At 38.5% G+C, this 130,263-nt stretch overlaps 8 protein-coding genes and 1 long non-coding RNA gene across 12 annotated transcripts; 4 read left to right on the top strand and 5 right to left on the bottom strand.

The window, feature by feature from the left end:
* The first annotated feature begins 18,585 nt into the window (after positions 1-18,585).
* LOC131988814 (nanos homolog 1-like) lies at positions 18,586-20,361 on the top strand. Its single transcript, XM_059354077.1, has one exon. It carries the CDS (start codon positions 18,686-18,688, stop codon positions 19,367-19,369), a length of 684 nt encoding a protein of 227 aa, XP_059210060.1. The 5' UTR covers positions 18,586-18,685; the 3' UTR covers positions 19,370-20,361.
* A 4,407-nt stretch (positions 20,362-24,768) lies between these two features.
* On the top strand, positions 24,769-28,290 carry neff2 (neuronal intermediate filament family member 2). The gene is made up of 3 exons (XM_059353841.1): positions 24,769-25,914; positions 26,512-26,636; positions 27,155-28,290. Exons 1-3 carry the CDS (start codon positions 24,907-24,909, stop codon positions 27,204-27,206), a joined length of 1,185 nt encoding a protein of 394 aa, XP_059209824.1. The 5' UTR covers positions 24,769-24,906; the 3' UTR covers positions 27,207-28,290.
* Positions 28,291-31,338: 3,048 nt separating this feature from the next.
* Positions 31,339-34,130, top strand: mrps26 (mitochondrial ribosomal protein S26). The gene is made up of 4 exons (XM_059353842.1): positions 31,339-31,721; positions 32,630-32,776; positions 32,940-33,063; positions 33,675-34,130. The coding sequence occupies exons 1-4, from the start codon at positions 31,501-31,503 to the stop codon at positions 33,804-33,806; spliced, it is 624 nt and encodes a 207-aa protein (XP_059209825.1). The 5' UTR covers positions 31,339-31,500; the 3' UTR covers positions 33,807-34,130.
* Positions 34,131-36,107: 1,977 nt separating this feature from the next.
* On the bottom strand, positions 36,108-63,035 carry loxl3b (lysyl oxidase-like 3b). Of its 3 annotated transcripts, XM_059353446.1 has the most exons (16): positions 62,784-63,035; positions 58,227-58,661; positions 57,594-57,757; positions 54,763-54,980; positions 52,232-52,297; positions 50,479-50,535; positions 49,306-49,513; positions 48,376-48,556; positions 45,738-45,892; positions 44,252-44,422; positions 40,099-40,258; positions 39,745-39,988; positions 38,783-38,898; positions 37,885-38,021; positions 36,904-37,015; positions 36,108-36,811 (listed from the first exon to the last, which is right to left on the bottom strand). In XM_059353446.1, the coding sequence occupies exons 2-16, from the start codon at positions 58,651-58,653 to the stop codon at positions 36,738-36,740; spliced, it is 2,490 nt and encodes an 829-aa protein (XP_059209429.1). In that variant the 5' UTR covers positions 58,654-58,661; positions 62,784-63,035; the 3' UTR covers positions 36,108-36,737. The 3 variants fall into 3 exon arrangements, with proteins under 3 accessions (XP_059209429.1, XP_059209427.1, XP_059209428.1); XM_059353444.1 differs by lacking the exons at positions 50,479-50,535; positions 52,232-52,297 and having other exon boundaries at positions 62,784-63,033; XM_059353445.1 differs by lacking the exons at positions 44,252-44,422; positions 45,738-45,892; positions 48,376-48,556; ... (5 more) ...; positions 58,227-58,661; positions 62,784-63,035 and adding an exon at positions 42,976-43,408 and having other exon boundaries at positions 40,099-41,417.
* A 1,607-nt stretch (positions 63,036-64,642) lies between these two features.
* Positions 64,643-71,969, bottom strand: pank2 (pantothenate kinase 2). Its single transcript, XM_059353694.1, has 7 exons — positions 71,584-71,969; positions 70,715-71,067; positions 70,016-70,269; positions 68,240-68,416; positions 67,719-67,842; positions 66,804-66,929; positions 64,643-66,698 (listed from the first exon to the last, which is right to left on the bottom strand). The coding sequence occupies exons 1-7, from the start codon at positions 71,795-71,797 to the stop codon at positions 66,648-66,650; spliced, it is 1,299 nt and encodes a 432-aa protein (XP_059209677.1). The 5' UTR covers positions 71,798-71,969; the 3' UTR covers positions 64,643-66,647.
* A 104-nt stretch (positions 71,970-72,073) lies between these two features.
* Positions 72,074-80,114, bottom strand: LOC131988273 (uncharacterized). 2 transcript variants are annotated; one of them, XM_059353378.1, is made up of 5 exons: positions 79,993-80,114; positions 78,450-78,572; positions 77,542-77,712; positions 76,376-77,160; positions 72,074-74,319 (listed from the first exon to the last, which is right to left on the bottom strand). In XM_059353378.1, the coding sequence occupies exons 2-5, from the start codon at positions 78,469-78,471 to the stop codon at positions 73,570-73,572; spliced, it is 1,728 nt and encodes a 575-aa protein (XP_059209361.1). In that variant the 5' UTR covers positions 78,472-78,572; positions 79,993-80,114; the 3' UTR covers positions 72,074-73,569. The 2 variants fall into 2 exon arrangements, with proteins under 2 accessions (XP_059209361.1, XP_059209360.1); XM_059353377.1 differs by having other exon boundaries at positions 72,075-74,319; positions 77,542-77,722.
* Positions 80,115-83,372: 3,258 nt separating this feature from the next.
* LOC131988274 (microtubule-actin cross-linking factor 1, isoforms 6/7-like) lies at positions 83,373-91,067 on the bottom strand. The gene is made up of 6 exons (XM_059353379.1): positions 91,012-91,067; positions 88,831-88,953; positions 88,251-88,431; positions 86,471-86,604; positions 85,436-85,972; positions 83,373-84,274 (listed from the first exon to the last, which is right to left on the bottom strand). The coding sequence occupies exons 2-6, from the start codon at positions 88,951-88,953 to the stop codon at positions 83,573-83,575; spliced, it is 1,677 nt and encodes a 558-aa protein (XP_059209362.1). The 5' UTR covers positions 91,012-91,067; the 3' UTR covers positions 83,373-83,572.
* A 4,715-nt stretch (positions 91,068-95,782) lies between these two features.
* On the top strand, positions 95,783-117,236 carry LOC131988524 (uncharacterized). Its single transcript, XR_009395880.1, has 3 exons — positions 95,783-95,868; positions 102,568-102,679; positions 116,957-117,236. It is a non-coding gene; the product is annotated as an uncharacterized LOC131988524 (long non-coding RNA).
* LOC131988523 (G-protein coupled receptor 151) lies at positions 100,994-102,589 on the bottom strand. Its single transcript, XM_059353657.1, has one exon. The coding sequence runs from the start codon at positions 102,461-102,463 to the stop codon at positions 101,330-101,332; it is 1,134 nt and encodes a 377-aa protein (XP_059209640.1). The 5' UTR covers positions 102,464-102,589; the 3' UTR covers positions 100,994-101,329.
* Positions 117,237-130,263: the final 13,027 nt, after the last annotated feature.

Below are 130,263 nucleotides of genomic sequence, written 5' to 3' on the forward strand. Positions count from 1 at the left end.
AATATAAAAATCATGAGTGTTATAAGGACCACGGCGCTGTTTTGGCATTTTAAACTACATCAACTGCTGTAATATTTATATTACTGCTGACATTTGTCTATAGTCTTTTAGATTTTACTCTATGGAAATAACAATTCATTCAAATTGAGATGCTAGTATTCGCTACATAAAAACAACTCAACCTTATAAGTCTAATTATTGGATCATTCATCAATCATTAGGTTTACTGTAGTCACACAAAGGACCTATTTTGGATTCAAAATGGTGATTTTTGCCAAAAGTTTTCATGCCTGGTATTAACAGACGGACCAAAATGTTTGTTTTTTTCATGGAATTTGTTGACAATGAGAAAAAAGCAATAACACCAGCCTTATCCTTTATAGTTTTAGGGATATTGATACAAATGTATTGTTAATTTTATATATGACTACATTATACAGAGACCAGCTCCAGATTGTTCCACTGAACATTAGAAGAGGAACAGGTTGAAGACCACATCTTTCTCAATGAAGCCTCACTGATTGTTTGCCTTCACCTTTGTGTCCTCCTCACCGCTGCCACCTTAAACAGCAAGACACCTGTCCCTTTGTGTGACACTTTCCACACAAACACTCAAACGCAGGCGCACACATCCATTGAAAACCTCTGGGGGTTTCTGCCCAGTCATTTGGCACATTTTTGATGTTGAATCAAAAAAGACAAAATGAGAGAGTGAGGAGGGGAGCAGGGAGGGAGAGGGAGCAATCTAGGCTTTCCACTCCAGTGAAAGGCAGTCTTTGTTGAGCACTCCTCTGCAACCCCCCCACCACCAGCCCCAACCCCAACCCTCCCTCCAATATCCACCCTTCACCCCCCTCCCTCCCCTCCAAAGCCCGGGCGGATTTTTCATTAAATGCTATCAGAAATGTGACTGGTCCTATTCATGGGCAGATGGAGGCTGGCTGTGTGGCTGGAGACCAATACCTTCACTGGAGAATGACAGGAATCTGGGCTGTAGGTGAAGGTCCGGGTGGATAGACCGGGCAGACTTTAGAAGACCTGACAGAGCCAGAAAAATGTGCTTTTTCCAAGGTTGTCTTTGTGTTTTAGAGTTGACCAATTCTGAATATCTTTAATATATTCCTCTGACCTAATGTGTTCTCGCTCCGATTTTCTCCGGTCAGCCCTCCTTTGTTCGTAGAGAAAAGAAAAACAACCTCACATTTGTTATATTCAATGGCAGCTCAGTGTTTTCTTTCTCTGTTGTGAGGCTCCCCAAGTAAGACCTCCTTGTCCTCATTTTTTAAAAAGCTACTTAAAGAGTTAAGAGCACTCTGCCCAAACAAAACAACATATTGTGCCACTGTTTCCTCAGACAAACAAGGTGACCAGATCCATCCGCTGTTCATTTCTCACCAAAGGAAAGAGATGAACCTCTCATATTGTTAGAGAGCGGTCGATTATGTCACGGGACAATGGAAGGCAGCGGGTTGGAAGAAAACACAAACAATGATTTCCGCAACAGCAATTTAATCCTCTGGCGTTAAAACCTGACACAAAGTGGACAAAGGCGAGGAGGCTGGCACGAATAAACCCCTGAATCTGAAGATTAAGCAAAAAAAAAAAAGAGGATCCTTTGTGTAAAAAGGCCCTTTATCTGCTTTTGAAGTCTGTGAGACCTGCCAGCCGTCCTCAGCCTCTCTTTGTAACCGGCCCCCATGTCCCACAGCAAACCACCACCTCACTTTCATCTGCCCGTCATCTTAGGGGGCAATTAATGCCATTCAGGTCTACCCACTACACATAGAGGGAGAGGGAGAGAAAGATGGTGGGAAGGCTCATCTACTTGTTGAAGCAGGGACTTGACAACAGTTTAGTGTAGCCTAATTTGGTGCATATAAGGCAAGTGTCATCTCTTGATCTGATCAAATTCAGCGCCGCTCTCCGCTCCTGTTATTATTTATATTTGATTGGGCTTCTGTTTACAGGCAGGCAGCGTGGAAACCAGCCAGGCTGTTGCTTAATGAATATTTCACTGCCTCCACACAATAAGCCTCCCATGATAGCCTTGTGAATAACGTCCCGCCCGGCTCTGCAATTCTGCCGTGCAGTGTGCAATAACTCCAACTCATACTTGATAAAGCTGCATGTGAGGAGAAGCCCCGGGTTTTATCGTTGACCTTTTCGCTCCCTGCTGTAGTTCCTTTACTCTGGGGACTCCCACTGTTTCTCCTTTGCTGTTCTAATACAGTGGCCCCGGCGTCTGCGTCTGCGAGAGGCAGGGGAAATAAAGCCTCCATTTGCATTACGTAATTTCATGCATTATTCAGAGCTTCAGAGAATCATTTCACCTAGACAACTCCTCAGAGGGCAGTGAGGAGATAACCGTTAGTGACAGGACTGGCTCATGAAATGCAGAGTGACTTAACCACCCAATCTGCAGATATTACCCCGGCCTGAATTGGAAATAGACACCGGCACACTCACACAGATGCGCTCTTACAAAAAAAGTACACACTCACTGTTATTTTCACTGTTTCTTTTTTATCACTGAGGGGGAACAAGTCATATCAGATGCAAATTTTTATGGTATGTCTGTTTTATGATGCTCTCGATATTTCAAAGGATTTCAAAGACCATGGAAAACTACAGCACAGATGAGTGGTGATGTACGGGTGGGAGTTGATTTGGCTGTTTCTTCCTCACACAAAAGAGGCAAAAGATTTTGAATTCAGATACTGTTAGATAATGATGTTTCTGTTCCTGCTTGTGCTAGCTTTTCTCAGTGTGGCTCTTCTGCAGCCTGTTATGTAGTGGTCTTGTCAAAACGGCTACTATGTTAAAGATTTTATTGTCATAATCTGTCTTTTTTTTTAATGAGCTGCATTAGAACTCGCTGCTGCTGCTGTCACGAGGCAAAGAGGGTGCAGACAGGCCAATTAGTGTAATCAAACAGCCACTGTAGCACATAAGCTGCATAGCAGGGCTGCTCACAGCAACTGGACATTGTTTCTTTTTTGTCCGAGGTTCACAACAGAAAAGAGTCTGAAAGAGCCCACAGCATCTATGGTGGTGCATTTGTTATCGCAGCCGGGGAACACTGCAACACAAAACCACTGAGAAATAAAGCTTTCTCCCTCTAATCATAGACAATGGAGTGTATTTCATTAAGCCAGATAATGGTGTGTGCATTTCATTACCATAGATAACTAGGAATATTTAGATGAGGGATGAGGTGCTCATAAAGCGCCAGTTGGTAGCCATGGTAACCTGGATCTTGGCAAACAAAAGAGTCAGGGAGAAATGTTTGCTAGGGGATGGAAAGAAAAGGAGGAAATAGAGAAAAGAGGGAAGGAGGCAGACTGAGAGGAACCACGGAGCTAAACGCGGTCCCAGGCCGAAGCAACCAGGCCGAACGCTTCCATGTTGTTTTTCTTCCTGCATCCAAAAAGAGACTCAGGTGACCACCATGATCCTCCTTTGTTCTCAAAAGTTAAATATGCTTCCCTCCGTAGGATACCCAGGATAATCACATGCTAATGTAGCCACGGGCCAAATAATAAACTTAATCACCCAAATGTGGAAATCAATGTGCAGTAAGAAAACCTATCCATCCATCCATCTTCGCTCCGCTCTCGTGGATATTACAACCCCCATGTGCCCTGCTCATGCTGCCAGTCAAACCTGACTTTATGTTGAATTTCAAATGAAGATGCTTTCTGACAATAAGATGGGCCTCTGAGCCTAAATCAGCCCAAACCGTGACCTTGACCTTGGGAGACGGTTCTCATTCATCCCATTTCAGAGCTGTCAGTTTGAGGACGGGTTATATTACAGTGGATGACACTAAAGAAATGGAAATCCATTTCTTTTTTGGCAGCATGCAACATTAGGCCCTGCTCCTCAGATATAAGTCTGTCATTATTAATGTAGGAACATAATTTGTGGCTGGGAAATTAAGGTTTGGAGTGAATGACAACTCAATTCAGCTGATTTGGCATTTGCAAAACGTAAACATTGATTACGGCCGCTCACATTTTTTATCATAAATTGGCCAGTCAAGCTTCTGTACGCTGTAATTACAAGTTAAGTCACAATGCGTCATTTAATTTGACAGATGAAAAACATGTTTTACATTGTCTTGTACTACCTAAATTCATATTTTTCTTCAGATGATGATTAAAAAGACATAAAGAAAAAAAAGCTTTTCATTTACTTTCTTTGGCATTATTTATTAATGCACTTTAGTTTAGTTTAGCACAGTTTTTTTTATACATTTGTCCTGTTATGCATCGTGAGCTTTTATTTTAAGGCTTTTAAAATTGTGTTTAAAGATATACTTTGCAAGATTTTTTTCTGAAATACAACATTAATAAAAAAATATATATTTCCTATCGGAAATAATTCCTATAATTATCACTTATAATCGACTAGAAGTGTGTGGCGGTGTATGCATCTGCAGAGATTCTGCCCTGTGCCTATATTTTCTCTTTTCTTCTTATTTGGCTGTCACCCTTTATGCACAAAGCTACAAAAATAGCAGACAGACCCGCAAAAAAAGGCAAATATAGTGAGGCAAAATGCCAGGGGATAAAAAGCTCATTCCAAAACTAAAGTGAATCTGGGGTTTGATTTCCCTTTCCAGCTATGCTAGGGGCTCCTGCTGTACTTGAACTAATGTTAACAATCAAATGCCAACATGCTGAAGCGAAGCATGTGTAATGTTTACTATGTTCGCCATCTAGCAGCATGCTAACATTGCTAATTCAAACTAAACGCAAAGTAAAGCTGAGGCTGATGGGACTGGCATGAGTTTGGCAGGTGTTTGATCAAAAACCAAATATTAGACAAATTAAAATGAATATTTTCACCTGATGATGGAGCTAGATAACAAAATTTCACAGCAATCAGCCCAATAGTTGTGAAGCACATATCACTCCAAACCACAACCGTCAATCTCATGGTGGTACTAGAGTCCTGCATGGGCCTGCTCCTGCTCAAGCACTGCAACCTGCAATACCGGAACATACGGTATATGACAGTATATTTCTGTAACCTGACCAGACTGACTGACATGCGATCCGCAGCCCAACCTTCAACTGCTAATTCGATAATAACAGTGCACTGTCCAAATAATTTGGCTATGCAGCACGATTAATGTGATAATTTTAAGACATTTCATATATGTGAAACTAAGATTATATATTTTCAAACAAATGTAATTCAGGAAATAAGGCATATGTTAATTTGTTACTTCCATGTTTAAAAAGTGATTTTGTTTTATGGTGCGACATTGTCATTGGTTAGGTTTAGGCACAAAGACCACTTCAAGATCACGTCTTCGTTGGACCAGTGGAATGTCGGAACAAAGCCGAGTTTACAACAAATACTATTAAAATATATTGCAGAAAAAGAGAAGCCATTCATTTAATTATATTTAGTCAAGAAAGACACAGACAGGATTGACATAATCAGAGGATTAAAACCTTAAATTAAATTTGATTTATTTAATTTCATTTTAATTTTTTTTTTCCCACTCCTGCGATCTGATCTGTGTCTTCTTTGTTTTACTTAGAACCGAACTTGGAAGTAAAATTAGGACAAATATTACCCGTGAATCACATTTTTTTGCGGTCAACTGGCCAATACAGCAGCAGTTAGTGCTTGAGGAAAAATAAGGGGCTCAACCAATTCAGTAGTATTCATTTTCAGGTGAATGTCTGTACAAAATTTCAAGGCAATCCATCCAATAATTGTTGAGAGATTTCAGTCTGGACCAACTCACTGACCCAGACTGCGATCCAGACAGAAATGCTGCTAAATCCTCCTTTTGTTCTAAATTAACTTAGTTCAATTAGACCATTTTAAAATTTTGTTTATGCATCACAAGCTTCAGATTTAATGTTCCCCTTTTTCTTGATTTATTGAAACACCACGACAGATGACACAGAAAACAGAAAATAACTACACATGACCTGCACATGGAGTTCAGCCATTAGTTGAAAGCAGATAGGACTCCATATGGACAGCCTCATTCTTGTTACTCGCAATACTCCACTTTAACAGGAATGTAGCACAGCTGTCAGTCCTTTGATCTAAAACAACAACAACAGCTTTTTAAACTTTTATTTATCCTGGGAACTGTTTTACAGAGCATACTGAGCGTACTCTCATTAACACCCTGCCTTAAAGTCAGCATCCATATTTGGAGATCTGATAAAAAGACGTTTCTATTTCCGTGGGTTTTTTTAATAGATGTAAAACCAGAAAGAGGGAATAAAGGTTAGAGTTTCTCAATATATTACAGTGATATTTATTAAATATTAAACATTGGGCAGTGGGGATCCACAGCTAATAAGATGCAGGTTCCTCATTGAAAACACTAGGGGGGAAGCAGTGCACACACCCAAAAACATTAAACGTGAACCACTGCAAAGACAAAAACAATCCCAGTATTGGCCTTCAAAGAGCGTGTCAGAAAAAAGAAACTATTACTATGTAGACGGTTGCCCATCCAGCATTCCCCCATCCTGAGAAACCTGAGAAGACACCGTTTTCCTGTGATGAGAATTCAGTTTTGTTGTTATCTAAACATTGGAAACCCACATGGAACCAGATTTTTCCGGTTTGAACAGAAATGAAAACATCTGACAAGCCACACAGGTGAGACACACACACGCACACACGCACACACACACACACGCACACACACACACACACACACACACACACATACACACACACAAGGGTGAATCCAGCCTGGGACAGTCAGGCATGATAATGTGGATTCCCCTGATGATGTGTGTGTGTGTGTGTGTGTGTGGAACCAGACTCCAGGCTTGGCCCACAGTAATAAGATCAGCCTGTTTGGGCCCGACAGCCTGAGCCTCTCTCAGGGTGGCCCATCTGGCCAGCGCCCAGACCACGGCGCCAGCCACCGGCTCCACTGTGCGGGGACCCATCTGTGGTCCTGTGTGGTATCGACCATTACACTGCCAGGCCTGTCCCGATCTGCACATGGGTCCACTCGTATGTGTGTGTTCTGCAGATGGGACAGCGGGTCAACTAATAGCAGCAAATCACTCTTAGTGATTGTTTTAACCTGCCTGAGGTGTGCAGATGGGAAGCAAGATGTTTCTGGTGTCAGGTGACTTCTCCGATGCAAGAAAGCACAACTGGTAGAATGTGGTAATTTAGGTCAAATTTACTCAGAATTCACAATTTATTTTGAGCTGGTTTAACTTAAAAACATAAGTTTTCCTGCTGCCTTTAAAAACGATTTAGTAATAACTAGTGCAGTGCCTGTTCAAAACGTGACTGTTCAAAACGGGCCAGTTGCCAGCCCAGCATCGCCAACTGATTCACTAAATTACAAACAGTCTAAAAACAGACTAAAATGTGTGTCTGAAAACATTTGATGCTAGAAATAGGCAACACAGTAACCGAATATCGTTTTATATTTGAGCGTTGCCGAGTTTTAACAGTTTGATCTGAGGGTTGTGAATTGCGCTGGACATCAGGCATCCTATCAAGCCTGCTGATTGACCCGGTCCTGTCTGAATGGGAGCGTGACCACTGACCAGACTCTTATGCCAGAGCAAATACAAATGAGCTCAGCAGGTTCGTCTGGTTTCCATGGTAGCGGCTTGCAGCTTTCTCAAGAACGGCTCTTCCAAACAACTTCAGGTCCTAAACCTCAACACTCTGACACCAAATACTAGAGGTGGGAATCAGCAAAGGCCCCACGATGCGATTTTATTCCGATACTTGAGTCACAATACGATATATTGCGATTTAACTGTTTAACTGCATTTTGTGTCAACAAAATTAAATTTGATCAAGAATTGTTTTGTCAAATATCTCCACATGAGAGTCAAACTCACAGACTGACTAACAAAGTATTCAGTCAAAATTAACTTAACTGATATCAAACATGTATGGACGACAAAAATTGCAGCTTTCTCTCAAACTTTCTTCGACTTTAAGCTTCACTTGTCTGTATAGCTTTGATTCGGCTGTGTCTGTGAAATAACGTTGTGAACGTAAAAAAATCTTTAAAGAAAAACACTTGACGACCAGGTAGATTCGAATTACAGCCTTGTGCAGGTTTTATTTTTATCTTTATAAGTATCGAAAACAGATACAGATGCCAAAGGTGACAGACAAATCCAAAGACCAGAACAACACTGAAAGAGACAACGCCTTGTCTTGTCTTTTTAGTTTGCAGGTTCGTGCGTCATTATTTCTGTGTAACTACAGTTCAATGTCCTGTAATTTCCTGTTATGTTCCACTTTTGATATAAGAGCACACTTGGGATTTCCTAAATCAGAGTTGTTCATATCTCAATCAAGCAGGAGTCACATGCCTGGGTTCCAGTGTCTTTATGCATGTAGCTAAACCATCGTAACTTTGCAGCATAATTTCAACAACTTCCCGACACGATATCCTGACGCACCCACCCTATAGATTCCTTAGATCTTCTAGTTTCATATGATACCAGTATCTTCAGTATATTCCTAAAAGTGAGCCCACTACGGCCTCTGAAAAAAAGGGTGAAAATACTGACACTTAATAAACGCTAAGTATCAATACTTGTCGGCCATGAATTGATATAATATTGCCACGCAAAATATCACGATACTATGCTGTATCGATCCCCCCCCCCCACACACCTCTACCAAATACCAACAGATAGTACAAATACAGCATCAGATCTGATAGTGAATATATTGTAGAACACATAAAAAATAAGAATGGGACTACCATCCAGCTCTGCAAGCAGCGAATCCCCTTACATGTTGTATCTATTGAACATAATTGTATAGTTTCTATAATTCAGTTTGAGGAAACTGAATTTGAGATCTGAGAATGCAGACGTAAGAGCAGCTGCAAAGCTGAAAGATCACAAGAGACAGCCGAGCATGAGCTAATATGAGATACATCTGCCTCTGAGATCTAATGCTCTGTGTGATACAAGTACAGAGTTTACTGCATATTACTGTAGCAATAGAGCACAAACAAGATTGTACCCAGTGAGGAAAGGATTTAGTACAGAGCAAACAGAATAATATTTACAGTACAACAGAGTCAATCTGTTTCATTAAAAAATACTTTGGCATGGTAGGGAGAAATCACTGGAGGGCAGCTAAAGGGATGACAATGTCCGTCTGTCTGTTGGTCAGTTGGTGCATCACTTTGGTCCACACTTAATTTATCTCAACAACTTCTGAATTGATAACCAAGAAATGTTGTTCAGACATTCATGGGGGCTAACAGATTAATCCTAATGACTTGGGTAATGTCTGAATTTTCCTCAAGTGCCACCAGTCGGTCAAAGATTTTGTGACAAAAATATCAACATGATTGTGATGGTTTGGCACAAAACTTTGTACAGACTTTTGTGTTTTCCAGTCAATGAATCTTACTGACTTTGGTGATCCCCTGACTTTTCCTCTAATGCCACCATGAGGTTCATGAGGTTCACATTTGTGGTTTTAGGAAAAAAAATTTTTGGGCCTGTTGGATGGATTGCCATGAAAAGTATTACAAACATCCATGTTCCCCTCAGGATGAATCATAATAACTTTGGTGAGCCCTTAAAGTCCCATTCCAGGCATGTAATAAAGGTATTCTGCTGTGATTAAAATTTTGTTTTACATGGTTGTACCACATAAAAAGTTCCCCTACATTAAGAAATTCTGGATGTGGACACTGTCCCGCCCACTACCTCTGCATTCACTATGTTGACCAGGGAAAGAGCAGCGTGGCCCAGCTTTGCTTGTGGTCTGCAGACTGCAGCAGTAGTTTTGTGCTTTAGATTATTTTCTCCTCAGAGAAAACACTGGCAAGATTAGTCCATAATTGTTTGAGCCTTCAGACTCAGATGAGGAGTCTGTTTTGCACCAAAACCGGCAACTAGCAGACGTATCAGAATGGTTAGGCGCAGTTAGCATCTTATAGCTTGCTAGCTGGTAACTGGCAGTAACTGACAGCCTTGGTGGTTGTGAAAACATACAAAAATATCTGCTACGATGTTACAGTGTAACATTCACTCTCTGTGCCAACAAGTCCATTCTTTGCTTGTGGTTTCAGGTTTCTTTTCTAGCTTTTACATATTAGACAGTGTTTGACTTTTAAAGTTGTGACAAACCAAATAAAACTAGCTTGCCCTGCGAATGTGTGAATCTCAGATTGTAGTGAAGTACACAGACATCTTCCCTGAGGAGCAAAAACAAAACAAAAACACATTTTTGAGTGGACAGGGACTTACTTTCACCATCATCCAGTGAACATTTCTATTTGTCCAGTACTTTTTTTGACCAAATGCCACTGACTCCCATCAGCCCCAACTGTACTTTGTGTTTAGTACTACTAGCAAATGTTTGCATGCTAACATGCCAAACTGAGGCAACTCAGTATATTAACAATGTCATTGCATGTTAGCATGCATTCTCACTTGTTTCTTCGTGGATTAGTGTAAATAATTCTGTTGCCACAAAGCTATCAGTAGGCTAAGCTAGTTAGCTAACTGCCTTAACCATGAAATATTGAGTTGGAATTTGTTTTTGTTTTTTAAGTTCTAAGTAGTTTCTTCCTTTCTCTTGAGGTTTGGTGATTAGTTCTTAATACTGTTTCACTGCAAATCATTTGAGGGACATTTCACTAATTATTCAATCTGCAGCATATCTACATTATGCACAGCGCCAAGACAATGCACAGCGCCAAGACAATAAGATACCACAATGGGGACATTGTAAGATAACTCTACTGTTAAACCTTTTACCTTTCATATACACAATCACCACTTTATAGCGCTATGTTACAATCCATTAAGCTCTATACTACTGCATATATTTTAGACATGGGTGGCCACAGCGGCAATTAACATCCCAGCAGTGCTAGTGTTGGCATTATGCTCCAACCATAAAGTAGATGCACATATCAGCATTGTTTTAGAAAAGGTTATTTCTATCCAGCGAAAAATACTACAAGTAGACTTCAAACGCCTCGCAGTCCACTCGCCTGGCTGCACAGTTTAAAAGCTCAACATGGTGTGTGGGACAATGGCGGCTCTCGAAAGCATTGTGGTAATCAGGGGCCGATGGAATTTTCCCTGCATCATTAAAAAGGGATTGGTCCGTTCACTGTGTTCATGGGAAGTGCCGTTAGTTAACCCAACAAAGGTGCTCTGGCTGTGGACCCCCAGAGATGAAGGGCATCGCAGGGGCTCAGCGAATCCACCTCTAATCCTCTCGGCCCCATTGTACAGATACACTCTAAACCCTTTGACCACTTCCCGCTCTAATCTCTGCAGATTTGGGTGAGTTAAACAAGTTTCTGATCCGTGGGCCCACAACTTCCCTCCTCCCTCTCCTCCTCCTACTCCTCCTCAGCTCTCCTCACTGTTGTGACAAGTTTAGTTACAGCAGAGAGTTTTTAGTCCCTGATTATTATTAGCAAAGATTTACAACACTGCATTTCACTCCCATACATGTCAGGTTTCAAACTAATTTCTTTGCAAATTGTAGATTTCTATTAATTTTGTATGGCTGCTTAGTCGTGTTACTTTGATGAATTATTCAATCTTTGTTTTTATCCTTTCAACACTTTCTTAAGTGATGTTTGATATTTAATGGGGAAATATCCTCATAAGCCATTTGTGGCTTCTAATCTCTTCTGCACAATGTTTAGACTCTTTATGTAATTCTTATGGTCTTTAATATACTCCATCGGTGCATTTGCAAATAAAATATAAATCAATAAATTAAAAAATAAATTAAAATATTTAATAATAACAAATATATATAATGTATATAATTTAAAAACTTTTAGAACCGGTATCACAAAGTACTTTTTAAGCAATCACAAATTAAATTTAATGTAACTTTTTAAGCAAAAATGCCAACTATTTGTTGATTACAACCTTTTCAGTATGAGTATTTGCTGATCTTCTTTATCTAATATGATGACAAACCTAATATTTGGGGGGTTTGAACTTGATCAGACAAAACAAGCAATTAGGCATCACATTGGACTTCAGGGAATTATTTTTTCTTTATCTCCTGTCATTTGTATAGACCAAACAATTAATTGAGTTGCAGATTAACTGATTAGGGAAACAATCATCAGCTGCAGCCTTAGTATGATTGGAATAAACAATGACAATTAATGTGGTTAAGAACAATTAAAATGCTATCTGTGAAAATTAAGCTTTGAGGTTAATTTAATTATTGAAATAAACTGTTACAGATGATGACTAGGAGCTCCTGTGTTTATGGATCATAAATAAGCGATCGCTATTTTCCTGAATGTTTGTTTAAACATTAAAAAATAATCTGTTGATCTAAATTATGAATGAAACAAAGGCATGGTAACATAAAATGGAAACCAGGAGTTAAAAATGGCAAAATATTCACATAAAACATGAATATAAATGTGCACATTTAGCTTTTCCTGGGTCTCTAGCTCTGTGGACATTAATCCACATTCCTGTCAGTTGCACCACTTCCACAATGTCAAGAGAGGATATTGTGTTTATGTGTGTGAATACATGAATGTGCCGCTGCTGGAAGGAGGGGGTGGAGTTTTTCTGGTAAGTAATAGCAGAGAGCTGCTGGTCGTGACAAAGCACTTGACAGGCCGAAAGGCACCCCCTAATTTCGGGTTGACCTTGGCTTGTTTAGCATTCCCCATTGCTGCTGGTGACTGTGACACGTGTCTGCAGTCGGGTTGCCTCTCGGAGCAGAAGGTGTGTGAGTGTGTGTGTGTGTGTGTGTGTGTGCAGATGGACGGACCGTTAGGGATGCAGTCCTATATTCCCAAGAGAGCGAGGCAGAGGTCAGGGATCAAAGCCCCAACTGACTCCCCACCCAGCTCTGTGTCTGGGGACGTACAGAGATCCAGAATGAAGCGCTGCTCTGGCCGGTCGCATTATGCAGTTTGTGCAATTAATGCAGCGACAGGAATGGCAGGGGTCTCTATGAGTGGTGGGCTGTTTTTGTCTGTGTATGTTTTCATGGGAGAGAAGGGAGTGTGTGTGTTTGTGTGTGTGTGTGTGTGTGTGTGTCTTGTGCCAGGCCGTTGTAGCTTGCACAATGTAGCAGTGCAGCTGGCACGTGCCGCACACACACACACACACACACACACACACACACACACACACACAAACACAGCAGAGTCTAGAGAGGTCTTTTAATTAAGGGATTTGTTAATTTTCTATTCAACTTGACAGTGATGAATGGGGGAGCAGAGCCTGCCCATCTCAGCCTCGGCTGTTCGGCAGACAGAGCTTCCTAGGAGGCCTCAGGCAGCGATCAGCCCACTCTGAAACTGTATTCACACATGATGATTTTTAACCCTTAACAAACCAGAGTCAGTGCATTAACTGGAGCTGGGGAAAAAACCCTTCTGAATGTAACTCACACTCTGAAACAGCCTGTGTGGAGGCTAGATAGGACTGAGAAGTAAACAGAGCAAAACAATGGACGCACACAGTGTGTGAACAAAGCTGCTATTTGGCTACAATGAAAGTAACTCTTTGCGTCCCTTATGTTATCTTGGCTAGTTTAGGCTTCTCATGCACTCTTTTCAAGTGTCTTTAAATGCCTTAAATGTGCATGAAGTATTTTATTGCTTCTTATGAGCTGGAAGAGAAAAAACAAGAAACCAACCCCTATCTCTCAATGTTAAAAAGTTGCCCCCTTCATTCAGATCTGCTCTAAAATGTAATGGGTTCCTTCAAGACCCATGCTACACCCTTCTATCAGGTTTCATGAAAATTAGGCCAGTAGTTTTTCTGTAATACTGCTAACAAACAAACCAAAAATACAACCTTCTTGGCAGATAAGGCTGGCATTATTCTAGATTTCTCTTACTTTCAACAAATTCCATGAAAAGACCAAAACTAACACGCTTACAGAATACAAAACTGCATATAGCTCAGGACAGGACAGGGTTCTCTCAGCACAACAATGATGAATAATATGTGTAAAGGTCCACATAGAGCTCTTATGCCTACACCCAAAAATTCTACTTATGCCAGTAGTGAAATCAACCAAGAAACAGCTCTTTCATGCCATGATACCAAATAAATTAGTCAACTTGGTTTGGACCCCTGCAAAACTTACTTCCGTTCATTTTTTTAAAAGATACTTTCATTAAATATCTGGGCACTGTCTTTTTTTAATAGATATTTCTCAAATGGGAGTAAACAGATAATTTTGTCAGGGACTGTTTGCAACTGTAGATTGTTCCCATTTGGTGCACTTGCAGAGGTTTATGAACAAGCACGAGTGACTCATTGGTGTGTTTTTACAACAACCAAGCTCTATTTAGAATAAGATATATCAGGCTTTGGATTCACACACAATACTTGTCAGCAGGATCAATTCATTGTTGATCTTTGTCTTTGTCTGGGATTTTTGCTATCATTAAGAAAAGTGAGACTTCCATTTAAATCACATAATGTCCTATCGGGGGATTGTATATTCCTAATATGCTTGAAATATACAGTATAAACCTGGACAGAACCACCAAGCATGATGAAGCTGCATTTGGTTAACTCTGACCCCTTCCAAATTGAAATTAAAAACTTGCTTTCCTGTGTCTTTGACTGATTTTTCTCCTCCTCTGCACTTTAGTTTCCTTTATGAAATTTTCAGAGATTTATTACTGCACTATAACTATACTAAAGCTGGACTCCCTGTTTGTTATTTGTGTCTATTTTATTAATCTTATTCTTCAGTAACTGCTTTTTATCTATAATGAGTTTTAAATCTAACTGTACTTATATAGAGCTCTTTTTGAATTGATCTGTGTTTTAAATGTGCCATAGAAATGCAAATAAACTTGCCTTGACTCAGAAATCTTTCTGTAAGATCAGCTGCTGCCCTTCTTTAAGTGATGGGGACTCTGAATGAAACTCTCCAAATGTATGAGTGAATGTATTTCATATTCATTATCAATACTTTCTTTGTTGCTGCCAAACACGTTTTGCATTAAAAGTAATATAAGCACCCTGAAGCAGCAGAGCCACATGTCATATTGGCCCCAATGCAATTTATCTATTGTGATTTGGCAGCCATTCATCTTTTAAATGCTCTCTCATGATTTCCTTTGTGCATGCAGAGCCGGAGGTGACCTTGAAAATGGACCATGTGGTGTATGCGGATGATAATTTATTCTCACATACAAGAAACTGTCTCACTAACATGATTTTTCGTCATGCTTTGTGCCGTCTACACTTGCTGGAAACTTTTATAGGACCAGTTATGTGTTTTCTTTTCAAAGAATCCATTTTAGGATGTGTATGGTTATGCAAATTTTAGATTTTATCATGATTTAACATCAAACTCAAACCTTTTGTAACACCAAATAAAAGGTCTCGTACTTTAATTTTTTAATGCTTTCCAATGTACACAAAAACCTTAAAACATGCATATAAAGTTGTGATAAACTGGTGCAAAAATAGCATGTAATCCAGAAGTGACTAGATAAACTATAGATTAAAGCTTTTATATACATTTCCCTATCACACTATCATTTTCAGAGACTCTGTTTAAGTCTGTGAACAACTGATATTGATTTATTTCATCAATGAAAACCCCCCACAGCAGTGGCAAACTGGATCTTAGCTCCAATTTTAAAATATAAGACTTGCAAATTACTTTTGTCTCAACTTTGACTGCCTTTAATATTTCACTTGAGTGTCTGACAAAAATAGTAACATAGTCATTGTCCCAGCAGTCAGGTCAGTTATCAAGCTCTTTTTTGTGAGCCTGTCTTACTGAGCTTTAACTGACACACACACACACACACATGCGGCACACTCCGTTTTAATGCATATTAATGAAGTTAAACGGCCCGCTGTAGAGAGGAGACAATGGAGCAGAGGAGGGCTGGTTGTGAGCACAAAGCCGTGGACTCGGGGGAAGCAAAACAGGTGCAGGGAGGACACAGCAGCTTCACGTGGAACGACTCTCACTATAGGTTCATCAGTGCAGGAAGGGATCTGTTAATGTGTTCAAATGCAGGATGCTAATTTTTTTTCGATCTTTGTTGTTGTGTTACTGCACTTTGTGTCCTAGAAAATCCCCTGTACAAGACTATCTTATGTGTTGATTAGCTTGATTCCTTTATATTGCTGCTACTGTGTGCTGCTGCAGCTGAATTTATTGCTACTCATTCTGCCTCCCCAGTTCGTTTTATATATGGTTTTATATAGTTTTACCCTCAAATACTTCCATTTAGCTTAAAGGAGAGGTCTGTCATAAAACATTACTCACGTACCCATGAGTACAATGAAACAGTTTTTGGTTGCTGTAATCATTCCTCCTCTAAATACTAGCAATAACTAGATCATTTTCTAATTCAAGAGATATGGGGGACTGTCCTCGGCCAACAAATAATTGTATACATGGTCTGTGCAAACAGCTCATTATGACAAAATGTATGTTTGTTGCGACTCCGAAAAAATATTAGTAGAAATAAGATATAGCGCTAGTAAGAAACTAAGGTGCAACACAGGAATTGTTCCTTTTCTGCATGTATTTCTTGATCCAGCCTGACCTGCAAACACCAGGCGGCACGTTCTTGTTTACTTTGTGAGTTTTTCCAAATATATTTGATGGGAAACCATGTTACCATGTTATGGTTTGTAGCTACTCAATGTCTCCTCAACAGCTTGTATGATATCTTATGAAAAGCAAAAAGTAATCATACGTTGTCCTACAAATGTCCTGAAACATGAGTGGCTAGGTTTAGGCAACAAAATTAGTTGGTTAGTTTTAGCAAAATATCGTGATTTGGGTTCAAATAAGAGCATTTGTTAGATACTTGGCATTCATTTTGTACTTAAGTGAGTCAAAAAAAGTCTACTGTGACATTTGGTTTCATATGGGATATGAAGAGCAGCCTCCTGAGTGAAGGTCCTGTGTTTTTTAACCAGTCCATCCACATCTGCCATCTCCATATCTTGACTTTGTCCCTCTTTATACTACACCACATAACTTCCTCCTTAGAGGCAGCTCTGCATGTCCCTGCTCACAATTATGTGGCTTACATAATATGAATTAAAGTGCATTGCTTTTCATAGGTAAAATTATGATCAGTGAATGTGAATGAGAACAGCCTGAGTTACAACCCAGCCAGTGAAAACAGTTTTATGATGTTCTCTGTGGCTCTAAAAGCTTTGTCAAGTCTGAGAAAATAACCCTGATGATGTAATGAAGGCTTTCTGAGCTTAGCTTAGACCAATATCTGGCCTTAAACCATATGTTTAGGGTGAGAGGTTATGAGAAAAATGTAGGATCCAGTGTTTCTGGAGCTTCAGACAAACAGACAAAGCATCTTAGCCTCTACTGTATCAATTTTGACTATTCTTTCTAAAATCTGTCTCTTGTAAGTGCAACAAAAAGTGTCATCAGTGAAGGTCTGCTTTGAATAGCAAACAAAGCAGCACGTCTACTTTTGTAAACTGAAACCTTCTATGACCTGAATAACAGTTGTTTTTTTTATCAGGTAAACTCTTAGAATAACAAAACTCCCAGACCAAATTTGTGTCAGTGTAGTACAATTATGGGTTAACTTCACCCAGTATCAGTAAAAAAAAAAAAGGGAAAAAAAGAAAAGAAAAGCACTCCCCAGTCCCAGGGGTAGTAAGGCAAAATGGATTTTGGTTCTCTCTTAACCAACTTATTATTATTATAATAATAATAATATTTAGTATGATAAGAAAAAGCCACAACATTTGTTCAAATTGGTCTCAAGTCTTGCAATCTGATACGGACATACTCATATTGATTCACCAGGCTCATGATTAAACATCCTTTTACAATTTATTGCTTTTGCACTTTGTCTTGATGCTTTAATATAAAGCAATTTGAATTATCTTTGTTGCTAAAATGTGTTCAATAACATAAACTTGCCTTGCCTTTTAAGTTTGGAGCAATTACTTGCTGCATTTAAAATGTTTATACTTGAATTGTAATTTATGTTATTATTTTAATAACTAAATAACAATCATTACATTTATATTAATGGATTTATTTGCTTAATTTTTGTTTAAAAAGTTAACAACAGCAATGTTTAAGTCAAGCCTGATGTTGCCTTACAAACAAAAGAATGATCCCAGTCACTTCCACAAAGTGAAACATACAGCTTATTAAATGAATGCTGGTATTGTATTGGCACTCGGTAACAGCCACAATCCAAAGACAAGGCATCTTAAGTCTGGATTAGGGACTGAAAAAGGAAAAAAGAGAGGAAATTCAAAATTTAAAAGGGTTAAACATGACAACAACCAACAACACACTGGAACAAAACAACCTAAATCATTCTGAGAAGAAGAAAATATATCAGTTTCTCGCAACTAGAAAGGATAAACAGTTCTTTTGTAACACAAAGAGACACTCCTCCGTGATAACAGTAACATCCTGGGAGGGAAACTGATTTTTCTCAGCTCAGTAACTCCCTGCTTTGCTGTGTAGACCCTCCTATGAGGCCCAGAGAGATAATCAACTTGAACCAAACCACGCCCCCCTGTTTTATTCTGGGGGGTTTATCAGCGCCTACATGTTGACTGCTCTGCATACTAGACCCAGCAAGACAAGAGAGTAGATCCCCTCCACAGACTACCCATGCTGACAAACACACCGTCCGAAACGCCAAATCACCTCTGTGGACATTAAACTCTGCAGCTCTGCCAGGATGGATTTCTTACACAGCGGTTACCTGGACGCGCGGTCTCCGTATGATAACACCTTTAATTTTTGGAACGACTACCTCGGCCTGTCGACACTTGTCGCTAAAAACAAGATCAACAGCCCATCCTGCAGTCCCAACTCTATAACCGAGTCCCTTAAAGCGACTCTGGGCTTAGAGGACGACTCCCCGGTTTGCTCCTGCGTAATTGGGCACGGTAGGGACAGCGACGGACACTTGGACTGCTGCTGCGCGGCCCCGGGCTCCCCTCCGATCTCCATCTATGATCTCAAGGAGCGCATCTCGCTTCTCAGGCCGTACGAGCACCTTACTGCCGACTCGCCGCTGGGAGACAGAGATTCGCCCTCCTACAGGGGAAGCTTCTCCGGCCTCGACCTGCTCTCCATGGACAGGAGGCGCAAACAGACTCAGAGGGGCAAGCCGGAGCCGAAGGTGTGCGTCTTCTGTCGGAATAACGGCGCACCGGAGGAAGTTTACGGCACCCATATCCTGAAGACAGCGGACGGCAGAGTCCTGTGCCCCATCCTCCGGGCGTACACCTGCCCTCTCTGCAGTGCCAACGGCGACAATGCGCACACCATCAAGTACTGCCCGCTTTCTAGAGATCAGTCGAGCCAGAGAGTGGCAAAGGGAGGCAGACCAATTGGCAAAAGGCTGAAAATCTTCTAAAGCAAGGAGATGAATGAAGTTTGAGTTGCACTGTAAATTACTAGTGTGTATGGCATTATTTTTGCCCCATTTCATGCACAAGACAAGTCTGGAGAGAAAGATTTTAAGAAGATTTTATTGATTTTTTTTTTGTGTGTCACTGCTTCAGTTGTAATGTTTTTTGTCTATCTTGTAACTCTATGGGCACATAGTTTACATTTGGACGCATTGCGCGCAATATTTTCTCCTCCCCCAGCACTCTTAAGGACTTGGTGATCAAAACTGAACCAAAGTACTGTACAGATCGACCTGTGAATGACCACCTTCATGCTGTAATCAGAAGTTGCTGTGTTTCAAGAAGCACAGTGCCAGTGCAAACAGCCCTGTGCATGTCAGCAGGCAGCTCTACAGGGTTTATGAGATGCCAACATAAATTAATATGCAGCACTCCTGATATGAGATGAATGTTTAGTCCCATACTTCATTGGCCCGTGGATGCAAGAAGTCTGACAGGCCTCGCAAGATATACTTCTTTTTACTGAGCACAGTTTTTTCCTGATATAAATGTTTTCTACCAAAGGAATAATACACTTTTGTATTGCAACTTAGCCTAAAGGTAATTTCTGTATTGTTTATATGTTGGATGTCTTATATTCTTTATGTGGTTTTATGTGAATAGTATTTTGCAGATTTCAACTGAATGTAAAACAGTGAGAAGGTAGACCTGGCACGCAGTTCACCTACATTCTCTTCAAGTAGCTCCAAGCTCTATTATTTCTCTTAACTATTCAAAAACACAGATGCTGATTTGATTGTTTTTGTTTTTTTCTGGAAATATATTCCTGCAATTCTTATAAATGTCTTAAAGGGGTGAACAATTTTAGCAATGAAAAGCCTGACATTCCAAAGTCTTTATCTGTCAATAGAAATGTTTTATGTACTTATTTTTACCTTATGTATCATTGGGAAATATATTCACTGTAAATGACCTCTGAATAAACATGTAATTTGGATTTTTTTCTTTGACTATTTGGGACACCAACTGATTTTAATATACAATGAATCATGTAAGTGCATCACTTCAATGATCGCATGACTTAATGTGTTATTTTGAGTTATTATTTTGTCAAACATAACTCAATCAGCATTTTCACAACTGTATTTCATCTGAAAACATCTGAAGTAGTCCCACTGACATGTGATCCAAATGCGCCACCTAGTGGTAAAAACCTGAAATGACAACCTTTATTAAAAAAAACACTGGATTCACATATGAGCAGCACTGGGTTATTAATAAAGACTACCTGTCTTAAAGGAAAGTGTATATGAACAAAAACTTTTCATGATTTATGATGGATTTTTTTCGCCCTGTGTGACAAGATTAGGAAAAGTATTTTAAATTGAGCTCTGATTAGAAACTTACTTGAAAGTACTTGACTTGTCTTGATGTCCACAACCTCAGAAGACTGAAAACTTGTGAAAATCTTCAATGCCAGAAATCAAAAACAGCTCAATTTACCCCAAATTCCAGGCACGTTTCCATGTTTGTAATTAAGTTTTTTTGTTTTTTTTACTTGTTTTTTTAAATCATGGTTACACTAACTAGCACTATCTCAATTTAATATTGAGGGTCAGGCCACCAAAAAGTACAATAAAATGTTTTCCTTTTTATTGTATCGTGTTTCAAAGGCCATTTATGAATATTTTCAGGTCTTATTTGAGGTGACACTACAAGCAAAAACATATTTCATGCTTTGAAATTATATATTTTCAATTTTGAGATTTTACACTATTTTTCTTCTGTATCATGTCCCCTTTCAGACTAGTGGAAAGAAAACATCCCAAATAATGCACATAAATGTGTTTATTTAACTGAACTTTGTCTATTTGCACCTCTAAATTTTGTCTCTTAAGTTCACCAAACGTTAGGATTAAATAACACCTCATTTGCATTTTTGAACATAACATTTCAGAAAACTTGTAATACAAAAAAAATAACTGTCTCAATGTAAGTAATGAACTGTGGAGGTTTGGGGATATCTATTACTTATAATTTCTACTCTTTTTACCAGCAGAGGTTTTCACAGAGGGGTTTGTTGATACATCATTCAATGCCTGATTTAAACAACATTTTATACCTAATAACATGGCAAAATTAAATCTTTATGGCTGTTGTTGACTGATTTATGGAGTGATAGAAAGAGATGTCAAAAATTCCCACTGTAAAAACCTTTGACTCTAATATGTCAACAAAATAAAACAAGAATTTTGAACCCGGCTAAAAAGTACAATATTTGCCTACAAAATCTAGTAAAGTAAAAGCAGAAGGTATCGTGAAATAGAAATACTCAAGTAACGTAAAAGTAACTCAGAATTGTGCTCAAGTACAGTACTTGAGTAAATGTACTTAAATGTCCCAGTAAGTCATAACAGTGAGCCAGCATGAACAACATGAGCACCCTGAAACTGGAGCAGCAAAATCTAATTCAGCAAAGATTATTTTTACTTTTCACACGTGTGCTTTCCCAACTGTCAAAATGCCTTCTGTTAAGAATTGAGCATTAACTTAAGATTTTAGTATCTAGGAGTGGTGCACATGGAAACGGCATGTTTCCCTCTTACATTTCCTCTGTGTATTTTGTTTATGATTATTCACAGACCGTACTGTGCAGCACTTCCTCCATCTGTGCAAACAAAAGACTGCTGGTGGGTGTATTTTGGTAGAAAGCCCTTCTAAAAAAAACTTTTTTTGCAATTAGATCTGTGGATTCATGTGAATAACCATGCCATATTTGCAAAGGGACAGTGCCAATGACACTTTCAAAAGTTTTACATTATTTTGTTTTATGTTTTGTTGCTGCTGCTGTGAGCACCACAAACAAAATGTCATTAGGTTAAAGGGTTCATTTGTAAGTTTTTCCACATTAAAATGTTTAAAAACGACTGGATGTGTTATATATTTTGTTGAGTTGTGAACTTACATTATCCCAAATATTTCCAACAATTTTCAAACCTAGAGAAATCCATATTTTTTTATCAAGGTAAGGCAAGGTCTGTTTCATTTTGTCACCTGTCAATGATACATGTGGCAGAAGCTGTCATTAATTTACTTTTTATTCAGTTTTATGCATATTTTTTTAGATCTTGGTTTACCCGGACGGAGGATTTTAGTCATCTGACATCTGGATCTTTAGTTATCAGAAAAACAAGCTGAGAAAATGTTAGAGGCAGCTTGACTCGCAGCCCCTCCGGGACGTCCTTTCTGCCAAACAGCTTTGGAGAAACATTGATTTTTAACGGGAAAATGCTTTATTCAGTGTTTTAACTGGTTTTAATCAGCTGGTTCATCTGCTTTGGGGAGGAGGAAAACTTTGTGGATAATTGGGCTTCCTGTAAAAACCTCCTGAAGAGTGAACACTGAAGGAATCTTAACCAGGAGAAGCTGATTGTAACATTGCAAAGGTGGACAAAGACAACAACTCCCATTATCCCACACTACTTCGCAAATTCACCAAACTCTTCACTTCATTTTTTATTGTTGCTTTGATGGAGAAAATAACATATTCTGCTTTTGAATTGCATTTGATTGAACTATAGTAAAGCTTGAAGCTTAATCAAGAAGCCACATCAAACAAGGACAGGAGAAGCCCTGTAGCAATCTGTTGCATTGCCTCTCCCTATGTAACAATAGTTATATGTATCATAACTGCTAAATCGACTATTAAATTGATAAATTAATGAACTGCAGCTGTAAATGGAAAGAAAAACTGTAAGCGTCTCTTTGGGTGAACTGTCTCTTTAAATGTCACACATTAACGAGGGCCATTTTGCAAGAATTGCAACATAAATAGAGCATCTCCCTCTACAAAAGCCTTTGGATGTACAATAATGTCATATTTTTGCAATCAGATCAGATACTTGAAGAATCCTCTCCTCTTTTACTTTGGTAGGTGCCAAGACTTCAGTTTATGAACTGAACTGATGGACACTGTCTGGCTAAATGATGTCACCTACTGGCAAAATAGTACAATCTGATTTTTATTCTTGCTGGAAGCTGTGTGATAGGGGTATGCCAAAATGTTCTTCCAAAGACTCTACTATGCCTTATTTCTCCAAAATCCAAAAAAGTAGATGCTTTATTTGCCAAATGTTTTTAGCCTATTTTGCCTTCATCAGGGCGGTCATTTTGATATACTAACTGTGTGTGCATGGTCGAAGTGAGAAAAGATACACTAGATCAACACTGCTGATACATTATGGTTATCTTGTGCCAGAAATCTTAATTATCTTCCCTTTTACTGTCTGGGGTCAGATAGTGAGTGCTTGCAGAGCAGCAGGATTACAAATCCCGACAGCTTCTAATGTTGGCTTTAAAGAGACTGTCACCAGTCTAAGAATGCCTGCCACCAGAAACACGTCCTTGAGCAGAAATCTAAATCGATTCCTGTATGAGAGCGTCGGCTTGAGGCCTCATTTTCAACACTAAGGATGATTTAAAGGCACCCTCTGACTCATCTCTGGACGTTAAACAGCAGGGGTGTTTCTCTGTGTCAGCAGATACTGATTCTTCCTCGGTGGTGTCTCCCACACTCACTGTCAGAGTGAGAATCAGTGACTCATCAATTTGCAATCTAAATAGATCAAACTGATATGTCTGAAGATACTCTGGGAACAGTAACAGTATGTAGGGCACCGTGTAGAGGTACCTGTCTACTACAGGACATTTATAGCAGAACAGGAAACAATGAAGAGACAAAATATTTGTTTTTAAATATCTGTAAAACTAACAAAATAAAGCTCCAGCCACCTGTGCAATGTTCATATTATGAGTGAAAGGTTTTGATATCATGTGGGAATATTCATCAATAGCATCATTCATATCACTCAGATAAAGCAGTGGGCATTTGTCACATCAACACATCAATCTGTTTAAGTACCAACCAATCTGTGTGGTAATTAATTTATTGTTTTCTATAACATTAAAACCCTTAAGTGCCTGTCTGTTAAAGTACATCCCCTTTATGCACTATGTATTGATCCACTCTAAATGGGTTGTGGGAAAGACTTTGTTTCAAACCGGTTTGCCCCTAGTTTTTTTCACTTTACTAATGTAAATGTGTTTATTGTCCTAGAGATGCATCTGAGAATGCACTGAGGGCATAAAGTCAAGAAAAATATCCCTGCGGAGTAATGAGAGTAATTGATTGTTTTGCTATTTTTAGGGCAGATCAAAAGAAAAGCTGCTCTACCACACCAAGTCTTCCTGCTGATGCTGAGAGTGATTCTGAAAACCAACCTCCTCTCTCCTCACTGCAGCAGTCTGCTATTGGCTTGGTGGATGCTGACAGCACTGATGTTTCTCTGTGGTGGAGGGGGGGCACACTCACTCTATAAAAGCCAGGGATCTGCAGCATCACTGAGCTGGTGCAGTGCAAAACGCCCGCTCATCCTCACCGATGGTGTGCAGAACAAGGGGGACATAAAAAAAACCTTTTGAAACTAAAAACATCCATATCCTTTTCTTAAACAAACAAAAAAACCCACAACAAAAATTCATCATGAGCTACGATTCCCTCTTCTCCTACCGTCGCCCTTGGGACAGCTACAAGGGGTCCCAAACCACCACCAAAACCTCCATGTCTTCTTCTCTCTACTCTTCTCCTCGAGCTCCTCCGTCTGGGAAGAGGATCCTGAGGCTGGCCTCCTCTTCCCTGCCAGATGGCTCTGAGCGGATGGACCTGGCTCAGGCCAGCACTGTCAACACAGAGCTGCTGGGCCTGCGCTCCCAGGAGAGGGAGCAACTAGTGGACCTGAACGACCGCTTCGCCACCTACATCGAGAAGGTGAGGCACCTGGAGCTGCAGAACCGAGCTCTGCTGGCCGAGCTGGACGCGCTGAGGAGGCGACAGAATGACCCGTCTCGTCTGCAGATGCTTTACGAGGGGCAGGCGCGGAGTTTGAGGGCCATGATAGACTCAGAGAACGGGGAGAAGATGCGGATGGAGGCGGAGAGAGACTACCTGCATGATGTGTATGAGCAGATGAAGGAGCACTATGATGAGGAGGCGAGGCGGCGCATGGATGCTGAGGAGGCCCTGCAGAGGGCCAGGGAGGACGCCAGCAGGGCCGTGCTCTCCAACTGTGATGCCGAGGCCAATGTGGTCTCTCTGTGCGATGAGATTGTGTTCCTGAAGAAAGTCTTTGCAGAAGAGCAAGCAGAGCTGCAGGCCCAGCTGCAGGTGGCTAACATCAGCGTGGACGTGGAGGTGTCCCGGCCGGACCTCTCCACCGCCCTGCGAGACATCCGGGCACAGTACGAGCGGCTGGCAAACAAGAACATGCAGGCCGCCGAGGACTGGTACAAGAACAAGTTCGCGAGTGTGGCAGAGATGGCCAGCAAAAACAACGAGGCCGTACACGCCATCCGGGAGGAGACCATGGAGTACCGGAGGCTGCTTCAGTCCCGCTCCTCTGAGATCGAATCCCTGCGGAACGTCATCGACTCCCTAAATAAGCAGCTGGAGGATCTGGAGGAGATGCAGGCCAAAGAGGTGGCAAAGTACCAGGTGAATAAAGGATATTAAGACCCTGATCTGCATGAATATTCACCAAACAGATGTGAGAACAAGAATGTGGCACCTGGTCTGGTTATTTCACCATTTTTTTCTTCAATATGACTCAAAAAGTGCCCTCAGACCAGATCCTCACGAGCATGTCTTTCTTCCAAAGGTGCACAGGAAAAAGGGACAGGAAAGACATACATTTTAGAGATGCGTGTTAAGGGTCTTGGCCTTAAGGTTGGACACGCAAGATTAGACAGAATAATGTTAACTTACATTCAGAATAAAAGAAAACCCTCAAAAAGAAAGAAGAGAGCACAAACACAAAGGAGCCATACTCATTTCGCTACAAGATGTAAATATATTCTCTGCAGCAGCTGCACCCTCCACATACTTTAGTGCTCAGTGGGAAATGATGGCAGAGGTGCAACTCTGCAAGGTTACTGTCTGAATAAACTGAGAGTGCACAGTGTCTTCCCAACCGTCTCTTCAAGCAACAATAACCTAAAATAAAATATTTATCGTAAAGTTGTACAAGTTCTTTTGTTTAGCATCACTGACTGTGATATTTAATAATGAATGGCTGTGTTTTTGCTTTGACAGATGCGGATAAGTGAGCTTGAACGAGATATCACGGAGGCCAAGCAGGAGATGGCGCGCTACCTGAGAGAGTACCAAGACCTTCTCAATGTGAAGATGGCCCTTGACATTGAAATAGCCGCATACAGGTGAGACCTGAAACTTGACATTTAGTTTCTCTTAAACAAACATTTATGATTGAGTGACTTTCCTGCAGCAACATATTTAAAATTATGTTGTATTATACTTTTATTGTAAATTGTATAATATGCAAACTAAGGCTGCAACTTATTATTTTTGTCATTGGCAGACTTTGACTTTTGACTAAATCTATGAATTGTTTGGTCTATAAAATATCTGAAAATTGTTAAAATATTTATATCAGCTTCTCAAAGTCCAGTCTGATGGCTTTAAATGATGATGTTTTGTTTAATATAATATAAAACAAAGAAAAGCGGCCAATCTCCATATTTGAGAGGCTGAACCCAGCATTTTCTGCCATTTCTACATGAAAAGCTACTTTAATGATTACTTGATTGTCAAAATCGTTGGCTATTGTTTTTCTGTGATTAACTAATCAGATTAGTCAACTCATTGTTGCAACTTTAATGCAAAAAAATGCACTGTAAACTCAAGGATAATTTCTTCGTTCCCTTTTATTTTTTAGGAAACTTCTGGAGGGGGAAGAGATTCGTCTGGCTTACCCTGCCCTAAACTAAAACCTAAATGCCACCAGCCTGGCATCAACCTGAATTCTTCACACCCCTTCTTTCCTGCCCTGACCCAAACATTACCCCTTTTCCTCCCTCAATTACTTTCATGTTCGCCTCTTTATCATCCCCCCGCCCTACCCCCTCCCCAAAATACTCCCTCCATCATTTACTCCTCCCTAAACCAAATCACAAAACCAAAGCTCATCGTTCTCAAGACAGATGCGCCCTTGTGCTAAACAAGAGGTCCACCAGAAGTCCCCCTTCTTCTACACACGTTCTGACACCGCACATCAAGATGATGGCTGTAATATGCAGAGTGGCTGCACTGCATTAGTTACATAGCTACGTAAGTCCAGACAGCAGTATTGTTTTGGATGAGTTCCTCTCTGTCACACACGCTAAGGTCCAAGCAGCAGAGTAACTATTTGACTCTTCTGAAACCTCGTTGTGCAAACATTTGACCAATTGTTTGTAAGGGAGGACAAAAATCCCTTTTACCTCTCGATGCTTGGACTTTACCTGTGTTTGCACTGATGCAAGAAACCTGCAGCATTATTGACCCGCGAACTCTACCAATCAATCATGCATAGTCCTGCACCCCTGGTTCTATAGTATCAGTGAACCAGTAACCTTAAAAAAACATTCTTTTCACAATATTAAATAATCATTTTGGTCATTTTTAGTTATTCTTCCTCTGCATTTACGCAAATTATACAATTTTGATTTCTACAAGTTTCTATTTGGCCGGTTATTAAAATTTCTAATTTCTAATAAACCTGTCTTTTCTAGTATTCACTTCTGGACAGTTAAATGCTTTGGAAGACTAATTGTTACTGGTTTCTCCTTTAATCATGCAGTGTGTCTCACAGCTTATCTGCATTAGTTCTGTTTTCTGTTCTGTGAGTTCATTCAAAGCTAAACAGTGAAACTGAAAGATAAGTGCAGGAGCTCCTTGTTGTTTGTCCGCCGATGTTAGATCTACATGGTGCTTTACATCTGTGAAAATAATACAAAGTCTGCACCATTACGCTCGGTGTACCTGTAACAGCCGGCAACAAGCTGAATAAACATATAACTCACCTGCAAATCAGATCACTTCTCCTGTTTTCATTTGACACTTTTAAGGATGTTACAGCACATTACAGGACATAATGTGGACATTACAGCAAACTCTTTTCAAAGTTGTGTCTGCTCTGTGGCTCTCATGTACAACAAAATGACTTGCCTGTCAACTAGAAAATGACTAATTACATATTTAAAGAAGGTGTGAACATGTAGAATTAGGTTCATCTTTGGATGAAACCTACATGAAAATGTAATGTTTCACAGCACAGAGTAAAATTCAAGCACTTTTTGACCACTTGAAAAGGCACTTTATTTATATTTTATTATGGGCACAGGAGTTTATGTGTATTGCCAGCTGTTTATATTAACCAATTTTACTGTACTTTCTAATTTAGGGTTACGGCCAGGAAAAATGAAACAATTATGGTGAGGGGATTGTGAATGAAACACCTGATTATCTAGATAAACAAACAATTTCCAAGGAGAAAATTTTAATTCAAGCATATTTCTAACCTTGACTAACTTTGTATAAACTTCTAAAAACAAAACATACAGTTTGGTTAATAACATGTGGTATAGGCGCCAATAAATTAAGTTAATGAATATTTCATTCATAATGACCAAAATTCAAAACAAAGGGCTCTTCTTTGATTGGAAATCTCTGCAAAATGTTTTTAATATATTTTATAACAAGATAAAATGCATTGTAAATGAAGCTGTGAAAAAAAAAAAAATCGTATAGGTTTCATCTAAAGGTGACCTGTTTTGAACTCATGTTTACACATGTTTACACGTTGATTAAATAGGTCATTAGTCATTTTTTGATTGACAGGCAAGTGATTTTGTTGTACATGAGAGCTACAGAGCTGATACAACTTTGAAAAAAGGTTGCTGTAAGTGGTAATGGGAATACAGAAATTGTTATAGTAGCTATAATGTATGGGAGTGGGCAAGGCTGAATCTTAGACTGCATATATATTTTTCATGTGTGATTCTTGATTTGTGAGTTTTCTTAAGACTGGTTTCAGAGACTGCCGTAAATGTTTTCCCTCTGAAATACTGTATTGCAGTTACAAAAACCAGACATCTCTTCATCCTGCTTAAATTTCTCCTTACTTACTGCTCTCAATGTCACGATGAACAACACACAGCAGCACTGCACCATTTCCCATCATTCCATGCTCCTGGCACGCTGGCTGTAGCTGTAATGTGTTGGTGCCTTGCCTCAGCAGGATCATCAGTCACCAGGCTGACACCTGGCATCCCACTGAACCCTGAAGAAACACACGACAAAAAACAGTTTTCACATTTATTTTTACCACATGTGCTGAGTGTAAAACAATAACTCAGCATGAATGACATTAAGTGTTGTGTCACAGTCTCCTTTCAAGAGCCAGTTAGTGTTTTTATGCTTATTTTCCATTTTGCTCCTAGCCATTTTTGGAAAGGCAGGAATGAAAGAATAACCCATATTTATGTTGAAATTACACATCTGTCACCTGTTTAAAAAAAAAGGCTGTGATGAAGAAAGAATACCAGTCACTGAATAGAAGAGATGTTGGAGCACATTTAAATATCGGATGCCTTATAGATCCTTGTCATTGCAAACATTTTAACATTACCTACAGCAGGAAAAAAAAGCACAGAGAGGTAATTAATTATATTATAAATGGCTGCATCCCATTCAGTTTAGTCAGTTCCAGGGCACTAGTATTGTGCACTATTGCTAAAGTATCGTAGTTCCATCTGCACTTTTCCTGCTATGATAAGCCACAGTGTCTGCATCTAAGATGTTACTCAGAGTAGTCTTCAAAAGAACTATTTTTACTTTCAAAGGGGAAAAAAGAGATGAGCTGGTTCTTCTGTTAACTCAGGCACAGATAAAAAATGTGTCGGGTGCTCTTAGAAAACGGTGGAATCAACACTGGAATAAAAGAAAGGCAGGAAGGAGAAAAAAAAACTACCATGTTACTTGTATTCAGTAACTGACTACAATAACCTGACACACCACTTTCAGTCACAATCCAGTAATATAATTTACATTATTCTGAAAGAGTCAATCTAAATCATGGGTACATTTGGTACTTTAAGTATATTTTAATGCTAAAAAACAAAATGGATTAAAAGTATGTATAATGCAGATTGGCTGTTTCATAAATATGCACATTATATTATTGGATTATAATTACTAACTAGCTACCTGCTACTTCAGTTAGCTCACCGACTGAACGTTACGTTACAACAACACTGGTGTAGGAGAGTCATTGACATGAAAAACGCTTTTAATACAGCCAAAAGGAGTATATATTGTAAAATATTATAATATGGTCACACTGTTAAAATAATCGCCTAACTCATTTTTTCAAGTTTTGCAGGAAACACAAAAAACTTCACCAAAAGTGTAACATATGACATTTATTGATCATTTCACTCAAAAAGGATGCAACAAAGGATGGCTCTTGGCATCGTAATAACGATGTGTGTAAATTATGTAACTTAAGAGAAATAAATGACTTAAGGCCTGACCTTTGTGAGCAAGATATGGTAACACTTTATTTTTTGAAGGTGTCTACATAAGAGTCACACAAGCCTGTCAGAAACATGACATGACAAGTATCATGAGCATTAATGTTACTTCAAAGTGTCATTAATGTTCATGTCACATCCCATGTCATGTTTATGACATGCTCATGTCACTCTTATGTAGACACCTTCAAAATAAAGTGTTACCATATCTTGCTTAAGTCACAAAGGCATGTTCAAAAAATTACCTAAGTCACATTTTATTTTTACTTAGGCATAATAAATCGGCTTAAGTCACACACTTGACATAGGCCATTATCTTAAAGAGGTAAAATCACATGATCTGATCAACTGAGGATGTAGGCGATTTTACCATAGGTGGCCGGCGTCATGAGGATTTAGGCAAAAAAAAAAACAATTTTGATTAAAAAAATGAGTTATGCGATTATTTTAACAGGGTGACGTATTGTAAAATAGTATAATATATATATTTGTGTGGCTACCATAGACTGTAAGGTGCCTACAGATGGCGGTAGAGGCCTTAGCTCAGTTAGCGACCTTGCTAACCACTTCCTCCGGTCAGAGGACACCAACATGGCCGCCGTCTTCTGTCGATAACATTTCAGTCTCAATGTTAACTCTTTACATTATTAACTAACCGTTACACTGACAGACTAACGAGCCGCACCTATAGCCACATTTCCACGCCGACATGTTCCAGGTAATCGGCGGCAGGGGCGTCCAGGCGGCCCGGCTCCTCGCACCGAGGAGCGCCGTGCTCGTGGAGGCTGTCCGGGGCAGAAAGTCCCGCACCGACCCGGTGGCCAAGTCCAAAGAGGGGCGAATCAAAGTGCCGCCTCCGGTGGATCCGGTGGAGATGGTCGTCCTCAAGGAGAGATTCACGGAGTACCAGTTGATCCTGAGGGCGCTCCGGTACGTAAATTCACCGTTAACCGTTAGTAACTCACGTGTGTCGGTCGTTACTTGGTAGGTCACCTGTTGTTACCATAATATCTATGGGTGTTACGGCCAAAAATGTTTTCCAGCTTTAAAATGTGTATCCACCTAAATAAATGATGGGCCGTAAACTGTTCAGCAAAGTTGAAACATTTATTCCTATATATAATATTTGTATACCCTTAACCCCAATCTAATAAATGTGCCAAAACTTGACATCAGGGGATTGTGAATGAAACACTTGATGAATAAACAATTTCCAAGGAGAAATTTTTAATTTAAGCATATTTCTAACCTTGACTTTTCCTATAATTTGAATTCTAAATTTAAGAAAAATATATTTTAATGGAAAGGAAATATTTTTTATTTTATTTTCAGAAATAAGACATATGTACAGATAAATAGAGGTGTAAAAAAGATAAGTATATAAAACTAAATAAGGAATAGAAGTAAAATTAAAAACAGTACAAAAGCAATCGAAGAAAAAAATACTGAGAAAATTGAGGATTTGATTAATAGTTAAGTATAATAAAAATAAAGTGTAGTGTATTATAATATAAAGGAACTAATATATAAATCAGTCCAACAGAGAGACTGTGGAAAGGGAAAGTAGGGGAGAATCCCACACCAACAAAACCATGATAACCAGGAGACATTTTATGTTGCAATTGCAAAATATTAGAGGAGTTAAATAATCAGTTTGGTTTCCATTAAATGGAACTACATGATATGCAAACTACAGAATTAATAATTAGAGGATTAATCAATTAGTTAATTTACAGAAAATGAATCTGCAACTATATTGATAATCTACTAATTATTTAAGACTTTGAATTAACTGATTTTTAAGCATAAATGCTGTTTTTTCCCCCTGTTTTTGTCAGTCTGGAGTTTAAGGAGGAGGTGCTTCGGAAGAAGTACGAGCAGGAGATGGGCTCCATGGCGGAGGAGAGGGCGAGGAAGGAGGCGAAGGAACATCAAGCTCTTATGGCCTTTAACAACCAGGAGAACCAGCGCCTGCTCCAACTCAGGTTAAAATAAACTCAAACTTACAACATAAAGAATAGAAAAACTGAATTTACAGATGCAATTTTTTGTCTGCAACCTTGGTTTTGTGTCTTCTGGCCACCCATTGGCTTTAAAAGGGATAGGTCTTATTTTTCAAAAGCTCACCATCTCCTCCGTATCTTTCAGGATTTTGAGGATCCAAAATGAAAAAGAGGAAGCTGAGCGCAAGAAGGTAGAAGCTGCCATTCAGCGTGAACAAGAGCAGCAAGAATTCATCAAGGAAAAAGAGAAGGAGATTCTAAAGTTGCAGGTATGATTTCATTTTTCCTTCTGTTTTTTCCACTTAAACAGAAGTGTAAACTGTATGTTATAATTGTCAATACTTTAAGCTACTTTTGATTATTTTTGTGCTCAGGGTTCCTACAGGTGCTGGAACCTTTAAAAACACTTGAATTTTAATGTGTTGATTTTAGTTAAGTGATTGAAACAAATTAAAACAGGTTTCACAGTCGATTTAGAAACATGTGACACATTTTAAACATTAAACTGTTTTGTTTTCCTTGAATTTGTTATCCTGAAGAATGCGGTAACAAAACATAATTTCGTTCTTTAAAGGGCAATAATCTAACTTATTGTAATGGGGAAATGAAATAATCACTATACAGCATAAACTGTATGTACTATACATAAATATGTATTTTACCACAGCTTTAAGGTGCTGGAAAAACTTGAAAATGCACTTAAAAATGCTTGAAAAGTTCTCAAATTTGACTTTGGAAAGGGCTGGGGACCCTATCTACAAGTGAAATTGAAAATTTGTGCATCAGGAGCTTTATAGGTTTAAAAAAAAAAAAAAGAATACTGTCCTGGTTATATTCCTAAATCTTACAACACTGACATTTTACTTTCAACCTGTTACAGGAGGATGTGAAGAACTTCATCACTTTGGAGAACTTGGATGAGCGTATAGAAGAAGCTCTGGACAAGCCGAAGAATTATAACTTTGCCATCAACAAAAAAGGCCAAGTTTTTAAAGAGACAACTCTGCAGTGAGACATGTCCGTCTCAGAAGGTAAACAAAGACAGACGAACATCATTCAGGACTGTGATCCAAGTTGGAAGCTGATTTTCTTCAACAAAACACAGAAAACATTCAGTATGAGAAGAAATGGAAAACTAAGAACTATGAGACTTTTTCATTCGCACATAATTTGTAGATTAAAGTGACTGGGAATCTTCATTTCCTTTCCTTTATTTTTCATGTTTTTGCTTTATATCCTTCCTTATTTGAGCGCTGTACCACCATGTGTGTTCTTTTGACCGTGTCTGTCTTCTCATGAAATGTAATGTATGTAAAGTAAATGAATGTTAATTGGAGTTTGAATTAGTCTGAATCTTTTTTTTCCAACGGTATAGGATGAAAATAAGAACTTTTTTTTTACTTAACAAACACAAGACTTGATTTTCCCAAAGTGTAGGTAAGAGCTGCTTTGAAAGTGTATAATTATTTATATTTTCTCTTGAATTTCTATTTTTCTATACATATAGTTTAGTTGTTTTGAATTTTGAGTTGGGTTTTTTTTTTCCAGTAGTGGAAGAAGTATTCAGATAATCAATCATTTTAAATATTGGTCATGTTTTTCCTGTTAAATCTTGACCTGAAAAGTAACTGAAGCTGTCAGCTAACTACTGGTGCAAAAAGTACAATATTTCCCTCTAAATTTTAGTGAAGTAAAAGTATAAAGTTACACATATGGTTAATACTCATATAATCAAAATTACATCCTTTGTTCCTGCAATTTAGGCTGTAGCCCTACAGGGGGCGCCGTGTGCAGCTCTGTTCAGTGTTTACAGGTTTTAAGCTTCTTGTGGACAACCAACGTGCTGCTGAAACCAGTGTAATCCTCTGCTGTCAGGCCACGCGTGCAGGTTGATGCCATAATGATGACCAGAGGTGAAGAGTTAAAGAGAAACTCAAGTGACCTGCAGCAGCTTCAGTGCAAAGAGAGAAAAACAACAGCTGATACTGGTTTTAATTGAGGGTGTAGAGTGGAGCTGAGAAGTTGGTTGACAGGAAAATAATTTGCATCTATTTCTCACGATTAAGTAAATATTTTAAGTAATTATTAGAGATGAAATTACAAACTTTTTCATATTAAATTCCTGGATATTCTTTAACATAAACAGATTATTTTGTGTAGATGTATTAAGGTGGGCTTTATGAAATTGTGATGAGCATTTTCACTATTTTCTGACTTTATATAACAACCCATTATTCTCTTTATAAAATAATTAGCAGATTAATTGCAGGGTGGAAGGTAAACCTAGTTAAATTAGGATGAAAAAGAAAAATCTGATAAGTAATTATGTGAATGACAATACAGTATTATACTTCTTTATTCTGACTTGTTATTGTTGAACTTCATGGGATGTGACTCTAGTTGTAATGCGGTTAATGTGATCGTTAACTTAGGTTAATGGGATTGTTGACTTGTGGCAGCAAAGGTTGCATGGATTACAACTAACACGATAGAGTAGATTGAGATTAACTCTCAGATTAGCAGCAAACAACTGGCAGCCGTTCTTAGGCAGATTTTTGGTCAATATAAATATTCCTTTCTTCAAACATTTATTTCAAGGTAGATCTGTAAATGTTTTTATTTTTTAAAATAGATGTCAAAAGAAAATCCAGTCAGAATCTAATCACCTCAATGTCAGTAGTAACTTCATATTATCCTCCATAGCTCCACATCAGCCTTAGCTGAGACTTATTAGCAATTCATATTTGTCCTCTGCAGGGGACATAACACTGAGGTAATTAATTCAAAAGCCATAAATGCTTCCTATTTGAGTTATCATGTACTGTGTAAAGCACATCATGAGCTGCAAACACATTTAAAGCGAGACAAGTGAACAAATGTATGAAGATGTATAGTTTGTTCGGCTATGTTATTATTAGCTATTGTTGGGATGTTATTAATGAGTGTTAAATTCATATTTTAACACGTCCTTGTTGTTGAAATATTGAAAAACACTGCCTGAGACCTTCAAGAATGTGCAGTTAATAATCAAATAAGTCTCTCAGATGTAGTACAATTATAATTCCTCTGTTTTTTATTTGGTGCAGCGAGTGTGATTACATCAGCAAACATACAGACATTCATGAGGGTAATTGTAGTTTATCTTTGCCTGATAATCTATGTTTCCGACCCTAAGTGACTATTAATAATAATAATAATAATAATAATAATAATACACACAGACTAAAGCTACAGGTGGCTTCAAACTGGTCCCAAAGCTAGTTCAAACAAACAAATAATTGTTGTTCTTGAGCACCTTGATAGAAGCAATAAATACATTCATAAAAATATAACAGTGGAGGCAGGTGTGTCTGTTTCTGTGAACAAGATGGCAGAAAAAGCAAGTTATTGATGTAAATACCTTCATTTTAGAGTAAATAAACCTGGTAATAGTTGAATGTTTGCTCTGAAACACCTGCAGGTTTCTGGAAATGTGACAGCGTATCTCTTCTGTCCATAATGCCCAGTATGAAGACCAGTGAGTCTTTCACAGAGCTGCATTTGTTCTTGTTCCTGCCTCAGGTTTGATCTTTTTTTTTTAAATGCGTCACAGCTAATGGTAACACCTCAGGTAGTTCTGAACCTGCTTGCTCCAAAGTTAAACCAACAAAAAGAGGTTATAAAAAAATATTAAAACAACACCTCATTCATTACTCGGAACATTCATAACATTCATAACTGTTTTGTAATAAAAAATAAAGCATTAGCTCACATTAGACTGAGAAAAAAAAATTAGCACTTGAATATTCAAGTATAAAATACAACACATTCACCGCAGGAAAATACTGTTGGCTTCTTCCATGACTCCAAAATAAAATGTGGGGGGGAATCCATTTTAATATCTGGAAACAAAAAAGGTTTGTGTCTTGCTTTTTGAGCTAGTGAGGTGGGAAATTATTGTTGATTAGGGAATCTGGTTATTCAGCTGCCCGGGGTATTTCTCAAACCTCCTCTCTGCCTCCTCGCTGAACGCATCACCTGTAGGGATTAAGAGCAGTTGAAAAAGGTGTAAATAAAAATGGTAAATGTGACATTAACATCTGGTAGTTTTAGTGTTTTTGAGAGCTTACCAATGTGGCAGTTATGGAGCCAGATTCGATGCCCGTCGTATTTGCAGTTGCATTTCATGGCGTTGTTGGTGAAGTCGCTTTCAGCCACTTCGTGATTTGGATTAATCACAATCTGAAGAGGTGAGAAACATTTTTATAACAGGATTTTAAAAAAACAGACATTAAAGGTGTAGTTTATTTATTTGGTTGGATTCGACTTAAAGTGTCCTTCAGTTCTTGTGGTGAGAGGATGAGTCAATAATGCAAACACTAAAGTATTTTCTTCAGCAACAAATAATACTGTATGTCCCTCTGCAAATACAATGCAATAATACAAACACACTTCTCTGCAGGCAATCTATGAACAATACAATTGATAAGAATACATTTCTCAAAAGTCCTTTTCACTCCAGAATCTTGTTTCCTGAGAAATATCTACCATCTAACAAGCGCAGACTACTTCCTGTAGTCTTTTCTATTGTGTTTTTGGTTCCATGGCGAGAGGAGAGTCAGCCTGCTTCTATTGGGACATGTTTTGGAAATTGTTGCAGAGATCCATTTATATATTCATCTGTAAATAATTTCCCAAAACTGAAAAACATAGTGAGACAGGCAGAGGAGAGGAAAAGGAAAAAAAGACTAAACTGCAGAGGTCAAATAAAAGTGATCATTTGTTACAAGAGTCTGATTTGAAGTTTGAAATACTGTAGCAACATTGTATTTGTTCAGTCTACTAAGATGCTGTTGAAGTTGAACAACTGTTTATTGTGTTGACTTAGTTTAATTTGTTTACAAATCCACATCCACATGCTCTGAAGTCTTCCAGTGGTATCTTATTTTTTATGTAATGTACTTGGTGAAAAGATTTGCTGTGAATCAGTACATTCTTTCTATGGGTGTTGGTTTGGGTTATTTGGATTATACCAACACAGTTTTATGTTTTTGCAGGTGCAAGAAAACATTGCAGTATTTGCTCTGTGATTTACAAATTGAGCTGCTCACCTGGAGAATGTAGTTTCCAGGTTTGACGTCTGAGATGTCGATCCACTGGCAGTCGATGTCGTGACGGTACAAATCCCAGCAGCCAACAGTGATGCCCTGATCGCCAAAGTTGGCGCACTCGTACCGCTTTGAAACTCCTGAATGTCAAAAAGATGAACTGATTTTAGGATGCACTAGTTAATCCATCAAAATGTACGTGGTTATAATATTAACACAAGAAGTCATCCTTAGAAATTAACCTTTAAATCAGAGATATTTAACCCTTAATAGGGCACTCATTGAAATACTTGCAAATTCCAAATGTCAACCCTAGAGAATATTACATACAGCCAGAATGTGTAAAAAACATACGGACCCGGGGGAGGGGGGTAATATTTTGAGAAAAAAGTTTACAAGATTAAAGTGGCAAATCTAGGAGAAAAAAAAATGCAGATTAATGAGATTTAAAGTGGTGAATCTGCGAGAAAAAAGTTGCTTTTTTCCCCACTTTTTCCCATAAATCTGTCGCACAGATTTGCCACTTTAAATCTCTTAAACCTGCGACTTTTTTTCTTGTAGATTTACCACTTTAATCTAGTTAATTTGCAACTTTGTTCTCTAAATATTACCCAAAATCCGTGTGGTTCTACGACCTCAAAGAAAGACATGGGGACCCCATTTTGGCGAACCGCTGAAGTTACCAAATACGGTTCTTCGCCCGATAAAGGGTTAATTGGGAAAATAAAGGGTAGTTAATTTCTCAACATTACATTTAATTAACCCACAAGTTAAACAGGTGAGACAGCTCAGATGCGGTCACCTAAACTTTCTGTCATTTTTGCTCTGCTACAGGACACAACTCTGCCCTTTCTGGTTCTCCAAACAAATGAAAACAGACCTTTGTCTGCATCAGACTCACCCTCCTGACAATCTGTGTCCTCCAGACAGAAACTGGCTTTGTGTCCCTCGGCCACTTTGGTACCATTGGAGTTCAGCAGATCATAGTGGGTGAAAATATCCATGCTGTGGTAGTGGCTGTTTAATATAGAAAAAAACAACGTAACATATTGAAATAAAACATCTCTGTGAGATTTTAAGAGTGGCTACATTTCTGCTGCAGGATTTTGAATATTTTTTCATGCCTGTTGTTTAAGCAGAATTTCTCCTCCACTGTTATCACTCTATGTTGTTTGAAAGGCTGCAGAATGTTGACAGAAGATAATAAACTTGAGAACTCTGAGTTTTTTTTATCAACTGATTTAGAGGGAGACAATTAATGTAACATCTACTATTATTACGTATTTTCTTTGTGCCTATATTTTGTGCTGCAATGACTCTTTTACTTAACCCTCCTGTTATGTTCGTTCTCAGGGACAGCAATAATGTTTGAGGGTCAATTTGACCAGGGTCATGTTTAATTATCCAGTGTCAGAAGCCAAAAAAATCGATATTTAGTGCAGTGGTGTTCTTTACCTCTCACAGATCATGGTTCAATGAGGATAATTCACTAGTTTTTCATTAAAAAAAATGCATGTTAAAACTTTTTTTATGTACAGACTTATGTACAGTCAGAAAGACCTACATATAAAATACAATGGTTTTACATGACATTTATTTATTTTTTAATTTTATTTTGCATTTAAAAAAAATCTTTTTATGAAAAAATTCTTTTAACAATTTTTTTTTAGATTTTTAAACTTTGAAATGGGTCAATTTGACCTGTAACGTAACAGAAGGGTTAATTTTGCCCGCTGAGACTCTTTCACTGCATCATTAACACTAGTCTGTTGTTATTAGGATGAATTAGATCATCTAAACAGAACAGTCCTCCACAAGCCGAGTTAATGAAGACTTAAAGATTGTTAATGAAGATGATATTACCCATGGCAGGCGTGCCAGACCCACGAGTGGCGTCCAGCCTTCGGTTTGAAGTCAGCCCGGCCGATGTTGTGGATCTGGGAGGAGAAACGCAGCAGGCGTCGATGTCCGTAGGGCCAGTTGGCCTTGGCTGCAGACTTTGACAGGCAGTCCTCCTCAGCAGCGCAGTAGAGCATGTGCAGAGGACGATCCTCGATGTAAACCGTCTGCTGGACCAGAGGGGCGTTCAGGACCAGGTCAGAGGCCGCTGCGTACAGGGTCGGTGCCAGGATTAGGTTACAGTTACGTCACTTCATTTTTGCTGTCTTTTGTGATTTTGTTTAAACATTTCCACCAGTTTCTGTTTCTGTCACTCACTCTCAGAACAGATGACTCCCGCTGAAAACTTAGCAGCCGCTTTCTGGCAGCTGACAGTTTTGTGACGCTGGCACTGACTCAGAGACATCTCGTTCCCCGTGCATTTCACGCCGCTCATTATCATCTCCGTCACATTGCTGCTGTCCCAGTACCACGTTTCCTTAGATTGGGTTGGAAAAAGAACAGACAAACATGCAAACACAAACAAACACGGTGCATTGATCAGGAAAGAATCATTGACAAATGGAGCAAAAGACAGTTTAGATGATGATGCTCTGAAAAACAGATGTTCATGACTCATTTTTGGCTGCTGGCTGAGGACAGAGTGTAATCCGTGATTTGTGATCACTGGGGGAAAACAGCTGATACTGATTCAACCTTTATATTACTTACTGGAAGGCTTTTTAATTCCATAACATGAAAAATGTAATTATAGGTCAATTCTGTCTGTAACAATTTTCTTTATTAGAGCTTATAATTGTCATTTGTTTCTGAAGAACTGAATATTATTGTTCTTACAGCACTAAATACAACGTAAAAGCTTTTATTAACCCTATAAAAGCAAATTATCATCATTTTGAGATGTTTACTGAGTTCCAACTGTAAAATTGTCATGATGAATTGTAATTTTGTAAGTTTCTATTGTGCCCACTTTCCCTCAGCCTACCTAATTTTCTTCTACTTCAGGCTATAATTTACTACTTTTGCAAGAAGCCACAGAATAACAAAGCAAGTCTTTACCCTGTAACTGCGGTGTGTTTTTGTCTGTGGGTGTAGACTTCGGTTTCAGTGCCTCTTTAACGAGGGATTTTGCTTTGATTCTGGAGAACTGACACCAGAACTTGACATTTATAGCTGATGTTTAAAGATGCACTCTCTAATTTTGTTTCAGTGTACATCAGCACACCCAAATCCTCAAATTTCCTCCCAGTTTACTGCTTTGAAACCCGACATGGTTCACAGCTGAGTTCTGAAGCTTCAACAATGACCTGGGATTAAAATTTTGGATGTGGTTAAAGCTGCCTGTATAAATGTACAACTTATGGTGATTATGTTGATGCAGCTGCTTTACTCTCATTGCACATATTATGTACACTACACTATTATGAGTCTATAGGTGTGTCGTATGACTCGCAGTGTCCAATTTGTTCTTGCGTGTTCTCCCCGTGTCAACGTGGGTTCTCCGGCTTCCTCCCACAGTCCAAAACCTAAAAAACTTCTATTGGTTTTGTGTATACTTTCACTCTAAAAATTAAAAATAATCACAACTGTCATCAGGTCGGAATAATAAATACTTTTAACCATATTTGAAGGTATACCTTCTCTCCAAAACTCTGGAACGGGCTATCTTCAATCAGCTGTCCTCCTATCTGCATGGGAACAACCTCCTTGACCCTCACCAGTCTGGTTTCAAGAAGGGCCACTCAACAGAGATTGCCCTTCTCGCTGTGACTGAACAGCTTCACAAGGCGAAGGCGGCCTCTCTCTCATCTGTTGTGGTTCTACTGGACCTTTCTGCAGCTTTTGACACTGTGGATCACCAGATCCTCATCTCCACCCTTCATCACCTGGGAGTATCTGGCTCCGCCCTCTCTCTGCTCAAATCCTATCTCAAGGACCGCACCTTCCGTGTAACTTGGAGGGGTTCTGTTTCAGAACCCTGTCTACTCACCACCGGGGTCCCTCAAGGCTCGGTCCTTGGTCCGCTCCTCTTCTCGATTTACACCAACTCCCTTGGCTCCCTCATCCACTCGCATGGCTTCTCCTATCATAGCTATGCCGACGACACCCAGCTAATCTTCTCATTTCCCCAGTCTGAAACACGTGCAGCAGCACGTATCTCTGCATGTCTGGCCGACATCTCCCAGTGGATGTCCTCGCACCACCTCAAACTCAACCTGGGAAAGACTGAGCTACTTTACCTCCCAGGGAAAGGCTCTCCCACCACTGACTTCCACATCACTGTCCAGGACACAGTGGTTGCCTCCACAGAAACCGCCAAAAACCTTGGCGTAACTCTTGACAACCAACTGTCCCTCTCAACAAACATCACCGCCACTACCAGATCTTGCAGATTCTTGCTGCATAACATCAGGAGAATCCGCCCGTTTCTCGCCCAGAAGGCAGCTCAGGTCCTGGTCCAGGCACTGGTCATCTCACGCCTGGACTACTGCAACTCCCTCATGGCAGGTCTGCCTGCCAAAGCCATCCGACCTCTACAACTCATCCAGAATGCAGCTGCTCGATTGGTCTTCAATCTTCCCAAATTTTCACACACAACACCTCTCCTCCGCTCCCTCCACTGGCTACCAGTGGCTGCGCGGATACGCTTCAAGACTCTAGCTCTGGCGTACTCTGCTGCTAACGGTTCAGGTCCTACTTACATCCAGGACCTTGTCAAACTCTACACCCCTGCCCGTCCTCTCCGCTCTGCATCAGCCAAACAGCTAGCGACTCCCACCTTGCGTGGGTCAACTCGCCTCAAAACCTCTTCCAGACTTTTCTCTGTCTTGGCTCCCAAATGGTGGAACGAGCTCCCCACCGACATCAGGACCTCAGACAGCCTGTACATCTTCCGCCGCAGGCTGAAGACCTATCTCTTCCAACAATACCTCGGTTAAGTCATGGTCACCTAACAGATATATATATATTAAAAAAAAAAAAAAAAAAAAAAAAAAAAAAATTTTCTTCTTCTTTTCTCTTCTTTTCTTCTTTAACATATAGCACTCCTTAGCAATGACAGTTAGCTCTTAAAGTTATGTACTTACTCGATTCCTATGGTCTATGTCTAGTACCATCAGGTTGAATGCACTTATTGTAAGTCGCTTTGGACAAAAGCGTCTGCTAAATGACATGTAATGTAATGTAATGTAATACCTAGAAATACAGAGAGCTTTCCATGGCAGCTATAGGCTTTATTACCAGTGTGTGAACTGATTTGAGAAGGGCTTGAATGTAATTCACATTAATTTATATGTAGAACTTCCACACTCCATCTTTAAGTCACTCTAAATCAACTTCAATTGTTCATATTTATAAAGTTCAATCAGTTTAATCAGTTTTTACAGCCATATCTTAATAAGGCTTTGCTTCTCTCTACAAGATAATGTAAAAAATAAAAAAGTGTAAAGGTAAACCCATTAATGTCTTAGTTAATATCAAGTTGCTCCTGATACTAATGTTTACTTTTGTCATTAATATCCTGACAATAATTCTATCACCCTACTGTTTGTTCATGATGCATCTCAATTTAAATCCTGTTCAAAAATAAATTTGTTCAACATCTCATTTGTGGAACAAATGTCTTCATTCTTTGGCTCTACTTACATTGATGGCATGCATGGAGTATCCGAGCCCTAGCTGCCTGCAAACCACCATGGCTTCTTTTGTGGTCCAGCCTGCGCTGCACACTGTGCCCCACTTGGAGCCAACCTGAACCTCCACCCGGCCCTCATAAGTGCTCCGGCCGCCCACTATCCGGATCTGCAGAAATGCCCTGCTGGGAGTCAGTGAAGGGACACACTTCCTGTCCTGTCTTTGAACTGTCTGGGCTGAAACTAACGTTCTTCATATACAGTCCTCCAGAAATGAAGAACGTGTTGCTGAAGCAGCAGTTTGGGTTAGACTATTCTAGGCGTGAGTTGCGTCAACGTGGTTTCCAGATGAGGTCACCACTCGGCTTTAGTGGTGAGTGGCTTTTGAGTTTTATTAGAGACTTCACATGTGAGTCTGTTTTGGTCTACCCACATAGAAAAAAACAAAACAGTGCCACAATTGTGTTCTTTCAATATGGAAAAAGCAACATATGGAACTTATAATGTACTGTCAGATATTAATACATACATGCATGCATGTTCAAGTATATTCCACATAAATACACATCAAAATGCAGCATATGTTTTAAGAAGATATTTAAATGTGTAATAATAAGAATTGTATACTGCACATATTGGATAATATGTGACTGAACAAAAATTTGGAATATATTTGAACATATATGCAAATAATTAAATGTATAAAATGGGATGCAATGGGATTTTTTAAGTGTTCATGACAGTATATTACATTTGCATATGTCAAATATGCTAAAAAGCAGATCTTAGCAGCTCTGCTCTACTGCAGAAAATGGGCCTCAGTGGTGTTAATGACCTACTTTCAGGGCCTGGTTAGTGTAGCCCAACCCCAGCTGCCTGCAGGCCACTGTGGACTCCTTGGTGGTCCAGGTCTCTCCACAGATCAGACCCCAGCTCTGCGTCCCGTTAGAGTCTATGCCCAGCACCTCCACACGGCCCTCATAACGGGTCCGTCCCCCTGTGAGTCGGATCTGTTTCAGGCCGAGGGGTTAGAGTCAAAAAAGCCTACAGTATATACACAACGGTCAGGCTGGATAAAAACTATACTTTCATCTATTAATTTTGATGGTGTGAAATAGTAAAGGAGACATGGTAACGCTTTATAATAAGGTCCTTAATAACCATTAATTAACAAGTAATAAGGCATTGTTCTCGCTTTAGATCCGGTAGTTGCAAAAAGCATAGTTAACTTATAGTTAAATTATAATAGATGAGCAATAAAGTATATTTTAATATCAATAAGCAAACAAAATAAGATTAATAAAGGCATGGCAAAGACATAATGGGTGGGTCATGGGTGTTTGTAGTGCCATTATTAACACTTATATAAGCTTATAAACACACAATAATGTTAATAAGCATCTTGTAAGGACTTACAAGGGCCTTATTACTTGTTAATTAATGGTTATTACAAGGACCTTAATATAAAGCGTTACCGGAGACATTATTTATATATGGGCTGTCACGATATATCCAAATTTAAGATAACCGTACTGTTAAAAAAAAATAATCATTGATATCATGTTAATAATACACCTATGGTAATATTGTGTAAATAAGTGCCTCTTAAATTACTTTTTTCTATCCATTCTTGCTTTATCTTTCTTTTTTTGTATTCATTTGACAAAACAGGAAAAAATAATTGAAGACTACCGATAAGATAAAAATGATGACTTGCAGAGTTTTTATCCAACTTGGTTCAGCCTCAATGTGTATATACAGGAAACATCGAAAAGTATGGTCTGGTAAACTACAAGCTGCACAACCAGATATACTCTGTGTTAAATGGAAATGACTGCTGTCACAAAAAACTTTTTTCCATTAATCTTTCAACAAAAAAGAGGTTTGAGGTAGTTCCAAGCAATTCAGTTCAATTCAGTTCATATAAATGTGAAAGTCCCAATTATTGAAAAGACAAAATGATGAATGATATGACTCATTTTCATGACAGCAGTAAAGAAGTGTTGGTCAGGAGTGAAAATTAGAGATTTCTGTAAGTATCAGCACTAAATCGCACATGTTAGTTCAAAGTGAAAAGACTTTCAGAGCAGCGCATAACTAAATTAATGCAAAATACAAAAACACAATATAACACTACTGCTATTTTACATTTATCAAAACAGAAGAAAGACCCACACAGCTAACCAATTTTAACCAATAATCTACAAAATATCTTGTAATAAACACCATAAACAGAAAATAATAATATAAACAATTCAATACAATTCAAACATTAACAGCACAATTTTAAAATGCAACATTATAGCAAGGATTTTCAGCTCTGACCGAATTCTCGAGTGCCATGTAGGGCACGTTGCAGCGGACGGCAGCGTCCTCCATGTGTTGACAGTCCTCTGATGTGATGTTTTTAAAGGGGCAGTTCCAGATGGACTTCTCCTGACCGACGCACTTCACCTCGTTCATGTAGATCGGACCCATTCCTGAACAGACAAACAGACGGCAGCTTGAAAGTTAAAGAAGATTGACTTGATTAGTAGTTTGATGAAAGACAACTTGATGCTAGTGGAATCACTGGGCCTCATGCAAGAACATTTTTCATATTCTTATCTAAACTTTCTTTTACTTTGTCATTTATGTCATATATGGGTGCTACAACTCAAACTCACTTCATCAATCACAGGTCTGTACCACTTGTAAACTGTCTTTTTGATAACGTGAAATTTAAAAAAAAATACAGAAAATTGGTGAATGTAGCAAGTTCTCACACATCATTAATATAGGCAACTTATAAATAAATCTATTCACATGAGTAGTTCTTGCATGAGGCAATTTTTTTTCATTAAATCACAGAGACTCAAAACAAACAAAAAAGACACTGATTTATTCATACAGTCATGGAAAAAAATATTTTTCCACCCTTGTTTTCTTCAAGTTCTTATTCATAGTAATGCCTGGTACAACTAAAGGTACATTTGTTGGGCAAATATAATGATAACAACAATAATAGCTCAAAATAGTTTAATTTAAGAGCTGATATCTAGCCATTTTCCATGGTTTTCTTGATATTTATTTTGGTTATTATCAAGAAAACCATTGAAAATGGTTAATCCATGACTGTATGTCAGAGTCAAAGTGAACCTACTTTTTATCATATTGGACTGGACTATGCGAAGGCACATCACAAAATGTTTTCAGATTTGTATTGCTCTTATGTAATCCAGAGTCCAGCCTTTTAAACTAAATACACAGAACTTCTTGAGACTGATCTGCAGCTTAGTTATGTTTGCTGAGCATGCATGTTCTCCGTCAGCGACACCCTGGTTTGCATCCACACTCTAAACTCTCACTCCATCACGACTGACTCACAGCACCATGAGGTGTCATTTGTTTCATATAAATTTTCCATGAATGGAATTCCTTCAGCAGTGACGTTTAGGAATGTTTCTTGGATTAATTCAGCCAAGTGGTGGTCCAACATCCGTCCGAGCACAGAGCAGGTTCTGCTGCTGCCTCAAAGATTTTTTGTGATGAGTCAGCTCGACTAACTTCCTCTGCGGTAGAAATCATAATGTACACACACGAGAGAAGACATCCCCACCCAGCGTTTCTGAGAACCGTCCATCAAAAGACTGCCTGTTTCTTCTTCAGTGGAATCTCTGAGCCGTTACCAAAAAGCTACCCACACCTCAATGTTCTACTGAGGAACACACACTAAGATGAATATTTTAATATTTAGCTGGCCCTTATATTCTGACACTATGTTTTGTTCGGTTGGAGAATATTTATTCGCAACGTTTTACTTCCAGTGACCATTTTCATGCTTCCTTAGTTCTTTTTACAATATAATTTACACAAACTGTAAGTTTATCAACTGTTTTTTTTTAATCCTTGGTATCAATCAGTTTGGTTTTAAGTATTTTAGTTCAAACCATCCTTTGTAAAATGAACAGGAATGTTTTTATGTATTTACAGTTACTCATGTGAAGGCCAGGTGGCTCCAACAGAAGCTGGATTTATAAAGTCGACTGCCTCATTTTCACATGAAATGGTCCATAGCCTTGCTGAAATAACACAGATGGCTTTTTGTTCTAAAAAAAAATGCCTGACAGACGCAGGAAAAAGTTATTTAATGAATGAGGAACAGTTCGGGATAATTAATGTCAGGAATGTAGTGGGGGGGATGGCTTGCGATTGTGATAAAGACCTTTATAAATGGAAAATATGCAGTAATGTTAAACTATTATTGTAGTAAGTTGGTCAGAAAAGCATTTTATTGTGGAGGGTGTCTTTCTTTCTTCTTTCTTTCATGTGTTTGTTTCTTTTCTGTCCCTAATGCACAGAATTCCTTTACTAATTAAAAAAAGCTTCAAATGAGGAAACTTTGGCGGAATGTGCCCTCCTTGTTGGGAGCACATGATCAGAGATGACCTGAGAGATAAGAGAAATAGTTATAAACACATCCTGCCTCAGGTGACAGGTGACAGGTAGGGGGTTTTAACAGGGTTTTAATGCAAAGCACAGGATCGTCTGGATTACCCTGAGTTCACTTTTGCCATGTTCTATCATGTCCTCTTGTTTGTATTGAGGTATAAAATTTCTCATTTGGGCTGACAAAACATAAGATAGCTGAAAAGCTAAAAAAAATTGGTGAATTGGTGTTAGCACCCTACCTTAAACCATAGAAATTGAAAAACCTTGTTGTAGATTTCTTAGACAAGAATTGCTGAATTCGTGCAGAACGACAAGATGTAAAATATGTTAAATTGCAGTTTTTGTCATCTGTTATTGTTTTTGGTGCTTCAACTGGAGAAGTTGTTTACATGGAAACCTTTCCAAGGAATCCTGTCAGCAGCAATACCGGAGACCGGCACTATCCTAGTCATTATAATGGACAAACTTTTTCAGCTTTGTTTGGGCTGGCACAAAACCATAAACATTTTTGTATGACAATGTTTTTCCTGACCTTGTCCCATGCGGCCTCCGGTGAGTGCTTCCTTGGCACTGCCGAAGCCGAGCTCCCTGCAGACGACGCTGGCCGACTGCAGGTTCCAGCGATCGTCACACACTGTTCCCCACTCGTTGTCTTTCAGCACCTCCACCCGACCCTCGCCCACTCTGGCACCTCCCTTCAGCCTCACGTTGCTCTAGACAAAAGCAGACACATTAAACAACATTTTAATCTATGTTTTATGGGTTAGTCTTCTGAGCAGCCTGGCAGGCATCTACAGTTATTTGACAAATCTAGCCTACTACTGGCTGATAAGATTTCACTAAGAATTTTGTTCTTGTCATGTTGAAAACCGTAAATTAGATCATTATTGGAAACTAAAACGTTACTCAAGGTCCAAGGTATTTTGGAGCTTTCAACCACATTTTACAGTTAAATCTCTCCTTCTGCTTCTCTTTTATCTCTCCTTTGATAATTGAGCAAATTCCATCTACTGATGAAAACCATGAGATGCATTTCAGAGCTAGACAACAAGGGCAACACAGAATAGAGTATTAAAGCTCTGCTTTTTGACGAACCAATTCTATTTAACGGACAGACAGAGGAGATTAAATGTATTTAAAAATATATACCGGTAGGGTGAATTCGGATAATGTGGGACACTTTTTGCAATTTTGACTTTGTTATATTTTTCTAAATTAAAAAATATTTTTATGTAATTTCCGTCACATGACACCCATGGTAGACCAATAGTAAAGGTTTTGATGACTATATTTACTTTAAGCAGGAAATAAACCAGCCAAACCTTAAGTGTCCCACATTACCCGAATCCACCCTATATAAATCTAGAGGCATAGTGTTATCAGTTACAGCTGTGCTTTTTTCTGCCATGACGAGTCAAAAAGTCTGCTGTGTAAAAGGCTCTCAAGTTTAAGACTACTTTACCGATATTTTAGGTTTCTTTTTCATGTTATTGTTTTGTATGAACATCGGCCCCGGCATGCAGCTGACGACGGCCGGCATTCCACCGTCACAGGTCGATGATGAGTTCGGCCTGTTAAACTCCAGGGGACAGGCTGCCAGGTGGACCTCTGTGCCTGTACACGCCACAGAGTGAATGTGGAAGTAGTGCTTCTGGCGCTCCAAATACAACCTGGAGGGAGCAGAGATAAGGACAAGGACTCGGATGAAGAAAACTAGATGTGTCCCAAATCCATGCTTTTCCAGTGTGAACACACTACAGATTCCAAAATGACACTTGATTAAATTGACAAATTAATGCCTGTGTTTAATTTACAGTATACAGTGACAATTAAAGACTTGACAATATGCTGAAAATTAACCAAAAAAAATGATTTAAATGAATGACCACACAAATAAATTAATAACCAAAAATGAAGCTACAATCTAAAAAACTGAACATATAAACATGTTCATGAAAATGCTGTTGGTTCGTTTCAGGTTATTACAACCAACTAAGTCATCGGACTCACAGAAACTACCACAGATATTGTCTCCAATTCTAAAAACGACAGACAAAAAGAAAAACAACAACTTTTCTCTATTTTTAATTGTCTGTAAATATGGCGCTTGAAGTAAATCAGCATATTTGATGAGGGGTTACACACACATGGTTGATTCACTTATTTTAAGTAAATATGTAGCTGAAGCTAGCAGCTCTTAGCCTAGCTTAGCATAAAGACTGGAAACAGAGGGAAACAGCTAGCCAGGCTACAGCTAAGCTCACAAAATATGCATACCAGTACTACTAAAGCCCTGTTAGCTCTTTCCAACTGTGTGATCAAATATCCTTGGAATAATTTGTACAGTATAAGCACAAATAAAAGGTGTATTTTTAAGGGCTATTCTGCACACCGAACATTAGTTCTTCTCTGTTTTGAAGCCAGCCACATGTGCAGGACAGGCTCTCCTACTGGAGGGGGTGGATGTGGCTTTGACAATTAGCTTTAACTGTTCTTGGGAACACACCACCAACATTTTTTGGCAGGCCCCCCATGACTTTCTTATCAGATTAATTGGCATGTTTGTTTGGGAGGCTTGTGGAAGCAGCATGTGACAGCTTGAATTTACCCACTGAACTGTTTATCCTCAGATTACCTTTTGCCAGGGCTGCTCGGTTTAGATTTAGAATTAGCTTTAGCTTTGGATGTCTGCCTGCAAGGTAAACACGAGTTAGACTGCACAGTTAGGAGAAGAACATGACGTGACAAAATGAAAACACATAACAATAAAAGTTAAAAGAAGCACAAATATGTTAAATGTTATATATAGTTACACTGCTCAAAAGAATGTGTCTCCTTCAATGCTTCAATAGTTAATCATTACATACACAAAACATGTAAACCACATACTTTCTATATCAAACGTAGCACAAGACACAAAGATTTGCTGAAAGTGACACATCCTTTTTTTTTAAATAAACAAAAAACATAATGTGACAAAGACACTTTGGACATTCAGCAGTTATTTTGACACTGCGGGGCCAAAAGGATATGGACATATACATTTCTACAAACTTGTATACATTTAGGGCTGTTTTGCACTGTTTGTGGTATAGGCATCTCAGTTCAAATTAAAGGAAATTTTAATGAAATACCATACAATGATATTTTAAATATTTGTATGCACAAGGCCAGGTTCATAATGACATGGTTACCCCATCCCAACACCTTTGGGATGAACTGGAAGTGGAACGAATGGGTGTACTGTTTGGGTGTCCACATACCTTTGACCACATAGTGTATGACATGTAAAGCCTGATCATTAACATGTTTGTTAGTTCAAACTATTGTGACAATGTGAACCTCAAGTTACCACATTGTTTTAGTTTCATGTATGGCATTGCTTTTTAATTACAAAGGTAGGTTTAATAATTAAACCATGATATTAAATGGCAATATCATGAAACACACACAGTCTTTGTTAGTGGGTTCGTCAGTACAGGTCTCAGAACACAACTGCAGTTTCATTCTGTCAGAGAAACCGCAAATATTTTGTTACTCTGCTCCACATCTGGGTCATTCAGAATCTGCAAATCTGTTCATGGGATTTAATGATAGAAATTAAAAACAAAGAAAGCGAGGCTTATTGTTTAAAGAAAAAAAATATAATTTGTTATTGATTATTCACTGTGATAATTTGTTTTTATCCCATTACAGGGCCTACTTTGTGCATTTTTTTCAACCTTGGACACTTTATAAATGGTGTCACATCATAGTTGTCTCTTATTGTCCAATGTGGCAAACTCGATCCATCTGGCACTTTGTGAGGCTAAAACTTGCTGTGAATGATTTGCAGATTCTACCAGACACAGGTCAGCTCTAGTCATGTGGACTCAGGATGAAAAATTACTGATCTCCTCCAAAAAGCATGCCATAATGGGGAATAAGCTTTCCAGCTGTTGCATTAAAGGAGTAATCCATGGAAAAATTAATCCCGTCACTGACACAGCACAGACTGACAACATCTGTCCCTTCAAAAGGGGCCTCACAAGGTCTTGATGATAAAACATGTAATTAACTTTATATTAAGTAAAGAAAGATATTTCTTATATGCAAGTTAGTATGTATTATAATTAGAGGTCTTCACAATCTGTGTCATGTCAGTGGAAACGTGAAAGACAGACAGAAAACAGAATTGATGAGAAAACTGAACCTCCACACAAGGCAACCATGAGTTTCAGCGGGATAAAATAAAAATGTACAATCCATTCACATGCCGCACATCATATGAGATAGAGGGGAAAGCTAAATAGCTAAATAGTTATCGTCTACTACCGACAGGAAACCCACTGTCAGAACCACAGAGTGCAGACGGAGGTGGACAGTGGGTTCTCCCGGTCACAGTGTACCTTCCACTGGCTGAAACATTAACCTTTGGCCTGGAGACTTTCTCGGCTGCCCGCTTTTTCAGACGTCTGCAACAGCGAGACATTCAATTCTATCACATACAGGAGAGAAACTACATGCAAACACACACATATACACACAGGCTGCATATAAATAGACACACGCACACAACTGTCTCTGGATACCCACACACATTTCTTAAAGGTAGAGTACTGGAGGCTCAGCAGTGAATAACATTTTTGACATTCCACAAGTCTCCAGTATATTACGTTACAGACTGCAGGTCACCAAGGTATGATCACAATCACGGAGCTATTCCAACTATGCAGAATAAAGAACTACTGTAAGGTGATCTCATTCAACTGCTACAACACCTCATTGATACACACAAAGGGGATTTCACAAAAAGATTGCATGGCTTTTGTGGCAGCTAAACCTGAACAAATAAGACAAAAAGAAACTATGTAGTTTTGCTGCACCCCTAACTGCACTGGCAAACCATTAGCGTCTCTGTGCTTCAGTGCTATTTGCACATATTTATAATAAGTAAGATCCATACACAGCCACATACATACTCCTTCATATCAAGTAGTTACATTTTTTAGTTAAACTAGCTCATCAAAACTAAACCTGGATTGGAGTTCTCATGACAAATGTGAAAAGCTTAGTCGTCTTCAACCTCTCCTACACTCAGAAACCTAAAAGACTTTTCGAGACTACACAAAACAATTTGAGGGTTGCTCTCCAGTCGTTGCTGTCTGAGCATGATGTGACCTCCCTCCCAAACCCCGGACCATGCCCCGGAGCCTGAGCCTTCACACACGCTTGAGAGAAAACACACATTTCCCCTCGTACTACTGTGAAGCATCTGTAGGGGATGAATACAACGGCTTAAACTGGAGAGCAGCCAGGAATGTGTGCAGTCACACTGGAAGGACAAACTGGGAGAAAAAATTGGAGGTCTGAGAGTTCACCAAATAAATCACTGGACTGTTCAACCCAGAGTCTGTGTGAATTTGTTTAGAAACTGTTAACATGAATCCATTAATATTTTGATTTTGTCAGACTGGCCAATACCATTTGTAATTTTTACCCCATGGAAGAAGAATATTATGATCTTCATCTGCATTGTAAAAAACCTCTAGTGCTTCATTTGCAATGTCCTGGTTTTAGGGCAACAACTGACAAAGTGGTTTTATTTAGGGCTGAAACTATTAGTTTTTTATTCAATTAATTGATTAACAGAGAAATAATCATCAACTTAAAAAAAAAAAAGATTGCTTGTTTAAGTTGTAAACTTCTTCCAACTTTGTAGGTGTGAAGATTTGCCTCTTTTCTCTTTGTCTCTTTTGTTAAATATGGTTTTGAACTGTTGGTTGGAAAAAACAAGACCTTTAAAGATGTCACATTGGACTTTGCTAAAATGTCATGGCAATTTCACTATTTTCTGACATTTTACAGACTAAATGATTCATTAAATAGAAAAGAGAAAATAACTGCCTACATAAAAATGCTAAAAGATGTGAAAAATGCAACTGCACAAGAACTGAAAAAAACAAATTATATATTTTAATGTTTTGCATTTGACAACCAACAGACCAAAACTCAAAAATACTCGATTTAAAATTATATGAAACTGACAAGCTGCAAATCTTCACATTTAAGCCTGACATTTTGAGCTGATTCAACAAATTAAATGTTAAATTTATCAATAATCATTTCGATAATCAGGTTTTGCTGCCTGTTAATGTTCTGAACTATCTCTAACAAATAAAGCCCTGCAGATGTAAAAACACATGTTGGTGCTTTTCCACCACTGCAGGCTGTTAATAATCACTCTTTAACTTCCTCTGCAAAGTAATGAACAGAGACCGAGAGCATAAATTATATGACCCGACCAGGACATTTTGTCTATCCAAAGGAAAAACAAAAACATCCTCAGGAAAAAGAAATAAGAAACAGAACAGAACAATCAGAGACTCATGTGCTTTGTTTCAGAGCTACACTTCTGGCAGATGTTACAAAAACCTACCCAGAGTACCGCTCATATCTCCAGTAAACAGCAGTTCTTGTAATGTCCACTCTTTTCCGAACAAAGACTAAGATCCTGCTTGCGGCTTGGTCAAAGTGTAGCCACTTTGCTTTACAGACTAAAACCACAGGAATGTCCAATAGGCTGCAGCAAACATCGTGAGAGAAGGTGAAAGTTACAGCCACTTTGTTAAGTGGCCTAATTCCCACTGTAGGACTAGGAAACACAGAAAGATCTGCATGTTTCTATGGAATATTGGTTAAATGTCCTGGTGCTTAGAGACTGCCCCTTTGTTGCCCATCTTTTATCAGTTTGAAATAATTAGTTTGTTTCTTATCTAACTGAAGTTGAGCTACAGCCTGTTTACACGAAATGAGTAAGTATATATTTTTCTTTTTATGATTTCTGGGCCCTGAAGTTGTATAAAAAAGTGTCATTTGCAGCTTTAACCTCATGAACCAGAATCAGATTTTATTGGTTGAAGTCTAGCAGTTCACTTACTTGTAGAAGTTCTTGTTGACTTTCCTCTCGTGTGGGAATCCCAGCATGCCGCAGACCACATGAGTGTTTTTGATCGTCCATCCCAGGTCGCAGATCTGCGCCCAGCCGTCTTTGTACTTCACCTCCACCACACCCTCTGTGATGGGCAGCTTCTTTTTAGACATGGCGACCACGGACCGGAGCCGCACCTCCTCTACCCTGTTCTCATTGACCTGAGCCTGTTTGGAGCAAATCAGGACTTAAATCAGGAATTATTTCAGATTTAAATTTGACTAAAACTTGACTGAAACATGCTATATTTTATACAACACAGATGCAAACAAGGAGAAACCTTCATACTGTCTTTCTTCATGTACATTTCTTTCAAATATAACATTTTAGGAAACACTGACTTTTGATTATTAAATGAGGATGTGATGTTTAAGTTTGCCAAAAACCACAAGGGTTGTTTTTCTTTAACAATCACATTGACATATCCATGCATACAGACATATTGTCATACGATATAAACATGTCTTTAAGTCGGTTGAATGAGAGAAACAGACTAAACAGTGAGTCACAGCTATTACAGGCAGTAATTTCAGGTCTAAACAGCTCATAAGTGGTAAACGTGATATCTCTGATTGCCAGCTTTGCAATGAGTCACTTCCGCTGTGGTTTATTTGGAAAAGAAAACTAGTTTGTGGTTGTAGATTGAAGTCTGGACACCACATTTGACTGAGTCTGACCTGCAGAAACAGGCAGAGAGAAGAAAGAGAGAGAAAGTGGTTAGCCATCTGACAGACCGCCCACTTACTCTTATGAAACTTTTTTTCATAAGATCCTTCTATGTAACAGAGACACATCATCCAGTCATTCAAGCCGTTTCCAGAGGTCTGTGGAGACGGTCCCCGGTCTAACCTTGTTCACCTCGGACCAGTCGGGTATACAGATGGACATCAAAGAGGACAAATGGAAAAATTAAGACCAACTGGAAACAGCTAAGCCAGCATCACACACATGGCTTTTCTTGTTCCCTCACTTTTAAATCTTTCCAAGAAGTGGTTTACTGAGCACACTTGACCTTTTTTTAGAAACACTCTGCTTCACATCCATTCAGTCATCATTCCCACCTGAGAGTACATGAATACAAACTCTCTGAATAATTCCACTGGAGGAGGTGGGAGGTGCTCGGCACACAGAGTAGGGCTTGTGTGGCTAGCCCTTTTCACATTTAATCGGTAGCTGTGATAAGAATTGTAGATATAAATAGATATTAGCGATTCATATATATATGTATAACAATAACAGTTGAAGAGGTTCATTGTAAATATCTGTAAATCAATTATCTGTAAATCAATTACAACTTGTCACCTTTTACAATATACTTCTCTAATTCACACTATCACACTGTTCATTATTGGAAATGAAATTGTTTGCATCTGAAATGGGAAATGACTGGGAAAAACTAGTCACAATCCATTTTCAACATGTGGATATTAAATTACTGATATGAATAACTAAATATATCTGTAAATCATTCCATCGATGGTTCAACTCTGGCTTGCAGCTCTTCTGTGTGGAGCTTGCATGTTCTGAGTTTTGTCAGATGCTTAGATGCACATAATGCTCAATATTCATGATTGAGACAAAAGTAAGCAATTGTTGCGCATGTTCATTTTTGATCCTGACACCATACATCTGTTGGGTTGGGCTGTTATTACACTCATTTGAAAACAGACATATGTGAAATATTTTTATTGTAAAGATTTTATTTTATATTTATGACTCTTGACTTTTCCTGTACATTTGTTGTTGTTGTTTTTCTTCATTTTTATTTATCTTATCATGTTTATTGAGGCTGTTAGGCATGATAATAACAGGGCAAATCCTTGTATGAGAAAACTTACTTGGCAATCAACTGCAAAGACGGATCTATTTGAACGGTGAACAGTAACAGGAAACTGTAACTTCTAATCTACAACAGCAGTTTTTCTCCATACAAATATAGAAGACATACAGAAACTCAGACATTATCTGGATGAATATAAAACACTCTAGGTTATGTAATTATTGACCATTTTCCGTTACTACTAAACCCTGAAAGTTTTTTTTTTCTCTGTTAATTGTGGTTTTATTGTCATTGTGATATGTTTGGAAGATATTAATTAATAAAGTTTTGAGAAAAAAATACACTTTATCTGTCAACAATAAATCACATTGTCACAATCATTTCATGGAAAGAGGTAAAACATTCCAACTTTCTGGGCGACTGTGCAGTTGCAGCATGTATATGTGCTTTTACTTTGAAAGGTAAGAGTCGTGAGTCTAGTATGGCCATCTTTGTCAAGGCTGAAAGGCCTTCTGTTCTGTACAACAAGATTGTTTTTTGTTTTTTTTAAACCCTGAAAGTTGATGCTGATGGAGATAACAGCAACACAACAGCAGGATTTCACATCTGAACCAGTGACACTGAGGTCACAACCTTGCTCTCCTCCAAAACCACACAAAAAAATCAGTCAATGGAACTGTTCTGTCAGTTTCTTTAGTGAAAGAGCTCTACATACACTTCAGCACCTCAAGACAATATACTAGCTTTGGTTTTTAACAGGCTCAGACACATGGTATAGAGCAGAGCCGATCAACACCATGTGTGTGGCAGCTACAGGTAGGTTTGCACTGAGGCTTTGAATGTCTTCCATATGGCTTAAATCTTACAGTCTATAGGCTGTGCAGCGGCAGGGCTGTAAACACTAAAGCTGAGTTTATGGGCTTATAACAGCTTCTTAATGGACATTATGTTTACCACATCAAAAATACAGAAGCTCTTTAAATGTAATTTATCAACTTACGTCAATAACATTTGAGTCCACAAAGCCAGGAATCCTCTCGTCTTTGCACACGACTCCGGCATCCTCATCGTGAGTGCAGTCACTGTTGCCCCAGCCGCGAGACTTGCAGAATTCAATGCTCTTCTCGCCTCCGTTACACAGCACGTTGTCGAGCCAGATTTTCCCTGGACAGGCAGCAGACTGTCAGTGTCAGTGTGGCTCCGGCACACTCCCAGGCCTGTGGAATGTAATCGGTCCAGGCCTGGAAGTGACACTTGGTTGCTTGTAACACTGGTGCTCTGGGAACTTAGAGCAGCAAGCTCTCCACAGTTGCACTTATTCTCAACAAGAGAATCAGCTAAAAGCCTAATATGTAAATGGAGACCAATATGTTGAAAAGTACTCTTGATGAATAGAAAAAAGAAAAAAAGTTTAGCTTTTTTCTTTTAAGTTTTTGACCTACTTGGATTACAGGATAAATTGGGAATACACCATAAGACTGTCAAATTGTAGACGTTTAAATAGTACTTTGTAGGGTGTATCTGAATATAATCTAAACCAGTTATTTAAAGCACCACAAATACCCAAATGGCAAAACACCCAGCCTATTAGACCAGAAACTGAATCTCAGGAAGTGGCTGAGGTCGGTCTTACCTAGGCCCTTGCCGTATTTGGCGCTGTGGGTCCATCCTGTGGCTTCGACGAAGCCCATTTGGCGACAGAGCACGTGGGCGTTGGTTATCGTGAAGTCGTCATCACAGATGGTTCCCCACTCTCCCTTGTAGAAAAGCTCTATCCGGCCCTCGTTGTGTTTCCGGGGGTATCCTGACAGTCTGACCTTTAGGCGTTCGGCCTGAGGCTGGGGCGACGGGGACAATGTGGGTGATAGTGTGGGTGCCTGTGTAGGTGCCCGAGTGGGTGCCCGCGTGGGTGTCCGAGTGGGTGTCCGAGTGGGTGCCCGCGTGGGTGCTCGCGTGGGTGGCCGAGTGGCTGTGTTTGATGGTGTGGTCTGGGCCAAACAGTAAGGTAACCACAACCCAAACAGAAGGCTAAATGCTAACCTGCGTCTTGACTTCTCCATTATTTCAGCTGTACATGAAGAAAAGGAAAAGACAATGTTAAGACAAATCTATCACATGTTCAGATGAGAAGACTGTTTCAGGTTATCTGTGAACCTAAATACTGAATATTGGTCCCATTTAGATAGATTTTATGATTACCAATTTAGGAGGTGAGCAACAAACAGCCAAGATGGCTGTGTATGTATTTTAAAAATACATATACACACGTACATTTACAGTTCAGTATCTGGTGTACATCAGACCGTATCTTGTGGGGTGGGCATGATTTTGTTTTTGAGAACCTGAGAACAATTTTCCCCCGAGAAATGATCATCAAACAACTAAAAGATAATAAGGTAATTAATATCACTTTTAACTCTTTGCATGCAAAAAATACATGAATATGTTTACAGTGCACACCAGACAGTTTCAATATGGAGAAACTTTGGGGTTTTTCTAAGTAGTGGAAATGAAGATGGGGAAAACAGAATGCAATTTATATTACTATAAGGATTAAAGGACTAGTTTGAATTTTTTTGAAAATATACTTCTATAAAAATAACATCAAGTTTTTATAGTGAGCTTTGAGGCTGCCAGACATCAAAGCCCTCTGTTTCCAGTCATTGTGACTAAGCTAGGCCCGCTGCTGGCTCCAGCTTCATTTGTGCACAGTCTTGACACATGATATCATATCAGCCTTTTCACCTAACTCACAGAAAATGTGTATTTCCCAAAATGTCAAACTATTCCTTTAGGGCCTTCAGACATTGATCAGATCTCAACATTTCTCAACCGATGGCCTTTTGCTCTTAGTGTCTAAATGCACCCTTTTAAAATGTGTGCTCCACCAGGAAAATCCTTTCCATTTTGGGACACTTTTAAGTACCACTTTGTGCTATAATCATACCAGAGAGAGGACTATGAGAAGCACAAGTTATCATCTTGTTGCCCGCCAAATCTCCCCACTGGTCTACCCAAATACACTTTGTGTGGCACTCTGGTCAGCCTAGTGCACCCTAAATGATACTATAAAACTATTTCATTAATAGCTGCAGTTAAAAAATAAAGAAGTTTCACATGGAGGAGCTGAAAATACACTCAGCATATGGAAATACGATTGATGCAACCGTGAAGTGTGTAGAGCTGCTCCAGCGGTTTGATTTAAACCATCTGGTGTTTACATGACTCAGATGTGGGGAAGAAAAACAGGGAGCATTTAAAAATGTGTTGGCCACAGCGCCCACACGATCAGGCTGATCACAAAGGTTACACGAATGGTTATATTTATGAAATTAACAGCTGCACTTTCACTGTATGTTTGTCCCATTCTGCAGTTTCTCTGTCCTGTTTTTTTCACTGCTTGCAGTTTTTATCGAGCAGCTATTATTAAGGTCATTTTCCTCTGGGTTAATATTCATTCATATTTCTTGTTACAACAAGATACCCGTTCCCTACATAATGTTCACTCCGTCTCTTAAACCTTCCTGTACAGCACTGGGAGGTATTTTAACATAGGCCTGCTATTGATATCTTGACAGCTACACTCCTTCTTAGTTTTTAGCAAGTGGGGGGTTGTTCCTCCAAAGACACAAATACAGTAGTGTGATGTGTTTGTACAGAAACCACAAACTTAAGGTGCCCTTTCCAAAACATGTCTGGGACTGACTGCGTCGTCTGAGTCCAATTTCACAGTGTATGGAAGGACACACACGGTCACACTAAGCTTTTGTCAGCAGGGGGTTTTAGAGGCAGAGCCATCGTCGCTGAACTAAAGCCATGAGGTGCAACATTTTTTGTAGATATTCTGTATTTTAAAGGAGATCAGGAACAAACAAGGAGAATGAGGGATACAATATACAATGATATCAGAATGAATTAAACCAATCTCTGTTATGGAATACTCCAACATTTTGGGAAACATACCACTCACTTAATGTGAGTAAGAATATGCAATGCTTTCATTTATGCTAAGCTAGACTAAACACATGTTTAGAACTTTGTTACGATACTGGCAGTGACAATTCCTCCACCCGCTGAAGTTGCAAAATGCAGGAAGCAAACTCATCCTCAAAGAATGAGTGAGGAGAAAAAAAATAAATAATTGTAGACAGACCTCCCACATTTTGACTGGAAGCAACACATGCACATGCCCTTTCTGTGGCTGTATAAATGGAAAATTTAGGAAAATACTAACTAACACTTTTAACTTTTATTTAGCCAAACTGTGTGGAACTAGAAGGGTACTCGGAGAGTGCAGCCTTCTGCAAAGCAAAAATGTCCTCGCAATGTTAATGACAGTGAAAAGTAATTATTGTATCTGCCCCGTAATTTACATCTGCTCCAAAATGTAAAGGTCTCTTCTGTGACCCATACTACACCCTTTCATCGTGTCTTATTAAAATCTGGCCAGTAGTTTTTCCCAAATCCTGCTGACAAACACACAAGACAAATTGAACTGGAAACATAACCACCATGGCAGTCTGTCTGTTTTAACAACCTGCACAGTTTATAGGGGAATCTTAGGTCTTTAACAACCTTGTGTAATTAACAGAAATAATGAGTGGATCAGGAGTTAAGCACAACATATTATGCAAATAAAATAAAGATTGTTTCATGATCTAAAATTTGGTGATTTTCTTGCTTTCCAGTTGCAAATCCATGATTTGATTTTTTTTTAAAAGCCAACACATATGCATCAGTCCAACTTTATTCAAACCAACCCTTTCTGTCTCACACACACACATAGTGAACTGTTTCTCCTCCTCTCTGGCCTCTCACTGAAGCTGGGACTCTCCATACCAATGTGCTCATGGATCAGGTCTTGTGAAAGGCTCAAATCAACCAGCAGCAGCAGTTCTCCGGCCTTAACATACAGAACACTTTCGTCATCACAAAGTCTTCCTGAGACACTGTATGCACACATTCCCACCAAAACAAACACACGACTCTGAATCGCTAATCACTACCAGAGGTCTGTACCTTGCTGTGCTTTTGTTAAACTGGGAGTGAAAGCTCCCTGGGCAACAGAGAAGATTGTCCTGCCTTGTCGCTGACCTCAGAGGAACTTTATGAGACTTTATACTGAAACTAGTCAACATGAGCATGAGCCACATCAAAGGGAGTAGATGAATGATGGAAGAAACCACATTATAGATGAAACCCAAAGGATAAGATGGCTTCAGGTATAGAAGCAAAAATAGAAGATCAGGAAATAACAGATCGAAAGTTGATTAACATGTAAAGTGTTGGTCAAACATTTCTTAGAAAGTCAGAGAAAATGTTATTATGGTTCGCTGGCTTTCTGATCCACCTGTTTTGTCAAGATGCAAATCCCATACCATAATAAATGTTTTTGTACCACTTTTTAAAAAGGGGTCATTTAAACGCTGTGCTAAGACATCAGAAAAACTAAAACCAAGGCACCATTGCACTACTTATCTTTTGGAAAACAGCTGCACAGTCTCTGGACCAAAATCAATGTATAAACAGTTTAAAAAAATGTAAAACAGCAAACTCGATATGTTATTAGATATTTGGGATGTAATGATGGATTAAAACATTGATTGGCATTTAGAAAACACCATCAGAAATCATTTTTTGACCCAAATTTTGCATGGAATCATCAGTAAATAGGTCACTATACCTTATTTAACCTCAATGAGTGTAGCTTGTTAGAAAGCTGTATCCATTTACACATTTTAGTGCAACATACCACAATTTGGCAGAAGGGATTTCAGTGAATGCACTTCAGACTGTTTTTCCACGTCAATATTTGGCTTTTGGGAACATATTTAGTTTCCTGTTGCAGCATTCCACCTATTTTTTTTTTAACCTCCATACTAAAGTGAAAGCGATCGTTTCACTAGTATAGAATTTTACGAACTGGGCTTGACTTTTGATGAAGTGACTTTATAGCACAATTCTAACTCACAAAGTTATCAAAGCAGTACAAAATTATGTTTAATTCCCATATTATGAGTATTAAATGAAATGTGTTGCTTTCTTCTTATAAAGTTTGGAGCTGTACTGTTGGAACGCAGCAAAATAACTTTACAAAGGTAGTATGTTTTGAAGCAAAATCACAATCCCATCCTTTATTTCTCCTCATTTCAGTCAGTAAAGGCTCAGAGGACGAACAAATCTCACTAACCTTATGCTTCCAGTATGAGGAGGTTATAACGGTTCCAGTGGAGAGGGAGAGAGGGGAGCTGGGTTTTCAATTCTGGTGATCCAGAAGTTCACAAAACGAACTCCCAAAAGACAATAGATGCATAAATATTCCAGTCCTCTTGCTAATTCATCTTCTCCATCAAACGCGGGTCCAATTTGCGGGGTAGTGGTCCACCTAGCAGCCAATTACTCCTCACAGCTTTACTGTCTGTAAATTGCCAGCTGTGCAGCCCTCACTTTGGAGAAGGAGGAGGAGGAGGAGGAGGCTACAGGGCTGAAGTGGGCTGGATTTATATTTCCCTGGAAAGACACTAACTCTTTCATGGACGGTCCTGCAACAGGCGGTCTTCTCTTGCATAAGGCCAAAAACGTGAATTTCACACATTTCACACGCAGCCTACGTGTCTGACGAAGCGCAGCGAATCCGCCGAAGATTTACAACCGGAAAACAGCTGCAAAGATATTCTCACATTTACCTGCAGTTTAGGTAGGCTGTTTAATAGGACGTTGCATGGACTAAAAAGTAAAATGTCTCATGATATAAGGCAGGGATGGGCAACTGGAGGCCCGAGTCCCGCGGACGGCCCGCACCCTCACCTGAAGTGGCCCTCAGTACAACTACATGCATTTGAGCATGAAATCTTATAAAGCCAAGTGTATCATATTAGATACAGTAATTTTTGAGACCTCTACATCATCAAAAACCTGATGTATACATGTGTTGAAGATAAACAAACTGAGCAACAAATTGCACAAAAATACCAGATGTAGCAAAAATGATATGCAGGTTCCACGAATGGATCAGTCATTGCTGCATTAAAAAACTTCATATCTGCAGATGTATGATGTTGTGTTATATGGAAAAAATATGTATTTTGCATGGTTGAGGAAAAAGGAAAAGTCAAATTCTTAATAGGTTAAAAATGTTAGGGTTTATATGTTTTTGTTAGTTCGAGAAAAACAAACTGTGAGCAACAAAATGCACAAAAAGACCTGATGTATCAAATATGATACAAATTAGAATTCATATATGCAATTTATTTATTTCTTAAAATTCGTCAGCAGGTTAATAAGCACTCAGTTTTTACAAAAATGGAATTTTCTGGCAATTATTTCATGGTTCAGGCTTTGTAGGGTTAAAAGTGCAGTGTAAAAATGCACAAAATTACTTCTTGCAATTAATGTTGGTTTGTTGTTGCTGCACTGAAGAAAAAAAAAAAGAAATCACAGTAAGTGGTTATTTTTTATTTGCTTCAAACCTTTTGTATTCCTATTTATACTGTTATACATGCATTTGAGCATGAAATATGTTAAGTTACTGCACTGTAAACATATTTAAATGTGCATTTTCGTCATAATTGGTTAAGTGCACCGTCCTATATGTGGCCCTATGGTAGTGTCGATGAAAAATTGTGGCCCCCTCCAGCATTTAAGTGGCCCATCCCTAGCTTAGCATGAAGACCAGAAAAAAACATAGCTAGCCAGGCTCTGTCCAAATGGGACACAATCCACTTAACAGCACTTCAAAAGTCCTGTACTTGTACATTGTTAAATACCTAAAGTGTTAAAGATAATTCACTGTTGTTTCTTGGCGGCAACAGTATGTTTTAGCTTCTCCTGTTTGCCTGGCAACTGGTTAAAGACTTCATTCCCATTTCCGGACTTTATGCTAAGCTAATTTAACCCGCTGCCGGACATTGCTTCACATTTATCTTACAAATCTTAAGTTTCAGTTAACTCTGGTCAAATAAAGTGAGCAAACGCACTGTTTTTCCCCAAACGATAAATGTTTTCTTTTAAAATATTTTCAAAAATAAATGCCATAAGTTGTCACAGAGATATGAAAAGTTGGTGTTTAATCAGGGACAACACAATAAGAAATCCGTAATGACTGTTACAAAAAATGTACAAAGTTTTCTTTGCATTGTAACAAACAGAGGGAAACAGAATTACAGACCAGTTTGTCTCATTTTAAACAACATTGCTGAGCACATTATTGTATTCTATACAAAAACATGACAGGCACTTCATTTAAAAATCAACTGACTGAAAGTACAACTTTGAAATACATTACAAGTATAAATGAGAGCTGAAACTGTCCACTGAATTTCCAACTATTTTGATAGTCAACTCTCTAACTTAGGTAGTTGATTCATTATGGTCCCTGTACTCCATCGATGGACCGATTACTGACAGACAGATGACATTAAAATGGGACGGAAAAATAACAAATCTGACAACATTTTTCAAGTTTTACCTTTCTAAATGCCTCTTGTTAAACAAAAACGTCATGAAACCAGACCAAAACATACATTAAAATCAAAATATTAATATTTAGGTACATACTGAACTTGCTAAACAAGACAGAAATGATTTGGGGTCACAGAACTTGAAAGCTCCATTGGAGTGATGCATCAAGTTAATACATTTAAATAACTTTTTTTTTATTTTTTAAATCTAATCGGGGGGAAACAATGCCCTCATTTTACCTACATTTTCATATGTATAGATAGCCATCTTTTGACTTGCTACCAATTCTCTCTACAAGGTATGCAGAGGCTCAAGGGCACTTCAGCAGGGCAGAGGATTGGGGTCAGAAAGGGATTCAAAGGGGTGCACCGGTGGTATACTTGGTAGAGTTGACAGAAGTCCTTGCCGGCTCAAAGCCTTTGCTACATGTCGTCTTCACTCCCCCCCCTTTCCTGTCCAATAAAGGCAAAATGCCCTAAAGTAATCTAAAAAAGAAAGAAAGGGACTTACATGTATCACTGATACTTTACACTAAGCCCAAAAGTGATTGTCCAGATTTTCTGATATCAGCTTTGGTGTAAAAACGTGGTTCTTTACAAAAACTTTACAAACATTAAGATTGCATTTGGGAAAAGGATATAAATGTAACATCTAATGTCTTCATTAAAGAAATAAGTGTGAAGAAATGGTGACCTCTTGTGCATTTTCAATGATGGTGTCAATAAAGATGCTGAATTGCAAGTTTAAATGTGAATCAACACCTAGTGAGGAAAACCTGCTTGTTTCAATGACACCCTAATTAAATTATATTAAGTGACAAAAGAGTATATGCTCAAGGATGATAAAACACAAATAATAAGTGGCTGTAAATTATCTTCAGTGTTTTGCTTCTGCTTACTAGGAGTACCAGAGAGATGGGAGCACTATCATGACAACATCTTGCCTAAAATGATTGTTCCCTCTTCTGAAATATGAAGATTTCATGCATTTTTTTTTATCTTAAATGCTAAAATACTTGGCTTTAGAATTGAGAATGACTGTTTTTGACAAAAACAGGCATTTGAAATAAGTCATATATCAACTGCCCAATTCATCAACAACATATTCAGTAAATAAACAATCTTAAATTACCCATCAAGTAAACTCGTACAAGATAGTACACCCATCCACCAAAATACACCCTAAAAAGTACTTTCAGATATACGGCCCAGGACCTGACACCCACTGAGGGGTAAGTGCAGTCAACAAGACAAGAGTATGTAATGCTGAATGTTTTTTTTACCAAAGTATATCAGGCAACAGTGGTGACTTTCCTTGAGATGTTTAAGACCAAACATACAACTTTGGTCAGGGCAGGAAACAGACTTCTATCCACTGACCACAACCGCAGATGTACGGTACATCAAAATTTAGAAGTCAGTTCCAGAACATAATAGGACCTCCAAATGTTTGACAGTTTGCCTGCCACAGCCAAACTTCACCAGTGATTGGCTGCTGGCTGACACAACATCCCACTGTGGAATTAATTCTAGACGGACTAAAGTGCTAATGGTCTTTGCAGCAGATTGACATCTTTGGATGTAGTTTGGACGGATTAGGACGGATGCAGAAGTTCCAACAGGGCTCCAACCGCTCCGAAGTAACCCTAAAAAACAAACAAAAACACTTTCAGTTAGAAATTGTGAGCCCATCACCACACAAAACTAAAGGGTTTTGGTCTCTGAGGTCAACAGGGGGTTGAGTTATTTACCTCATGCTGAAGGAAGAGCGCCTTGAGTTGTCCTTTAGACCAGTAGTCCATGGCATAGGCCAACAGCTTCATAGAGAGGGTGTTCACTCTCAGGAAGTTACCAACAAACACCACTCTCTCTATGTTCTTGGTGATGAAATAGAATGGGGACAAAACAATTTGAGTAACAGGTAAGTTTGTTTGTTCTCTGGCGTAATATGAACACAGCAGACAAATATTATCCATGTGTCAAACTGTGATATCTGTTGAGGCGGTTATACAGCAGCAAATTTCCGCTAAGTTATCTGATTGGTCAAAGCCGGTATCCTACAATGCTGATTTTACTTATTTGTAATGACATTTGTATATATATATTTACATTACATCACAGCTAGTGATAGCAGTAGCTATTCATGAACATAAAGTTGTGATGTATACTTCAAATCATAAGCATTTTAATTTAAGCATTTAATGAATGTCTCTCAACTATCTATACATTTTAAATTTTAATTCATTTTAGTCATCTTTAACTTATCTGTGAAGCATGGTGGTCAACATTCATTGTTTTTAAACCTAAAAAAGTATACAAATTCATTTGACTACTGATTAAGGCTGTCTATTTCAAGCATAGCTACTGTAACTGCTAAATTAAATTGCTGCTAAAAATAATTGCTGGTTTATTGACATGATGATAATGCAGCGGAAATCCTCGGCGCCTTCATAGCCCTGTACAATGCTGCTTGATCAAGACGCCACAAGGCAGCACCGTAAAGAGGCTGAACGCAAAGAGGAAACAACCAGCGACCAGACAGGGGAATCTGAGGCATGTGTTTTAAAAGTGTTGTCCCCGTAGCAGAACTCAGACTTTTGTATCGTGACATCCATCCATCCAGATGCCAATCAAATACTCTTCATTGCCAACCCTCCCCTACTAACCTCATTGAGAGCACACATCCTGGTGATGGAGCCGATGTTATTAGTGATGGTGACCAGTGTTGCCCTGGCCAAGTCCTCTTTGGACACCGACTCCCTCTTCTCTTTGGACATCATGTTGCCAAAACTATCAAATAAAAACAAGAGCCATATAGGTTGAACCAATACTTTAGCAGTCTGCTAAAATTCAACAAAGTTGTGCATCAAATAGTCAATCCCGAAATGAAGATTCATATTAAATTATTTTAAAAAATACATATTTTGAAGTTAAACATATTCAAAGTAGCCAACAGATGTTGCTATTCACTGGATATTCTGTCTGGATGAAAACATGCTCATATGGCAGCAAATTGAAATCAAGGCTTCTTGTGTTCACCCCTGGATAGGAACCAGAGTAAATGTAGCCATGTCCTGGTTCCCTGTTTCATTAAAGCTGGACCAATGTTTATGCGGGAATCCACCAAAAATAGGCTACAGTAAAAAAAAAAAAAAACAACAACAAAAAAAGCTGCTGTAAACCGCACCTTGAGGCTACAGCCCAGCCTGGCAGTCCAAACCTCTCATAGTCTCCTCCGTAGATGTCCCGAACCAGCTTGTCCACTCGGGTGCTCTCGCCTTGAGAAGCCATTTCTAGAGCTTCCTCGAAAGTAGAGCAGCCAGTCAGCAGGCAACACAGGCCCAGGAAGGTCCCACCACCGAGGCTGTAAACACACAGATGAACAAAGTGACGACAAATAAAATATGAATATTCCATAAATGTTAAATAAATCATCTAAAAAAGATAAATGTATCTGCCAAAATGAATGTTGACCACCTAAAGGTTGTGTACATTATACAGTCTCCCAAGTCAAATACAGCCATCTAGTGTTTCTTTCTCAGCACAAAGGGCCATTATGTGGAGCGAGAAGTAAGCATTCATGAGTCCCTTTCAAAGCCACCAGACAGAGAAACCACATATAAAAACAAAGCAGTGGAGAGAGTAGAAGGAGTTCAGCGAATGTTTTTCAAACTCAAAACTAAACTCAAATCAAACTAACAAAGAACTATTTTTGCTCACAAGCAAAACCAGTTAAGAAAAGGAAGTGGTACTTTTCACAACACAGCACTAAGGAGACACACAGGGCAGACGTCACCAAACAGGCCACCCACTTGACTCGAGTGCACCCACCTGCAAATCCCTGCATCACTCTATAAGGATGAATATGGTTCGCTAGTGTCACGTTACATGTTTCGGTTCCTGTTTTGTTTTTCTGCTGATTTGCACATTTGGAGTGATTGAAATGCAAAGCAAACCAATACACTGTAGAATTTTATCTGACCTCTAAAAGGCATCTCCAATCTTTCATGTGTCAGACAAAGGCCTGAATTATGATGAACATAAATTAAATACTAGGGTTGCAAGATTAATTCATAATGTGTAATCAAAACTTAAGTTTCAACACAAAATATTTGTTAAAGGCAAAACATGTCAAAATACCATTCTGAATTAAGTTTTGTGATGCTGCAGAGATGTCCTGGCCTATAATAATTTTCCACAAACTTTAATTTTTTTTTCTTGTTTGGTACTGATCCCTGCAAATTTTTTTCACCATAATCATTTAACTTTTCAATGAAACTAAGAATAATCTATCAGCAAAAATAATCATTCCCTCCAATATCGTGAATCATATCACGAGTGCAATATCAGCCAGTTAAATAATTGTTTCCCCCCCAAATGATGCAGTCCATAAGTACACCCATGCAGTCCCTGTACTCCCTCTGGGCCCCACCTTTCAGCATAATAATACAGATTACAGAGGGCCCCGTGTTCTATATTAATTATAGCTACAGCAGTGCTTGCTTTAAGGTCCTACATAAAGCTGCAACAATTATTTGAGTAATTGATTACTCAATTGACAGAAAATTGTAAAACTAGTTTGATCACTGACTAATCATTTTAGTCATTATTTTAAGCAAAAAGCATAACTTCTTGCTTCTGAATTGTGAAAATGTGATGCTTTTCTTTTTCATTAATAATAATAAACAGAACTGCTTTGATTTTTGGCCAAATTAAACATACCATTTAAAGACATCTCCTTGAGCTCTAAGCTATTGCATAGGACGTGTTTCACTTTTTATTGACAAAATACTTAATCAAGAAAATAATGAGCAGATGAATCAATGATGAAAATAATCATAAGTAGCAGCCCTAGTCCTGCAGATACAGATAATACTTTAATGTACTCTATTTGATATGACCAATATTAAGCGAATAATACTTGGCAGCATGGTTTGTGCACAGTCATCTCGATGATAATTACCTGGTCCCTGTTACTCGTTTGTAGTTGCTCTCAGAGTAGACGGCCAGGATGCTGACCCCAGACCCTATGTTGACCAGCAGCAGAGGATAGGGATTCTCCAGTGTGTACGGCTTCTGGATGCAGCGATCTGGGTCAGTGGGGTTTTCAAAGTAGTAGCACTCTGAGGGTCCACTGGACACCACAGAGTCGATGTACAACACCCCCCGGATCAAACAGTCCAGCTCATCCAGCTTGTGAAGCTGCAGGTCTGCCATCTTTGGGTGAGAGGAAAGAGAACATGGATAACATCACTGAGGGGATGTGATCAGGAGAACACCAGCAGGAAACACGGGCAGGAAGGGAGAGCAGAGGGGGTAAGAAAATAGGGACCTTCAATACAATTGTATTGGAACATTATTTAACTTGTCTAGATCAAAACTGTTTTTTTTTCATGGTTCAGATCGAAATAAAGATGGTAACCCTAACCCTGTCATTTGCTGTTGATGTCTTTCCTATGCATGAGGAAATGCATGCCCTGTTTGTCCTTGCATCCACTGGCAGTATTACTACATCTCTAAACTGGGATTTCAGGTGCTCTTCATCACTGGATTTTCTATGAATATGTTATGACACTTCTCTCGCCTCTATCCTTCATGTCAATCGTCACTTCATCTTTAGCCTGTAAAAGCAAACTTGAAGACAACAAAAATGCAAACCCACCGTGCGGAAATCAGACTCAAACTTGTACGCCCCCCCTCCTGTGGCGCAGAGGGTGGTGTGGAGGCTGGAGAAGTGCTTGTTGCGGCCCATCTGCAGGAAGGCCGGCAGGTCATGCGTGGGGAAGCGGATGAAGTGCAGGTTGCCCTTCCTGCCGCACAGCGTCAGGTCCTGCAGCTCAAGGTGTACGTCCCTGATGCCCGTCTTACCATAGGCAGTGTTGGAGGTTAGGTAGCGCCTGATGCTCTTCAGGTTCTCCACCTCCTCTTGCTCCTCCTCTGCTGTGATGTCCTTGGGCTCAAAGTACACCAGCTTCACCAGAGTGCCTCCAATGTCCATTCCAAACCAGGGAAATGCTGCATTATGTGAAATAAAACATGCACAAAAAAAAAAATCACTCATCAAAATTTTATCTTTTTTTCTCCATAATTTTCATTTTTCAATCATAATATCATGGCACATCGTAAATGGTTATATGCTTAATGACAGTGAGGACGAATAGAGGTAATGTCTCAATGTTGGCCGACATAACGGCAAGCTGCTTCATCCACAGAAGCAGAAGTACAGTGTGTACCGCGAACGCCATCTTGTTGCAAAACAGATCCTGGCTATTTACTGCCACTACATCTCACCGATATTACATTGTAATGCCAATACCAAAATTATTTTGTCAGTTTAGCCTCAGCCCAGCACAATGTACGGCCATTTACGACATACATTTTAAGAATGTATGCCGCTCATTAACAGTTACAATATTATCTTCCCAAATCTGTATTTTCACTGTTTTTTGTGGGAAACGCCTTTTGATTTTTGTATACATGCAATGATACCAGCAAATACACTAAGCCCATGATTGTAACGGTAACACCTACGCGGCCTTGTTTTCTTCACCGAGTCGCTGCGATGCCTCGCCGTCGAGTTGGAGGTCCGCCGGTCGGATGTGGATCTTCCTGCGGGCGCGGCTGCCTCATTGTTGGGCTCGTTTCTGAAACACCCGGGCATCTCCTTGTTGGACCGCGGCTGCTTCGTGGGCGTTTCGTCTTCGTCGACACCTTCATCTTCGCGTTGATGGCCATTGAACGCCATTAAAATGACTAATTCACTACATACATACGGCAGTTTATGGTAAATGAAACCATTGGACGTCAATAATTTATGTGGACAATGAAATCCAAGGCTCTGTGAGCTAGCTAATTAGCTAGCTAAGTAGCTGTGTCGTTATAACGGCCGGGTACATGTCCTTTTTATGTTCGCTGTCAAGACTGGGGTGGGCGGGGTCAGTAGGTGATTGAAGGACGCCAGAACCAATCAGAATGCGAATCCGCCACTCAGAAAACAGTTTATAAAAAGGAGGCTGATGTCACATTTTTTCTTGATTTTTTCACATTAAAAAACATGGTATGCATGGACATAAAAGCTAAAAAGGCGAAACAAGCACCATTTTATAACCCCAAACAAATTTACAAAATCTTAAATAACGTACAGCTACATTATCATTATATTATCATTACACAAAATTATAGGAGCAGGTGAAGGAAAACATGTATGCATGGACATAAAAGCTAAAAAGGCGAATCAAGCACCATTTTACAACCCCAAACAAATTTAGAAAAATCTTAAATAATGTACAGCTACATTATCATTATATTATCATTGCACAACGTTATAGGAGCAGGTGAAGGATAAAGATTAAGATTTATCCTTTATTAATCCCACAATGGGGAAATTCAACCTCTGCATTTAACCCATCCTTTTTTTATATAACCACATCAACACATCATGCAAGGAGCAGTGGATATTTTGCTCTTTTGTTGCTCATACATGTGCAAGAAAAGGAAACGATAAAAATGTTTTGCAAAAATTGCAAAATGAAAACAAGAATCAGGAAATACTACAAATCGTGAACATGTTAATTTTATTCTGCATATGTAATATCCACAAGTTTGAACTGTCTTAATGTGGTTCAGTTTTTTAAAATTAATTTATGTATGTATCTATTACTTCTTTTTTTTCTTTTTCACAAAATGGATTGAACACAATGGATTCCTATTGAGGATGTTCTCTCACCCTTGTTCAGTCGAATAAAGCAAAAATAAAAGGCAATATTTTATGGAATTGACATTCATTTGTAGTCTTTCTGAAGGGAATTTAACATGCAGATATATCATCATCATATCAAGTGCACTGCTGAGACAGTGCATACAAATTGAAATAAATTACATCTCAAAAGCATCTTTGCAGTGAAAATATCCCCTTAAAATGTGCGAAACCTTCTAAGCGAGAAAACCTACAGAAAAATTAATTGTCATTTAAACATTTACACCAGATAACTGCCAGGAAGCTCATAGCTGCTTGTTGAGATAAGTGGTTGCCACAGTGAGTACCCTGAAGACCTGCCAAGTGAAAAAACATTTCTTATTGTTCACTTATATTTTAAACTCATTGATTTACCTATGAAAATTTCAATTTAAAACCAAGTTTTTGCGGAAAATGTCATGACAGCTTACAGTTGAGACTCATCGTATGTTAGCACAATACGTTCCCCCGCTCAGCAACAAACAGATGGCCATCATGGGTTTTAAAAAAATTGGGTAAATAATCTGGAATATAAACCAAATACATGAGCAAAGTATATAATGCAGTGTTTGGATGATTTATTCTTTGACACATTATCAGATGACACACTGATTTTTCCTAAAATACATGATTAGATTCAAGAACAGTTTAGCTTGAAAGTGCTTGCCAGGAAAGTGAAAATGCCAGTCCAGTGACTACAATATGGTAACCATAACCTTAAGATCCTCTTTCAAAAGCCTTAAAGCCTAATCTTCTCTTCCTTTAAAAGGTATTAAATCCCCTTAATTTTTAAACCTCCACGCAATCAGCAGTGCACAGACGCCCACTCCTGCAGCGGTCAGAATGTACTTTGTATTAGTTGGCAGGTTGCGAGAGCCCTTCTTCTCCTGTGAATCCTGCAGTGTCTCTGGTGAAATATCAGCTGCTGCAGGCTCTGAGGGCTGATGGTTCTCACTGGAGAGGGCATCTACACTGGATACAGTATCAGTGGCATTGTTGGACAGTGGTGGTCCAGAAGGGATCTCTTTGGCTGCTTCAGTGTTGACAATCTGAGTATGTGGTGTTGAGCTCTGGCCATCTAGGTTCAGGATCGACGGCTCCTCTGATACATGAAACACGTACTCCTGCACCTCCTGCACCTCCTGCACCTCGTGAACCTGACTGAGAGACTCGTAGTAGTTTTCCTCTGGCTCGTTATGGTTAAGAGCAATCCCGTTCTCCTGGCATGGCAGTGCAGACGATGTAGTCAAAGTGGTGGAGGTGACAGCAGAGCATGTAGGCAGGTGGGCAGAGGTCTCGCTGTCTGGTGCAGCTTCACTTATTTCCAGACGCTCACTATTACCAGAGTAGAGCTGCAGTGTTGAGCTGGGTTCAGGGAGATTAGGGCTGCCATGATTCTGTGGTAGGATACTGAGGAGCTGGCCCGGCTTGCTCAGACACACATCGCTGTCAGCACAGAGCGAAGCGTCCATCTCAGCAGCATCCGGGAGGGTGGAGGTTATAGCTGCTGTCTGTGGGCTGCTTCCACTAACCTGCAGGTGAAAATAATGTCACATGTTAAGTTTTTATGAAAGAAAGCTGATAGATTACTGCCTCATAGTGTAGTTTAAATGGTTCCTCTCTAATATACCGTTAACAATTGAACATTATAAGCTTTACAAAGTTATGATTTGTTGCAGGGCTGCTGTGTTACATCCTGCTCATTTGTACAGGTGTACGTATCTAACTTACCTAACATCATTTTCAATGATTGAAGCTTTACACATTAATGTATGTAATCAGGTTCACCCTGTGGAATGCTAGGCGACTAGAAGCAATGTTTTTATGAATGGGCCCCTGCTTTTGGCTTACCACCAGAGGTCAGCCCTACACACAGGTGTGTAGGTTCCTGACCAGGTGAGTAAGCTATTCTCCTTTGTTCTGGGGGCGGGGCTGCTCAAGGGCACCTTTTTGAACAACATTCGTGTGTGCCCAGGCTGACTGACATGAGAAATCTCATGAAATTTACTGATTTTCTGATTAGTTTTCCTGTCAGTTTTAATGGGAAGAAACCAACAATGTTTGTAAATACTGATTGATGGCTTTTATATCCCCGTCCGCTGTAGCGAGTGAGGGGAGGAGTGCTGCCCAACTGTGTCAACCTCTCCTCAAGATCTTCAACCTCAGTCTACAGTTGGGGCGAGTGCCGGCACTGTGGAAAATTTCCAGCTGAACTTAATGACTACAGACCAGTAGCCCTCACTTCTCACGTCATGAAGACCTTGGAGCGGCTGATTCTACGCCTACTGAGAGCTGAAGTCAAAGACAAACTCGACCCCCTGCAGTTTGCATGCAAACAACACATGGGAGTGAACGATGCTGTTCTCTACATGCTTCACCGTGCCCTTGCTGATCTGGTGCTTATGTGAGAATCATGTTCTTTGATGTTTCAAGCGCATTCAACACCATCCAACCCAACATACTTAAAAACAAGCTCACAGAGATGGGAGTGGATCTTTCCTTTATCTCCTGGATCACAGATTACCTGACAAGAAGACCACAGTATGTCAGGTTATGGAACTGTGTTTCTGGGACATTAATGAGCAACACAGGGGCTCCACAAGGCACTGTTGTGGCTCCATTCCTGTTCACACTGTACACAGCGGACTTCAAATACAACTCTGAGTCCTGCCACATCCAGAAGTACTCGCACATCACTGCTATTGTGGCGTGTATCAGGAATGGACAGGAATCTGAATACAGGGATCTGATAAAAGCCTTCAGTGGTGGGAGTCACAAGAACTATCTCCTACTGAACACCTCAAAGACTAAGGAAATGATCATAGATTTCCGCAGGTTTAAGCCCCCCCTTCAGCCAGTTAATACCTGTGGGGTGGACATTGAGGTGGTGCCAAGTTATAAGTATCTAGGTGTATACCTGGATAATAAGTTGGACTTGTCCCTAAACACAGACAGACTACAAAAAAGGGCAGAGCTGCCTCTTTTTCTGAAGGAAGCCCAGATCTCTGGACATCTGTAGTAAGATGCTGCAGAAGTTTTATGTCTGTGGTGGTAGTGTGTTGTTTTATGCTGCAGTCTGCTGGGGAGGCAGCATCAGACACAGAGATGCAAGGCGGTTGGACAGACTGGTCTAAAGAGCTGGTTCTGTGGTTGGAGCCAGGTTGGACACACTGGAGGAGGTGGTGGAGAGATGACCTGTCAAGATGTTCCAGGCCATCCTGAAATACCCAGATCATCTGCTAGACAACACATTTATTGACCAAAAAAACAGCATTGGACGGCTCTTCTCTCTCCATTGCAGGATGGAGAGATACAAAAGATCCTTCGCTCTTAAAGCCATCAGGCTGTCTTATTCTTCAATAATCTACACAAGAGCTAACAGACTAACTGAATTTCACCTCAGGGATAAATAAAGTAATTTTGATTTGATTTGGATTTGAATCTGCATGTAATAAAACAGCAACAACAACAAAATGGATTGATATATTGAGTTGAATGGAATCCTGTTTGGTCCGTGAGATAGTGAGCAGAATCTTTAGGGTTTTTTTTTATTACTGAATCATGAATTGAACACATTTTGGTATTCACCTGTGCAGCAGGAGGTTCAGATGTCTCTTCAGGCTGCAGGATGGGAGCAGGTTTTATGTCCACAGGAGGGGTGGTGTCCTGAACTGGAGCCCTCTCTGGGGTCTTTGTGAAGAAAGAGGATCCATCTGTCACATCTGAATTTATCTGAGTAAGAGAGGGACTCTGGGGTGGACTGAACTTTGTGGTGTCGGTTGTCGTTTTTTGGAGAGGATCTGGGCGGGATGCAGCGTCTGTTTCACACTGCTCAACAGGACCAGAGTCCTGAGGGATCACACCGCCATCACCAGAGTAATCCTGGACGTCTGAGTTTTCCTCCGGCTCCGGGTGAGAGTTAATCTCCCACTGAGGTGGTGGGGTTTCAGTGGCCTGAGTGTGTTGGGTTGCAGTTGAAGGTGGAGGTGTTGACGGAGGTGGTGCCACTTCATTTTGAGTTGGCTGTGGAGGCTCAGGAGCAGGCTCAGGTGGAGAAACAGCCTCTGGAAATTTGTCTGCTGAGCTCTGCGGCCTTGCACCCGTACGGGGCGAAGAAGGGGGGGAGACCTGGGCAATGGGCTCTGAAGGAGCTGATGCTTCAGCTGGCTGTGGAGGAGCTGATGCTTCAGCTGGCTGTGGAGGAGCTGATGGAGCTGATGGAGCTGAAGGAGCTGGCGGAGCTGAAGGAGCTGGCGGAGCAACAGCAGGTAGATTGTTTGCAGCACTCTCTGGGGTTGACAGATGACTGGCAGATGGTGCTGGATGGACATGTGCACTGACAACAGTCGTTGAAGGGGAGCTGGGGTTGGAATCTAGGGCAAAGCAAACAATGTTTCATTTCAATCCGTTGGAATGAATGTGACTAAAGCTCTGTGAAACACACAACACCTCTTGTCTATCAATGGTCAATGAAGGGCCCAAAAGTAGACTTAAATATGATCATTTATGCAAATATTTTGTTTCCAAATGACTGAAATGTACCATGCAGAGCGCACCATACTGTGTACATACTCCAGTGTTTACTGTAACCATAAAGAACAGTGCATGAGATAACAATGTAAATACTGGATATCAGAACCACAGTGCAAATATTTGGCCACAAACTGCACAAGTTGGCCATAAAAGTTAACATACTTTTTTTGTGGATGTAATTATGGTCCTGTTTAACAGAAGTCTTGACTTTAAGTACTTACTGTTGGTGCCTTTGTGTTTGTTGTATTCGTCTCTAATCTCAGCTGCGATAGTTGTTTGCTCACAGGCCTCAAGTGCTTCGATGAACTGCTCCGGCCAGTTCTCTCTTCTCTTCAGATGATCCAGAAGACGCACCATGCCCTGAATGTTCCCATTATTCTGTGTTCTTGCCTCTATGTTTTCCTCAAATGAAATGTCATTAGAGAAAATATTAGTTTCAACAACATTTTATCAGTTTTGTTCAAAATGCACTATTATTATTATTATTATTATTATTATTATTATCAGTGGTCATACAATTTGTGGTCCAACTCTCAATATCCTGCCTGCAAATAACCACATTTTGCATCCTTGTCAAAAATGTTCATTAGGGGATGATTTTGCCATTATGTCATGTTAAAGAAAAGAAGTAGTGAGAATGATCCAAAACCAGACCAGTTGTTTTGACAATGCATCATCTGATCAGCCAAATGATAAACTGTAGTTATTAGGTAGGTAAAGTACAGCAGCCCAACAAACTGAACCATGTCTTACAGTGTAAACAGAATAAAAATAACTTTATGTCCTTACAGGTGCCAGGAATCAAAACTACATTTTACTTTGTGGTACCGACTGAAATATGTCAATAGGACTAATATTAAAAGGGTCAAGTACTGAATAATGGTAACAAATGTCAGATTTGTATTTTACTTGTTCACATGTTCTTACATCAGACAGTTACTGTCTTTATTTTTTTCTTTTAAATTAAGACTATTTTATGCAGGCAAAGTTTATGTACGCCTGCTTGCATTTAGACAACATTTAACGGTTGAGAGCTTTGGCTTCAGGTAAAATACATCATATTAATCTAATATTTTTTAAACAATCTTCTCATCCCTCATCCTAGGCCATTGTACCTAATGAAACTTACCCTGTCGTGAGAGGTCAAGCATGGCAGATGGATCATTATTTCTCTCGGGTCCACTGTTTTGGCAATGGTTGCCATTTTCGGCCGAATGTATCCATTGTACAGTTTCTCACTGGCAAATGTCATCTGTGAAAAGAGGAAATTTACAAAAACACAGAGGTAGTTAAGTTTTCACCTTGATTTGCCAGTGTGTAGTCTCACATAGTCAGACTATTATAACACTCTGGGGTAAGATAAAAAAAGTTTCCGCTTGTTTTCTTTAAATTAGTTACAATGGTCTGAGGCAACGTGAAACAGCTTCAGTTGCAGTGTACATCCGGTGAGTCTCACTAGTGTGTGTAATCATAGCAAAATTTCATAACAGGCTATATGTTTATATTTACATCACTGTAACAGTATGAATTAAGATACATTTATTGTTCTGTATTGAAAAACTTAATCATATTTGATTGTTGCACTTCTGAAATTCCAAACAAACAAAAACAACTGCTTAACACCAGACAACACTTAAAAAAAAAAAAAAAAAGACTCAACTTTTTTTTTAGATAGAGTCTTTAAGGTTACCAAGATGTCTCCTCCTGCACTGTATTTAAAACGCCACTCTCCTCCTCCATGTCTGACCAAATCAATCACGTTACCTTGTCATTCCCACTTTCTACTCTTTTACTACATGTGAGATGTAAAAGTAGGAAAAATACCCTTAAAAACGCATTAAGGAAACTGGACCTTTCTGTTGTCTGCAATGATGAAGCTATTTGTTGCCTGATGAAACCGAAAGTGAAAATGAAGATCAGATATCCTGCAGCTTTGGGTCTGAAAGGGAAAATTTCCCTTTCGTTCAATTTTCAAGGGCAGGACAATTCTTTCATTTTAAGGTTTCAGTTGTGGGGAGTAGAAAGAAGGCGAACAGGTACCGACTGGAGTTTAATATCTATAATAATAAAAACAATATCAGTCTCCAGACTCGGGATCAAATACGCAGAACAAACTTCGTAAGATCTCAAAACAAATTTATTCTATACAATTATTCTCTTAAAAGCTTGCAAGGAAGGTCAAGCATGTGATAGTTGATAAGAAGTGAAAGCAAGTTTACATATTGGCATAAGGAAATAACTCATCCAGCAGGGTAAAACAACTGGCTCAGCAGGTTGTGAAGAATCAAAAAGGCCTGCACAAAAACTGGAAGACAAGGACTAACACTTGCCTGTAAATAACTATATCTATAACTTATAAATATATCATGAAATACAATTTTTATGGTAAACATTTCACGAAGAAGGTTGGGACAACTTTAAAGAAGCTGCATACAAACATGGGCGATAAAAACGTATACATTTATATAAAAAAAAATATGTTCTGAAAGTAAGCAAGCAAATATGAATTGGCATTTAATAGCTTATTTAAATAAAAATTACGACACAACTAAGCTAACGTCACCGCTCTTTCCTAAGTTGTCACTCTCTTATTGGCAAAAACACTGAATGAAACACTTATATGTGTATTAGTAGAGTTAATTTATCTTAATGTGGCATGTTATAGTGCTCACCTTTCGTGTTTTGGTGCCTCAGCAGTTTGTGACTCCCTCTCAGAAGCTATTCCTGCTTTCACTAAACTGCGCTGTGCTCCTCACATGCGTCTTCTCCTTCTTCTTCTTCTTCTCTTTGTGTCTTAGTCGGTTGTCAAACAGCTGTTAGGTGCATTACCGCCACCTTCTGAAAAGGACTGTGGTGTGGATCAGAATGAATTACGTCCATAGACTTTTTTTTTTTTTCCACATTCATTTATTGAACATATACAGCAGTAGTGCAGTAACAGAAGTAGCAGAGTAAACATTACATTAATAATATTTGAGAAACATCTAAATAATACGAAAATAAATACATAAATAGAAAGTTAAAATAATAACAATAGTAGTAAAATTATATATATATATATATATATTTTTTTACATTTATATTTTTTCTTTATTAATTATTTTTTTAATTTTAATTTTTAATTTTTTAATTTTTAATTTTTAATTTTTAATTTTTAATTTTTAATTTTTAATTTATTTATTTTTTTCTTTTTTTTTATTTTATAATTATTTTTTGATTATTATTTTTTCTGCGTTTCTGCGCATGCGCGGCATTTCCGGCTTCTGCGCATGCGTGGCTTTTTTCCGCTTCTGCGCATGCGCGGCTTTTTCGCTTCTGCGCATGCGTGGCTTTTTCCACTTCTGCGCACGCGCGGCTTTTTTCGCTTCTGCGCATGCGCGGCTTTTTTTCGTTTCTGCGCATGCGTGACTTTTTTTCGTTTCTGCGCACGCGCGGGTTCCTGCGCATGCGCATTGTCCAGAAAGACCGCGCATGCGCAGAAGCAGGGAAAAGACGCGCATGCGCATTAGCGGGGAAACGACGCGCATGCGCAGAAGCGAAAAAGGCCGCGCATGCGTAGAAGCGCAAAAAATAAATAATTAAAAATAAAAAAATCAATTTAAAAAAATAATAAAAATAAAAAAATTTTTAAAAATAAAAAAAAATAGAAAAAAAAATAAAAAATTAAAAAAATAAATAAATAAATAAAATAAAATAAATAAATACAAAAATAAAAAATAAAAAATTGTAAAAAATGTAAAAATAAAATAAAGAAAAAAAAATTAATGTAAAAAAAGTAAAGAAGTAAAAAAGACCATGGTGGAAGAAGTGTTCAGATCCTTTACTTCAGTAAAAGTACTAATACCACACTGTGAAATGACTCCACATTTTAACTACCTAATAAACTTTTAAGTGGTTTAATTTATAAAAATGGGTAATCATTTTAAATGTATCATGTTTTTCATTTTAAATATTGACCTGAAAAGTAACTAAAGCTGTCAGCTAAATGTAGAGGAATAAAAAGTACAATATATGTCTCAAAATGTAGTGGAGTAGAAGTATAAAGTTACATAAAATGTACATAAAAGTACCTCAAAATTTTACTTTAAGTCCAGTACTTGAGTAAATGTACATAATTACTTTCCACCATTGCTACCTGCCTCTTCTAACTTATACATATCAGTTAAGAGTCCTCCTTCAGAAACTGTATGATGATTAAAAGCATAGTTTGTGCATTATTATACAAAACTTGGTACAATTATTGTCAATGCCCTCCTGAGGATAACCCTTTAAGGTTTTATTGATCGGCCCCTCGGTGGCACTGTGGTGGCAGTCTAATTTCATATTTGGTACCGTGGCCACACTATAACACTTAAGGCAATGAAAATCATAGGGGTGGTATAGACTGGCCCCTGTAACGCACACACCCCAACAGCAGCATGCCCCGACACGCGTGTACTGCGAGGGCCCGTTCAGTACTGCTTGCAGTCCTAGTTACCTTTTTTCCTGACAATTCACCTGCCTTTTTCCTCTTCTAATACCTGTTTTCCTGAGAGAAATACCTGGCTATCTCTTCCCTGTCTGCCTCCTCCTCTTCTATAACTCACAACTCAAGTCTCCATATCCATATCTCTTCATCCTCTGATAATCCACTACTACTAGTCATTCCAACCTACATCTCTCCTTTTTATAATCTTAAATATGAATCGTGGTGCGAATCCTCCCATCAAAAAACAGCTAAATTATATTGTGATTGTACAAGAAGAAGCTGGGGGATTATTTTGCTCATATATATAAAAAGGACAAGAAAAACTTTAATGTGGTTAATTTATGATTCAAACATATTTTATTTATTTATTTTATATTATAAACAATATTGATACAATGGATTCCTTTTCAACATGTGCTATCACCCTTGTTCTGTGTGACATAAGTTGAATGAAGTTGGGAGTGGAAGCACACATTTTATAGAGTAGACATAAACTTTTTTCTGAAGGGAATTCGACATGCACGTTCGAAATATATATTGTATAATTTCAGGGTTATTGATACGATTATCAAGTGCATTGCTAGAGACAGTGCATACAAATTGAGCTCCAACACCCTTTTAAAATGTGCAAAACGTTCTAAATTAAAGTTATTTCTGACATTTCTTATATTGAAACTATTATTTACAATAACATCTTATCTCACAGGACATGACTTCTCAAAGTCGTTTGTATTCAAGAGAAGAAATGGAAAAATGAAATGTCATCTCAAACATCTACACCAGATAACTGTCAGGAAGCTCACAGCTGCTTGTTGAGACCAGGGGCTGCCACAGTGGGAGCCCTAAAAATGAAGCACATTCAAACATACAAATGAAAGAAATAAGCAATAACTATGAAATTACAATTTAAAATCCAGTTTTTGCGTGAAATGTCATGACAGTTTACAGTTAAGATTCATCGCATGTTAGCACAACACGTTTCCCTGCTCAGAAAGAAACTGATGGAGTCCTTACAGAAAAAATAACTAACATGAAATACCATGGTTTTAAAACATTTGGGAGTAAATATTTGGAATATGAACCAGATACATTAGCCTAGTATATCATTTAATTATGCATTAGTTGTGTTTGCCTGACTTATTCTTTGAGACATTAAGAGTGCTTTGGAATATTTTTTGACACATTGATTTTTCCTTAAATACATAATTAGAGTCCTATATAGTGAATATATATATGTACAAATAAATACAGACAGTGCACTAGCAATGTCGAGTGTGATACTGGTACTCTATTTCTATTTAACCCACTTCTTTACATCCAGTTAAATTCAGATCACTGATACTTAACCTTGACTGGATCACAGCAGTGATCCAGTCAAGAGTTTTAGTTTGAAAGTGCTTGCCAGAAAAGTCAACATATATATTTTTTTCATTAATACATAGCATCAGTGTATCTTTACAAGCCACATATTTGCAGCAAGTGCATAAATAACCTGAGATCTCAACCCAGTCCCATAAAGTTCCCTAACTAGAATAAGAAGGGTAGATTTGGTTTTTCGCTCATAAGGACAGACTTCATACTACAGTAAAGCTTAACAACACACTTGTTATTAATGACATGATCAAAGGTCTAGCAAGTCAGCTATTATTACTAAAGGTAATTATTAAACAGCTGCCTCTCGCCATGCCAGTCCAGTGACTACAATAAGGCACCATAACCTTAGGATCCTCTTTCAAAAGCCTTAAAGCCTAATCTTCTCTTCCTTTAAAAGGTATTAAATCCCCTTAATTCTTAAACCTCCACGCCATCAGCAGTGCACAGGCGCCCACTCCTGCAGCGGTCAGAATGTACTTTGTATTAGTTGGCAGGTTGCGAGAGCCCTTCTTCTCCTGTGAATCCTGCAGTGTCTCTGGTGAAATATCAGCTGCTGCAGGCTCTGAGGGCTGATGGTTGTCACTGGAGAGGGCATCTACACTGGATACAGTATCAGTGGCATTGTTGGACAGTGGTGGTCCAGAGGGGATCTCTTTGGCTGCTCCACCGTTGACAATTTGAATGTGTGGTGTTGAGCTCTGGCCATCTAGGTTCAGGATCGACGGCTCCTCTGATACATGCACCACGTTCTCCAGCACCTCCAGAACCTGACTGGGAGACTCATAGTGGTTTTCCTCCGGTTCGTTATGGTTAAGAGCAATCCCGTTCTCCTGGCATGGCAGTGCAGACGCTGCAGTCACAGTGGTGGAGGTGACAGCAGAGCATGCAGGCAGGTGGGCAGAGGTCACGTTGTCCGGTGCAGCTTCACTTATTTCCAGACGCTCATTATTACCAGAGCAGGGCTGCAGTGTTGAGCTGGGTTCAGGGAGATTAGGGCCCGGCTTGCTCAGACACACAGTGCTGTCAGCACAGAGCGAAGCGTCCATCTCAGCAGCATCCGGCAGGGTGGAGGTTATAGCTGCAGTTTCTGACTGCAGGCTGCTTTCACCAACCTGGGGACGAAAATTATGTCTCGTTAAGTTTTTATGAAAGGAAGCTGTTGTCTATTACTGGCTCAGAGTTTAGTTGAACTGGTTTCTCTCTGATATGCTATTAAAAACTATAGTAATATACTAAATATACTAAAAAATAAACATTAAAAGCTTCACAAAAGTACAATGTGTTGCAGGGTTGATGTACAAATGAGAGGAATATAATACAGGTCTACCTAAAAGAAATGGTAAAGAGTTTTTTTTGTGAAAATGTTTTCTGTCGGGTGAAAACACATTGACAAAAACATGTTTTTTGTTACGTTTCACATATTAATGTATGTAATCGGTTTTATTAAAGGCATCCTATAAAATACTAGGCGTCGTTTTGTCATGCACAAGCATGAGTTTGTGGCTATGTGACACACACTCCTGCCAAAGGTTTTACACCATTCCACTGATCGACAGCTGGCGACTGTAACGTGCCAAGAAACACAGCAATGTGAAAGTAAAGGCCTTGACACAAGTATTGGGCCACTGGTAAGCAGATGTGGCCCTTGTTGTGTCCTTCACCCTTGGCACTAGTCGGACCCTTATTGGCGGCTTTTCAGCCAACTTAGTGTGTTGAATCGGTGGCAGAACATGTCTCTGAGAAAAATCCCTCAGACTGGCTGTTCAGCCTGAGCAAATCGAAAAGAGAAATGGAAGTGAGCGAGGGAAGGAAATGACTAAAGTCAAGATGTTGCGGAGAAGGTTTTTCTCATTTTTCATCTTCATCTCATCTGATCATTTCAATACACACATATTTTCACAAAAGGAGGGCCATCTGGAATAAAGCATCTGAAAACCGAGCCAAGTGGTGTGAAAATGGTCAGCAAATGCTGCTTTGATTTACGTATGTATCGTTTACGTTTTGGTCAGAAACATGTTTACATGAAAGTTATGTAAATAGAACTTGGCTTACAATAAATTTCACCAGAACATCTTCTTGGCCAAAACTTTTGATGAAACAAACAAAAAATCTCTCACACTGTTGGTAACTTGTGGTCTGTAGTGCCATGAATACACTTAATTGAATCAATTCGGAGGACTGAAACATATACAGTGAGCACCAGAATATGACAGTATGCAAATCTATTGTCTTTTTTTATTACGGAGTCATAATATGCAGATTTTGGTATTCACCTTTGAAGCAGGAGGTTCAGATGTCTCTTCAGGCTGCAGGACGGCAGCAGGTTTTATGTCCACAGGAGGGGTGGTGTCATTTGTGAGGAAAGAGGATCCATCGGTTACATCTGAATTTATCTTACTTAGAGAGGGACTCTGGGGTGGACTGAACTTTGTGGTGTCAGTTGTTGTTTTTTGGAGAGGATCTGGGCGGGATGCAGCATCTGTTTCACACTGCTCAACAGGACCAGAGTCCTGAGGGATCACGCCGCCATCACCAGAGTAATCCTGGATGTCTGAGTGTTCCTCCGGCTCCGGGTGAGAGTTAATCTCCTTCTGAGGTTTTGGGGTTTCAGTGGCCTGAGTGTGAGGTGCTGATGGAGGTGGTGCCACTTCATTCTGAGTTGGCTGTGGAGGCTCAGGAGCAGGTTCAGGTGGAGAAACAGCCTCAGGAACTTTGTCTGCTGAGCTCTGCGGTGCTTGTGGCTGCACAGAGGTTTCGTGAGCGGGTGAGGCCTGTGCAGCAGGCTCTGGAGGAGCTGATTCTTCAGCAGGCTCTGGAGGAGCTGATTCTTCAGCAGGCTGTGGAGGAGCTGATTCTTCAGCAGGCTCTGGAGGAGCTGGAGCTTCAGCAGGCTGTGGAGGAGCTGATTCTTCAGCAGGCTGTGGAGGAGCTGATTCTTCAGCAGGCTCTGGAGGAGCTGATTCTTCAGCAGGCTGTGGAGGAGCTGATTCCTCAGCAGGCTGTGGAGGAGCTGATTCTTCAGCAGGCTGTGGAGGAGCTGGAGCTTCAGCTGGCTGTGGAGGAGCTGATTCTTCAGCAGGCTCTGGAGGAGCTGATTCTTCAGCAGGCTGTTGAGGAGCTGATTTTTCAGCTGGCTGTGGAGGAGCTGGAGCTTCAGCTGGCTCTGGAGGAGCTGATTCTTCAGCTGGCTGTGGAGGAGCTGATTCTTCAGCAGGCTCTGGAGGAGCCGGAGCTTCAACAGGCTCTGGAGGAGCTAGAGCTTCAGCTGGCTGTGGAGGAGCTGATGCTTCAGCTGGCTGTGGAGGAACCGGAGCTTCAGCTGGCAGAACAACAGCAGCTGGATTGTTTGCAGCACTCTCGGGGGTTGACAGATGACTGGCAGATGGTGCTGGATGGACATGTGCCCTGACGACAGTCATTGAAGGGGAGCTGGGGTTGGAATCTAGGGCAAAGCAAACAATGTTGTAATTTAAATCCGTTTGAATGAATGTGATTAAAGCTCCTGAGGGATGGTCTGAATCTGAAACTACCTTATTATTCAGTAATCATTTACTGGAGTCACACTCAACAGCACTTAAGTTCAAAGGACCAGCAAACATACAGCTAATTATTTCCTGAAACATTTTTAGGAAAAATAACACAAGATCTCAGGGCTGATGTAATATGATTTTGATCTTATATAAATCATATTATTAGTAATGACATAGTAAGGGATATAAAATAAACGTTAGGGATATATTGGAATTACAGAGAATATTAAAATTAGAAATGCAGAGGTGATCCTTGGATGCTTTGCACCTGCAGTTTCACACTGTGTACTGCAACTCTTTTCACTGAGTGCACTACTAATGCTGAACGCAGCTTATGATTTGCTTTGACTGATTTTAGAAGTTTCATCTGTTCTGCTACTGATAGTTTAAACTGTCTTTGAGTAGTAGTCTTTGTCCCCGCTGTTTGTCCGAAAAAATTAATTCATTTTCCTTAAGCCTCCTTAACCTTATCTGAACTTAGGTCGCCGGGGGGCTGGAACAAATCTCAGCTGACATTGGTTGAAAAGCAGGGTACACCGTGGACAGGTCACCAGACTATCACAGAGCAGACACATAGAGACAGACAATAACACTCTCATTCACTCCTACAGGCAATTTAGAGTCACCAATTAAACCTGTGCTGCATGTTTTTGGACTGTGGGAGGAAGCCAGAGGACATGGAGAGAAGCCACACTGACAGAACATGCAAACTCCACACAGAAGGGCTGCCGGAGTCAAACCGGCGAACCTCTTACTATTAGGCAAAGAGTGCTAACCACTACACCACCGCATAGCCCTTTTCCAAAACAACTGTATCATATTTTAATTTTTCAATATTGTTTTTAAAGCTGTGGGGTGAAGTGGAAGACACATTTAGACAATGTAGACGATTTACTTAATGAGTGTGAAATCCTTCTTTAAATAAAACAAGCTGTGATGACTTGTTTCTGGATATTCTATTTGTAGAATATGATGCTCCTTGTAATCTCCACTGACAAGTGTTCAGTGTGAAGATTATATACAGATGTCCAAAAGACATACAGTATAACTAACAAGGACCATTTATAAATCTAGGATTTGTGAATTTGGAGCTGCATGCGGATGTCAAGAAAGTCACAATTCTCCCACACATCTTTCTCGCAACGCGGTTATCTCTGAAGGCCACACACCAAGGAGGCTGTGATCTGCTTCAACTGTTTAAACAAGCTTATAAAGCCCTGTAAGACACACTACACTTCTCGCCTGTCAACTGTCAATGAAGCGGCCAAAAATAGACTTTAATATTAACATTTATGCAAATATTTTGTTTCCAAATGTACCATGCACAGTACAACATACTGTTCTCCAGTGTTTACACACTATAGCAATAAAGTACAGTGCATGAGATAACAATGCAAATATTGGATATCAGAACCACAGTGCAAAAATTTAGCTATAATCACCTATTCTGCACAAGCTGGTCATAAAATTAAATTGACCATTTTTTTGTAGCTATAATAATGTGGTAACTGCACTGCACGGTAATCCAACAAACAAGATAATTGACTTGAACACTTACCATCGGTGCCTTTCAGCTTGTTGTATTCATCTCTAATCTCAGATGCTAAAGTTGTTTGCTCAAGGGCCTCAAGTGCTTCGATGAACTGCTCTGGCCAGTTCTCTCTTCTCTTCAGACAGTCCAGAAGAAGCACTATGCTGTCAAAGTTCCCACAAATCTCTCTTTTTGCCTCTATGTTTTCCTAAAAATGAGATGTCATTGAAAAAAATACCATTTTCTTGTTAGTGTACTCATACTGTAATCAGTGATTATAAACTTTGTTGTTCAACTGTCAATATCCTGCCTGATAATTAACCAAATTTAAGCATCTTGCAAAAATGTTTATTAGTGTCAGGGTCATGTCATAATGTGTGAAATTACAATGTATCTGAAATCAATGTAAAAAAAGGTAATTTTGTATGTATGCCATCGTTTGCCATTATGACAGATATGCAACTGCAATCAAGTCATGATATAGGAGTAGTGGTAATGATACAAAACCAGACCATCTGTTGGAAAAATGCATGATTATCATCAATCAAATGATACGCTGTGGTTATTATAAGCATTAAAACTACATTTTACTTGTTATGTAACTTACCCTGTCTTGAGAAGTCAAGCAAGGCAGATGGACCAATATTTCTCTCACTTTCACCTTGGTAGCAATTGTCGGCATTTTCCGCCGCAAGTATCCATTGTACAGTTTGTCACTGGCAAATGACATCTGTGAAAAGAGGAAATGGACAAAAACACAGAGATAGTAAAATTTTCACCTTGAGAGTATAACATTCTGGGGTAAAAGAAAAAATGCTCAAGAATCACAATGGTCTTGGGCAACAAGAAGTAGCTTTGGTTGCAGTTTACAACCCGTGGTCCTGAAGATGCCTACTATAATGGGAACCTTGTGTTGTATCTGGTTTAATTCCATCACAACCTTGTCTCTAGTTTTATGTATTTTCTACTACATACTTTCTACTTATCTCTTTGCCAGGTTTGTAAAATGCACTTTTTCTAAGAGGCATTTCCTCAGTTGGCAAGGCACATTGGCCACATTCCCAGTTTCTACCCTTTTACTACATGTGAGATGTAAAAGTACCCATAAAAAAAGAAAGCATTAAGGGAACCAGATCTTTGTTGTCTGCAATAATCAAGACATTCTTTGGGGATTTTTACACAATGAAACAGAAACTGAAAGTTCAGCGATCCTGCAGCTTTGGGTCGGAAAAGGAAAATTTTCCATTCATTCGTTTTTCAAGGGGAGGGCAACTCTCTTTCATTTCAAGGTTGCAGCTGTGAGGAGTACAAAGAAGGCGAACAAACCTTGACTAGTCACTAATTAATAACCTCCAGACCCCAGTTTAATATCTCAACCTGAAATGTGCAGCATAAATATATCTAATGTCTCACTCCAAACACACCCAGACATTCTCTTCTCAAGCTCAGGCACACGTTTTTGTATTGAAAACACCTTAAAACCTTCCGTTTGTTTGTACCTAAACAGCCTGGTGGAGTAATCTGTTGTCATATTCAGTCAGGGGGAACGTTTTCACAGAATAATCTGTCATCACTGGCCACCTCAAATGAAGCAGTGCGTTAAAGTTTAGTGTAAACGCAGAGCTGCAGCAGTCTGGAATAAATGTCAGAGGCAGAAACCAAAGAGCAAAGTCTTCCTCATTGTATAATTTCGTCAGAGTGCCATGGTTTACTTGACACATATGCTTGACACACTCTCTCTCTCTCTCTCTCTCTCTCTCTCTCTCTCTCTCTCTCTCTCTCACACACACTCACACAGTCAGGTAGACACACAGTGCAGTGTTGTGTTCAAGCCTTAAGAAGAATGTGGGAAGTTAGTGTATATTATTTTCAAGCATGCATGTAAGTGTAACGTGATGAGAGCTTGCAGATTAACAAGACAAGGAAGGTGGTGTGTGAAGGGAAAAAAGCACCTTGACACGAGGGTGAATTATGCAGAGCTGAGCCAAATGAATGACCTCTAAACTGGCAGGTCATGACAGTCATTTTCCTGCCAGTCTCCTTGGCTTTTCAAGACTCAGGATCAAATATCATGCAGAGTAGACCTCACAAAATCTCACAACAAAGGCACCAAGTCTTATTTTATTCTCTTAAAAGCTTGCAAGGAAGGACAAGCATGTGAGAGTTGATAAGAAGTGAAAGCAGATTTACATATTGGCATAAGGAAATAACTCATCCAGCAGGGTAGAACAACTGACAACAGGAAGGTTGTGAATTAAAAAGGCCTGCATAAAAAACAAAAAAGAAAGATAAAGACTGACACCTGCCTACAAATGACTGAAATACATTTTGAAACATCTTGAACAAGCCTATATTTGGATATTACCAACTGACAAATAATTAAAAAGGACTGCAGACAAACAACACGGAAGATAAAAATGAACACCTGCCTATTAATTACTGAAATATATAATGAAATATACTTTTCAAGCCTTTTTTGTGTTAAACATTTGACGAAGAAGGTTGGGATAACTTTTAAAAAGCTGCACGCAAACAACATGGGCAATAAAAAATGACACCTGTCTGTAAACAGTTAAAATACATTGTGAAAATAAGCAAGCAAATATGAATTGGCATTTAAAGGTTAGCTTATTTAAATAAAAAATACGACACAACTGAGCTAATGTCACCGCTCTTTCCGAAGTTGTCACTCTCTTATTGGTAAAAACATTGAATGAAACACTTATATGTGTAGTTGTAGAGTTAATTATAGATTATTTATCTTAATGTGGCATATTATAGTGCTCACCTTTCGTGTTTTGGTGCCTCAGCAGTTCGTGACTCCCTCTCAGAAGCTATTCCTGCTCTCACTTAACTGCGCTGTGCTCCTCACACACATCTGCGCAGAGGTTCCCCTTGGAGATCTTCGTTCTTCATTTCTATTGGACGATGGCGCTGTCATTCAAGTATTGGGCCAATAGAATTGATGTGACGCTAGGTGAAGGCGGGGCGTACTTAATCTTGACCCTAACCGTGACTTCTGCTGTGCTGTGATGGGATGGCAGCAGAATTAGATTGGATATAGACTTCTGGTTTACATCTGTCTCTAATCCCTGATCCTAATCCTTTCACATGGACGAGAGAGAGAGAGAGAGAGAGAGAGAGAGAGAGAGAGAGAGAGAGAGAGAGAGAGAGAGAGGAGGGGACAAACTATGGTATTTATCATGGATTAAAAAATATATGAGCACACAACTAATATATTACATTACAATTTACATTAATTGATTCCAAAGCAGGATCATAAATTTGCATTGAAATGTTAGGAATTTAACAGAAAGTCATTGTAATGTCACTCAAGTAGCTAGTGTGGCATGGTTTCCCCTTTCAATCATAAATCAGTACAGGAGATTGTTCACAGATTATTAAATATAAAGTAGGCTAAAGTAACTATGGGTGTCATATAGGATGGTTGTTACATATCTATGAAAATTATGAATATGAAGGAAACTAAAACAGCAGTATCATAAGTCTGCAGACAAATCTAAGAAGAACTACCCAAAATATATATATAAAGTAAGTAAAAGTAATTTTGAGTGACACACAAAAGCCTGTAATGGAGAAAAGATGAGGTATGATAAAATAAAGTTACAAGTTACTTTATCATGTATTATTATTGCACAGAAAACCCAGTTTGACTGGGAAAGCATCGCTTTGACTATTGTTTCCATTTTTCATACAAAAGTATTTAAAAATTCTGACTTCTCCAATGTAAAGAGTTAAAGTCCCTTTAAATAAATATATTATAATCATTTTTATGTATTTTCTTGTCACTTTACCAGTAAAGATTTTGCAAACAAAGCATGATGATCTTCTGGCCAGGACTGTATAATACTTTTTGGATAACACTGCAATATATTACATGGCAGAATCTCTGCTCCGAGTGTTTAGCAATGTTTTATTGTTTTTGTTGTTTATAATGTCAACATTTATTTTTAGAGTTTAGTTTTAGAAGTAGTTGCTTTAAGTTTTCGACAAGGAAACTGTCTCAAACTCCCTATGTGTTTTTTTTATTATTATTACTATCATACTGTTAGTGCTTGATCATTGAAGACTTTCCAATGGAAACAAGATAAGAACATTTTTATTGAACTCATTCATGGAAGAGTGTGTAATTGAGTGGGTAAAAGGGTGAAACAGGTGAGGCAACAAACAGGTCTGCTGTAGGATTGGCTTCCAACCACTAGAGGTCACCAATGTTTTCCATTTAAACAACAAATACACAAGTTTCAGAAAGCTTGTGTGTTCGAAATAAGTCTATAATTACAAAGACACCAGGGAGACTAAGGGATGTAATATAAGTGGAAAAACCCATTATGATCTATATAAATATCTTTCAAAGCTTACAGTATCTACAAGTTTGAATAGCTTTTCATTTGTACATTTACGAAATATAGAAGAAATACATTGTTTGAAATGGACAGTCAGCTGTATTAATGTTGTATTTTTTTTTTATTAATAATTTGGATTTGTCAGTATAAAAGTAGTCAATTTAAGTACCCCATTCAAATGTTGTCTTTTAATATCTAAAGTAATCATTTAAAAAAAAACTTCCATTGACTAAGGGTTTGCAGCCCTCCCGGTGAGACCTGAATCCCACTTTAAAAACCCCAAAAGCCAATACTCATTTCTAAGCACAAGGTGGCGCCACATTCTCACTCACTGAGTCTGCAGCTCTACTTTGTGCAGTTAATACACAGTTTATATTTATGAAAAACATTCCCTTTCACCCTCCTGAATGAAATTACCATCCAGTGGTCTGTATGAACAGCAGATGATTTTTGCATGACAATGATCTTATTTAATGTAAGAAGTAAGTTAACAACATGAGCAGGATCCCAGTGATCTGAATTACCGAAGGATTATGGGAAAGATAATGACATCAGGCAGGATTTGAGTTCATTGAATCACAGGTCTGCTAAACAGGGATTGAATATGTTTGAGTGCACTGCTTGAATAGAAAGGTTTTTTTTTTAATAATTAGATGCTCTTCATCCTGCAAACATGTCTGTAAATACTTTACATTGCATTATTGATGTTAAATGCATTGTCTAATGTGGAACCACATCTCCCAGTGCCTTGGGAAATCACAAATAGCCATTAAAAACTGGACTATTGTGGTTGCTCTGCACCTGTCAATCAATGCATGTGGGTGGTATAAGTCTGTGACATCTTCCATTTTTTTCTGTTCTGTTCTTTCTGTCTCTATGCTGCTCTTCTCTTTATCATTTTTTGACATTACTATTTTTGCGTATATTTTTGAAAAGCTGAACTGTCAATGTAAGCATGCCTCTGCCAGAGGAAACCAACGCTGTGTTTTTATGAACATGTGACAGGTTGTTATCTTGGACATTGCTGATTTTAGGGTATCTGATGAAAGCTGCAATGATTAAAAACCTCTAAATATGAAACTGAATCACCGGGTCAACTCTTAATGACCTGATTTCACCTGATAAAATGACAGAAGGGTTTAATACATGCAGCTACACAGTGAGCAGCACAATATTGGGGAATATGAAAATGAGTTTAGAACAGACACATAGACAACACTAAACCACCTTTATGCAGTAAAATATCACCCCTGTTTCTCTCCATGCAGCTCAATGCTAAAACTATCAGGGAGTCCTAGTTTGACTCACGTCTGCTTCAAACATTTCACATCTTGCAGGGCAATCCTTCCTTTGCAAGACACAGGATACGAATAAAGCCACAGTGAGAGCCTGGGGCAGCATCAACAATCCATCACGGTTGAGTGGGGAGAAAAAACACCATGTTCGTCTCAATAAAAGAGCAGGACAGTATTCTTTTCAGAGGCCTTTAGCTTTAAAACTACAGCACACTGGTAAGAAAAAAAAACATGCATCGTCTTTGTAACATGCAAGATTTTAATCATGCTCCGCACAAGTATCAGTCAAACTTTGGTAGTAGTTCAATCTAACTGTGGTGGAGGAATATGCATAATATTATCGTCCCTTAAAGGGTAAGTGTAGCTTTAGTGAAGTTAGCATTAGCAACTGGCTTAGCGTTAGCCAAGTGTTAGCCAAAAACCGCTAACAAACGCCCTAGCTAAATCATATTAGTAATGCTAAATGTGACTGTTAGCTGTGGAAATATCTCATGTAAGTCATTTTTTAAAATCAATTAGTTTTTGACAATAATGGGCAATGTGCGACCACGCCTACTTAGTGTACGGAAGTATAAATACCATATTATAGCATAGACAAAGCTTGTAAACATTGCCCTCACAATGTTTGTTTTGTCCAATCAACAATTCAGACCAACATGTTTTACATTCAATGGTGGATTTAACCCATAAGAAACCATGGTGACACACGTGTAACAAACGCTTTAAATGCTCTTGAATCTCCCATATCGTCACCCTGTTAAAATAATCGCCTAACTCATTTCTTCAAGTTTTGCAGGAAACACAAAAAACTTCACCAAAAGTGTAACATATGACCTTTATTGATCATCTCACTCAAAAAGGATGTAACAAAGGATGGCTATTTCCAAATGTTTAGCATCTTGAGTTTTGTAAATTACTTGAAATAATCAAAATACAAGGAAAAGTAATTTTCTATCAATCAACTAATCAGATTTTTGCATAGTAATTACAACTAACGACCTCTTGCACTATGCAAGATGTCATTAGTTGCAATTACTATGCAAAAATCTGAATTTATTGAAAGTATACTGAGTCAGCATGCAGACTCAGAGCAATTTAAGCGGTTTATCATCAAATAAAGCTAATTTTAAAATGAGAAAATAAAGATTTACTGAAGCAATGGAAAGAGGCATCTAAAAAAATAGATGTTATTCCAAGGAGTTTTATTGTTTTGAAATTACCTACGTACAGCACTTAATGAAATTCTGGGTACAAGGAAAAAATATATTGCATATGTCCAAGTGGATATGAAGATGTGACATGCAATTTCGCTCTCTCTGTGACCGCAGAATTGTAAAGTCGCTAAAGCTGACTGATAAGTAGTTAGAAACAGCAATATTTATGAAATGTAGTGAAAGACAAAGTGGCATTTGAAAGAAAAGCCCCAAGTCAGCCATCAAATTACATCTTTTTTCATTCCTTCTGCTGACCGAACCTGACTGCTTTTTCATTTTGTGTGAGTTCAGATCTTGGTTAGAGTTCATCAGTTCATGTTTCAGCAGAGGCAGCTAACCCTTTACCCACATATGAAGAAGCTCCCTGGCTGTATGAATGATGAATGAGATGGCTTTCATTCATATATTTAACTACATGCACACTAAAGAGCGCTCTTACTCCCCTGCAAAGCATACATGTAGAGTAGAAGTCGGTCCTTTATCGACTTCATCCCCCAAAGGCAGGTTAATTTCTTTTATGCCAGCATTATGTTGAAGTGAACCAAACATTATTGCTGCATTACATAACGGGCTTCATTATTGCATCTTGTGATAAAGCACATTACTACTTGCTTTACCACTGAGAACATTAAACAAGCTGTATCTTTCAGTGAGATGGAGGAGGAATCAGCAAGACCAGTCCCACGTTGCCCTGGGTTATATCAAGAAGTGTCTCAACCTCGACCCCAATCCTCTGCTGAGTGTATCCAGGTTGTGTCTGCCTGGAGCTGTAAGTGCCTATGATCTGCGTCCTCCTGGACAGCTTGCACATTCACTAACACCAGTAGGGTTAAAGGTTGGATCTCTATTGGGGTTTTAACCTATAAAGGCAGCAGTATACAAACAGCAGTGGATAAAATGTAAAGGCGAATACATTTCAGTTACTGAGACTCGCATCAGGAAATTGACCTTTTATAGACAACAATATGGAGGTGAAGTAGTGGTGATAAGTGTCTTTTTATAAAAGGATGTGCACATACATATTCTGGTTCACTAGGGGCGCTTGCATATATACTTCACTGCTCATCTTGACTGCCAACTGTTTATGAGGCAGTAGCAGGCTCTGTTTTTAAAGCTAGAAGACAAATCATACAAAACTAGAAGATAGATATTTTTTGCCTATTTTAAAAATATTCAAATATTTCTGGCTCGAAAATGACAGGAAAGCTGAGACTCTTGAGGATTCAATGAGCCCAATTTTTGTCATGTGTGATGATGTTTGTCCCCATGGTATTTCACTGTAGTCACAGCATTTTTTTAAACTTGACTTCACTGTATAAAATTACATGCTGTGACCTCTAGGATAATCACAGCTTCATGAAACTTTACAACCACAAACTAGAGACATTCAGAGGATGTATGGCTTCCCTAGGTGTATTGACATTAATGATTTCTCAGCAGTTTATAGAACAGAAGGGCTCACCATCCAATAGCAGAAAAATGCAATCCTCGCAGTTTTTGATGCTAAATTGCTGCATGGATATTTGTTGTTATGGTGTTCCTCAAGGTCTTGGTTTCTTAATGCGATATTTTTAAAATATTTTTGACCATTTGATCTATTCTCAATTGGTCAAAAATTGCTACATTTCACACTATATCTTTGTAACAAATGGTATCAATCCAAAACTGCAACAACTTGTGATACATAGTTGAGCATGGAAATAGGCTTCATATACTAATATCATAATGTTCTAAACCCTTAAAACTTTGAATAGTGCCTAACCGAAACACAATATTTATTACAGAATTTTGACGAGAATAACTTGACACACAGTGCTGAGCTGCATCTCAAATTAATCTCCATGTTCCCAGCTTTCACTTGGTGTTCCACCACACCTGCTATCTCCCTCTAAATACCATCTGCCCCCCTAAAAAGACCAAATTGGTGGTATTGGTTGTGCAAGCTCTGAAGATTAAACTGCATACTGTGCTACGCATGTTGCAGACTGTTTTATTTTTTTTATTTATTAGTTTATTTAAAAGGGGACAGTGCAATTTCATAAAACACATGATTGTACATGGTTAAAAAAGCCAGAGTTAGCCAGAAGGCTAGTTTTAATCTGTAGTCCCCTGGCCATGATGTAAAAAAGCAGAGAATTACGAAACAAAAAACAAACAAAAAAAAACAAAAAAAAAACAAGTACAATATACAAAATACATATACAAACAGTTACGATAAAATTAAGAAAAAAATACAACATCACATACAACATCACAACATAACATTTTATCATAACATCAAAACAACACAACAGGCTTATCTTTTAGTGCTGGCAGCTGTAGGTGTTGATAAGCCAGAATTTCAACTTTTTTGTGAAGGCCTTGTATGTTTTTAAGCAGTTTAACCTCCGCAGGGACTGAGTTCCACACACTTGCACTCCTTACTGACCAGGCCGACTTACTGAAAGTGCTCCTGCACAGAGGAATATAACAGTCACCTCTGACAGAGCCTTGACTAACACGCTCAAGGCTGTAACTATATTGCAAGCTTATTTTCCACATATTCTTATTTGTTTTTATTTTTTAATCCTTACAATTTGAAATCTGTTGTATGTTCTCCAGTTAAAACATTGATATGAATCTCGCCATTCAAAATATAGGAGAAATAAGTATTTGCAGTCTTGCATTAAAACACCAGTAACAGCAGCAATATCTGCAGTAAAATGTAGAATCAGTTTGACCAATCTTCAAGATAATACTCTTGAGAATCTTGATTTTATTTAATTAGTATGATAATGTCCCAAGTATACAGACACACCATTTGTCAGGGTAGTTAGCAAGCTTTCTGTTATATTAGACCTGACTTCAGCAGTCAATTAGACGGCAATACAAAGGCGTTCTGGTGATCTTTACTGACCCACTGCTCGTCTATAAAGCTAAAAATGGCGTGTTTATAAGAGGCCAGAGTCAGTTTTTTATAGATTAAATTGAAAGCTGGTGAAGCTGCTTTTACCCTCAGATTTGTTGCCAGACGACACAAGATGCCCCTTTAACACTGACCTCTTTTAAAAGCACGCTAAAAACTTTTCTCTAAAGCTTTTCATTAGGTTTTATCCTGTTTATAGGAGTGTTTATCCTCAGTGTTTGATCAGAGCTCTGCGTGTAAACATGTTTTATATTCATAAGTTGTATTTTTAATGGTCCATTTGAAGTACACTTGTATATTTTTTCATATAAAACAACATTTATTGTGTATAAATGTTATATATCTATATTTTAAGTATTCTTCTTTAAAAAACACGCTGTTAGACTACTTTTTTTCTCTTTGTTGGTTGATAGGCTTTAAAAGGTTTGTGGTTTGTGTTAATTTGCTTTTACACTTTTAAAATCACTAAATTTCACATTTTTTTACATCATGATTTATTGCCTGAAAGGTTATGAGGATATTGCTGCCAGCATGGCAGTCAGTGTCTCCATCTATAATTAATATAGTTGGAGAAGTGTGGAAGAATTAATCTAGTAGATTTGTCTATTAAATAGACTGCTTGATTGCCTGAGAAGAAATAAATAATGTCTGTTTATTGAGTGTACTTGAGGACTTTATAAATACAGTGAGTAATAAAAATGAAAAACCAAGTGACCCAAGGGCAGACAGTTGGAGACACGGTCTATTGTCAATGAATAAATTATGTGCTGGAGCACAATCATGATGAAGAGCTTTAGAGGCTTGTTTTTTTTCTTTCTATTCGACCTGTAACCTTTCTTTTCACTCAGGCAGACTAAAATGTCAAATCTGCTGGGGCGTCGGAGCCACAGGCGGCCGCTGCTTTACTGGTAAACACACAGACGACTAAAAGCAGGTTTCTTTTCACGTCCACTGAAAGGTTAGACTGTTAACGCAGGTCATGTGGGGCAGCTGTGGTTGGCAGCTGACCATCAGCTATATATACAGGGAAAGGTGTAGATAGTGTATAGACATACCTTACTTGTATTTTTTGTCTTTTATCTTATAGACTTTATAGCTATTTTTTTTCTCTCAGTAACTTTCTTCCTTTGCTTGTTTTGTCTTTGATCTGCTGTAAGTGGATTCCCCTGATGTAGGATCAACAAAGTTTATCTTCACCATTATAATGTATCATAAATATAATCATTATAATAAACTATACTGCACCTTTTATAGCACCTTTCATATGATAAAATCCAGCTTAAGTGCTTTGAACAAAACCACAACACAAGCAGTGAAAACGGGATCCAGGGAGCGATAACGATTAAATAATAAAATCCTTAAAAAGAAAATAAATGCAGTATTATAAGATGATAATAAAACAATATTAGAACATTTAAACCATTAACAGTTTGTGCATCAAGAAACAAGTTTTTGAGTATCTAACAGGGTCTGGTTTCTTAGTTTTACTATGTAAAATGGGATTCAACTGCTTTTATTACACAGAAAATAAAAAATTGCCTCAAACTATAAGCTTATGTCGTCTAAAAAAGGCTTTTGTGAGAACCCAGGAACACTTAGATTAAGTTATTTGTACTTTTATTGACTTTATCTGCCTTTGTCATGTTGTAAGTGGCCAAATATCAAATATAATTCATGATGTGACAAATAAAGGAATGAAACATCACTTTTACTCTTGCTATTTAACTTTCATAAGCAGCATATAAACATGTAATAAATTGTTTATAGCGCGTTATAATATAGTAAGAAGCAGATAAGGGACAATTTAGAATGTTTTTTATGTATTTTCCAATCCTTATAGGAAACATTTTACTTAGTTTCCATATTTAGCATTTATAAGCACTCTATAAACATATATTAAATGGTTTATTACACATATCATCCATACCAAAACTTTTAGTATCTTACAATGGTTGATTTGCTTTGAATTGTACATTATAAAGTTTTAACAAGCACATATGAGAACAATTGAATATGTTTAAATGCATATTGGAAACACTTGAGTCTCCCTATTTAGCATTTATAAGCAGTATAAGCAAAACACAATTGTTTATAGCACATTATAATGTAGTTACAAGCAGATGTAATGACATTTTAGTGTTACATTTTAGTGCATTTAACCCTTACTGGAAACACCTTACTTAAAGTCTCCCTATTCAGCATTTATAAGCAGTATAAACATTAATGAATGGGTTATAACACCTAATAATACAGTTTTAAGCAGATATTAGCGCTTATTATTGTGTCTGTAATAATGTCCTTACAGCTGAATACACCTACATTCTTTGTGTTCTAAACCTTTTATGAATTTTTATGCATGTCTTATGTATAGCAGTGAAACTAAGTACAATCACTCAAATACTGTACTTAAGACCAATATTGAGGTCCTTTTTTTGTTTTCTATATGTATGTATATGTCATTACATTTTTCTACGTGTATGTTGATTCTAATTTTGTACCTTTACTTGCATGACTTGAAACTGAAACAGAGTATTTCTCACTGTGCTATTGCTACTTTAACTCAAGTATAAGATCAGAGTGCTTCTGTCAACACTGCTTATGCATCCTGAATTTGTTAAAACAGCACTAAAGTTAAACTCCCAGATGGTTCTTTAGCATCTAAACTTTGGAAATAACACTGCACAGTGCACTTGTATGGCCTCTTCCTCGTGCTTACGGAAATAGAGATGACCAAACTTTACACCACTGCTCACTAAAACTGCCAAAATGCTGCTTTCGCTGAAATAATATGATTGACCTAAAACATGCAGATGGATTAGTTGAGGTTTTAATATGGAGAAATGATCTCTGCATGACATCTAATAACCGTCTGAATTAAATGGAGTGATTTGATGGTTGAATTGTATTTGATCCGTGATTAAGGTAGGCTTCTGAGTGATTTTATAGGCTTTGAAAAAAACAAACAAACCCCAGAGCAGTCCATAATTGTGAATGTTTTAATATCCATATTATGCGTCACAAGTACACAATCACAACAAAGTCGAGTGCTCGAGTGTCCTGGATATTTACATTGACTTCATTTTTGATCAAAAACCTCCTCTAATAAAGGTGTGCTACTTGACAGAGCAGCAATACTGCAGGCGAGAACAGATAATCAAAGTAGAAACATGTGTAACATCAAAATATGATAGTTTATTTTACATCTAATCAAGTTCACGACAGCAAACAGCCGTTCAACGAGGGTCTGCACTGTGGGTCAACACACTATAGAAACCAGTTGAGAACAACTCTTCTGCTAAGAAATAAACACTTTCACTTTTATTCACTACAACATTTTCTCCTCTCTCTCCCACGGAACCGGATCCTGCTCCTCTTCGACGTGCGTATTCCTGCGCCCTGTCCAAAAGTGCTCCACATCTGGGAAGGTCTTCTCCTTCTCCTGTGAGACCGCGTTGGCGACGGCGTTGGCTCCGATTTCTGCCCCGTTGCCCTCCGTTTTGGGCAATTTATTGCTGGGGAGCTGCTTTGAACCCCTGCAGGTCACGATGAACCAGATGGTGATGAGTCCTTGGCGCACGTCGTCGTACATGGTCATTAAGATCACCGGAGAGAGCGAGCTGCATGCGTAAAGGAGGACTTGCGCAAAGATGATCAAACCCACAGGAGGTTTGTTGTACCCAAGCCTGATCCAGGTGAATGTGCCCCACTCTGGGAGCAGCATAAGCCCGAGTGCGCCGCTTAGACACAGTAAAACCAGGGTGACTTTGCTCTGATGCTGCGGGCTCGGTGCGTGGTTCACCGCGGTGTGCAGCACTTTTGTGTAGTAGGCAATGGTGAAGATGACGGGCACCACAAAGGTTGCAGTTGGATAAATCTTGTAGAACAAACTCATGAAGTCAGACGCACACACTGGCATTTCAGAGACGCAAATAGTGTCGCGGCCATGCTGCACCAAAGAGGCAAAAAGCATCTGGGGGATCGGAAACATCATCGACACAATCCAAATGAACGCCAGGGCTCCGTGAATCCACGTCGGGCTGGAGAGGGGCCGCGCGGCGGTGCTGGGGACCAAAGTATGTTTGGCTCTAGTGGTGGCCGCAAGGATTAAAGTTTTGGCAACCACACACGAGTGCTGGAACCAGTCCGTGGTGCTGCAGACAAAACTCCCCAAGGTCCAGGTCTGCTTGTAGTAGGTGACGGCGCGCACGGGGGCGCACAGCAGCAGGATGACCAAGTCCGTGGAGGCCAGAGAGGCGAGGAGCGTTTTTACCTCCGAGCCCTTCCCGTTTCTAAAGTCACGGATGAAAATCAGCAAAACGAGCAAATTCCCAACCGCTCCAGACACGCAGATCCCGATGAGGATGATAGGCATGGCTGTCCTGGTGTCCTCCCCCTGGAGAAGTTGAACTCCTCCAACGAAATCAAAAAAGGACACATTTGCCGGTCGATTAATATCCATCTCCTCCGCTGAGACTTGAAAGTTTCAGATCCTTAAAGTAAAAAAGGAAAAAAATGCAGTCCACAAATGAAATTAAATGTTTTTCTTTGGGGGTTTCTCCGCAGATTTAACGTCCCGGAGGAAGAGGAGGCGGAGGAGCTGTCCAGGGCGCCGCGGTGCTGAAACGCTGCTGACGGGGTCGTGATCGCATCAGCAAGTGGGTGAGCAGGCTGGCAGGTAGGCTATTTCAAGTGCTGCCATTTAGCATCGTCAACCACTCACGTCATTTTATCAGTGTGGCTCCGGGCTGCAGCCAGCCCAAATGTGAGCGCAGCATGTGATTTACATTCAAAACCTCAGAGGGATCGCGGCTGTTGTGGCGTGTCAGAAATATGTCAAATTAGCTGAATCCTCTGGTTATATGTTAGTTACCTCTTAGATTCATATGTAAAGTAAAACCAAGCAACATATCTGTGACTTTTATTGGAAATGCTAAATAAATAAATAAATAAATTGTGCAGCAATTTGAAATGTTTAAATTAATAATTATATCATGCTGCATAATGTCTACAAGGTAACTATGGATTTTTAATACATTTTAAAATGTTATTTCAATATATGCACATTAGCAAACTATACCCTCCAATCTTTTTGTAATGACTCAAGCATCTCTTAACTTTTCAAACTGACAGAAATAACCTTTTTAAATCTTTCACAAGTTCTTAACCATCGATTTTAGAGCAACTGTCAAGAACACTCAACATTTAGACACTAAAATATTGTATTTTTTGCCCTTTATGGTACTTATTAAACTTAAACATACATTTAAAGTGACACTTTTTAACTTTTGAAAAAAACTCTTTCACAAAATGAAAAGTTTAACTTATAAACATATAAAATGTGTAAAAGACCCACACATTTTTGTTGAATTCAATGCAGTCAGCTTCAGCTTTCAAGCTATATGAATTTTATCAAACGATTGAATGGTCTTTTATCAGCGGTTATCATTTCCATAAGAATGGGTGAGTAGGGGCATGCTCCACTTTCTATTAGGTCCAGTAGGTTATCAGCCTTTCCAATGGGCTGCTTTGTTGTTGGCCGTAGTAATTATGAACAAGCCAAGATGGAAGTTACGATACATACTATCATATAGTGTGAAAGCAAGGAGGAAAACAAGGAAAACAAGGAACATAGAGCATGAAAAGTCACTTTTAGGGTAGACGAGGGTTGAGGTGGATGGTTCAAACAATCTCAGGACTTCCACCGGGGGACCAGGTAAAAAGTGAAAGTTAACAATGTTATTTGAAGTAATCTCTTTACGTCTGCATGTCACGTTTTTACGTTACCAACATAACTTGCATGGTCCTTGTAACAACTTCATATCCGGCATTTATAAGAGACAATAACAGTAAGGTAGAATCACTGGATTATATTTTTAATTTATCATTATATGATTTGATATCTTTATAATGCCTAACCAGGAACTTTTTTGCCCTAACTTTCGAGAAGTTGTTTTCTAATTAAAATGTGGCCTTTTAACTAAATGTAACCACTTAATTTTTAGTGAGTGGCTAATGAATGGGATGATAACAACCTACTGGACCTACTAGAAGGTGGAGATGATATAGGAAAGATAACCACAGCCCCCCGCCCCTCTGGGACGTCCTCTATCCAGCAAACAGTGTCAGAGAAAAAATGTTTGTTTAAATAAAGCTGCGTTATTGAGGGCTTTAATTGGATTCCTCCTGAACAATGAACACTGAAAGAATCCTAACCAGGAGAAGCTGACTGCAATGAAGGCGAGACAACAACTCCCATCAATACTTTGCAGTGTCATCAAACTCTTTTGTTATTGTTTTGATCGAGAGACCTATAGCGGCAAAACATTAAGGACATCTGTGTCATCTGAGTGTGACTAAACAACATTTATACATTTACTGCTGATATGACGGCTTATTAGAAAGTGAGAAACCACCGAGTATTTATTAATGGAATGCCAACTTTTATAACTACTTGCTTACTAAACAGAAAGCAGGTATCTGTTGATACCAGTTCTTTCTTTTTCCAAAATGTACCTAACTGTATGTACCTTGTTTAGAGTAATTCTTATGTGAAGTAACATGAGGGATTGTTGTGGCACAAATAACTGTGTTTGCACCTCAACTACAATTTTTATAATAACACTAAAAAAGAAACTGTACTGATAATATCCTGCTTAATAAAGTTAGTATTCGGGTCACAATCAAACATGAATGAACCATATTCTATGCAGTGAAATTAAATGGCACCTCAGGCTCATCAACAGTCTAATACAGTGACCCTAATGCATAAGTGCATGAAGCAGACAGCACCACAGAGTGAGGTGTGTTTACTTGACTCTAAGAGCATCCGGATGATGAAGGGGAGGCGGGGTGGTTGTATGTGGAGAGGTGAGGGTGCCCACTCAAATGCTGTCACCTCCTCTAAGAGGGCTGGTTGCTAGGAGACCTGAGCCACCATCACAGTATGGGGTTAGGAAGATGTGAGGCATCATGAAGTAGTGCTAGATGTGGACCGATAGAGAGGGTTTAAAGTGACTCTGGAGCTTCAGATGTAATGAATGAATAGTTACAACGGTGTGATTGCAGAGAAGAAAAAGGCTCTGGTGGTACTGAGAAGAATGATATAATAGCACAAGCAGGGAAGCTGCCCTCGTGGCGTGCAGTAATCAGGGATAATTGATACGTTATGGACTGTTCAAGGCTAAGAATACGAGATGGTTCCAGCTCCCACTGATTTCACTTCGAGAAAACTATCAGTGCACACAAATGTCACACTTAAATCTGCATTTCTTTACGCAGAGATGCACTTATGATTTTCAGTGGGTCCCATCATGTCAAGACCTCCAACATATTTCTAGATTAATAATTAATAATATTATTAATAATAATAACCTAATTTGTGTAGCACTTTTCACACAGAGAAGCAGCATCACTGAACAAGATTAAAAGCAAAGTTGAGCAGAAAAATAATGAAAACAGACTAATAGCAAATAAAATACTTGATACCAAATCATAGACTGTATAAATAATGGACGTAGTTACCATAACGTCACCCATTGGTCTGTGGACTGCCCGTTTGAGGTGTTGAGTTCAGGGTTACACTCGTCACCACCTTTTTTTTCGGAAAAGGGGAGCAACCATATTTGGACTGTGGAGGAGCGAGAGGGATCTGAAGACACTGACTACACGCCTCTCTACACCTCAACCTGACTGAGACGAGTCGCTGCTAATTCATGTTAGCATTAACTGGAGCATTAACTGGGATGTTAGTTTTGGCTAGCAAAAAACAAAAACAAAATGTACGTTACTACTTGAAAAATGAACAGCGACTCCTTGGAGTGTCTATTTGTCCAACCAAACACTGAACAAGACATTTTTAAATGAACAAAGTTTTGAAATAAACTGTCATTAAGTGAAATATAGTGTGAAAGGGTCAAAGTTATGAGACCAAACCGGTAAACGTCCTTTTATTTATATTTATTTTATTTATATATATAACTTTATTGACACGTTCCCTTGGATAAGCCTTGCTTTGCTTCTCCTGATGACAGCTCGCCTTGTCAGCCACCTGTCAATCAAAGGTAGCCACGCCCCGAATCATACGATTCTTTATCTTCTGTTTTCTTCTAAATGGGACCATTATTTAAACTATTAACATCAAATTGTCTTGAAGAAAATTTTTTTTACTAGCGATTGAGACCATAGAAAAAAAATTCTGAGGTAATAAATCAAGTGAGAAGTTTTCTCATTTTGTATTGAAATGAATGAACTGAAATGCTTCTGCAGCCGCCATCAGCACCTCCTGCTGGAATTTTCGTAGAATGCAGTTTAAGGCACTTCCTGGTTTGCCTCACTGCTCAGACCCGGAGGTTGCCTCTTGATACCAATATAATATAATATAATATAATAGGGGCTCCCACCCATATGACCACATAGGTTATTTGCTCCTACTGTCCAAAAACAACCCACAGGAGCCTTTCTTAAATTAGTGCCCCTAACGGTGGCAGAAGATCAACACATCCTCAGGTATAAACTAGTTGTGGGCAAAGCAGTTCTTTTTAGTGTACTGAATCAGTTCATTCAAAAGATTAGGGCGAGAGATTAATTCACCGAATTGTTCTTTGCTTAATCAGATCTAACTCACTGAGCTGAAACACGTCCAAGAGTTCAGTTCTGCTCACTTGTGAACTCCTGTTCACTTTACTAGTATGTTTGGTAGACAAGCCGAACTGACTGACCATGCCTAGCAGACAGTGAAAGACAGTTTGTTTGAGAGGGAGAGTGACTCGCTGCTCACGTGAGTTGGCACTTGGGAGAGACATGCGACAGAAGAGAGGAGCGCTCATCTGAAGTTGAGGAATGAACAGTTCTTTTCAGGAAGGGATTTGGTTCAATTCAATCACCGAAAAGACTCCTTTTGAATGAATCGTTCGCACCAAAACCACTTTGTTAGGTTTAGGAAAAGACAAGGGTTTTGGGTAAAATAGTTAAGTTTGTTACATAACTTCACTTCTTTATATATACACAAATGCATGCACAGTTATGCATGTGAAATAGAAGTTGATGTACGAACTTAGACATGTAAATGCCTTACGTTGAAATAAGTCAACACTGACATTTGGTTTCACTTGGGAGATAAACAACACCATCCTGGATCAAATTCCTCTGTTTGTTGGATCTGTCAGACCACTCCAACTTTTTCCCTACGCATACTTTGTCGATCTTTATACTAAGTCACCTCACTTCCTCCGGTCATAATTATTATGGCCAGTAGAGGTTGCCGTCTAACTATAAACATAAATATGGGACCTAAGCTGCTTGTATAAACCACTTTTTGGGGATGACGTCTCAGGTCCTACTATAAGCTGCGCCTCCTGGTTTGTACGTAGGTTATAGAAATTATTGTGTTTCACTTTTTGCAAGTGTAAGTGCAAACAGTGAATGAGAACAGACCCTTAGTCTTGTTGAAATTCATCATGGGTATAAATGAATGAATGAATGAAACAAATCACTATCCATTGAAAAACTCTATTAATTTATTTGAGGAGAATAAAGACTTGAAGATTTTGTCTTCATGAAGTTTTATGAATCCATCAGTCACAATTGCTTTTATCGACTAAAAGCTGCATGAATGAGCTGTAATTTTCTACTGTGTGTCCTTTGAGAAAATAAAAAGTTTGTCTTAAAACGGCTGCAGTCTAATCTTCGAATAAAATACTTTCTCAGCGGGGTCTTGAAAGGATGAAAGACTTCTTTTTGATTCGTGCGTGCGCCTACGTATAGTGTGTGGTACTTAGACTGTAATTGTGGGGCTTTTTCTTGGGAAACAACCCAGACTAACTGAAATACAAGAGCAAATGCCCATGAGTTGTTGTTTCTTTTCCCCATCTCTGCCTCCATCACTCCCGCCTTGACTGAATCAGTATTGTGTGAGAGTTGGATCCCTCACATTCCCCCGAGGCTTTTACAGAGCCGGAGACGGACAAAATAACAGAAAAAGAAAATGATAGAGAGTAACGGGAGGACATGAACAAAAACCCAGAGCTGGGTAAGAGTCTAAATGAACTCCAGTAATGTTCCCTTTGGAGATTTCCAGAGTAGAAACAAAGCTGAAGTACTTTTTGGACCACAGGGATGTCTACGATAAAAAGCAGACCTTGCCTTGATACATTTCTGTCCCAAATCCCTTGATGCAGAAAAGCTTTTACAGTATCAAAGAAAACAAAGGCAGGTTTTTGTCATTCAGAGAGAGATCAAAGGTAGTAAGGGTCTCCCCAGGTAACCGCGGACATAAACCACGTTGTTATTGATGTTATTGCTCGGAAGCGAAGAAGTGATTAGCAATTTGTTGTTGATGTTGCGACCTGGATTTGCATGAAAACTGACTGCTTTCAAGTCTGCCCCGCCATCAAACAGAGCTGAAGACTGAAAGTGATGGCTGCTGACATCAAGATGCTCCTATAGGTGTCAAAGACTGACAGTTACCACGACAACCTGTGGACAGAAACCACTTGATTTGCAAAGCTGCTTTTGACTGCCGTTGACGTAATGAATTTCATCCTCTTTAACGTTGTTACTGTGTTGAATCTGTGACTAGCTGCAGGACACATCGTTATCTTCATCATTGTTTTGTTCGTTTGTTTCAGGCATCATGCAAAGAGATAAATGACTCCCTTTAGCAAAAGGGCAGACTCCCGCCTGCAAAAGAGCAAATAATTAATGTCACGCTTTTTTTTATAGAGTGTGTGTGTGGGAGGGGGAGCAAACGGAGGCTTTTCTTTTTTTCCTTCCTTAATCATAAATAGATAAAAAGCCAAGACATATACAACTGTAACCATCATATTAGTAGATACTCTATGGACTATATGTTTACTGCTTCCATCCCCTGCTTTTAAATGATTAATTATTATTTTCCTCTTTTTTTTTTTAAGCAGTTGAATGTTACCACTACCTGCTGAGGCTTCCTGCTGTCTGCTATCATGACTGATCATGGCACAGACACTGAGAGCTTATTATTCTCACCTTTACGGTGCTCAGATTTGGGTTTTAATCAACAACAACAACAACAAGTGATGGACTGTAAATTTCTATATTAAAAAACAACATTTTCTTCATTGTTTTTATTTATTAAATTAAAAACCCTTATAGTAGTTACTTCTTAGAGAGTTTACCAACTCAAATAATCAAACATCCATCTTTGTAAAGGCTTCTTTACTTTCCTCCCACCCCAGCCCATGAGCCCAACATCAAAATGGTATATTAGATTGAGAAATCAAATTTAAAAAAAGGGTATACAAAAAGAGAAAATTAATGAATAATAATCAAGGTCAATAAATAGGTTGGTTCAGGGAATCACTTGATTTTTTTTATTTTTTATTTTTTTGTATGATATGGGTTTATTGCTGACCTTTAGATGTAGAGAAGTGAAGAGGCTCTGGCTGTGATCTTTTTGGCCCCTCTGTGGGCATTTATTGAAGCACCATGTGCAGCAGTGTTGTGGGCAGATTATGAGACAATGGGCCCCGGGGCACCGACATGCGGAGGCTCCACCACCTCTCCGACAGGAGCAAATTACCCTTTATAGTTGCTTAGCCTATTTTTGTTGTTGTTTTGTTGTTGCTGATTGTTGATTGAGACGAGTGCCTTTTTGGTCTTCAAATAATTGTATTTCTTTAGCCTGGTTAAACCTTTCAAGAAACACATTCGACATGAAATCACAATCATTATTACAGATTTTTCTTTTGACTTTAACCCTGTCAATGGACCACTTGTGATCCTGTGAATATGATCTGGAAAGATATTCAAGTAAATTATTTTAGAACCTTAATTATTTTGTGTTTCTTATTTAAGATCACTTATTCTCAGTACATTGTTTAAAATACTCATCATTTTATTGCCAAAGCTGGCCATGAGATTACCATCAGCTTTCATATTTCCTTAAAAACAAGCATTAACATTAAAATCGTTTTATATTTTTTCTTAATATTTTGCATATAGCACACGCATTTTAACCCTTATAAATCTTCTTATGATCAAAATAGCAATAAAATCTTGTCTTACAACAGGGTTTCACTCAATGGATTTTTGAAGATATTAAGTTCTTACTTTACTATCTAAAATAAAAAACAAATCTGTAACAGTGTTTTCCATGACTATATGAAATTTAAGATACTGGAATTAAAATATAACACTGTGATATGATATTAGTTTGAATCCTGACAGTCTACAGTGAGAATACTGTGAGGTTTTCTTGGCTTCATGTCAACAATGATGAAGAATGTGTGACCTGCAGAAAAACTGGTAGAAGAGTGCCACCATGTGGCGGAGGGAGGAAACACAAACTCACATCACAGCATTTATAACAGATATTTTCACTCCAACTGTATTATTTGTAAACTTCAAACAATTACAACATGCAGGAGAATAGATGTGCAAGAATATTTAACATTTAAAAGTTATTTTTTGATCCCTAACAACACATTTGATTTGTAATATTTGTGTAATATAAGAGAGATAATAATTTACAACATAAAATTAAAGACTTTCTACCTTCCCACTTCAGGTTGACACACTGTTTGACCACCTTAATTTCTCTATATGTTAAAATAACTATCATTTATTTATAATAATATAATTATAATTTATTTTTCTAATGAAAATATCACTATCTTGATATCAGCAGTAGGTGGCAGCAGATGATAGTTTATATAAATAGAAAAAAAAATAATTTAGCCTTTTAGCCACCAGATGGAGACTTTGACATATGCATTGTCAAAACACTTGATAAATGGAATGAATCTGAATCAGTCAAATAGACAGCACACAGACCAGTTTTACTGTTTCATGATTTATTCCAATATATGCTGCAGTAAAAAGAAAAAGTTGGACCCTGGCCTTAAATGGGATGTAAGGCCAGAGTTGTTTAATTGTGGTTTTTCTCTTTCCACTTGAAATAATGCCCTTTTTCTATATGTATATAGAGGCGTAAATTAAAAAAAACAAAACATTTTTTATCTTATGCATTATGCATTCCTAATGTGTAGCTTCTTTATATCCACTTGCAGTTTTTCTGTGATGCACTGTACAGCATATGCTGTTGATTTAACTTGTTATAACTGTGACTTTTTAAATTGTGTGTGAACTGTATATGTATATGAAGTCTCCCATTTACAACCATGCCCAATTTTTTTGCTAATCCAGGGGTGTAAAACTGATCCATAAAAGGACCGATGATGCAGGATTTCGCTCCAAACAAGCAGGAGCAGACAGAAGTGCTCGCTATCCAATTGAAGAGAATGCAATTCTTGTATAAGTCTCCAAAATGGCAAAAGCTTTTGAAACCCATTCACAGCATGGATTTTTCTATGGTGTTCCCTAAGATCTTGATACCCCAATGTACTATTTAGGAAGGATTTTTAATCACTATTCTAGTTTTTTTTTTTTTAAAAGGTCAAATTTAGCACCAAATGTGTTGAACAAATGTGTGTATAAACCCAGAATATTGCTGCAACAACTTATGAGAGTTACTTATAGCTTATAGCTGGGCATGGAAATTGACTTCATATACTTAAATAAACATGTTCTTAACCCTTATACACTTTAATATTTTCAATTATTAATTCAATTTATTAAATTAATTTTTATATTAATTGAAATATTATATATATATATTATTGAAATAACAACCAAATTACACTTCATCTGGGTAAAAAAGAACCCCATGAAACCCCACAGAGATCTGGAAATGTTCCTATTTAATATGTCCGCATGTAGCCCGATTAATAATTAGTCCAAATGTGTCTTTTATGATGTTTTTATGTAACTGGTGAAGGAGAAGAAAAGCCTGAAGCTGAAGCAGTCAGAAAGACTATATTGTATTCACTCACACACACACACACACACACACACACACACACACGCACACGCACACGGTCGAACTGATTAAAGTTTAAGTTTTAATGCACACAATAAGAAAGCAAATGTGTTTTGTTTATGGGCCTGTGCTGTTTTTATTTAATCTAGATGACTTGTATGTTCCCGCCTTTATGCACACAAGGCCCCGCTTATCTTGTTCTCCATCGGCCCCTGTGCATAATGAAAAGGGGCTTATCATGATGCTGGCCTCGGGGTGACGTCGACTTTCTCCATTTCCGCCAAGAATAAGGTGAATGCCACTTAAACCACGTGACCGCCGGAAATCTCCCAGGACCCATAGGTGCCATCGCTGGCTGGAATGGGAACAATAACTGAGAGAGAATAAAATGAAGAGTTCAATTGGGAAGCGATTAAAATGAATAGAAGCTTTGACTAGATAAGACACATACCATTTCCTCATCTATTTAACATTCATTGAATTGAATAATCCGGTCTTATTATCGTAAATAGTCTGCATATTTACCCTGAATATGCTAATTTATGTTTGCTGCAAGCCCTCTGCGACTTAATAATTTTTCCATCAATATATGCATATCTCTGGCTTTCTCCTATAGCTATTTCTAAAGAGGAGTGGAGCAAGAGAGGGAGGGCGAGAGACCTAGAGGAAAACATGAACACAGTTATATAGTGCTCATTGTTTCTGTAACTTTTCTATTCATTTTTTTTTTTTTTTTTTGCACTTTGCCCAAGGCCAACCGAGTTACATTTCAATCAAAAGATTCATTGTAAAGTCATTATCCCAAACTAGGCTCCGATAATTGGCTGTCATTTTGCATAGTGGTGGCACTCTGGCTTTAGGGCAAATGACTGTGGTCTTATCTTTCACTTTTAAGGAAAAATAATGGACAATTTATCATTAATCTTCTCTGGGAAATAATAACAAGTTAAATGTCATTCCCTGTGTCGTGCATTACAAAAAAAAAGGATTGTGTTGCTCAGGGCCTGAGCTGATCACTGACTGACCTATCCTCTTCACTGTGGAGGTGGAGGAGAAATTTAACACGGCAGGGTGAAGGTAGGTTGGGCCTCTGCAACACGTAAATATACATGTAATATGAGTTATAACAACATGTATTTTTATGCTCCCTCTCCTGCAGCTCTCTCTGTGTGGCTTGTTTTTCTATCTTTATGGCGGTGTTTGGCTCCAATTCATTTCTAGATGTGATATGATCAAAAGCTCCACGACGGCTACTTAATGGATCTTGTTTTCTCATTCATTTTCTTCACGGTATTATGACAAAATCATAAGAGTTTCTTAGAATCCATCACAGTGATCTATCCTACCGACTTTTATATGATAAGTTATGTTATTGATGTGCAGTAATTAGCCTGAAACTGTAAGATTAACATGTGAATTACAGCCCAATAATAAAAACAAAACAAAGCTTTCTCATCCCATGTCTTTTGCAACGGCCCTCATCGTTTGATATTGATGCACAAAGCATGCGTCTGTCTGCTGTGTCACTTTCCACTAGTTAATATGCATAACGGCTTTTCATTATCAACTCCCATTTTCATAGGAAACAATGGACTTTAGCCAATAAATTAATAAACAAAGATTAGGGTAAAAGAACACAGTGGGACCTAAAAACCAGAGGTGGGACCAAATCATTGTTTTGCAAGTCACAAGTAAGTCTCAAGTCTTTGCCCTAAAGTCCCGAGTCAAGTCCCAATTCAAGACCGACAAGTCTCAAGTCAAGTCCCAAGTCCTACAGATTGAGTTTCGAGTCCTTTTGAGTCCTTTTAACAACAGAGTAGTAATATTTACATGGATCATGTATGCTCATGTATTTATTTATCAAAAAAAAGTGCATAACAAGAGCATATTGAACTAGTTCCAAAGCAGTTTCAGTCCTGTCTTGTCTCATCTCATATTATTTGTGTGATTTTTTTCTCTCACTTATTTAGCAATGCTGCTAGCAAAGTCACTTTAAAGAGAAGCTAGCGTTAGCGTTCATTCAAACCTTACCGTTCTTTGTGCAACTTCAAATGTCGGACGAAGTTCTTGTAATCTTTGACACGCATGTTTTGCATACTGCAATTTTATTTTGTTGACCACTTCGTAGTTTTTAATACCCAAACGAAATAATCTTTGGAATCATTTTTGCCAACTGGCACTGTTTTTTGACAGTTCTTCTTCATTGGTTGTCCTCATAGGTTGTCCTGCAATTTGATTGGATGGATGCTGTCGGATCAAAATAACGTGGATCGAATTTGCAAGTCCTTTCAAGTCAAAAGGCTCAAGTCCAAGTCAAGTAACAAGTCACAAGTTATTAAGTCCAAGTTGAGTTGCAAGTCTCTCTACATGTTGTCAAGTAGTGTCAAAAGTCATCAAAATCCATGACTCGAGTCCAAGTCATACGACTCGAGTCCACACCTCTGCTAAAAACAGCGACTTCCGCACTTAACTACTGGACGTTGCTACGCATGTTGACTTTAAATGAAAACATCGACTCTTGGTTTCACATGGGACATTAACACTGGTCTCCTGTAAAAGTCCATGGTTTGTTTGACCCATCCACCACAAAGGAGAGGTCCTTTGTTGTTTGTATTTCAACTATTACTCTAGTATTGCCACAGATGGAAAAATGTATGGACGTGCTTCTGTTAGGGGGGTGTTCATGCACAACACTGCCCTGCTTTATCATCTAGTTTACTCTAAATGGGACCATAATTTAAAAAAAGAATATCATGCTATATTGAAGTAGACTTGAAACTGAAGAGTGAGACCATAAACTGTTTAGTGAGGTAAGAAATCAAGTACGAAGTGGGATTATTTTCTCATAGACTTCTAACAGTCTAACTTTTTTTTTTTTTGCCCGCCCCCTGCTGGCCATTGGCTTCACTTTTCAGGCCTGGAGGTTGTCTTGGAGTACTATACTACCAAAGTCAGTAGTACAAAGTATCTAAGGAACATTAAATATATAATACTATAAAAAGAATGGGTATGATATTTTGCACAATAACAGTTTTTTTTCTTTTCATTCAAGAACATTTTGAGTTGATACATTTGAGTGTATAAGACCTCTATTAAAGTCAGACCTGAGTTTTTTCGCAGCAGGCCTCAGTGAGTGACCCCGTTCTTTCTGAGGGCCTCATCAGTAAACAATCTGAGATAAATGGCAGAGTGAAAGGTTGACATCAGCAGAGGACGACACTCATTCCCATTCGTTTATCGGATTAGGCCGCTGTGAGAGGACGAGGCAGAATGACTTGTTTGGCATTCAAAGGCAACTGTGGCCCAAAGAGAGCCTGTTTGAACAGGGATCAATTATCAATCAGTCTATAGGCGAGGAGGGGAGATTACCAAAGCTATACAACGAGTCGTGTTGACAAATAACCTGCTAGATCCTGTCAATGAATGCACACGGACAAACGCCTTTGGCTTTGACACTGGCCACTGCTGAAATTCAGATTAGAGTCCATCTCATCAGCAGATTAGTGCTGTTTACGTCTGCTCAATCATTTCTGTTGTCATTTCAGCTGCATTAAGCTCCTCACTCTCTCCTGCAACGCCAATTATGTCCTTGTAAGCTTACAGGTTACTTTCACTTTGTCAACAAATCACATTTTTTGGGGGAAAATATATTTCCACACAAAACCACTTTGTTAATTTTCTAATAAGGTCATGATTGCCAGAGCTTGAGGGAAATTAATCATCTTAGAAAATGCGTATTAAATGAGAAAACGTGTGTTATTATGAAATAGATACAAAAAGAAAATTACATTTAATGAGCTACAGGTGCAGCTGTACAAAAACAACAAAGATGCACTGTGAGCCAAGAATTATAAATCAGCTGGAATCAATTATAAACAATTAATTAATAATAGTGAAGAAGCTTTTAATGAAAGTTTTGAATGATTATTTTTGGCTGCTGTAATTAATCTGAGATAGATGGCAAAAATAAATAATTAACTTTAAATTCGTACTGTTAGACATTTACCTATGAATGGAAAATAAGACTTTAAGACATTTTAAACTCCATAAACTTTCAAAATTTCAATTTTATTGTTATATCAGACGGGGGAACAGAAGCTTCATCAATCCAACTAGCTGCAATATTAATGAGACGGCAGTGTTTTATTCAGAAGAGACGTGGCAGCTATAAATGATGACATTTGCTATGTAATTTATCTGCAGGGCACAAAGGAGGTCTGCACACTGTGAGACTCCTAATAAAAACTTTATTTTTATTTCCCTTTGTGTTCTGCATTAAAGCATTTTTTTGTCTTAGAACTGAGTATTTCTGCTTGTATGTGCACACACTGGGTCCCTATTCTATGTCATTTATCTTAAATGTTTTCTCTTCTCTATGCTTTCATATCATGGATAAGAAGTGAGAACTATTCTTGATAGTAAATTAAACTAAACTCAACCTGATTGAGCTCGCTCTGCTTTTCGGGTTAGATATAAATGCATCCTTGTAGCACCCTATAATGGAATAATTTCCTGATAATGTAATATCACGTGAAAATGTAATAAAATTTGCACTTAACTCGATCAAAAATGTAATAAAACCCAATAATGTAATAACTTCACCAATAATGTAATAAAATATCCAGACTGTACATTTTTATTACATTTTCAGGAGGTTTATTACTTTTTATTTAATGAATACATTATAGAGTGCTACAATCCTTAATGCTGAAAAGTTGATCGTTTTAGAGATACAACAACTGCAGCAAATGTGGATGTATAAAATAAAAGATGTTGCTTTTTTATATTCGTGAATAACACTCAGCCACTGGTTCATGACTCTGCAAACCCACAGGAAAATGCATGTTTTTGTTGTGAAAAAGTGCAACAGATGAGGATTAGTTTGACCAAATGCTTCTGTTTGCTGATGCTAATGCTACAAATAAACTTCTCTACTTCTACAGCGATAAAAGAGTGAGATAATAATAATAATGTAACAATGGATATAATGGCATCAATAACACTGGCCAGTGTGTCCGTTTGGAGGGCAGGTTGAAGGTTACAGAGGGCCTCAGAGAGCAAACAGCTCCTTATAATCCTGACCTTCTCTTTCTCCTGCAGTCAGGAGTTGACCGTGACGGTTAAGAACCGTTGTGACTCCTCGGGCACGTCTGGACGCCCTTCAAAGTCGAGGAGACAGAACAGAGACAGACGGCCTGCCCTGAAGGATCATGGGAAGTGTGCAGGGTAGCATGACGGCTGTTGATATTGTAGGGCTTGTTTTACAGGAACACTTAATGGAGGCGAATCTGTGAATGATTCAGGCATCCCAGAGCCTGAGGGGTCATTTTCATGTCTCGATATTTCATATTTTAGTAAGCTAATAAATGTTGGTGCTAAATTTAAACATTTTTTACCTCTAAAGAATTGACAAAAATGGTCAACGACACTAAAACACCAAGACCTTTAGGAACACAATAGAAAAGTTATTTTATTCACAATTGGATGACGAGCACTTCTGTCCTAAACTGCTGAGAAACCCCCTTGTTGTTTGAGTTTGAGTTTGAGTTTGAGTTTATTTATTTAAAACAGGGACAATACATATTAATTAACATATACATGTAAATATGCAAGATTATAGCCAACAGCTAATTTCCATCTTTAGTCCCTTTGGCAGGTTGATGTAAATACCATAACCATAACAATAAAATCAATAAAACAACAATAACAACAAGTTGGCAGTTGGCCTTCATGGCCAGAATGAGCAGGAGGAGAGAAAACGCGTCCTTGAGCACAATAGAACAGAAAATAAAAATAAAAGCAAGAAAAGTATAGTAGATCATGGAACATACAGGCCAAGGGTCAGGGGACCAAAGGTATTTCACTAGTGTTAAACGCTATGTTTACATATCAAAGGGTTCATTAAAGTGCTGAAGTGTTAAAGTGTTAGGTGCGTAATTATATTGCAGATTGCCCATTGTCAATTTACCTCAGAAAGCCATCCATCATCTGGGTGCTCTAGGTCTCTTGTTTGTGGTTGTAAAGTTTCATGTGGCTGGTCCAAGCAGGTCATTTTATAGTGAGAGTGAGGTCAAGTTAAAAGTAGGCTCATTTGATCCACAAGAGTCTCAGCTTTCCCGTGATACCCAATTTATGCAATTCATAGACTGTTTAGGGACCTCAGTATGCAGGAGAAATACTGTAGGTAATACACAGACTACGGGTGAGTACCTCATACAACCCCATAAAAGAACATGTTTTCATGTCAAAAAAGAGACATTTTCTTGCATATACATGTCCCTGATGAATAATTGTTATTCCCTTATGTGAAGTGTTTCCAAGACTCCATCTCCTTCTCAAGGCATTTATCTCATACACACACACACACACACACACGCGCACACACACACAAACACTCGTACTCAGTCCTGAGGAGGGTCACACTGCTCTTCTGCCCTCATGACCTGCAGGGGGTCAACGAGAGCAGCTTTACAAATCCTGACTTTATAAAAAACACTGGGAGAAGGTCCTCATGGGAATTAACTCTACCCAGGCAACCCCAAACAGTAAATTACAGGGGGCTTACATGATTCCTGCGTTCCCCGGGGACATCAAACAGTCAGACGGGCTCCGTTAAACTCGCCCCGCTCGCTCCACTTTAGATCTGCTTCTCTCTTTTGTTCCACTGTATTAGTTCAATCCCTTAAAGACTGCAGGGAGGCTGCTAGCTCTCTATGCACTCTCTGTTTATAAAGCTGTTTTAAAAATGACATCTTTGGTCTGTTAGTGATCACAGATTCACCTCAAATAAGTCAAAGAATAAAATCTTACATGTGAAAATAAGACATACCTTGCTGGGCTCATGTGGGTCAAACAACTATATATTTAAAGGGTAAATGGGACAATTCAGAATAAATTCAGATTAGCTTTTGTTCCAAGTTTAAAAAATATATAAAATTTAGTGTCCCTATATTATATTATATTATATTATATTATATTATATTATATTATGATGAACTTTGCACACTTTTTCACACATCTTCTACTGTAGTTATTGTTTTACATTTACTACACTTCCAAGGTTGCCTTTCCCCCCCCAGAGCAAATATAAATCACATTACAAAAGATCCCACTCACCCCCTGCACACATTTTTCAAGTAACTTCCATTGGGCCGCCGTTATACAAGTTCCACTAGCCAAGAAAACCACTAATAAAAACTCCTTCATTCCCACTGCCATAATCATCCTAAATAAAAGGGCTATGATACACACACACATAGACACTTTGCTGATATGCACATATAGTATATTGTAATTTTCATCCTGCATAAATTAACTTCATTAGGTATTTGTTTATTCTGTTTTTTAAGAAAACATGTTGTATGTCTATTGTCCGAGTTTGCTTTTTGCACTGTGTGCTCTTGTATCTGAGCCACGTCCAAGATGATTTTCTATCATGACAGACAAAAAGGTTTTGTGATTTCTGAAGCATGTTGCATTTATGTTGGGAAGTCCTTCTTCCTACTTCTGTGTGTTCACAAGCTTTAATGTGAAATACAACATTTGTAACAAATGTTGTATTTAATCATTCTGAGCATTTAAATCACAGGTTGATCGCTAAAATCTTGCTTTACCTGACAGAGCTAATGTTAGCTAGTAGAATCGATACAGAGTTGTGTTTGGGTTCTGCACAGTAGACACCAGGACGTAGAAGTCAGGAATGTTTCATGCAGCTAGGTCTCCGATATTACCACAAGCTATCCGTATCATGCATGGTTTAAAATTGGTTGGTCTTAGTTGGTATAGCAGGTTCATGTGGTACCGCTCTTAGCTTAGCCTAGCCTCACTTCTGCTTCCTCTTTAATCGCCTCCACTGAGTGAGTGATCTCTACTGAAGTGGAGATAGATTTTCCGGGAACTCGTCTGGTGGAGTCACTTAAATGCAGAATCTGTTTGTGTGATCTCAAGTTTTATTATGAGCCAGGCCCGGCCGGGGCTAGCTGGTTAGCATACTACTTTTAGTAAATATCTCTTCAACACAACACATAGAAGCCGAAGACATAACTGTTTTCACATTCCGTTAATAATGTTCATTCATTTTTAAAATGTTTTAAACTAAAATTCTTACACATTGCACCTTTAAATAGGTCAGGTTAGGTTTGTAGCCATTTTTGAAGATGAAAGTCTATGTATTCCCATTTCTTCTATTTTTCCTGCCTGCTTGTGTACCTGTTGTTTGACCCATAACATCACAAGTGAAGAAACAGAACTAATGTCAAACTAGCACCAAATATCAGCACAAGATATGAGCTTTTGTTTTAAATATAGTGAGAACCATGTTGCTAACACTGCTGACGTCAAAGGCTGACTGGTCTGTATTGACTCGGGGGACAATAGCTCGTACGTCTGAGTGTTTTTTCTCAGCTCTTCATTGGGAGGAGCCCCGCTGGGAGCAGATTAGCCTCTTCATGGGGGATGTGACGCCCAGAGAGGAAGTATCAGAGGAGGACAAACACAAGGACAAATCATCCGGCCGTCACTTAATATTCAGCACAGACAAGCAGACAGCAGGAGAGGGCTTCCTCTGAGCTGCATTTCTTCTCTTCTTTGTTTCCCCCACATTTTGATCTCTATTAGCTGCTACTGAGATGATTGTTGGTTTTCTGTGGAGGCAGAAATGTATTAAATAACAGTAAATGGGCTAGAAACATGGTCATATTCATGATTTTATCTGTTTTATTTATATACAAGGTTTTATACATTTTTAAAGAAAGAGTTTTTGTATTGTAGCAAGAAAGTCTCACAGGGTAGGCCTCTGTTACTGTTATGTGGTGTAGGAAATAAAATGTCAAGTAGGTTTTCACATACAAAGATTTACCTTGGTATTTTGGTGCATATATGGTCACAATAAACATACTAAGAGAAGAGGGGGAAAAAAATTCTGCAAAACTTAATAATCATAAAAAGAGTATAGAAAATCACAATAAAATATGTTATATATATCTGTTTTAAAATTAAATGAGCTATATAGCATTGCAATGGGTGACCAAGTCTTCTATAATAAGTTGAAAAAAAGAATGTGTATAATCTAAACACTTCACTGGCTTTTATATGTGTCATAAAGGATGTTGTCTTCACCAACACATTTAATAATTTACCTTCCAAATTTTGAGCTTTAATTCATTTCCAAATGCCTCATAATATGTCTGGATGCTGAAATGACACCAGGTACAAAGGCACATTTAGATTTTTTTAGATTTGTTCCAAAAAAAAAAAAAAATAAATAAATTATCATACAAAAGTAGTATAAAAACATATATAGTACAAGTTTTAGAGCTTAATCAACTTTGTTTATCAGACAAGAATAAATAAGAAAAAAAGTAATAATATATGCATATACATTTGTGTCTACAGATAAAAAGCCATGTTTCAGCTGAATAAACCAACACTATTTTATTTTTTATTTTTCAATAAAAATGATTTGGCAAATTTTTAAAAAGTTTGAAATATCTGAATATAACTGAAGAGCATTTTAAGATAACCTTTGTCATCATGCATCATGAGTCTTCTCCTGCAGAAGGGGACTTCATGACCAACAGATGGCGTCAGATACAAACGTATTTAGATTGAACTGATTGTTTCTTCACATCATAATAATTCACCATTTTATATACTGATGTAGAAACCTAAAATGTTTTAAACTCAGTAACCCTGTGGATTAAGGTGATTAAAACAAATAAAAAATAAGCATATAAATTATATATTATCATAGATAAAGCTACATGGTAATATACAAAAATAATTAAAATAAACTCCACCATTACCAGCTTTAACATTAAAGTGAGGATCACATGAATCCATCACTTTATATATATTTTGTCATATATTTTATTATATTGGCCACATTATTTACTTATTAACAATTCTGCATAATTCTTTTGGTGCTTTTCGTAGGCTATATTTTGATGTTTTGTAATCTTGCTAATTTTACTTATTTAAAAGATAAGAAAGGCCTACTTGTAGTACTTGTTGTTAGTGTAGAAGATGTTTACTGCTGCATCACTTGGTTTTAAAGAGCCTATGTGCCTATACATTAAATATTGTGTGTCCTCCTCTTTGCTGGGTGATTGACAGCTGCCGGGGTCAGTGCTCGGCTCTTTCCCACATGGCCCTCAGCCGCAGTTTAGCAGATAATTAAAATATAAATCGGACAAAGACCACTAAGTCGCTGGTTAAGCGTTACAAAGGGAGAGCCCACATCTCCCCAGAGCTGGTAAACCAACACCGTATTATTGAGCCCGCAAAGAAAAACACGCCGCTCTCCACCAGCTGTTCACCGCAAGTGTTGTCTGTGTGTCGGGCCCGGGCCGCGGAAACCGACCGCAGCCCGCGGGAGGCGAGCTGCCTTCAGGGGCTGTCGGAAATTTGACTTTTATTTTCAGGTTTATTGGCCAAGTGTGTCAACCAGGACCGGATCTAGGCAGGCATATATGAGGGGGCAGTCAGAAATGTGAAGGGGGCATCATGCTCCAGCACTTTTTTTCCCTGTGCTTATAATAACAACGATGCTTTCTACATTGAAAGGGGTCTATGGGTCCAACCCCAACCTGGAGAAGTGGATTACACTTTGTCAGGCCTCTACCTTCAGACCTGTCCAGGTGTCCCACCTAAAGACTAAGCTCCTGCTGGTTTAGCTCTTAAGGTCACTGAGGCACGCTGACCACAATAAGGTGGCAATCCCTCAGGGGGAAACTAAAAAATAAAAATAAAATAAAACATCCTTCATCCAGATTTCAACCAATAATCGTGTATTGTGTGTCCCTTTTTCCACTGATTTTTCTGCGACCGCAGATGATTTTGTCAAATTGTAATGTATATTAATTTTGTGAGTATATTAAAATGTGCTTTCTCAACTTAAACTAAAATTTTGATTTGAGGGGGCAACACATTTATTTAAGGGGGCTCTGCTCCCTCTTGCCCCTGCGTAGAGCCGGCCTTAGTGTCAACACATACTAGGAATTGGATCCTGGTTTTAAATTGCTCTGAATGTAATTACACACAGAAAAGAACACATATGTAGCCTATCTAAACATGCACTTCACTGGCTTTCATGTATGTCATAAGGACGTTGTCTTTACCAACATATTTAATATTTTTTCTTCCATACCTCGAGCATTAATTAATTTCCAAATGCCTCACGATATATCTGGCAACTGCAAATGACACTCACCAAAAAATATGTAATTTCATCCTCATCCTGAGTTGTAGCTTTTATAATTGACTGACTGCACCTGAGCGCAGCATGCAGGGCCGGCTGCGGTCTGCTGCTGCATGTAGGGGGCTACATGGCTTTTGGCACTGAATTAATCCTCCGTGCCGTTTAGAAAGGACATCTACATTCATACAATAAAACACTGTTCACAAATTTTAATAGAATGCTGACTTTACTTACTTACTAGATCACAGCCTCGTGGTTGTAAAACAATGGAAAAGCTGCATGGACATGCATTAGTATACTTCTCAAAATGTATGATAGACAGATCAAAACACTTTCTGTGTTCCTGATTAAACAAATAGTACTTAAATTGCTCAAATAATTAATAATGATGAGAACAGCATCATCACAGGGAGAAAACAACTTGTAGAATCATTGAAGCTTAACAGCAGAAGTTGTTCTAGATTTTTTTTTAAATGGGGGAGCCAGGCTTGGGCCACAGGTGATTTTAAACTGCATGGCATTAGTATAAAGTGGGCATATCTAAAGGGGAGATTCATGGGTATCCATAGAACCCATTTTCTACTGGATATTTTAGGTTACACGTCAAGGGACCCCATTCCAACAAGTTATCATGACATGGTTGGGAATACAATAGTACATGGTCCTTATTTTCATATTATTCCAGTCTAGTTAGGAGGGCCAGAGGAGAGTCCTGGCTTAATATCACCGGAACACTTGACCCCCTTAAGGACCACCATTACTTGACAGTGAGAACTTTCTTAAATTTTTATTTAAGAGATCTGTGAAATGTTACACTGGGACTTTATGTAAAGCTACAAACTATCACTTGCACAAGATGTAAACATGCTGAACACAAGTCAAGTCAATTTCATTCATTCAGCCCAATAATACCAGCGGTGGGAAAAGTATTCAGATCACTTAATTAAGTAAAATTACTAATAACACACTGTGAAATTACTTCACTACAAATTAAAGTCCTGCATTCAAAACTTTCCAAAGTAAAAGTACAAAACCAGCATCAAAATGTACTGAAAGTATTAAAAGTAAAAGTACTTGTCATGCAGAACAGACCCACTTGTTTTATATATTCTTAATATATATTCTTAAATTATTTGTATTGATGCATTTATATAAGCAGCATTTTGATTTTGTAAAGATAGGGCTGATTTTAACTACTATTATGAGGTTAAATTAAAAAGAAAAATGTCATATCACTCTAAATTGATCATGATTTTATATCAGATCTTGATCTGAAAACTAACTAAAGCTGACAGCTCAAAATGTAGTGAAGTAGAAGTACAGTACTTGAGTAAATGTACTAAGTTACATTCCACCACTGAATAATACAAATCACAACTTTGCCTCAAGGGGCTTTACAGTCTGTCCAGCATATAACACCCTCTGACCTTTTGACCTTTGTTTCGAGCAAGAAAAAACTCCTCATAGAACTTTAAAACACCAGAAATAATGAAATAAATCCCAGCTGCAGATCTTTCATTGAATCCATAGATGCTTTTATTAAAAAAAAAATGGTGGGCTTACTTTGAGTCATTCTTCATCAGTGTCCTCTCTCTCTGATCTCCTGTTGAGTCAAGATAAAAACTCATTATGGTCCTGCAGACACCGGATCTCCTCTACACAGTCTAAATATTTGGATTGACATTAAGCCCAGTAACACCAGTATCACTAGTACTGGCTGCCCAGTAACAGCTGCTGCTCACGAGCAGTGCGATATGACTGACAGGAGGATGCACAGTCATAAAGTTCCCCTCAATAAAGTTTTTATTCTATTCTAAAAGAATCAATTATTGTTTCAGCAGTATCAATTAGTATCAATGTTGATACTGATCATAAACCATCTGGTGCAGAAAGATCAATTTAAGTCTTTTGTGTTTCCTGTATTTTAATCACTTCTTGGTGAATTATTTTTTGAACACACATCTGTTGACATATTGTGAGTGTGTTTACAGGCAGTCACAGCTGTTTTGAAGCAGTGTCACGTACGAGGACAGGAGCATTTCATTACGTTCATCAGGGGTGAGAAAGTAAGCCCTGATTAGGTTTCTAATTACCCAGTTTAAACTCTAAGTAGGCCATTTGCACTCCGGTGCTTGAACTGGATCCATCTCAGGGCCTCGTCTATCTGTTTCTCTTGGCTCCACGGAAAGTGTGTGTGTGGCAGCTGCTGGCTCTTATTGTCTACCAGTGTGTGTGTGTGTGTGTGTGTGTGTGTGTGTGTGTTTATATGTGTGTGTGAGCGTATATCCGTCTTACATGTGGATTAGCGATGGTTATGTAACAGCTGTTCAGATATGAATCTGCGAGCCTGATGAGGGGATGATTGGCAGCTCGGCTCCAGGAATAGATGAGGAATCTTTCTTTGATGAGGCCCTGAGCTCTTCACCAGGCTTTCTATAGAAATCTCTCTGTCGTCTTCGTGATTGGCGCGGATAAGATCTTAATTTGTCAGATTAGTTTGTAAGAAAAATAATGCTAAACATTTCAACCCCTCATTTAGAGCCTGTTAGATGCCTTCATGGCACTCGGTTTTGTCTCTCGGGTGATTAGAGCACGTCGAGGGATGTTAGGTGGCTTTAAAACCTCATGTTGGTCTGTGGTGCATTAGTAAATAATAGGCAATTTGGCTCTTTATCATGGAAAAAAATCAAATCTGTTAGTAGCTGTCTGGTATCACATGATCTGTGTCAGTGGTTGATTAGCAAATGCTGAAATTGTAAAAAAAAATAATAATAATTGAGCACTTTTACAACTTTTTGTGCACATTTGCTTAAGAATTAGGATTGAAAGTTTATTTTTGAAGTTTATTTGAGTTAACACAAACAATCACACTGGCTTAATCATATGATTAATTGATTAACAGGTATGTAAATTAATATTGAATTATTATCCAAGATAGGGTAAGCCCATAGAGGGTAAACTCAGGTGTTGCAGCTAGAAAAGGACATTAATTAAATCGAGTAAAAAAATAAATAAATAAAAGTATATCAAACAAAAATAGGAATTGAAGTAAGAAAAGAAACTATACAAGAGCAATTAAATGCACAATATTCCTGCGACCAGGGGTTTCTCAATGAAAATGATAACAAATGGAATTTGTTGTGTTATTATTCTTAGTTTTTCAATCATGAAGAATGAATAGATGTATTTTACCTTGTTAATTGATTACTACAAAAAGGAGTTTTCATATTTCTTAAAACAGATAATGAATGAATGATTGACTACAGCCTAATCGACTATTGAGAAAAAAAATGGGTATTTGCAGTGGTGAAGAGAATCCACATGTCCAATCAAAGGTCAAACTTCTAACTGTAGTTGCATATGATGACCAACAGAGGGTGCTGCATGTCTCAGCTGTGTGACCCTGTCTTCACTGTTTCTGACTACAAACTGGAGACTTATGTGTTACAGAATGAAAATACAACAGGGAAAGAAAGAGGAAGAAGAACAAAAGCCAAGAAAACAAACAGACCCACTATAATTTGGATGTTTTCATCCATCAAACCCCTGAGCGAACCCTCATAATAAATGCAAAGCGTGTCGGCCATTCCTGCAGATTTACTCTGTTTTGATTTGCATGAATACAGCACAGAGATGTAATGTGATGTAACCAGGGTCACACTGATGCTTTTGCATGCTTTTTCAAGTTATTAAACACAAAAGGTCTTTCACCAAATTCAATCAAAAAGCCTCATCTCTTTAAAATATACCACATTCTCCTTGCCCACCCAACTGTCAGTCTGATAACAACACACCATTAAGATTTATTTGCAAATGCTAGTTTGATGCAAGTCTGGACATAACAACCATGATGGCTGCCTGCTGCCCTCGGAATATCTGGACTTCTACCAACCAAACCTGCTTCCTCTCTCTGCCAAAATCACTTTTTTGCACAGCCAAAAATGTATCTTGGCAACACTTAAATATTTCTGTGGCATCTTCCAACTCGCAGAAATTCCATGAAACTCAGATTGGGCCATCTATCAGAGACATTTTCCATCCACATTTGATTTCTTTGGGGTTATTTTTCAGTTTAGAGGAATCATAACCTTTGCTTTGACACCTGCATTCCCTCAAAACTAATTTATTCTCGAACCTCATTACTGCGTCCTCTGAAATTAACTTCCAATAAAAAAGCAAGGACAGATTCCATATCTGAAATAATGTGACCACAGTGGACAAATTAAATTATGAGGAAGGCGACACACTGGACGTGTGGGACTCATAATTCAAAAGTTCTCTCTCATAAAAACTCTTTCATGGTTTATTTAGCACTATAGTAGATCTCAGATACTTGTTTGAGGTGGAAATAAGCTTATGAGAGCACAGAAAACATGAGTATTTGTGGATGTTTGTCAATTGAAGTTAATGACAGAGAAAGGAGTGGGAAGGAGGAGTTTCATTCCGAATAACAGCTGCTGTGTTACCCACATTTTCAGACTAATACCTCTCCCTGCACTTCAAATTTCATGGATACTAAGGTTTGTTAAGTGCCTCCCTCTGCTCGGCCACCACTTCAGAGGACAGTCTGTTTACTCTGGCTTTACCTGAGTGGAAAATCTCAAGTGCTTCTGTCAAAATACCCCCAAAGAAAGAAAATCTTCTTCCTGTCAACACAAACTGGTCCATAAAGTAATATTTCATATATGTGGGCAGCAGCAGACCAGGAGGATTTTTTGTTTGCAGCTGCTTTAATGGAGCTGTGAAGTGACACACACACATGCAGGAAGGTTTTAGTTAAGTTCTAACTGTTCAGGAAGTCTCCTTCCTGTCTCCTTTTGCAACAGAGAAGAACAAATTGCATACATAAAATATTGCAACAAAATTCAGTCACACAAAGCATTCAACAGGCACTTCTTTGACTAGGATTCTGGCTAGCCTAGTCAAAGAAGTGCATGTTTTTTATTTAAGTAAAAATGGATAATACTGCTTTGTTAAAAACATTATTGAATATTGTAATATTTTTGTTACTGCTTTACCAAGTATGCAGCATTTTGATAGTGGCGGTGGAACACACTTAGATGTGTTAATATAGTCTATATTATAATATCATATTTTATAAATTGATCATATGTTTTGTTTTTAAAAATCTGTAAAATAATTATGTCCAGCCGTCATATGAATGTAGTGGTGCAAATCATAAGCTACAGTATTCCCCTTTAAAATTTAGTTAGTAGAAGTATATTATCAGTAGCTTACAATTGAATCTTCAAGATGAAAGCTAACCTAAAAATTGCACTTGAGCAGCTATGATATCAGCAAGTGGAGAGGAAGTGTAGTAGGCCTACTGGAAAACTGTCTACCCCAGTTCAGTAGAGATGGAAGAAAGTAAAAAAAAAAAAAAGAAGTGTGTTATATTGGTAAAATATTTGATTTCTGGTGGAGAATTAGCAGAGAAGATCTTATTAGCGTGATAAATATAGTATATTGCGACCCTCGTGACGATATTTTGTGGCCCTCACCTTGATATGAAAGTTTAATGTTAGTTTTATATGAATGGTACTGTTTTGTGTGTGGAAGGTCCCTTTATTGCGCAAGCTGGAGCTTTGTTTCACTTGTTTCTATGACGATGTTAACAAAAAGAAAGGCAGCTGCTACCGGACCGTTTATTATCTGCCATGTTGTTGTTACCGGAAGAAGTGGAAATGTTATGTAATGTAATTTTGTGTCTTTTTTGGCAATTTCGTGTCTTTTTTATTTTTTTCTATTTTGTGTCTTTTTTTGTAATTTTGTGTCTTTTTTTTGTAATTTTGTGTCTTTTTTTGTAATTTTGTGTCTTTTTTAAAGTAATTTAGTGTTTTTTCAGTCATCATTTGTCTTTTTTTGTAATTTTGCGTCTTCTTTTGGTAATTTTGTGTCTTTTTTGGTAATTTTGTCTTTTTTAAAGAATTTTGTGGCTTTTTTTGGTAATTTTGTGTCTTTTTTTTTAGTAATTTTGTGTCTTTTCCTAATAATTTTGTGTCTTTTTTTGTAATTTTGTGTATTTTTGGGGTCATTTTGTGTCTATTTTGGTCATTTTGTGTCTTTTTTAATAATTTTGGGTCTTTTTTTGGTCATTTTGTGTCTGTTTTAGTGTGTAGGAAGTGTAGGATGGGATTAAATGTATATATTATATAACATATATATATATATATATATATATATATATATATATATATATATATATATATATATATTATAGTTATTTTCCCCCTTTTCTGTGGTGGGGCAATTTTTCTAATGAATTTTTAAATTAATTATTCATCAGTATTTTAGTATATGTGTAGGGATCCACTAAGTGCACTTAAGGACATATCTAACTTTGCTGTCGTTGGGACATAAGTGCAAGCTCCTTTGATATATCAATATTTCTGCCAAAATGTAGGAAATAAAACAGACTAATTCAATGCAATAATTGTCCTTATAGTATAAGCACAATGTATATATGCTTAGAAAAAAATAATTGAGCTCTTTATTGGTTAAAGAAATAGACTGGATATCTGACATTTTTACATAAAAACAACAACTTATTTTTCTTACAGTTGCTCAGTGAATGTTGAAACATATTCAGTGCCTCACAGCTGCCCTCTGGTCTGTGGTCTGCTTGTGGGATAATGTACATTCACAGCTACTCTAGCAAGGATACAAATGCCATTAATGTGTGTAAATTAACCCATCAAGTACTTCTAACCTTAATTATTAATCCCCTTTAACTTGTTTCTTAATAACACACACTGGGATATTTGCCACAGCAAATTCATAGCTTTCATGTATTGATTTTCTCACATGTAAGCAATGCACAATACAGCAGTACATCACCAACAGCAGCAGCAACATTAACTGGCCCAGTCCTCCCATCAGTCACTCTGAGGCAGACGTAACCTCACACGCCCCGGGTCGTGTGAGGTCTTTCACAGCAGCATGTCAAGTGAGTTCAGACTGACTGGAGAAGGCAAGGCAACTGGGAACAAATTCTTTTTCTCTGTGACAGCTAGAAAACAGGGGACAAAAACAAAACAAGAGGAAAAAGATTACGATGCAAAAGATTAAAGAAATTATAAGTTATAACAGGTTAAGAAATGACACGAGCAGCCACAAGGACAATTAAAACAGGCGACAAACATACGGCAGCACTGACAGATAACTTAATTTTCTGAGAAACAGTCGCATCTGTTCCTATTAATATGGCAAA

This window comes from Centropristis striata, chromosome 16, assembly GCF_030273125.1.
Source record: "Centropristis striata isolate RG_2023a ecotype Rhode Island chromosome 16, C.striata_1.0, whole genome shotgun sequence".
In the NCBI taxonomy this organism is placed as follows: Eukaryota; Metazoa; Chordata; class Actinopteri; order Perciformes; family Serranidae; genus Centropristis; species Centropristis striata.

Excerpts from the sequence above, each read along its gene's own strand:
- LOC131988814 (XM_059354077.1), top strand. The coding sequence starts at position 18,686 with ATGGATTTCTTACACAGCGGTTACCTGGACGCGCGGTCTCCGTATGAT.
- neff2 (XM_059353841.1), top strand. The coding sequence starts at position 24,907 with ATGAGCTACGATTCCCTCTTCTCCTACCGTCGCCCTTGGGACAGCTAC. Across the intron at positions 25,915-26,511 it reads AAGAGGTGGCAAAGTACCAG|ATGCGGATAAGTGAGCTTGA; the intron begins GTGAATAAAGGA and ends TTGCTTTGACAG. Across the intron at positions 26,637-27,154 it reads ATTGAAATAGCCGCATACAG|GAAACTTCTGGAGGGGGAAG; the intron begins GTGAGACCTGAA and ends TTTATTTTTTAG.
- mrps26 (XM_059353842.1), top strand. The coding sequence starts at position 31,501 with ATGTTCCAGGTAATCGGCGGCAGGGGCGTCCAGGCGGCCCGGCTCCTC. Across the intron at positions 31,722-32,629 it reads TTGATCCTGAGGGCGCTCCG|TCTGGAGTTTAAGGAGGAGG; the intron begins GTACGTAAATTC and ends TGTTTTTGTCAG. Across the intron at positions 33,064-33,674 it reads AGGAGATTCTAAAGTTGCAG|GAGGATGTGAAGAACTTCAT; the intron begins GTATGATTTCAT and ends AACCTGTTACAG.
- loxl3b (XM_059353446.1), bottom strand. The coding sequence starts at position 58,653 with ATGGAGAAGTCAAGACGCAGGTTAGCATTTAGCCTTCTGTTTGGGTTG. Across the intron at positions 57,758-58,226 it reads CAAATACGGCAAGGGCCTAG|GGAAAATCTGGCTCGACAAC; the intron begins GTAAGACCGACC and ends CTGCCTGTCCAG. Across the intron at positions 52,298-54,762 it reads GTCAACAAGAACTTCTACAA|ACGTCTGAAAAAGCGGGCAG; the intron begins GTAAGTGAACTG and ends TCGCTGTTGCAG.
- pank2 (XM_059353694.1), bottom strand. The coding sequence starts at position 71,797 with ATGGCGTTCAATGGCCATCAACGCGAAGATGAAGGTGTCGACGAAGAC. Across the intron at positions 71,068-71,583 it reads GGTGAAGAAAACAAGGCCGC|CATTTCCCTGGTTTGGAATG; the intron begins GTAGGTGTTACC and ends CACATAATGCAG. Across the intron at positions 68,417-70,015 it reads AAACGAGTAACAGGGACCAG|CCTCGGTGGTGGGACCTTCC; the intron begins GTAATTATCATC and ends GTGTGTTTACAG.
- LOC131988273 (XM_059353377.1), bottom strand. The coding sequence starts at position 78,572 with ATGACATTTGCCAGTGAGAAACTGTACAATGGATACATTCGGCCGAAA. Across the intron at positions 77,161-77,541 it reads CAAACACAAAGGCACCAACA|ATTCCAACCCCAGCTCCCCT; the intron begins GTAAGTACTTAA and ends GCTTTGCCCTAG. Across the intron at positions 74,320-76,375 it reads CTGAACCTCCTGCTGCACAG|GTTAGTGGAAGCAGCCCACA; the intron begins GTGAATACCAAA and ends TTTCACCTGCAG.
- LOC131988274 (XM_059353379.1), bottom strand. The coding sequence starts at position 88,953 with ATGTCATTTGCCAGTGACAAACTGTACAATGGATACTTGCGGCGGAAA. Across the intron at positions 86,605-88,250 it reads CAAGCTGAAAGGCACCGATG|ATTCCAACCCCAGCTCCCCT; the intron begins GTAAGTGTTCAA and ends GCTTTGCCCTAG. Across the intron at positions 84,275-85,435 it reads CTGAACCTCCTGCTTCAAAG|GTTGGTGAAAGCAGCCTGCA; the intron begins GTGAATACCAAA and ends TTTCGTCCCCAG.
- LOC131988523 (XM_059353657.1), bottom strand. The coding sequence starts at position 102,463 with ATGGATATTAATCGACCGGCAAATGTGTCCTTTTTTGATTTCGTTGGA.